Genomic DNA, 144,179 nt, shown 5'->3' on the forward strand with positions numbered 1-144,179 from the left:
AGCCCACATGTTGCTGCACGTCCCAGTGTGTAAAAAAACAGCTGTATCAGTTCAACGTTAAGTGGTGCTGAAAACAGAGCAGTGGTATCTGCACTTATCTTCCCCAGTTGTTGTTCAGAACTTTAACCCCGCTCCCACCCCCGCTCCCCCCCTTTGAAAGCACAAGGCCTCTCATTGCAGCCAACACTGAGGTGATCGCTGCGGTTCAGTGGTTCACATTGAAAGCTCTGTCCATTTTCACACCTCTGCACACCTGGCCCATCGCTAATGACGGTAGGTTACTGACAAAACATCGGGCCCGTTTGAACATTGGAAGAAGCTTTTCTCCATTTGCATGCAGTTTGAACTTTTTTTTTTACGTATATATATATATATCCATCCATCCATCCATTTTCCGTAACCTGCTTATCCAGTTCAGGGTCGCAGGGGTGCTGGAGCTGATCTCAGCTGTCAATGGGTGAAGGCAGGGTTCACCCTGGACAGGTCTCCAGTCTGTCGCAGGGCTGACATATAGAGACAGACAACCATTCACGCTCACATCCACACCTACGGGCAATTTAGAGTCTTCAATGCACCTAAGCTGCATGTCTTTGGACTGTGGGAGGAAGCCGGAGAACCCGGAGAGAACCCACGCTGACACGGGGAGAACATGCAAACTCCACACAGAAGGTTTGTGTGAGGCCAGTGCTAACCACTACACCACCGTGCAGCCCGTATATATATATATAGACCTTAATATTTTTTTTGATTTCAACTTCATGTTCATCATCAAAAATTCAATAGGAAAAGACCTGAATACGATAAATTGAATACGATCTTTATCTATCGAAGTGTAAAAAACTCATAGCACATTTTTGCATGAAAAACGTTAAGTATAAAAATAATATTAATTTGTAACTAAGCATACAAGCAATACATTTTTATGTAAACACCACAGATTGGTGAGTTTGGGCAGGTGTAACCAATGATTGATTTAACTATCCACTTTCATAACAGGACATATAAACACAGGCATAGTCAAGGGCAGTTCTTGTTGTCTCGGGTCCTACCACTTCCTGGTTTGTGGTGGAGTCTGGTATTAAGACATGTGACAGGTATGTTACCACTGGTCTTAACTTCAAACATATTTCCTATTTTTATACTGTAATAACAGCCTATAAATGAAGCTCACATAATGCATAGATGAGGCCAGCAGTTGTAGCTTTTGGTTCTCAATGAACAAGTGGTAATGTTGAGGTTTTATTCAAAAAGAGTCCAGACCATGTGGGCCGCTGCACAGAGGAGTGAGGGGTCCCACCGACAAATGAATTCGGGTAACCTAGCTTTGGTACTGAACTATATCGTTTGCATTTCATCCCTTGTCTTTTTGTTTTCTATTTTGTAATGCATATTGATGTTGATGTAATTCTTGAGGACTGAACAGCCTATTATTGAAAAAAAGCCTGTGCAATATAAGACAACCTAGTGTCTTTATTTATGATCTTAAAAAATACTTCAATATAGCACTCCAAAATAGCCCTCCTGCATTAATGTTGTATAAAGAAGCCTTAGCTCACAACAAAGCTAAATGACCATTCATGTTCTGGATTTATATTCATCGTTAAACTGACAGAAATTTCATTTTAAATGTGTCATCAACAGCTCTGAGACTGTACATTAAATGTGACATCTCGTATTATGTAAAGATAATTAACACTTAAGTTATGAGCCCACGTTGAATTGCAGTCCATTCGAAAAAGACTTTGATATTGATACATACTCCAAAAGCTCAGTAACATTTCAATTACAAGACTGACGAGTAGTTACAAAGTCAGTTTGACGTCTTTGCAGCACCTGTCATTTCTACTCTGAGGACCACTAAGCTGCTAACTGCTGCTGCTGCTGCTGCTGCTGCTGCACTAGCAGTGGAGTCAAACATCCAGAGAGGACATCCTTATCTACAACCACACACAGAGAAAGAGAGAGAGGGAGAGAGAGAGAAACCAGAGAAAGGGGGCAAGGGGGAAAACTAGTAAGAGAGAGCAATAAATGAGAAAGTCAGACAGAGGGGAGACAAAGCAGTGCCTGGTACAGGATTAAAGAGGCAGAGAGAAAACGTAGGACGAGAGCAGAAAAAGTGGAAAAGAGAGGGTAAAAAAAGATTGTTTGATGTGGGACGGAACAAAAGGGGAAAAGGGACGTAGAGAAGATATGCACAGATAAGAGACAAAACTGGACAATAAAGTTATTAGAAGGAGCAGACATTTTTCACCGACCCTGCTCAGCTCTGACAGCCCACTGCGATCCCTGGACACTTCTTGTTCGTATGTGTCTATGTATCAGTGTGTGTGTGTGTGTGTGTGTGTGTGTGTGTGTGTGTGTGTGCGTGCGTGTGTGTGTGTGTGTGTATATATTTGTCTCTCTCTAGCACCTCTGTGTCCTTGCTAATAGCTGAGTGGACTCCCTGCAGTCTCCACAGGCTGTACTGTGATTATCACCACTTAGTTGTGCACCCACACAGAAACGCACACATGCACATGGATACCCCACAATAGACACAAAAAAAACCGCACAAATATACACACAGCAGGGCAACGCACAGATTGTGAACATGTGTGTTGTCAGCGCCATGTGTGCACGCCTCTTTTTACACGTTGCTGTGCAACTGTGCATCTCTGCGTATGTGTAAATCTTCTCAGATGTGTGTGTCTCTATACTCTGCTATGTGTGTGTGAGTGTGTGAGTGTGTGTGTGTGTGTGTCTGAAGCATGTCTCAGCTCCGATCCTGCAGTAAATGAGTATGTCAGTGCAGCCCATGTTAACTGTTGACACAGTAATTTACTGTGGCTCGCTTCCCGTAAGACCTGCTCAGTAATATGGCTTATTGATGAGGCCACAGGGAGTGTGTGAGTGTTTGTTGTGTGTCCGTTTGCATTACTGATTATTTCCACCGGAGATGAAATATCTGCCGTGCCCACAGATAAATGTGGTCAGTCTACGGGGTGATGTATGCACACACATAAATATTGACTCGTGTGCGTGAATGTGTCTGTTTGTGAGATGCTTTGATAGCTGTGGGTGGCAGGTGAAGAGTGACACGTATAAATTATTATTTTGTACATGTATAAAGGGGCATAGAATATTGTTTTTTCCAATGATAAGAGAGTCTGAGTCTGCTTTTGCTCTACATTTATGACATTTGAAGAGAAGAGCAAACAGGATCGGGGAGCCGGGAGAGATCTTGAACAGGAAATTGGACATTGTTGAAAAACTGGCCAAAATGCAGACACTGCAGCATCCCAGGAGTGTGTAGGCGCCAACAGGTTGACACAACACACACACACACGCACACAGGTAAAACACACCAAAGAGAGCTTCCAGTTATGAGAGACATATTTTAACTGTCTGACACGGAGACACATACACAAACATTTATTCATAGTAGTGAGGAGAGGATGATGGATGCAGAGCTGCTGGTTCCTCTGAGATCCCCACGTTCTCCATGTGCCATTAACCTCAAAGATGGATGGATGGAGGGAGGGAAGCGGAGGGTGCAGTGGTAATCAGGAGGATTGGGAGAAATCTCAGTGGGCCGGTAACATTTTGGTGATTGCTTTGGATGTACTTACATTACTGAGCCTCATTGCAGCTCGAACTGATGAAGCTATAAGGGCACGTACGAAAACACGCGCACACACTTTGTTAACATCAAAACAAAAATGTACAGCAGGGGGGTTATTATGTTACATTTCAAATTCAGGTTGTCTGTCATTTTGATTTTATCCCGAGCTCTCTGCTGAGGCATTGTTCCATATGACTTGCGTTATAATTACAGGAATCCTGCTAAAAGCTAACGTTGTGGTGAACAAGGAAAGAGAGCAGTGACTTCCTGCAGAGACTCCTCATGTTCTAAATGGCACAGCGTCTATTCCTCAGGATTTGATTTGAGGTTACTTTCTTATATAAGTTCAGAGTGGACCTTAGATTTTTGAAGTCGCTGCAGTAGTTTTTAAGTGTTGTTTTGGAATTGGATCAAATAGAGGCTTTTATTGGTTTGTGGTTTGTTTCCAGTGGCAATGCGTTGACCTTATTTTCAGGGGCTTTTAGAGGAGATTTGCTTTTGGGGGCCCTTTTAGAAAAACACTGATATTGCTCTTTTTTTTTTTTTTTTTTTTATGGAGAAAGAAAAACAGCTTCATGCGGTGGGGGGTCTCAGGTCTCAAGGCAGTTGGTCTGCGGCGGTAAACTCCCGAATGTGAAACCCACTTGGCCCCCGGAGGGACAGAAAGGGAGGGGGGGGGGTGGGGTGGAGAATGGAAATGTGTGGAGAGAAGAGAGGACAGGAAAATTAAATTAGAAGAACAAATATATGGGTAAAAGGTAGAAAATAGAAAAATGTGGTAAGAAATGACGTTTGAGTGAACAAGGAAGGGAAACTTCGACTTGAACAGGTGGCAAAAGTGACAGAAACACAACAGGGATAGTGCTAAAAAAAAAAAATCTAGAAAGCGATGAAGTGGAATAAATTAGCGCATGAAATCATTCATCAAATCAACTGAACAGGAGAGAGAGAGAGAGAGAGAGAGAATGAGGATGCAGTTTGCTGGCAAGGTGTGGAAAGGGCCAGTAGCGCTTGACGACAGGCCAGCAGACAAGTTCTCCCCCTGACGCAGAGCAAGGATCACCTTACCCTCTGCTGGTTTCACAGCTATGTTGCAACACACGCGCTCCAAAATCTTTTCATATGAACGTATGCGTGTTTTACTTTTCTCCGTTCACTGACTGAACCCAGTAGTGTCAGGTGAGGCTCAATCACGGAACCCATCAGCTATTGGTCTGACCACGATTGAGCCTCTGGAGGGAAAGGCCAATATTTCAATTTTTTTACAACGTAGCCAGCGGATATTTGGGCCAAGACCTCCTCTCCTGTGCAAATTGTTTGCAGTCCGATTAGCAAATGTAGATGCAAGACTGGAGTTGGAGTTGTAGCCAGTTTACAATAAAAATCCATATTTAGATGACAGACGATGGATTCTGCAATTTACTTTCAGCCAATGCGTTCCACATCTTTTGCTCTACACATGGACTGTTTACCTGCCTGCTACCAAAGCCTGCTCAAACATTATTGGTCAATACTAAAATACTATACGATAATACAACTACTACGAACGGAAAGCAGAGCTCTGCTGATACCGAAAACTCGTTTAATGCCAAGTTAAAATATTTGACACCGTTACATGCTATGATGTAAAAACTTTGAAGGTAGTTTTCAGCAAAGTAGAAACACTATTGTGGGCACAAGCATCATTTCTGGCCTTTTCCCTAAAATAGATTCTCAGTGATGTCACTGGTGACTTCTGGGAAAACCAAGTCCATTCCTAGGTGAGCAGAAAAGGTGTCATGGAATAGCATATCTTAGTTTCACAACATACGGTGTTGCAATTTCTACAGAAAGATGTGGTGGGCTGGTGAGAATTCAGAATGATTCACAGAGATTGTTGCTGACTCTTCCTGTCCAAAGTCTGCCTGCCAATTTGTGGATAATTATTTTTTTCTTTTGCATACGAGACAAAACTTTGGACTACAATCTCAAAATATTTGTATTATTTTTTACTTCAAAAGAAGCACTGAAAATCTTTAAACACCATTGTACAAAAAGACTTTGCTGTTTTTTTTGCAGAAGTTTGCTCTTCAACATCTCAGGTAGATTCCTCACACAGTGGTGGTGCGTTTACCTGTTCTCTATTGATCAAAAATAAGACATTTCTTCCAGCTCAAGTGGAACGTTACATAGATGTTAGCACGGGATTGCTCTGTGCTCTCATCACTTGACACGTTCCAGTTGGCCGGGGTGGGTTTAGTTTCAGTGGAAAGACACTGGACGAGGGGAGCAAGAGGGGAGAGAGGGACAGGTTACAGAGGTCGAACGACTAGAGGGACCCGAGGAATGAGTGGGGTGACTCTCTTTCACACACACACACACACACACACACACACACACACACACACACACACACACACACACACACACACACACACACACACACACACACACGCGCGCACACACACTAATGCACACACTCAGACCTGTCATGGAAAAAAGAACTTAATACCTTCAGACCTCCAGAGATGTTAGGAAACATCTGAGTGACAGTTTGATGGTGTGTATCTGCAACTGCATGTGTGAGTCACATGTCACTGACCTGAGTGATTCACCTGCCTACTGGTAAATGTTGGCCTGCTACAGTAAAAGTAAAACTGATAAGGAAATGAGACTGTAGCAGATCGGTCAGGAGTTCAAGGGGCTATAAATAATTCTCACACGATGTGTAAAAAAAGAGAAGAAAAAAAAAAGGATCGTGTGATTTTCTTGTCATGAAAGAAAAAGAGGTCTGAGAGGGTTTTCCTCCTTCCCATGAGATAACTCGGTGCACAACGTGATTTTTACGGAGCGGCCACTGGTAACTTCAGCTGTGTCATTATGGCCTAACGTGTGTGTGTGTGCATCTGTGTGTGAAAGTTTGCAGGGTGTGTCCTGGGAAGGCAAAGCGAGAGCCGAGGTTTGGTTAGTTTCTTCAGACCGCAAGCTTTGGTGCCGCTACAGGCCCTAAACACTCACCTCCCACAGACGTCTTCCCTGGATAACTGCATGCTACTGAGAAAGAGAGTGAGAAATATACAGATTTAAACTAAGAGTGTAAAAGGTTACAGAAATTCAGTCAACTTAAATGCAATTTTTTCCCCCCATTAAATTATCCCCTGGTTATTTTCCATTCAAACCCATTTCTATGAGTGTGTGTCAGCGTCCTGTTGCTGTCTGTCTTTCTCCCCTTATTTAGATTCCATTCACCAGTGACCCATGTGACTGGTAAACAGCATTTGTTCTGTCCTGCAGACAAGGTAGGGTGCACTCAAAGGTGTGTGCGTTATTGCAAACAAGTGCTCAGCCATTATTACCCAACGGCTTCTCTGCATGACTAGTAAAGATTTATTTTCTGTTCTTAATCTTCATAGTAAATCAAAGATTGTCAGTAAAGTAATTCGGGTCATTGATAACCAAGTTACTCATCTGATTCCTCTAACATTTTGATTAATTTATCAGCTTGCACTTGCTCCGTGTTTCAGCTGTGATGCTGTAAAAACCAGCACCAGGTTCCATCTAAAGCTACTACAAAGCTCATAAAGCTGCGCTGTGGGGTCTCTCCTTTCCATGTTCTTCCTCTATTCTCTTTAATATCAGAGAGTCGGAGAGAAAAGGCACAGAAAGAAAAGAAAAAGGAATAAAAGAGGCATAGAGCATCTAGACTCTAGATACTCTATGCCTCTTTTATTCCTTTTTCTTTTCTTCTTTTCTTCCTCTAGATTCTAGAGGAAAAGGACAGTGGGGGGGAATGGGAGAAAAAGGGGGGAGATATGTGGTGTTATAATAATGAATCAGAGGGAGAGAGTGTGAGAGATATAGGAAGGTAAGAGAGGGTGAGGCAGAGAGAGAGAGAGAGAGAGATATAGGAAGGTAAGAGAGGGTGAGGCAGAGAGATATAGGAAGGTGAGAGAGGGTGAGGCAGAGAGGAGGTGAGAGAGTGAGAGAGAGAGAGAGAGAGATATAGGAAGGTAAGAGAGGGTGAGGCAGAGAGAGAGAGAGGTAAGAGAGGGTGAGATATAGGAAGGTAAGAGAGGGTGAGAGAGAGAGAGAGTGAGAGATATAGGAAGGTAAGAGAGGGTGAGGCAGAGAGAGAGAGTGAGAGATATAGGAAGGTAAGAGAGGGTGAGGCAGAGAGAGAGAGAGAGAGAGTGAGAGATATAGGAAGGTAAGAGTGAGAGAGAGAGAGAGAGAGTGAGAGATATAGGAAGGTAAGAGAGGGTGAGAGATATAGGAAGGTAAGAGAGGGTGAGGCAGAGAGAGAGAGAGAGAGATATAGGAAGGTAAGAGAGGGTGAGAGATATAGGAAGGTAAGAGAGGGAGGTAGAGAGAGAGTGAGAGATATAGGAAGGTAAGAGAGGGTGAGGCAGAGAGAGAGGAGAGAGATATAGGAAGGTAAGAGAGGGTGAGAGATATAGGAAGGTAAGAGAGGGTGAGGAGAGAGAGAGAGTGAGAGAGATATAGGAAGGTAAGAGAGGGTGAGGCAGAGAGAGAGAGAGAGAGAGGAAGGTAAGAGAGAGGCAGAGAGAGAGAGTGAGAGATATAGGAAGGTAAGAGAGGTGAGGCAGAGAGAGAGAGTGAGAGATATAGGAAGGTAAGAGAGGGTGAGGCAGAGAGAGAGAGAGAGGGTGAGAGATATAGGAAGGTAAGAGAGGGTGAGGCAGAGAGAGAGAGAGAGAGAGATATAAGGAAGAGAGAGAGAGAGAGAGAGAGAGTGGGAGGGAGATGAAGCTGCTCTTTAATCAGTGAGGGGCTGTGTGGAGGCGGGCCGAGGTGCCCACTGTAATCCGATACACGCTTGCGCGCATGGCGTGCACGTACACCGAGACAGGGGACTGAGAGAGCGGTCCTGCTCACTGCCACACAGCCGGCAGAGAGCGGAGGGGAAGGAGCCGGAGAGAGAGAGAGAGAGAGAGAGAGAACGTCAAGGAGAGAGAGAGAGAGAGAGAGAGAGAGAGAGAGAGAGAGAGACATATACTGAACGTCAAGGAGAGAGAGAGAGAGAGAGAGAGAGAGAGAGAGCATAGAGGAGAGTGTGTCCGCTCAGAGACGCACAGTCTGCAGGAGGAGACCGGAGAGGCTGCTCACAGATCTTGTGCTCTCTTTTGCGCAAGAACGGAGAACGGACTGTTATCTGAACAGTTTATCAGAGGGGGATATAATCTATGGGGGAATCTTTTTTTATTTTAATTCCCCAATTACATGTGCTTTTAACCATTTCAATTTTCAAGAAGATTTTTGGATGTTTTATCGAGAAGAAGAGGAAACACTTTTTTTTTGGGGGGTTAAACCTTAAAAGTCGTCACCAGATGCTTCTTTGATTGGTTATTGTTGGCTTCAACCAGTGATTTTTCTTATTTTTTTTTTTTTACTTACTTATTTTGAAATTGATATTTTTGTCTGTCAGTGAGGTTTTTTTTATTTTTATTCCCACGCCTGTGTTGTCTGTGCTGCAGACAGATGGATTTTGAGGCTTTTAATATGTGCTCAGAGTAGATATTGCGCTGGCATCAGCTCACATTTTGCGCAAAGAAGTTTTTAATTTTTGTTTTGTAAGAAGAAGCACAACAACAACAACACGTTGACAATATCTCACACATAGTAGATATTCTTGGAGAGCTCGTGTCTGGTGGATTTTGGGCACTACTGGTGTTGCGCTTCAAAGAAATAAGAGAAGTGTGGAAGAGGAGAGGAGGACTCAACTAAACACCACAGAGGAGGACAAGAGGTGTTTTTCTTTTTTTTCTCTCCATATCCGAGGAGAAAATATGGATTTATTCATATGGCTCTGTGGATGTTTACTGGCGGCTCTCTTGCCTTCAGCGGTCGCAGTGGAGGAAGGAGGTGAGTTTGAGTTTGACACTTTTGCTCCCCCTCTCAGATCACACTGTCACACTTCAGGTGTTAAATGGGAATGAAACCGCTTTTTTTTGTTGTTGTTGAGAAACCCACATCCACATCACAAGCATGGGGTCTGTGAAACACATTAGAGAGCTGCTGTTTCGTTTCGGACAAATGAGGTGTTTTTTTTTTCTCCAGTCAAACCAAAATGTGTAATGAATGTGAAAATGAAAAAAAAAAAATCATCATTATTATGCATTTTATGACTACTGGTGCTGGTTTAGACTTCACTCCCGTTCAAACAACCACAGTGAGAGACACCGATGAGTCCACAGCTACAGAGGGAGACATGTCCTGTCTTAAGAGGTTACACCAAAGTAGACAACATGTTATTAGTCATCTAAATCTGTTATTGTATATCCAATAAAAACCCTAATTACCTGATTATAATTATATTTGCGCAAAGCTTGAAGCTTGATGTCTCCACCGGTCATAAGCATAAGTTTATTGATAACTGAGGGGAGCTGGGACGTTTTTTGTGTCATCTTGAAAAAAAAAAAACCCATCTTAAACACATGTTGTTGATTTGTATCTTGAGTTGAATCAATAACTGCTCTCAGGAGAGCTGTTCAGAGATCACGAGTGTTCCTATAATCTATAACATCCATATCGTGCCAGTGATCTGGAGCTGCTCAGTGCAGTTAACAGGGTCTGTGCAGTTTTTTTTTTTTTTTAAATCTCACTGAGATGTAGTTGTATAACATCAACTTCATGCAACAGGGCAATTCTTTCACATCTAGTTGTCGGTGGTTGAATCTCACCGGAGGTCTGGCACTTGCCAAGTCCGAGACGAGCGATGGGGTTTGTGGCTCCTCTCAGTGCGTTTAACGGGGTCTGGATGCTGTTTGTGCGCAGAGGAACAGTCTTTACGCACAAGGGAGCACTAGAAAACTGATCTGCAGAAGAGAGAAGTCTTTTGGTTAAAAACAAACCTAACTTCTTGTCAGAGCAGCAATACTTACATTTGTAAGTATTTGTCAGTATGTTGACCCACCACAGGTGTGCAGGGAACCAGGACTGTATGATTTATAAACCAATTTATAAACCAAACGAGCTGTAAGAAAGGATTGGCTGAGTGTCTACTAGTTAAAAGTGTGACTCCCCTTCCTTTCATGGATTTATAAGCAAAGAAATCTCTTTATTCAACTGATGTTTTCTCATAGCTGTCTGTCTGTGCAACAAACAAACAAAAAAAGTGATAACTTGGCTGAATCATTTTTTTTATAATCTCTCCTCAAGGCCCATTTCCTGCTTTGAGATACATTTGTGTGTGCACATGATTAACAAAAGAGGGGATTGAGATAGGGCTGCTGTGGAGAAGCTGGTTGCAGTCTAGGTTTTATTGATTTAGGGCTCATTCAGGAGGCTAGCTGGGTTTTTTTGTTGCAGATCTCATGACTTGGGTTGAGTGGCTCGTCTGCCAAATGTTGTTTTTGAGGAAAACAGCGTACAGAGAGAACAGTGGAGGCATTCTTTACGTCACACTTCAGCTCTGATGTGAGAAGATATGCGCCGTGCCACTTTTGACGTGAGGTGATACGGACTCTAAATGTTTTGATCTTCACATGTAATTGATAACTGCTGACACTGTATGTAAAATGAGTTCATGTCCTATCAAAAGGAGGAAGTTTAAGCGAGGTTCTATTGAACAACAACCTGGTGTTCAGGGTAAAAGCAGAAAGAGTTTAACCCCAACACCAGAAACCGGGGTTTCTCTTCCACCTCCTACCACCAGTCATCATTGCTTTTTTTTTTTTTAAACCATGACCACAATATTTCCCTCTAACCAAGTAGTTCTGCTTTTAAAAATGACTCTGACCAGTTTCCTAAAGCTAACCATATAAGATTACCACTATAAAACACTCTGTGCCGTTTGGAAAGTCACTGGCAAGATTACTATTTTGATATGAGGGTTTTGATAGTCTGTTATTTTTCTGACAATATACCTCGTTTTTTTCTGGGCGCTTGATCAAACTCACTTTTGAGGTCTCTCCGCTGGCAGCCCCGAGAACCATTTGAACACACACACACACACACACACACACACACACACACACACACACACACACACACACACACACACACACACACACACACACACATGCTCAGCAGTAGTAGTGCAGGATGAAGCTTCCTCAGCAGTAAACTTTTACAGATGCCTCTGCTCCGCTGTCTCCGGAGAGATGAGCAAGGAAGGCAAAGTGAGACTAAGAAGTGTATATTTATACATATACAGAGAGAGAGAGAGAGAGAGAGAGGGGGAAGGAGGGGCAGGAGGGAGGGATGGAAGTAAAGGGGGAGGAAGTAGCAGAAGACAGAAACAGGCAGTTGGAATGAAACGGAAGAATGATTTTTTAGCCTCGCCGTTTGATCCTGTTTCTTCATTCCGTTTGATCACAGCTGTGCCTGCAAGGGAGATAAACGGACATAATTGGCCACTCAAGACCAGCTGTCTGCCTCTATAGTGTCTCTGCTGAGATATGCTGGGTGATGAAACAGGCTGGCTGCGATGCACAGTGTGAGCAGCTAGCAGTGGGGTGACTTGCCCACAGGTATGCATTAAGGACTGGTTTAGGAGACTGTTTTTGACAGTTAACAATGTGATTTTAGAGAGTCTGAAACAGAGGGGAAGACATTTGTTGTCCAGCTTCCATCTCTATATATAACTCCTCCATATGGAAATAATAACATCTGGCATAGTTTTAAGGTTCAATAATTCTACTCTTGCATCAGAACAGGCAGTGGCGTGATTTCTCTTGCTTTTAATTCTCAGGTCATTGCACTGCAGAATTTAAATAAAAAAAATATACTTTTGCTACTCAATAAGTTTCTGAACACCACCATGTATTTTGACTGAGACCAGGTTTCCTAATGCATGAGTTAGTTTCTAGCCTGGAGCCCTCGTCCCACATCCAACACAACCCCGGTGCTGTGTTGTCCCTTGAGGCCGGCTTGTCATAATTAAATGTTACATTGGTGGAGGTCATAATGCTTTGTAAGCCTCAATTGGCCATCGACAAAGCAAACCATCCATGTCATTTGGTCACACAATGAGGTGGTACCCTGTTTTAGCTCGCCACGCAACGGATCGACTCACTGCCTGCAACACAGTGGTTCTGTGTAATTACTTTGTCTTAGAAAAAATTAGTTATTAGCTTATTAGATTATTACAGATATTGTATTTTTATGAATATGACCTGAACTTGTTTCTTTCACTGTAATTATGTGTTTCTATGGGTAATTACTCAGTGCAGATTGAGATTTGCAAGCGTACTTCAGAAAGGCTAGAAATACATCACTTTATTATGGCAAGTAAATACGAGTGAGTGAATGAACAATATTAGGAGCAAAATATATTGCAGCCGACTATAAAAAGAAAGGGCAATTCTGAAATCGGCTCATCCATGCATGTTTGTCTCTGTATTTCCCATATTTTCTCATCATTTTCTATGATTATTTGTTCTAAATCAATGCTGTATTATCAGATTTGTTCGAGAATTCGCTAAGAAACGCTTTACCAATATGACTCGCGAACTTCCACCCCAGCAAAGCACATCGAAAACAATGGAGCAATGACGAGAGAGAGAGAGAGAGTGAACAGAGATGGAGAGTAGGAGAAAGATTGAGATAGAGAGCGAGGAATCATGAGCGTTTGGTAGTGCCAGAGAGAGAGAGAGAGAGAGGGAGAGAGAGCATGAGAGGGCATTAGTGAAATAAGAGGAAAGCAGCAGAGTGTGAAGAAGTAGTTGAGTGGAGCCACCTGCAGTAAAGCAACCCAGATTTATTCCTCCCCTCTGTCGAGCACAGGGGGGTTTCTGGCCAAGGTAAAGCATATTATTAATAAATGCTCTGATTATAGTATAGGAAAAAGGCAATTTTCTAAATGATTGACTTGATAATGCAATTACATCATAGTTGAAAAGAGGATTTGGCATATATATATATATATATATATATATATATATATATATATCAGATTCCTCTAACGTAATAGTTTGGAACAGAGGCCATTTATCCAAACCAAAGAACAAACCAGACAGTTTTGTTCACAAAGAGGTCAGGAAATATGTTAAAGAACACCTCAAATTAAAACATCAGTAAAATGCGATTGCTAGATTTAAATCTTTTGTATTCGACAGCTGAGTGTGCTAAGCTGTGGCAGGTGACGCGTTGCTGCAGACCTTCTTCAACACTGATTTCATTTGAATGATCCCACAGGTAGCAGCTGTTTTCCACCAGGTTTCAGGATTAAGGGGTTATTCTTATTCATCTCGTGATCCAGACTGCTGTGTTTTTCATTTCCTTTTTGGAGGAAACGTCCTCAAGAAAATACATCAAATAAATTAGCCTTTTAAGAAAAAGAAATTTGGGTCTCAAATGAGAGGACATTAGCCTTCCCATCATTAGAATAATAGCGGTTGAACAACAGAGAGGGCCGGTCCGCTGGCAACAACCTAGTTTGCAGTGAGCGAATAAACATTAAGCAAATTAACCTTCGGCACGGTCTCTCTCTCTCTCTCTCTCTCTCTCCGTCTCTCTCTCGCGTCTGTAAAAGGGAAAGGACAATTAGTGGGTCCAGTAGGATGTTCTAATTACAGTTATCATGTCATTAGTAAACTGTTAGTATTCTAGTGTCTTCATTGGCCGTTGGTAATGACTGGAGTAATTAGAGAGGAAGGGAGATCGGCGTGTGAGCGACTGGTGTTCTTGTTTTTGTACACTTATGAAGAACAAATGTCCTCGGAGGGAAAGACAGATCATGGGCATCCTTAAAATGAGGACATTTGCCCGTCCTCACTTCTTTTAAGAACCGTCGCCAACACGAATAAGCATGTTTGTGCGTGTAAGCTAAGCCTTGTGTGTCCTCTGTGGTCCCTCCGGAGCAGTGCCGTGCCGGGCCACAGGTTGTTTTCCTTCTTCCGTCTCTCCCTTCACGCTGAATCATCCCGTTGTTTTCCTCTTTTCATGGCACTTCACCTCTCCTTTAATAGGACGCTCTGTCTCTTTCTCCACACCTCCCTCTGTCAGTGTTTTCCCTCGCTCCCGATTAGGAAACCTCCATCACCTTCTATTCGCCCCACTTTGCACGCTGGTTAAATCTTTTTACGTTTTCGTCCGCGTTTTTTACCCGTCTATTCTTCCTGACTCTTTCAATCTGTGTTTTCTCATCCTTTTTTCTTCCTTCCAAATAAAGCTTGACAGTTTGAAATCCATTCACACGGTTTGTTACATTGACTTCATTCATACGCATCTTAAAAGGCTTATTTATAGCATTAAGTAGGCTTTTCCTTTTTTTCTTTTACAATTGTTTAAAGGAATAAACCAGATTTAGGCTCCACTGATTAACTCAAATTCTACATAATTTACTCTTTAGCATATTAGGATGATAATTCTATTGGTAAGTGTCTTTCACAGAGTAAACATTTTCAAACTAAAACTTGGAAGATGGAGCAAAAAGTTCCAAGTTTCTGCTCGTTACATGCCAGGTGACTATCAGAATAAACTTTCAGCGTAGTTTTACTTTGTCTTTAGGTTAACTTCAGCAACAAAACAACATGGTTAGGTTTAATAAAAGATTGTGGTTTGGGTTAAAATACGTATGTTTTTTTATGTAAAATAACAATGCTTTTACATAACTGGCATTAGTAATGAACAATGAAATAAGTTAACATTGACTTACAATTGACCAATTGTAAGTCTCCTGTGTAAAAGTTCTGTTTGTTGCTTGATTCCTACGACTTCCCATCCTAGCCGCCCGTCGCAGAGTTTCTTGCTGTTTATACTCACGTCAGTTTCTCTGTGCATCTAATAGTGATGCAGATCGGTTTACATTGGAGTTAGTCGAAAGCCCGGTGAGTCTCATACAGACACTAAAGGGTGCCTCTGTGGGCCGTTATCAGAGGCATAGGGGCACTGACTTAGCTATCTATGCTTTGAGAGTGAGAAAAAAAGGAAATGATAAAAAAAGAACAGTATGCAACATAGCTTTTAGTATTTTACAAGATAAGACTCTGGTGAAGACTTTTCTTTGGGTGCCAGGAACCCACTGCACCAGTAGCCGTGTCTATTCAACTTCGTAGACTAGATAGCATAGCACTTGACCTCATGTTCGATGGAATGATTAAAGGTAAACTTGAATAAGAAGATGATGTTAACTGAAGTTAAGAAGGAACAGATGAGATGGAGCCCTTCTGCTCTACAGGACGACAAAAACAGATAGTAATACAGGGGCCCTTTAAAGGCTCCTGTGATTATAGTTTAATATTAGAGACTGTCTTTCAAAGAATCATAACAGAAGCAGTTGTTTCAGCAAGTGTCCCAAGGTGACATATGTTTACATTCGAGTCATAAAGCCCACCAGCGTCGAGAGAAGCTTTGTTAAGGAGGAATAAAGTCTGCTTATGCAGAAGGTCAGGCCTTACACGTGTCACATTGTCACCTCATAAAGGAGATTTATTTTTCAACAGAGATTTGTTATGGATTTGTGAGGCACAGGCGGATGATGTCATACTGCCGATAGGGGGGGTCAGAAAACGCTTCTATGTGTCGTTCTAGAGGGCAGACAATGTTTTTTGACATTTAATTTGTAGGACTTGTTGGCTGGGGAATTGAAATAGTGCATAGTCTACACAATTCAAACTTATTCTAATTACAATAAATCATTTATCACAGTAAACTTGTGGACATTGAAGCCGTTTGTTAAAGTTAAGTTGTCCACTTTGGCTGATCGGTAATCATGACGGACATGACAGGACATGTTCCAAACCAGTTCATCTAAACCGCAACTCTTCCTGTCTAGTCATACTTTAACATTACATTTACCTTTTCCTACTACCCTTTTCTTTTTTTGTCCTCTTTCCAACACTCTTCTCCTTCAGTTAGCTTTACACTTAGTCATTGTTGCTCTCTGTTATTGATCTTCGTCTGTCTCTTCCTTTGTCCACTGTCATATTCTCCCTCTCTACTCACTAAAGCCCCATAGATCCGGTATTTCTTTGCTCCTGAGTTGAGAAGCTTTTTCTCATATCAGTTCTTTTTCTTTATCACACACTCATCCTTCTTTTTTTTTTATGAGTTCTTGTCTCTCTTCCGTCCATTTTCCAATCACTCCTTTTGTTTCTCGCACTCTTTGCAGTCTTCTGCCATCCCTCTCTCTGTTTTACACATCTCTTTTCTCTCTCTGTAGTTTTCCACTGTGGCTTAATGCAGGGCACCTGGAGTAAAGCACTACCCCACCTGTTTGTGCGACTGTGTGTATGTGTGTGAGTGTGAGTGTGAGTGTGTGTGTGTGTGTGTGTGTGTGTGCGAGAGAGTTGTATTTTCTGTCCAGTGAGCTGTTCTGAGCTGCTGACTTTCTCTTTTCAGATGATGAGAGACAGATGTTCTGGCATTGTGCACTCTTTCTTTCTTTCCTCCTGCTTGGCCTCCTTCTTCTTTTCTTTCTTTCTCTCTCTCTCTCTCTCTCTCTGTCCATTCCTGAGGTTTCCCAGTTTTCAATGACTAAAAGCTCCTTGGTTCTGATCCAAAGAAGACATTTCAGCCCGTTAGTTTTACTGTTTCTCATCTCCCCAAAGACACAGCTACAAATGTATCTATTTCTACCGTTTAAGGTAACAATGCCTGAAGCGTTTTGTGAGTGCCTAAAGATGCTGGAACTCAATCCATCCTACTGAAAATGCTTTGTGAACAGTAAGAAATGCTTAGAAATAATTGGCATTTCCCCCCCTCAAGCTTTGATGCAGATGGTCAGAGTATATTGATTGATAAATTTAAGGACCTGTTTGCAGCAAGGTCACAAAAATTTGAACGTAATGCTCACTGAGCTGTCTTGAGTATTGGGGCCAGTGTTGGTGGATAATAAGTTGATCTGCCAAATAACCGCCACGTTTCCAACTAGCTCTCTGGTTATTTGGGTGAGACACACTTTCTCACTTTCATACACAAACACTTACTAAACCACTAATGCTTTCATTATGAGCTCTGACCAATGGAAATGAATGCGGTATAGTCCAACAGCAGAGTTCTCACACACTACCAAATCGATTGCAACGCACTGAAAAGTGTCTCTTTGGAGCCAGATCAGACTCCCTAATAGGAGGGAAAATTAATCTGTGATAGAGAGCTACAAGAAACAAGGTCAGGCAATTTGTATTTGGGGACAACAAACAAAGATCTAGTTCAATTTTCTCAAAGCAGGTCCAAGTGGAAGCTTGTGCAATTGGAAAAGTGTGTGATAGTTTGTGTGCCTCTCTGTGTGCATGTTGCTGTGCATGCAAGTTCTTATTACATTTCCGTATGGATGCGTCTCTGTTGAGGTATGCGCATGCGGGGAAAAGTTGCTGAATAGGTGTTATCAGGATGCAATGCTAAACGTGGTGGAGAGACATAAATAATGCAGCAACCTGTCTCATATCCCTGCTCGACTGCTTAGCACCGTTTACTGCTCTATTCCTTGTGTGTGTGTGTGTGTGTTGTGTGTGGTCTGAATTCAGTGTCGTCCAAACCAGAAAGGGATTAGCAATGTTCAGCGGTTTGTGTTTGTGCATTTTGTTGTGAATATCTGGTTATAATACGACCTCCCTGAAGATCACACATGCTGACGTGGTGGAGAGGAAAGCTGTCTTATGTGAAGTCTGAGGTCAAGAGGAGGGAAGTGTTGGTGTTTTGTCTGTGAGGGACGGACAAACTGAGACAGAGGAAATGTTGAGAGTGGCTCTTCTGATCCGGCAATTTGTACGTACGGGTGACGTGGTAAAAAGAGCTACAAACTCTGCTTAAGGAGGCTGTGGTGGATGGGTGGATCCAAAACACCGGCCCTCCACCCAGGAGACAGTTATTTGTGTCCCATGTGAAACCGGTAGTCAACGATGATTTGATTGTCACGTAACTTTTGTAATCAAGTAACACCACTTCTGTTGTTATTTTAACCCAAACCACATCCTTTTATTAAACCTAACCAATAAGTTTTGTTGCATAACCTTAACCAAGACAGTATTTTATTTTGAAAAGATGAAAAAAATACTACTGCTGTTGCCCCAACCCCCCTATATTTGTGTGTGTGTGTGCATGAACCAAATAAACAAATATCAAATTCACTTAAAATGTGTTGAGTGACATCTCGTGAAGGAAGATGTGATGTCATCCATGCACTCATCACCTCGGTGTGTCACTTCCTGCCCTGTTTGGACGTGATGAACGTTGAATGACTAAGCGTGTCTGGAGATTGATAGACCCTCGAAGCAGAGCAGACACAATACACACTGTGTCTGCCGCTCTATCACACCAGCCTTATTCATCAGACACTTGGAGGTGCTGTTTTTGTAGGCTGCACGCCAGAGGTGAAGATAGGAGAGGAATGTGCAGTCTGAGTAAAAATACAAGTTTAAAAAACAGAGAAAGAAAAGCATTACACCCTCGTTCCAACACATTTCATCAAAAGAAAATCTGAGAATAATGTAGATAGAAGTGTAAATCTTTCTGACATGGTCTCATATAAAAATCAAGGTATGTTTCATTGTAGCGGATAGATTGTATAGGTGCTCCTGTTATTGTGTCTACCCACTCTTCTGTATACTGGTGTGTTAAGGAGGCGGAAAGAAGGTTGAAAGATGAAGCAAAGTAAAGAGAAAAAATAAATAAAGAACTATCCTCCACTGTCTCTTTCAGAATTGCATCCGTGGACTGAATCTAATGAAAACACATTTAAGATAAGATAAGATAAGATAATCCTTTATTAGTCCCGCAGCGGGGAAATTTGCAAAAATTTGCAAAAAATTTGCACTCTTCTTATTTTCTAACCTATCCCAACTAACTAACAAACACTAAGTATGCATTATGAGTCCCCAAGCAATCGGTTATTAATCAGTGACATTTCTTAAACAACCCAAAATGTTTACCCCTCGCGTCGCCGCAGCATAATGTGTGCTAAATGTGGTGTTTGGCTGATGCTTGCTGTGAGATTCCAGAGTGGTTAAACACTAATCCAGGTGGTGCTGAGATGAAATGCATCTGGCCGGGTTACACAGGCCGTGTAACTCTACTCCCGTATTACTGTATGTCACCAGGGTGATTGGAAACAGATAGGAGGAGATAGACATGACTAGTTGGCTCACGGCATGACGGAGAAGGGCGAGACAGACAGACAGAGGCGGAGCGATGCGGAGGGGTGATCATGAATTGCTTGCAGGCAGTGTGAGGTAGACACCAGATATAGATGCCAAAGTGTCAATCACTTTTAGTACTGTGTATTGACCTCCACTCTCATCCTCCCTCCCTGACTCTGGAGTGTGTATGTGTCAGTCAGCGTGCATTTATGCAGCCATGATACAACATTTTCTATTCTTTTTTTCAAATTTGTTTAGAATGTGGTGTCTGAAAAAAGTGTTTATGCAGTGTGTGTTAAAGTGTGCATGTGTGACTCCTCTCAGAGTAGGTTTACAGTAGCCGGTCTATTTATAGTGTTAAAATATGTAGTGTTCTGCTGAGTAGTTTGACTTGGCTATGTCACCCCACTCAGCACGGCGGCAATAAATAAAACGTGGTAGCACAGCGGGCTAGGAAGAGGCACAGACCAAGAAGTTACACAACGTTTCTTTCTCTCTGTGTTTTGTCGAGGAAGGTTTCCTGAGGGACATTTAGTCCTGATTGAAACAATAATATATACCGTCAGTAGCTGGTTTGTGTGTTTGTTTTTTCCTCTCATTCAACAGGAAATTATCTAAGGGGTTGCTCAACGGATAAATTCTTCCCAGCAAGCAGCCGACATGCATAGTGGCTGTTTTTATTTGTATATCCTGGTCCATTTTGGCCATCAATTTGCCCTAAATATTTGTTGAAAATGTATCTGCAACGTCTCCTAATTCTATCAGTAGCCACAACTTCCGGTCATGCGGTTAAATTATGCACGTGATTTGTCGATACCTGCACCGTCTTTGGTGAAAGTTTGCGCACTCATCTTAGCCTGAGCTACTCATTAAAACTAGATTGTATTATGAACTTTGAAGTCTAAAAACAGGAATATGGACTATTTGACCACTGATGTAATTTGCTGTTTGTTTCAATTCTGTTTATGCCGCCGTCTTGGTCATGAATCCCTAAAAAAAAGAGATTTTTAATCTCAATTCGAATATCCCAATAAAATCAACGTTGAATAAGAAAAGGATTACAAACGTACAGTTTAGTTTAAGGTCTTTCAAAGTAATGGGCTTCTTAACAAAGGATATACCACATAATACTTTTTTATTTTTCTCCCTTAACCAAAACTACACTTGAGATATGTCCAAAACAAGTAATGTTTCCGTAAGTACAGAAAGACATTACATCATTACTTATTTTACATACTTGCATTGTTATTTGAGGACACTGACAACCTTGGTTCTTGAAGGCCTTCTGGCAGATGGTGGCTGATGCTGTGCCATTATATTGGAAGTGCTTGGACTTAACAAAAATGGCACTCATGATGATTTAACTTGAGTTTTGCAGATGTTAAACAATGAAGAAGCTCAGCTCATGTTCAAAGTCTGCACAGTCAATCTAACAGGGCAGCCAGCATGGTGTACAATAGATGCCATACATGTAATACAGTAGAGTTGTGTGTGTGTTATGCCGATGGGTGTCACTGATATATATGAGGTACCCCGTCCATGTCAGGGTACATCTGCGGCACTGAATGAGTGGCATTGTTTGTGACACGACACAGACTTAGGACTGCTGACAAGTGGATCCGCTCTGTGACAGTAGCTGTGGCATCTGGAGGACTGGTTCACTGGTGTGTCTCTGGTTGTGTGTCAGTGTGTCGGTCTTCATGGGTCAGAATGGACTCTTTGTATGGCGTGATGCTGAGTTGACCTTTCAAAACTACATCCACATAGACACAGAGACACACACTTCTTTGTTTCTCATATCCTGTCTCTGCAAACACAACTCTTATCTGCATTTCCCCAAGTGTGAAATCCTGCTTAATGAGCAAATATGTAGTAAAAAAAATAATTTGAAACAGTTTGTAGAGAATTTTGCCATGCTCCTGGTCAGTCATGATAGGCAAAAAGATTGACCATGATGGTATTCTACACTTACATCTGCTGCTGTGAGGGATGTTATTATTGATTCATATTGTTATTTGAGGATTATCTGATCAGTCGTTCTATGTTGTCTCTTTTTTTGCAATAAAATATTCTCTGACTTTCAATAGTAATTTATTTCTTCACCCCCTAATAGTTCCCTCAAAAGTCTGCCCTTTATTCTCCCATCCGATTGTCTTAGATGATTTTATCACTTTTATCACAACAACAAATCAATGACCTTTGTCTGATGTGTAAACTTGTGCATTAACCAATGGAAACATATTAAACATACTCAATGATTTTATCAAAGCTTTCAGTTTTTTCAGTATTGTACAGGAAGATTTAGGATAAAGGGGTTCTAGACCTTTTTGTAACTTAAGGCCAACTTCTGATTGTTAAAAAATTCTTGAGGATCACCTTCTAAATGAATAGAAAATATATATATATAACATGACATAAAAAACGAGAGAAAAATGAACTGGACTATTATTATGTGTAAGGCGAATGTCACCTGTAATGACCAAAATAAATTATGAATCCAAATTTAACATTTCATATTTCTTCAACACATGGATTAGCTCATATTGAGTCCACAGAAAATAAACAAGTTTCTGCATCCATCTGACTTTCCCGAACTTGTGAGACTGTGATGATAAAGATTTTGCCTTCTCTCTCTCCCTCTCTCCCCATCCAGCACCTGAGCCATGCGGTGGCTTTTTAGATGCCAGCAATGCCGGCTACATCACCACCCCTGGCTACCCGCTGGAGTACCCACCTCACCAGAACTGTCGCTGGGTCGTCACAGCGCCGGAGCCCTCGCAACGCATCGTCCTCAACTTCAACCCGCACTTTGAGATAGAGAAACTGGACTGCAGGTAAAGACTGGATGGATGGATGAATGGATGGATTGGTGGATGGATGGATGGGTGGATGGATGGATGGGTTGATGGTTTGATGGATGAATGGAATCCAGAATATGGAGAAAAAAAAAATTAACAAAAGAGATGTTATATTACAACCAGGGGAATTTTTACTACAAACTTCTCTTGCTGTCTCTTTGGAGCTTCTGCCTCCACCAGCCTGTCTCTGTGTGAGAGTTGGTGTATTTGGTGTTGGTGTATTTGGTGTTGGTGTATTTGGTGAACTTCAGCCCACTCTCCTCCTGTTTCTCTGGCTTTAGCCATCCCATAATAATCACTCTGGGACCTCCCTCAGCCCCCTGTCTCTAATTATCAAAGTCTAATCACAACACATTTACTGTTCCAGGACGGTTTTCACACTTTGGAAGAATTAACACTGATTAGAGGATTTAGTGTCCATCATTGTTTTTGGGGCTGTTTGGCTTCGGTTGCTTGGTAAAGCTGAAAAAAAAAAGGCAGCCAGTTCTGCAGCATGAAATGATAACACAGCACGCATTGATCAAGAATAAACAGGCATGCTGGGAAATCATGGGAAATGCAGGCAGACTAGCTTAGAAGTGAATCACATTTAAGCTTACTGAAGGAGCGATCATAGTGAACATCATTTTTTATAGCTCATAAGGTACTTTAAAAGAGGAATATGAAAGAGTATTCAAACATTAAAAACTGTCTCACTGGGCTTTTTGATGCAACATGTGCAATAGTTTCTGATTCAGCACAAGCACTATTCAAAAAATGTAAGTTTACACATTATAAAAGTGTGAAAAAAATCAAAAATGAGATCAATTTTCCAGAGATGGCCACTGCTGCAGCTTCTAAATTGGCAATTATACCAAAAGTACAACAATATTACAAGTCCAACATTTATATCGTAAAAGCAACTCGATAAGTTAATCAGCAACTGGAGTGCAGATGGAAATGTTTGATTCTGAGACGGGGAAGCTACTAGTTATCTAAGCGAAAGACAAAGGTCTACACACAAAACACAAAAACATCTGTTTGTTTTTATGAAGTTTTCTGTCTTTTGCCATAAAATAAAACTGCTAACCTTTCCTCGTCTTCGTAGGAGCGTCATATGAATGCGTCCTCCACATAGTAGCCTAGAGAGGAGACCACTGTCTCTCAGGAATCTAATGGGTACTATGAACGTAAAGAGCCACATACAAACCCTCTGACGCAGGCAAGAGGGCAGAAACACACACACACACACACACACACACACACACACACACACACACACACACACACACACACACACACACACACACACACACACACACACACACACACTTAGACTTTTTCCCCCCTCTCCCGCTATTTCTCTGTTCCGGTGCTTTCCCGTCCCGTTAGCTGTATCAATTATAGATGGGTTAATTCCCCCCACTCAGATGTACCAAAATCATTCAGACATTTCTTTGTTGGAATTGAAGCATCAATATTTCACTGGCTGGCCTGTTTGTTGAAAAGCTGAAAGGTTGAAAAAGGCCCGCTGTGCTCTGCTCTGTTTTACTTTACTTTCGTACTGTGCTGTGGAAATGAAAAACATACTTCTCTGTCTACCCTGTCCTCGTCATTTTTTCAGTTTTACCCCGCAGTTCTTATCCACGGATCAGCTTGAGTAGATGCTCTCTCTCTCTCTCTCTCTCTCTTTCTTGCCTCTTTCTCTTTCAATTTCTTAGACCCATTTAAAGTCCACTAGTTTCCGAGGAGAAGGAAATCTGGTACGGCTGCTAGAAACAATAGTCTCTGATTTATTTATTAGGCTATACACATACAGTGTGTATCTGTTTGCAGTTGTTCTTTGTACAGTTTGCTTCCAGTCATGACAAGTTAGATTCTCTGAGAAGTAATTGTTAAACCATGCCACTAAGAGTGAGATATTTGCAGCGTTGGTGGTAACAACTCAACTCTTAATAGGCCGTTATTTACAAGTGTCCTACTGCACAGAGCTATTTAAGTCTACAGGGGCCCAACGCTGGAGTGTGTGTGTGTGTGTGTGTGTGTGTGTGTGTGTGTGTGTGTGTGTGTGTGTGTGTGTGTGTGTGTGTGTGTGTGTGTGTGTGTGTGTGTGTGTGTGTGTGTGTGTGGTAGGCTGAAATTGAGCTGTAAGGTTCAGAGGGCAAGGAGGCCAACGGGAAGGAGCAGAGGGTGCGTGTGTGTGTGTGTCTGCGGGTGGGGTTGACGTACGTGGTCACCCAGTGATTGTCAGCAACAACCCGAACAAACATACCAGTGTCACCGTCTCCATCTCAAGTTTTGACTCATTTACCCCTCTTTTTATTTCTAGGTTCATCTTTTTTTTTCTCAAATCATCAGATTAATTTAATATTGCCATAAGAACATTACCGATATGTTTCTTTACTCAAGTGTCTAAACTACAGCTTTGAGCGGTAGAAAACAGCTTTTAATCCTCAGTTTATGGAGAGGAGAACACACATACTCATCTTGGAGTCATCTGTGTTTGTAGACAAATAATAAAAACTTTATTTATATAGCACCTTTAAAAACAGAGTTTACAAAGTGCTTCGACAGACAAGGCAGTAAGACAATTAAACAAAAAAAAGCTTAGACAAACTAAGGTAAAACTGACACCCTGATGAAGATAAAACAGAACCATAGATGAAACCATAAAAACAATCACAAGGATAAAAGTAAACTAAGAAATAAAATGAAATAACAAGTGAGAATCAATAAAATAAATAAAAACAAATGAAATAGATAAAGATAGAATAGTATATTCAAATAAAACAAGATAGTAAAACCAATAATAAAATGAAACATTAAACCGACGACATCACATTAAAGCCATTCTGTAAAAATGTGTTTTTAAGAAGTGATTTAAAAGAGATTACTGTTAGTTTTCAGCCTCGAAAAGGCTACATTATAAAGAGGCAATATGGTTCCTCTGTGTATCACATAATAAAAACTCATGATACAGTTGCATCCGTCTTGTAGGAAAATATATATACATATATATATATATATCAACACACACATGCACACAAACAGTGCTGTTATGAATCTGCATTTCCCATTTTTCAGGCAGGGCTGTATTTTTATCATGTCACCACGACGAAGCAATCTAATCTGTTTATAGTCCTGATTGCAATTTAAAATGGTAATCTGTAATCTATAACGTATCATATTTTGTCAAGCACTCCTGCTGGCTCTGCAGGCAAAAATCGATGTAGAGGTGGTCGGACGGAGAGAGATGTTTTCATTAAGATTCATATACAGTGGCAATTTAAAGTGCAACGAGACTGCTGGAGGGAGCGAGGGGGATGAAAAGGAAGCCTGTGCCCCCGCTAAGATCAGTAAAGCCATGGCCAATCATGACTCACCATGACTTCCCCATTTCCCCTTCACATGACAGGCACCATGGTACCACATTAGTCCATCACTGGTGGCAGGTTGCAGTCGTCACCCAAGGACTGCAGCTGTGGTGTTTGTGTAGATCAAAACCACATGATGGACTGGTACACAGACAGAGGACACTCTGTGTGGGTATACAATTTACAACCATACTCTTACTTTTTTCTCTGCTGTAAACCTGCAAATCTGCTGTAAGCCTGCAAATTTCCCCGCTGCGGGACTAATAAAGGATTATCTTATCTTATCTTATCTTATCTTATCTTATCTACATACTTTCTTTTGGTTTTGAGTTGCAGTAACAGTTGATAAAAGTTCAAAAATGTGCAACTGATCAGAGAAATGTCTACCTTATTTAATCTGATAGAGCCTAATGTTTGCCGTGACTTTTATTAGTTAACGCACTTTAGCCTCCAACTTAAGTGTGCTCTGAGGAAACAGAAAGTATGTGTTTGCACTGTAAACGTCTCTAAAAACTCCCTTCTGTAGTTATTGTCAACAAATTCGCTTTTAGGTTTAGTCAGCAACTTGAAAGGAATAGTTTGATATTTGGGGAGATATGCTAATTACTTTCTTTCCAAGAGCTGGATGCGAAGCTGGATGCTAAGAACAGTATCGATCCTCTCCTCTAACTCTTGGCAAGAAAGCAGATGAACTGTATTTTTCCAATTGTCAAAATATTTCTTTTACCCTGCAAATGACACTTAGACATCATCATGTTAAGTCCCTGCACAGCAACAAGTCTTTCAAGAATGTGTTGGAGTGAAAATACATCTTATTCATAATTTAGAATAGAGTAAAGCACCTCTCTTAAATCATTTATGATTCAGATTCATTTGCCAAGATAGTTGAGGTCAAATAACTGCTACAAAATCCTTTTTTCTTACATGTACACTACGTAGCCTTTTTGCAGCAGCAGTTCGTTGTCTGCTTCACATTTTCCTCTTAGCTCACTGCACTGCTCTGTCTCAGAAAGCAAGATCTCTATTTGGAGTGTTTGAAAAGAACATGCGCACACACACACACACACACACACACACACACACACACACACACACACACACACACACACACACACACACACACACACACACACACACACACACACACACACACACAGCTGCTGAGGGAAAAGTGCAGCGTCAGGGTCCGTCGAGGGCAGGCTCAAATCATCCTGACAGCTACCTCCTCTCCCTTTCCTCCTGGCTCTCTCTCTCTCCCCCCCCCCCTCCATTCATCTCACCCTTCCTCACCTCTCCCGCCCCCTCACCACTGCCCAATGGACCCCATCTATCATCTTTCATCTGCTCCTGTGCCTTGCTCTCTCCCACCTCCTTTTCCCCCCTCCACCTCTCTGCACACTTGTTTCTTCATCACCTCTCCTCTCCTCCCGTCCTCCTCTTCTTCAATCGCTTCCATCTAATGTCTCCCCTTATTTCCTTTCACTTCCCTTCCCTTCTTGGCATCTCCTCACCTTCATCCTCTCGCAGTGTGCCAATCTTTTCATTATTCAGCATTGCATATGAGAAAAAACACAGTCAAGAGAGCCAAATGGCACACTCTCTCGTCTCCCATCCTCTCTTATTTCCTCATTTCCCTCTCCTCCCCATTGTCTCCCTCTTTAAAATGCACATATTCTTCCCTCTTTACCATTCATAGACGTTTCTTTCCTCAGCATATATCTGTCTTCATCCTCTTTTATCCTGCAGCCTCTGTCTATCCATCACTTAAATCCCCTTTCTATATGTCTCTCTCTTATTCTCATCCTCTCCTCATTCTCCACCTTCTCCCGTCTTCCTTTACCTCGTATCACACCTAGTAAGATGCTCTCTGTAATATTAACACAACCATGCAGACAAACACACACACACACACACACACACACACACACACACACACACACACACACACACACACACACACACACACACACACACACACACACACACACACACACACACGTACAGTCTAAGGCTCACATACGTATGCACTTGCATAAACAAGAGTACAAATGCACACACACACAAACCCACACTGAGGTACGATCACTTTGGGGCTCTCAAATAAAGTCGTGAAAGCACAACAAGCAGACAGGCACGTAGGCAGTTTCACGGTTATGTGACTTACACAATAAGTGTGGAGTAAAGCAGTGAGTTAAGAAGTGATTTATATGACAGAGAAGCTGCAGTCAATGATAATGGTTTCACTAATGATTTAGACCTTGTCTTTCTACTCTGGCTCCATCAATCATTTAACTTCATGCTAGATCTATTTTCTGTCCTCAACTCTCCTCCCTTCTCTTCTCTCTTTTCTTTTCTCCCTCTTCTCTTCTAGTTTCTTTTTACAATTATCATCTCTCCGTAACCCGCATTTGCGTAAGTATGTGCAACCTGTTAAACATACATGTAAAGGACATGCATTTTGATATAAATCTTGGAATATTTGATCATACGCACACATATAGACACACCCGACTGGCAGGTGGAAGTCCTTGGTACATGACCAAGAGGAGAGCAAACAGGTAGAGTGATGTGATGTGACAATGGCCTCAGGGCAGACGGGGAAACTAGAGAAAGTTGGGGGTAGAGATGAAGAGGCTATATGACAGAGAGAGGAGCAGCATTTGGTGTGACAGTGGCTGTTCGGTTACCAGCTGTGGGCATTTAGCAGCTGCCTGCATGTTTGAATTAACATCACAGCGACTCCACCAGCAGGAGAGCCATGCGTCCAGACAAGCATCCCCCAGCACAAAGCTGAGAGACAATGTTATTAGAAAGCTACAGAGAGAGGAGGAAGGAGAACACCTGAGGACCCAGATGTGCCGTACAACACGGTTTAGGTTCATGATAAATCAAAATTCCTTCTAGCTGCATGAACAGGGATGCAAACCTGCAATCCTTTTTTTTTTACAGATGTGATCACGAGCTCATGCCTCATTTGTTGCAGGGAGAGGCGTCTCGCTGATGTTATGAAACATAAATCAGAGAGTACATCACTTGTGTGCCAGCGAGCACCATGTGATCACTTTCAGCAACAATTTCCTTCAGGCAATCAATAACTCAAGCAAATAAAACCTGAAACTACAAATGTTAAAGCTCACTTCAAGCGTATGCTTATTCTGTGGTAATTACTTTCTGTGAGATTTAGTAGCTCTGACTGGTCAGCGGCAAGACTTATTAAGTTTTCCTTCATGTTTGTGGTAGATAGTTAAGTCCAGCAGGCTCTTCTTTGTGTTCTTCCAATGCAGCAGCTTTGATGTGGAGCTTTAGTCAACTCCAGGCACAATTTAATTCTTCAAAAAACGTGCTCAGAGAGCATGAACTTCAGACACTTAAGCGCTATTGGAAGTTAGAAAAAAGGAATAATCCGCCTCTTAAAACATGTCCAGCACAATCAAGACCTCTCCCTGTTTATTAAGAGACCTGGGCTGGCTCCAATATCACTCATTCACTCATTCACTTAACTAAACAGTGTGCAGTAAAATTGAGAGGTCTGACCCTAACTAACCATTATCATTTTACGTTGCACACCGGCAACTTTCTCATCAATGAAATGCAGCGCATAGCACTCTTGGATCGTTAACAGAATGTAGTGTACATGTCATGGAGACTACAATCCATTCAACTAGGGAGTGACTTTGGCACAAACCAGGGGTTAAAGAAAAAGGTTTGTTAAGCTCCAAGATGTATTTTAGGAAATCCACTCTGTCTCTCTCTCACACACACACACACACACACACACACACACACACACACACACACACACACACACACACACACACACACACACACACACACACACACACACACACACACACACACACACACTCAGGTAATGATGATAATATCAGTACTCTGATTTACAGACACTCCCTGAGGCCCTGAAGGTCTGCCTGATCAATGTCTGTTACTGTAATGATTTGTGTGTGTGTGTGTGTGTGTGTGTGTGTGTGTGTGTGTGTGTGTGTGTGTGTGTGTGTGTGTGTGTGTGTGTGTGTGTGTGTGTGTGTGTCTTTGAAGGACTGACCCTGATCAATGTGTGTTAAAGCCATAATGAGGAATCGATTGGTTGTCCTGGAGACTACTACCGGACACACACACACACACACACACACACACACACACACACACACACACACACACACACACACACACACACACACACACACACACACACACACACACACACACACACACACACACACACACACACACATTCGGTCCATGTGTCTGCAGTAATAGGCCTATTACTTGATAACAGTGAAGTCAGTCACTCTCTATTAACTGCTTCAGTGACAGACTGACTATGGCTTCTACACAGGTATATAAATATACTATAAATACAGAGGGCGAGCGTGTGGGTCATGTACTCATAAACTTGAACTAAGGCATAGCAAATTAAAACAAACAATTTTAGTGGAGCAGGATCCCCAAACAGGTCCACGCAAACAATACATTTTACAATGATTCACCTACTGTGGATTAAATTGGGTACTGATGAAAATAGTGGATTAGTACAAACCAATTTCCAGTCTGAGACAATAGTTATGATGGCTGTATGAACTCCTAATTCATAATGCAGTAGTAATATGCAAAAGGCTCCCTTAGCTTGGATTTGGTGTTTAAGCTCTGTCGACGAACATTTAGAATTCTCTTTCAGGCTCTGTGTTTCAAATACTGTATAATAGTTGCTTATGAATGTGTAATGTTTGAGATTCTATGTCTCCAGGGATGTATGTAGTATATAGGAGAATAATAGGAGCAAGTGAGACACATCAGTAGCAGCTGAACTAGTGCCTGTGTCATGCCCTACGGGGATTATCAGCGCTGCTGGAAGCATCTTTGAACAGTCAGAGACGACTCAGCTGAATCCAACACCTCCAGAGTTGTTTTTTGAGGATGTATGTGTATGAATTTACCCATAGTTTCAGTTCTTCTGAATATGTGTACATCTCTTTCAGCAAAATGTGCATGGGCAGATAGTTCAGATCTCCACCAGGTGTGTCTGCAACAACCTCTGCTGTATTGTGCGATTGAATGATAACAACCAGTGCTGTAAATCTTCATAAAACAGATTCAAAAACAAGCAGTGATGTATCCGGGCTCAAGGACGTTGTATATTTTATACAATTGTGCCAAAACCCAAAGGTAAACTTATCAAGCTGTCTGCTCACTTAGCAGCGGCTAAGTCACAGCGACGTACAGCCTTGTGTGCACGTAGCAACCTGAATTTAATTTAACGTCAAATTCCGGTGAATCTCCTGAACTTCAGTTCTTTTTTATAATCAATTTCCTAGTGTTTTTATAGTTATCTGATTGTCAAACAACTTCAGTTCAAAGTTTGCTTGGCCCTTCCTTGTATTTCCTGCACAAGCATTTAAGAAAATAAGACAACGAAACACATGCAAGACATTTTCATTTAGCCCAATTCACAATTTATGACGTAGCATTGTTTTTAAGGGACTTTCATTCTCTTTTTTTCCCCCCACAACGTGTAAAATCAGACACACAAAACTAAAAGTCTGGCCTGCTGTCGGCTCTTATTAGTGTTTGTGTCTGTGTGTGTCTGCAGTCGCTCTGTCTACAGTTAAGGGCACCCCTGATGTTTGAAAGAAATGTGCAGGTGTAAGAAGACAACTCCCGACCTAAAGAGAGAGAGAGACAGAGAGAGAGAGACAGAGAGAGAGAGAGAGACAGAGAACGTGTGAAAAGCAATTAAGACCAAGGCAGAAGGGAGGAGTAGGAGGGAGGAGGGGGTGGGAGTGAATCCGTAGCCAAACCTTTTCCTTGGTTCACGTCAGACAGGCTTTGCAGAGCTTTCTCGCTCATGAGACACCCCTACCCCCCCCAAAACACACACACACACACACACACACACACACACACACACACACACACACACACACACACACACACACACACACACACACACACACACACACACGCACACCTGAATCATGACGTAAATTGTTTTATTTGGCTTTAAGTCTTCTTCCTCAATCTGTGCTTACAATCCATCCCTATTTTTTACAGCTGTAACCGCCCATGTTTTACACTTTGGAACGAACATTTGTTTATTTCATAATTTCCTTCATGTAAGCAAGGAAAAAGCAGCTCGTACACTGCGTATCAACAAGAGAATTTGGTGAAAAGGGTGGGAGAGACTTATTCAGACTTCTTGTCATTCCCTATGGCAAGACTGAGAAAATCTGATTGGCTGCAGTGAAATATGTTGGGGGTGAGGAGAGGGAGAGGGAGATAAAGAGAGAGATAGAGAGAGATGATGGGATTAAACAGTTTGTTAGAAGCTGTGTACCTCCTACACAGAGACAGATTGTAGGGAACCTCAAACCCCTCCATAGGTCCATCTGAGTGCATGGCCACAGGCTCTGTGTGTGTGAACCAGTGTGTTTATGTGTGAGACAGAAAGTTTGTGTGTTTGTGCAGGTCTCTTGCGTACGTGTGTGTGTGTCTGTGTGTGTCTCTCAGGCTGTAGGGAGGGAGGGAGTAAGGAAGGGATGGAGGGGGACACCTGTCCCTGTCTGTCTGAGGGGAGGAGTTGGCACGGTGAATGCAGTGTCATGTTCTCTCTCCGGCTAAGTCCACACTGTGCAGGCTGAGTTTGAAATCTGTTTCTCTTAGGTTTGCCACACTCCAAAACAGAGCTTTCCTCAACTGCCAGTAAGGAATCTTTAAAAAAAGGCTTATAACTGAGAAAATTATTATATAAATCTGCTCAAGAAGTGTCAGAGTCTACTATCTATCTATCTATCTATCTATCTATCTATCTATCTATCTATCTATCTATCTATCTATCTATCTATCTATCTATCTATCTATCTATCTATCTATCTATCTATCTATCGATCCATCTATATATCCATCTATCATCTATCTATCCATCCATCCATCCTCCCTCTCAGCTTTGTTAATAAAGGGTGGTTATAAATTCAAATATTCACAAATTCTAACATCCTCTCTCTCCCCCATCTCTTCCTCCTCTCACCCACACATTGGCTCTTGGCCACTGGTTTTGCATCTGCCAGCACATACGAGAGAGCTCGAGAGGAAAAGGGGACAGAGAGAGAGAGAAAAAGGAAGAAGTCAAAGAATGATTGGGGAAAACGACAGCGTTGAAAAGTAAAACGCTGAAAATTAAGTAGGGGACGAGTGAGCCAGGAGGAGGAAGAAAAGGAGATCTTGTCAGGATACACGAGTAGCCGTTAAACAAAGTTGTCATTTCACAAAAGAGGAGGAGGAAGCTGTCGCCGGGATGAGGCGTTCTCTTGGGAAAATATGACAGGGACTGCGACACATACACACGTATGTGGGCACACGCACACACGATGCACACACACACACACACACACACACACACACACACACACACACACACACACACACACACACACACACACACACACACACACACAGTGCAGTGACAGCCTGCTTCATAACTGTGGTGTTGTAGTTCCACGCAGAGCAGACACAAAGCATGATGTGAGAGTGGGAGGTGTACGACCCTCATTATGTCAGGAGCTTTCTCACCTGTCAGGAAAACACAGAACAAACAGACACATGCACAGTGAGAACCAGAGCAAAAAACACACACAGTCCTTTGTGTGTCTATACACACAGTACACTGTGTCTATGCAGAGAATAGTTCTAATCTGTGGACTTTGCAGCCTTTTATAAAACTATCAGGGTTCTGTTACATCTGCTGCTATTGTCTGCAGTGTATCTGTATTACAGTAATCGCCATTGTGGGGACAAATGTATATTCAAACAGCCACATTAAGGTGATTTTACTTCCCATTGGGGTCCAGAGCTAGTCCCTAAAAGTTAAACCACTTTAGGTTTTTAGATTTGTTTTTTTTGTTAAGGTTATTGGCGCAATATACAGGATTTTAAAACTATTTGCTATGTAAAGATATAGTGGAGTAATGTGCCTCCTTGTGTATTGTAATACAAGCTTCTCCTCGCTTTGTTGACTTAGCTGGGTCGGCCGCGCGTGCATGTTAGTGCATGTTTGCACAAATTTTAAATGCTGTACATAGTAACGTTTTTTATTCCTTTTGTATATTTTTATCTTGTACGTTGTTATTATTATTATTACTGCCAAACAGAATTTCACTGTATCCCTACAATGACATTAACAACCTCTTTATCTTTATCTTTATCTTTATCGTTAGTGCATGTGAGCATTACCCGCTAGCTAGCTCACGGTCTCCGCTCCGCACTGCTCACATACGGCAAATAAAGCTTTTAACATCATGGAAGTGTAGCATTCACCCTTCAGTTCCTCCGCGGGTCAACACTGTTAGCGTCGTTAGCACTGTTAGCTGCTCAGCCTTAGCCATGAGAGCCATTAAGAGACAATAGAAATGCTCCCAATCCTGTTTATAGCACCTTTAAGAGTTGGGGTTTGAATTGTCCAGGGAATGAATACTAGTATGTGAAATATCCTTTAAAGTGAAGTCTGTATAAGATGTAATAGCGGGAAAAAAATAACACCCCTTTTATATTCATTCGTACAGTAGTAGTAGTAGTACTAACATTCTATGGTACATGGAGCGTCATCTGTTGAGTCAATGGCCTTCTGTCGTTGGTTTATGGTATTTTAAAAAAGTAAATTAATGTTGTACTTAGAGCATATTTTTTATGCTTAACTGTATGGAAAAGACAAGAAACTTTGGGTTCCTTAAGGTTGAGGCATGTTAATTAGATTACTTTAGAGAACTGTAGAACGCTCAATATGAGAGCAATTAGAGGCCCTGTGGTCAGAACTCATCGATATGATGGACGAGGATGTGCAAATAGAGTCCAATAAGAGAATCCCTAATTGCTATTTAAGTCACTCAACTCAGAGTCAAACTTCATGTCTTCTTTCATGTCAAGTTGCTCAAGGAATTTCTTTCCAGGAAGCTATTTCAGAGGCGGGCAGGTGTGTCTTTGGTATCCAGACACGGAGGCAACGCTCCTGCTGTTGGTCTGGAGACAGGTGGTCAGAAAACATGAAAGAAACGGGAATAAAAAAGATTCAGAACCTTCCCTTTATGGATATGAGTCACATGCAGTCTTTCTGAAATTTCTATTCGAATCATGGCCTTTGGTATGTATGAAAAGAACTATAAAAAAGTTGCAGCACAAATTGTTACTTTAATGCCAGTTAGAATCCCATAAACCTGTGTTTAGTCTTAGTGTTGTTATGAATCCATGTTAATCATAATCAATCTATTTCTTGATTTAGCACCGACATGATAAGTTATATTTCAGCACAGCCCTAATAAAAGTCTGCATAAAATGTGAGATATTTCTAAGGAAAAAAAACAGGAAGTGACCTTAATCCACGGTAAAAAGTGGAAAATTTGAATTTCTCTGAGAACTGAAAGCCCCGAGGCTGAGTTACAAACATTATTGAATTAGACCTGGGCAAGGATGTAAACTAGAGTCATTTGTTCCAGGTTAATCCTTTTCTAGCATCAAAGGCTGTAGCTAGGGTGCATCTGTAGGTCAAAAAGCGCTCACACACTCTCACACTTTGGCCCTAGTGTGACATAAAGCAAAACTCTGTGATGCACATTTGCTTGTTTTATATGTATTTTCATGCACATTGCAAAACGTATTCCTTCTTAAAGTATTGCATTACATTGCTTTAAGAACATGAAACTTCTGATTCACTTTTAGAAAATGAGAAACATTTGTTGTGTGAGATTGGAAATCTGTTTTCTTGTGAATTTCTAAAGTTCTACACACATGTGACACCACTGTTTCCTCATGCCCGTAGCAGTTGGGGGTATATAATCACATGATTTCTATTTTGCCTCGTGCAGGTGGTTCTTTTCTTCCTCCACCATCTGTGAACTGCCAATGTCTTCTGCTGCATTCATTTGAATTGCAAAGACGCCTGATGCTTCTGCTGATAGTAACTGTGCTTTCAGAAGTCCCTCTAGCAACTGAACCAAGCAAAAAAATATTGCTTATTCTTCCGTTTTGTTGCCAAAACCAATGTGAAGTGCCTGCCAGATGAAAAAACTAATAAAGAAAAAAAACTAATAACATCAGAGGCAAAGCAGCTTGAAAAGATTTAACAATTTCCTCCTCCTCAAATTAGAGTCTCGTCTCCCCTTCTCCACTAAACACCTCATCAGTACAATAATTAAATGTCTGTACATCAAGCATGCATAGTAGGAGATATTTAGCACTGTGGGTTATTAATGCCCCTGTGTTATTGCATTTCACAGAAAATGATATTTGCATCACTGTTTGGACGTGCTGCAAATGTCATGATTGTAATAAAAAGGTGTTCTATTTTTATATTAGGTTAATCACAATTAATGTTGGAGAGAAGGTATTCAATGATATTTGTTTTTCCTCTGCAGGTATGACTATGTAGAGATCCATGATGGGAACTCGGAGACTGCTGACCTACTGGGGAAGCACTGCAGCAACATCGCCCCTGCACCAATCATATCGTCCGGGCCGTCACTCCTCATCAAGTTTGTTTCGGACTACGCCCACCAGGGGGCGGGCTTCTCACTGCGCTACGAAATCTTCAAAACCGGTAAGTGGATGCTAGTGTATTTCTAATTTTTTTTATGTCCTTCACTTGTTTAAAAGTTTTACATAGCGATATGCTACCTAAAGTCTATATTCTTAGAATCCAAGACTCACAAGAGGAATATTATCCCTGTAAATTACCCCAACACATGGACAGACCTAAAGTGGCAATAGAAACAGTTTTTACTTTAACTTTTGCACAATGTAATGGCTATAGAATAATGACACCATGGACTTTCGGTTGGTTCACTATAAGCCTTAACCTGACACACCAGATAGTTTGTTAAACAGCACCATCTGAGAAGGCATCATCGGGAACTAGAAAAGTGAAAGCAATTTAAATAAAATGACTTGGCAGCTGATTGGATGAACCATCTGTCAATCAAACACTTGCCGAAGTCAGTGGGGAGATAAGCACGGCATCTCTTCAGATCGAGAAAAGCCTTCAGTGTCGTTCTTTGCTCCTCTTCCAATGAAGAAACACTCTCCAGTTCTGATACAACTGATGCTATTGTGGCATCTACGCCAACCTCATTAGGAGCTGTCATTGTTATTTTGAGAGAACTTAAACCACTCGTGATATCACGAGAATCTAGCTGCAAGGTAATGTAAGCCTCGTTTCATGATTAATTTCCGTCTGCCAGCGGGTACCATCTCTCTGGAAAACTAAGCCAATTGGTTGCATCAACCATTGTGCAACCAAAACAGGAAGAGGCTCACGTTTTTGTTTCCCCCATAGCTATCGGTAGCTATCCCCAGTTACCAAAGTGTATCAGTGTAAGCTCTTTGAAGTACCTATCCCCAGAAACGGAAATGAAAAGTGCTATTAATATATTTGCGAAAGCGGCGTCAACAATAGTACAACTAGAAAACTGTTGAGGGGGGGTTGAGAAATTGTCTGTTTGCACTTTAACAAAAGTGAACAGGACTTTATAAACACCTTGAGATTGCACCTTTAGTAACTGTATTACAAGCTACTCATTGAGGACTCAACATGCTTCATTAGGTGACCAAGCCTCGTTTATCTCACTGGTGTCACGGGAGACAGAGAGAGAGAGAGACGAGCAACACAGCAGAGGACCCTTGAGAGCCCTTTAGACTGTCCAGGCGAGACATCTCTCCCCTTCATGGCACTTTGTGTGTGTGAGTGTGTGTGTGTGTCTGTGTGTGTGTATATGTGTGTGTGCCTGACACGGCTCCCCTTCACGCTGCCATGGGTCAGCCAAAGTGAGACCAATTGAGATCAAGGGCGAGTGAGACAGAGGGGCGCATAGTGTCGGCCCCACAGCCATCTTGTCCCGTTCCCCCTGAAAGCATTCCACACATACCCTCTTAATTGAGTCCTGAGCCCTGTTCCCCTGAGACAGACACACACACACACACACACACACACACACACACACACACACACACACACACACGCATACACACACACGGAGGGCTGAGGTTACTAACACAACACGTGCGGTTGTCGGGTGTTTCTCACTCTGGCACCGGCCTGTTGGGATTTCTTGTGTGTGTGTGTTTGTGTTTCTTTGGTGCTTGACACAGTCCACCTGATGGACTTGAAAACAACAAGGGTGTCAGTGTTCACACCCTGGCACCAGAGAGAGAGAAAGACAGAGAGACAGAGAGAGAATTGTGAATCAATTAATTGATTTTAGACGTATGACTTTCTTCAATGTACCCTACATGGAAGATGAAACAATATTGAGACGGTTTCATGGGAAACAATTAGATGAAGTCTCTATCATCACGAACATTCGGTTAACATTTTTTGTAAATTAGTGTTGTTTATGAAAAGAGTATCTCAAGTGTAACATTTTTAGAAACAAATCTGTGGTTTTGAAAAGGTTTTGTAAATCCAAGGATGGTACAATTTTCTCAAAGAACAAAGTAAAAAAAATATGAATATAACATGAACGGCAGGATGACATCATTCATCACTGCTGAAAAGACAAATAAACACCCTGGTTAAAGTTAGATTATAGGTATAGGCACATAAATTAGTTGGTTAGGTTTAGGGAAACAAAACCAAATAATAACCAATTGATAAGGTTTCAGTATAATTGTGGTCATTGTTAAAAGAAAATACACTTTGGCTATCGGTCTGAATTTGAAAACGGACCACGGTCGCCTGTGTTAAAGCCTTACGTTTTGTTGAACCATCCACTTCTGCTGGAGGCCACTAGAGGTCTTTGTCACTTGAATGTGAACAAATGTTGTTTTTCAAACTCTATTCAGAGGGAATCCTACCTACTTACCATCAACTACATACAGAATAGATCTCTGGTTGTAAGGACAGCTGCTTCCATTGATAAATTAAACATTAGCATATACTGGACTTCCTCTAGTTTGTCTGTTTGTGTAACTTTGTGTGTGTGTGTTTGGATGTATGTGTGTATTTTTGTGCCCAGCCGTCCCTGGCAGTAATAATGGAGCCATTTGGAACATTCAAGCTGTTACCATACTGCTAACAAGATCTTGTTATCCTGGAAGGTGCAGCAGAACGTCTGGTTATGTGGGTGACTAGATGTTCTATGTGTGCCAAGGTGTATGTGTTTGTGTGTGTGTGTGTGTGTGTGTGTTTGTTATACATACTGTTTAGCCTCCTGGTGAACTGTCTAAATATGTATCTATCTGTGCCACCCATGCACATTCTGTTCTAGTTAACTTAAAAGGAACTCGAAAGTCTCTCTGCTCTTGTATTTCCACGGCCTTTTGCTGCTAAACACAAGGAATATGTACAGAGGCAGAGTACATTGTCAAATGTAATTTTTACAGCTCTTTGTTTTATGTTTCATCTCTGAGAAAATTGGGCATTATCAATTGGGTTTTTTAAACCTAAAATAAATTGCAAGAGAAAATACAGTTTTGGATGCAGACAGTCCGTAGTGTAATACCTTATCCATTTGTATGATCACATTGACATTTTTACCCCATTGTTCTCTTAAATCTCTGTTACTGGAAGCCTTTTCTGAGCTGTTGAAAGAAGGCCTTTTTTATTTGAGTGAGAGCATTTTTTGTGGGACGGGAAGCAAACTCTTGTATGTAAAAATATTAACAATTATTTTCAAAAAAATTCTTGTTGAAACCTTTAGATTTAAAACAAGGAGTCCATTTTGCGAGCGTTGATAACGGTTTTGCTCGCCACTTGATTCCTTCCTACCATTGGCTGGATAAATGGGGTGGGGGGTGGGGGGTCTCTGCCACAATCTGTGTTTTGGAGAAATGAGAGGGTTTTTGTGTGTGTGTGCAATGCTAGAGGAGATTGTCCCCCACGCTCTGGGTGTCCTCATTACTGGACCCCTCAAAGATTAACAGTCTGCACGGACGCACATACATGTACGTCATCTAATATGAAAAACATTAATCTAAATCTCAGAAACATACATGTGCGTTGTCTCGATCTTACAGTTACATTTACAGAAACATAAAGAACAAATAAACAGCTTGTAAATATAAGGACATATAATGCATTGGCACAAACACATGAACAAAGACTTGTGCACGCATTGTAACAGACATCATAATGAAGGACTTGGGCGAATTCAAAAAATACTTAAACTCAAAACTACATAGACATGCCACACTTGTTTTTGTTTACAGCTCTGTCACTATGGATACTGTAGTAAAATTACAGCCAATAGGAACACAACCACCCAGAATGTGGCGACCAATCAACATTCACTGTCTAGGCAATGTGCCCCCAGCTGTTATGGTGACCCAGAACTCTCCAGACACACACGCACGCACACACACACACACACACACGCACACGCACACACACACACACACACACACACACACACACACACACACACACACATGTGAATGCAGTGATGCAGGCTGGACGGTTACTCACAAATGCAGGGCAGCTTGCATGTCTGCACGCAAATGTGAACTCAATAACACACCCTCACACACCACCTAATTTTATCCCTTGGGAGGACATTTCATCAACTTGCATTCATTCCCTGGACACTTATCTTAACCTTAAAGATACATTTTACCCTAAAAACAACCATTTGTACATAGATTACTCACTCAATGTTACTAGAATTCTTAAAGAAATCATTTTTGCATGCCTTCATGGCACAGCAAGAATCCAAAAACAAAGAAAAACCTTGACAAATTCAAGGAAACAGGGTCTGCGTTTAACAACAGCAAAACTATATCAAAATAAGCTTTATGAATAAATTAGATTTGGATTATACTGCACGAGTCGTGTGAGAGTTTAAAAATATGAAATAGTTTTGCTGTTGTTAAACACTACCTCTGTTTACTTTTCTGATTACTTGTTTGTAACAATTCAAGGTAACAGGGGTTTAGTTATTGAAATAAATGGTCTTTATGTGGGTGAAATATTCCTTAAACCACAACCAGCGTGAAATCCAACCTTAACCAAAAAACAAATCTTAACCTTATATTTTAACATATATTTATATATTTACCTCACTAGCTTTTGACCAAAATAAGAAGTGAGTCCCCATAGTGTAACTGTGTGAACAGATTTCTGTGAGTAACACACACACACACACACACACACACACACACACACACACACACACACACACACACACACACACACACACACACACACACACACACTCCTCAGGCGGTGTAGTGTGGAAGCTCTCGTGACAATTCTTCGAATAACTGCTGTTGTTTGCATTCTACCAAATACCTTTAGGCACTTCCTCTCTAAGTCTGTCCGACTACCCATCAACTCAGTTTATTACACAGTCTAACCAATCAGATTGCTCGCTCCGCCTTCCTCTGGCTTTGATTGAGGTAAAGCGGATCCAGATCTGACCCAGTGAGGAGTGAAAGGTGCTCTGTGGTAGGGCTGATAACAAACAGCAGAGGGATGACTTCAAAATGCACAACAAACCTTAACCTGAAATGGAAATGTGATCATTTCTGCTGACTGCAGTGCAGCATATTGTGCCACTTTTTAAACATTTCCCCCCCCAAAAAAATGCAATAATGTGGCAGATGAATTTTGCAGATATATTTCTACTGGGAAATATTGGTTTGTTTCTAAATCTAAGAACAAAGCAGACAGTGTTTGGGTCATGGCAGACAGAATGTTCCAAAACGTCAACCTCAATAATAAATCTGAAAATATTTCACTGATTTACATCATCAAAGTAATGTTGTGTTGGAGCTTTTATAGCAAATTGCATTGAAAAAGCTGAAGGGGTGGTTTTCTTGTGACAGTTTGATTTCATATGTCAACGGTAATTTGGTTGAATAGGGAGTTTATTGTGGAGGGAAATCCCTGCTGTGATTCTGTGACAGAATGGCAGAAATGTAATGCCAGAATAGTTTCAGCACCACAAGCCTCAAGTCTGAATCTAACCACGCATACAGAAAAACCAAGCTGAGGTTTTGAAGGATCTGAGGAGCTGTGTGTGGGCCTGCAGTGTGTGTGTGTGTGTGTGTGTGTGTGTGTGTGTGTCTCTGTCTGTGTTTATGTAAACTTACCTCTACATATGCACCTATGTGTGTGTTTGTGTGTGTGTGCATTAACTCAAGGTGGAGGGAAGGGGGTATAATTGTGGGTTTGATCCGACTAATAACCCTTTGGCATGAAAGACAGCTTAGGCAGCTTACCACCCCACACACATGCACACACACTTTTATTTAGGAAATAGACAAAATTGCATGCTCGCCAACCAAACACACCCACACACACTCAAACTGACAGACCTTGTCCTGTCTCCCCGAAATCAGTGAACCATAGGCACCAGCGCCAGATCTACCCAGCAACACACACACACACACACACACACACACACACACACACACACACACACACACACACACACACACACACACACACACACACACACACGCACACACGCACACACTTCCTCTAACCTTACCCCATAGTGAAACACGTGTTTCTTTCACACTCATCCGATTCAAACAGATGGGAAGTGAGGAGAAAAGAATAGGAAATGAGACAGTGGGAGGGAAGGGTATGATGGAGCTGTGGAAGATGAAAAGATTTATAGGACGCGGGTAGAAAAAAGAACAGCAGGAGAGGAGAGTCTAAGAAAGAATCGAAAAGAAAAGGAGAGAAGCTGGGGGAAACGCAATTCTAAGAAAGGAAGGAGAAATGAATGAGGAGAGAAGTTGAGCGGAACAAATGTCATAGAAAACAGACAGATGTATATAGATTTACTACAGGAGGGAGTACAAGTAGTTCTGAATAGTATTAAACTAACTCAAGTACATTCCTTGAGGGGTTTTATTGTAATTTAAAAATAGCAAAAGAGATGGGACAAGGTGGAGACAGGCGAGAGAATGAGGTGCGACAGAAAGAGAAAGGAGGGCACAAGTGTTTTTGCAATGTTCATGAACATGAAGTAATGAGAAGGGAAAAATTGCTGTAGGCATCAGAACTGGTCAGGCGTTCACTTTAAACACACACACACACACACACACGAACATGCTCGTCATCTCTCAGACCGGCGCTATCCAGCTACTGACTCTGCAGGGGGTCCAGACACAAGGGGAACCCGGCGAGTGTGTGTTTGCTTGTATCTGAGATCATAGCATGAGGGAGGAGGTCACGATAACAAGCAAATCAGACTGGAAAGTAGGACAGACAAACAGACAAACATGGATTTATCAAGACAAACAGACAATCTCTGTCACACTAAAAATAGCATGCAGGTTGAAGCGGGAAATGTATGATCACATAGATGGAAGGCACTCATATAAATAAGATTAAAAAAAATTGGGGAAATGTATTTGGTGTATTTCAATTTCTTTAATTCAATACCATAAATACACCAAATTATACATTTTGGCATATTTCCTCACAATACTGCTGTGCGGGTAGAGTGTATTTAGAATTGAAGCTGCTACGAGGAACTTTCTTGTGTTGAATTTGGCGGCCCCTGTGGACAAACACGGTAACGGAAGTCACGTTAGCAGAACTCTCATTTTACTGCAGCAGGGTATGACAGTTTGCCCCGCTCAGTCCTGGTTCTGGTTCTCCTTTTGCCTCTCTCTCCTCCGGCGGACCCAGCAATACGTTTCTTGGCCTCCAGCAGCGTGATATCGGTGTTTCCTCCCAGCAGGGACTAGCGGAGCAGAGAGGTGAAGCTATGCTGCTGGCCAGAAGAGGAGCCTTTGCTGCCGGGAGAGGAGCTCTCTCCTGGTGTAACAAACCTAGTTTCCATGGAGATCTCCGGCAAAACTAGCCAGTTTGTCTACAAAGTTCATGAATGAAATCATGCAAAGCCCACTACATATACGTTAGAAGAAAATACATATAAAAAGACCCTTGTAATCGCAGTTTTGAGCACAAATTGAAAGCTGTATAGCAGGTAATGCAGACAGCTGTGTTAATTAAAATCAAACACTTGAGACAGAAGGAAAATGGCACTTAAACATGTTGGATGTAGACAGCGTGTTACAATCTCCCATAACTGTTCATGGAGACGCTCACACGTGCCTAAATGCACTTTGCATGCCAGAATACACACACGCTCTCTTAATGTGTTCATATTCACTTTCTCTGCATTTACTCATGCAAGCACGCAAGCACAATAGCAGACACTCAAACAGACTGGAGAGAAGTGGGTTACTATAAGAAGCTTAGACAGTGTGTGTGTGTGTGTGTGTGTGTGTGTGTGTGTGTGTGTGTGTGTGTGTGTGTGTGTGTGTGTGTGTGTGTGTGTGTGTGTGTTTGTGTGTCTGTCTGGGTGTTTGGTCATACATGGCTGGGTGGACTGGAATAATGGTAAAGTTAGTGCAACCACATCCACTCCATAATGTGTGTATGTGTCTGTGTCAGTATTAATAGAGAGGGTATTACAGTCATTCAGAAATGAAGAGCCCCAGATTACCCCGTGATCACTGTATGCACATTTGTGTGTGTGTGTGTGTCTGTGTGTGTGTGTGTGTGTGTGTGTGTGTGTGTGTCTGAGTGTGTGTCTGTGTGCACGTATGATGGTATCTATAGCTTCTCATAACAGTTGGACCACCCAACCATGATGCTGTCAACAGATTCCACGTCTGCCTTTCTTGCTCCTAATTTTCTGTTTATATCTTTTTCACTAACACATCTTCATTTTTCCCTTTGTTACTATCGCTTTCTCCAAGCTCAGTTTGATTTCCCACTTGTTGTCTTTTTCTCTTTCCTTGTTTTTTTCATGGGCATACATTTGTACAGAGAACGTAGAGAGAACAGGCTTTTGAATTTATCAATTTGCTTACTGAAAACACACCTGTTTTTCAAAGAACAAATTCATACTTTCTTATATATATATATATATATATATATATATTTTTTTTTTTTTAAAGATTTTATATTTCTTTCTTATTTTTGTCATGTACAATTATGCAATGAAGATTTCTGGGTCATATGTATGTTGATGTTGTCTAATGTCAAGTCTCTATTTGGTCATGTGACTAGACACTACGATGGTGTGTGCGTGTGTTTGCTTTATAACTAGTAACCATCATGCACTGGGGTCCTGTCGTAACTATTTGTTTCCTTCCCTCTCACTTGAATTACTAAATATCTTTTTTTAAACCCAAAGAGCAATGTCTCTTTTAAAGGTTTGTCCTGCATTTTCCCAGGTTGCTCCTGGGGATGCAGCATCTTGTACAAATGCACTTTATATACACGAGCAGATGCATTTTTCTGTTGTTGACATCCAGATTCAGGCTTTCTGGCTCTCAATCCTCTAAAGTGTTGCTCTCACGCTCTTACTCTGCTGTATCTTTGTCTTTGCAGATGACACAGTGTAAATACAATACAGTTTTACTGCTTCGAAAGCCTGTTACGTTTTTTTCTTTTTGAGCTGGTACACCTCAGTGATGGTTATATTACCTACATGTTCATTTTGAGGTTACATCCCTCTTGGTCTCTTTCTACCCATAAGATTCACGTCTACATAAAACTACCGTTACTTAAGCTCTAAAATGAAGACCTAATTGTGCCCTAAATACATCTTCTACATGTTTTCCAATATTCACATCAGCTGCATTTAAAGTATATAATGTTGAGTCCGAGTTAATCTCTCATATCCTTCTATCCGGTCAATAAAGCTGAAATAGCTATACTGGGAGTGATGAAATTGTTATGCAGGTATTCAGTTTGAAATCACCTTTCTCCAAAAACAGCACCTCTGAGTGTCTGCCCTGGATACTGTCATCAGTTTAAAGAATAATCACAGTCCATGGTGTCAAACTGCTATAAATAGATGTTTGTTTCATGTCTCTTAATATACATTTTGTGTCTGTGTCTTCATCCCAGGCTCCGACTGTTCCCGTAACTTCACCAGTCCCACGGGTCTTATTGAGTCCCCGGGCTTCCCAGACAAATACCCCCACAACCTGGAGTGCTCCTTCATCATCATTGTCCCCCCCAGCATGGATGTGACCCTCACCTTCCTCACCTTTGACCTGGAGAACGACCCCCTGCCGGGCGGAGAGGGGGACTGCAAGTACGACTGGCTGGAAGTTTGGGACGGACTCCCAGGAGGTGAGACCTTTACCAACTTGACGTGTTTATAGATCATGATGACAATGAAGGTGTTGGGGACAATTTTTGGTGATGATGATCTCGATCAAGGTGTTAAACAATAATTCAGCCAATACATGGAGTAAAAATTGTACTTATTCTGCCCTGCCTACACCATTATTGACTGAGGTGGAGTAGCAACTATTTTCGTAGCTATGCGTTGGATGAAAGCTAAGCTTACAGGCAGGATTTTGGCACCTACTGTGGAGAAACAACTCAACGTTTCAAGGGGAAAATAAAATAGGAGTTGCTGAGAGGAGGGAGAAAAGGGGGGAGGTGAGAGGTGGAACGGTAGAAGGCTACGATATTTCTGGTATGCTCCAAGAAGGACTGGAAGAGTTTATAAGAACACAATCTAAAGCACAGAGACCTTGGATCTAGTTTCAAAAGATGGAAGAGGTAGAGAGAAAAAGAGCAGCAGTGGAAGGGCAGGGAAAGGTCGTTCACTTACTGGGAAGACTGGAACAAACGAAGGAGAAGCTGAGATGAATAAATGAAGGCCAGAAGTGCATCGTGAAAAAAGAGAAATAGGAAGCTGGAATGGAAGGAAGGACGATTCATTTTGGAAAATAATTATTTTATCCAATATTTTATATTATTCTATTCTATTTTTGTTGTAGTTTTTTGTGTTAAACTTATTATTTTCATGCAATATTTAGTTTTACAAATTGAACAATTTGATGGTAGACATTTTTAATTGCTTAATTCCAAAATCTTGTAAGGTATTTAGAATCCAGCCATCAAAGACTGAACAGCAGTAGTAGCAAAGGAGAGTAAACAATGTTGCTTCTCTTTTTATTAATAGCGTTGCTGTAAATATAAATTTAGCCTAAGGGAGGAAAGAAAAGTCAGAAGAAAATAAGGCGGTTAAAGGAGAATAGGAAAACGCCATCACGACATCTTTGCTACTTTTCTCGGGATTAGATAATTGACAAGAGAGGTTAAGCAAAGTTGAAAGTCAAAAAAATTATAATAATGAAGAGGACCAGAAAGGCAAAAACAGAGGGATGGAAGAGAAAGAGAGGATGAAAGGCTTATGCTCTGAGAGAGACTACAAGAAGGATAGCAGGATGAAAGGAAAGGAAGCAAAGTGAAATGAAGTGGGAGGAGGTTGAAAGGGAAGGAAACATCCAGGATGAGATTCAGAGGTGAAGGACTTAGTTCCAACCTTTGCAGGAGTGTAACGTCCTAAGCAGGAAGAAAGGACAATAAGAAAGATAAAACGGAAAATGAGCACAACCATGTTTGTTTCCTTCAAGGTTGAAATACGTTTAAGTGTTATTGTTTGTGTGTGTCTGTGTAACCTTGTGTTTGTGTGAGTGTGTTTGTGTTGATTGCACTCATTCCCATCCATCCATAGCAAGTCATTGGTATAATTATGTGTCTGTATGTGTGTGTGTTACCACACATAGAACTGTTTCTACCGGGGTCAGGGAAAGGACGAATGTGCCTTCTGCTAATTTTACAAGCTGCTGAAATTAAATTCATGAACACAGAAGGAGAAAGATAAATAAGACCATTTTTTGCCTGGAAGCCAGAAATATTCAATTAAATAAAAAATATGTTCAATTTGTTGGCCCTGGATATTTATGCAAACCATGGGTCATTTATTTTTAGAAATCATCTCTGTGGATTTGAGATTCTCTTACTCTTTTTTCTCCTCACCACCAACAAGAAAAGAGTTATTACCGTTATTTGCTCAAGAGCCCTATTTCAAATATCCAACTATTCCAAAAGAGAAGGAAAAAAAATCAATAGCACTGATCGATTGTAGGCTATTTTCTTCCTCTTCCGCCTCCACAAGCCATTCATTTGTGTATGTACAGTATGTGTGTGTGTGTGTGTGTGTGTGTGTGTGTGTGTGTGTGTGTGTGTGTGTGTGTGTGTGTGTGTGTGTGTGTGTGTGTGTGTGTGTGTGTGTGTGTGAGAGAGTGTGTGTGAGAGAGAGGAGTCAGGGAATAGCAGGATGAATCAACTATGTGTGCTCCCACCCATCCACACACACACAAGCACGCACCCCAGGGCTCTAAATCACACTCTTCTGTTTGTGTTGACATATACAAGTTGTGGTATTAGAGAAGAGGAAAGTAGGATTAATACACGCACACACACACACACACACACACACACACACACACACACACACACACACACACACACACACACACACACACACATATAGTACACATTGTAAAGCCGCGTCCAGTCCGGAGATAGATGAAGGGAGGAGAGGTGATGACATGAGAGGGAGGAGTGATGAGCAGATGTCAGCGGAGGCAGGAGTGATGAGGATAATGGCAGAAAGAAAAAGGCAATGCAAGTTCCGAAGGATAGAGAGAAACAAATGTGAGGATTAAGGGATGAAGGGATTGATAAAGGAATGAAAAAATAATAAATCTTCTTGACACCTGGGTAAGTGAGATCATTGCAACGTCTTGTGTAACCGCACATCCCGAGCCACAAAAATATACCAGACGATGACATATATAAATTGCAGACAGAATTGTAACAGTCGGCTAATCCAATACTTCTTGTTTGATCGACAGTGGGCCCTCTGATTGGTCGATACTGCGGGATCAGGGTGCCCCCTGAGATCCAATCGTCTACCGGGATTCTATCATTGTCTTTCCACACCGACATGGCTGTGGCTAAAGATGGCTTCTCAGCTCGATACAACATGACGCACAAGGAAGTCAGTGAGAGTAAGTAACATAGCTTATTTATTTATTATTCAATTTAAAAAATGCAACAACATTGGTGTAAATCTATTCCCCTCCTCCTCACGTCCTCTTGCAGCTTTCCACTGCAGTAATGCATTCGGTCTGGAGTCAGGAAAGATAACGGACGACCAGATCACAGCCTCGTCCAGTTTCTACGATGACCGCTGGTTGCCACGACAGGCCCGACTCAATTACCATGACAACGGATGGACGCCCAATGAAGACAGCAACCGGGAGTACATACAGGTACGAGTTTAGCTACCTGGAGTCGTGGTGCAATGAATTCATAAATGTTCTTTTGGGTCCATTGATAAGGTTGCTGTGGACACATCAATTCTGAATCAAGCCCTGAATCAATGACACTTGCAATCAGTCACATGTGAATATGAACAGATATTAAAAAGTTTAATTGAAGTCATACCCACTACTCAACATTTTCCCTAGAAATTCTGTTTACATTCAACTGATTTGAAACAGAAAATACATGATAAGGAAACGGAATGCGGACTGGATCAAATTTTCATTAAGATAATAAGGAAAGTTTAATAGACGAGTTGATCAGAATTAGAATCAAATATCGAATTCACCTTAATTGGCCGAAAGTGTTCGTGCAAATCGAAGGAATATAACTGTACTTACACAGAAACAGAAATAACAGCTAGGAACAAAGACAACTAAGCTATATAACACAAGTACAGAAAAAATAGATGTGTATGAAAATATTGTATAAATATATATATATATATATATATATAAAATAAAAAAAAAATAAAAAAAAAAATGTCTAAACAAGTCATATTTCTAGACAATAAATAAATATTGATATACAAGAACTGGATGATTATGTACATTATGTACAGGTAAATATGTCTATATACTGTATGTACAGTATAAAGGATTTATATTGACAGTGACAAATAGTATGTACAAATTTAAAAAGAAAAGTGCATTAAAAAACTGTAAAAATAATCTTTCATGGCAGCAGTTGATATTTTGGTGTTAGAGGGTTATCGACAGTGTATGACTTATTTCAACTGTTATCATCAGAGTGAAGCCACAAATACTGAAAACAGGAATAATTTAGTGATATATAGAAATTATTTCAAGGATATATGATTATGTACATGTGGTGCAACATAAAAAGCTTATTTTTATGAAAGTTTTGAGGCGTTTCTCTTTTGGCACAAAATCCTGAAATACAGAATCTTAGTCTTGAAAAAGTTTTCTCTGCCTGCACTCAAAACGGATTGTGCTCCATTTTGGTTGAATCTTTTATTTTTTTTCTTGCGTTGACATGTCACACATAATAACTCCACCACGGCTATATTCGTGTCAGCGTATGTGAGTGTGTGTGTGTGGGGGGGGGGGGGCGAACGAGAGCGAGTGAGTGGGAGATGTAGTGATATCGAGGTTTAGCGGCGAGATGCCTGGGTAAGGCATTGTTTCCCGTATTTTATCACAGTGCCAACTTCCTGCCATCCCTGTGCCAAGTGTGAGTTATGAGGCTGTCTGGGTGAGAGGGGAAAGGGAGTGTGAGGTTTACTCACCCCTCAGACAGAAATGAATTCAAACCAGCCTGCGAGGCGCTCTTCCGTGAGATCTCTTCTATAAACATCAGATTATCTTGTTGGGTGTCACCTTCCTGTAGCCTTGCAAAGGCTGCCCACAGGTTTTGCTATAGTCTTTGTCGATGTGCTTTTATGAAATAGGCGTAGTCTCATGTATGATTTCCCTTCATTAAGTTATCAGTTTGAAGCGTTTCCTTTACCAAATGTGAGATGCAGTCTTGTCTGTTTCTTATGATTTTAAGAGCAAGTTGCGAGAGCCAGAAACTCATCATCGTTTTTTCATAGTTTGTGCCAACTGGTCAGGATGCCAGCTGCTTGGCTCTCAGTTTTCCTGAATTGAAATCCTGCAGCACAATCACACCGCAGAAAAAAAGCTCACAAAGACTTAGGCTTTCTTTTGCGCAGCTAACATATTCCATCCTCTCTAAAAGCCTGCGATTAGACGACCCAAGAAGTGCTGCTTCCGAAAACAAAAACAAAAAAACGATCACAAGATTGTCCAGTTAGCAGTAAAGAGATCCAGTGAGGGATCTGTGTTTTTGCTCAAGGAGACAAGAACCAGGCGAGCACCCCATCTGTTAATTTGCAGACACGGTGACACAATCACAGATAGCCACAGACAGATTTGGAATAGAAGCAGCAGTTTTTGATTGTCAGAGCTCTACTGAGGCCAAACTCTGGAGCGGCAAACACAGGAAGGGAATGCGGCCAAGAGGCAGCATGAGGCCAAGGTCCCATCAGTCTCTTCCTTCCTGTTTCACCTCAACTGCAGCTGACAGCTCGCTCTCTCCGGCCCCCCCCATCTCAAAATGTAGCTGACGTTGAAAGAATTTGCTTAACATGAATTGCTTGAAAGACTTTTTTCAGATGGCCCACATAAAATAGACCTCGTATTCTGGATTATTGTTTTTGTGACACGTGCCATCGTTGCATTAAATTTTCTGGAATTGAAGTTTCCACTTGTCGTCTCTCGCTCCCTTTCTGGTCACCGGTGTTGTGGTCGGGTCGCTGCGTTCCTCAGAGGCTCTCAGCTGTTCCACTGCGTTAACACTTTGCACAGAGCAAGACCCCTGAATATGTGTGTGTGTGTGTGTGTGTGTGTGTGTGTGTGTGTGTGTGTGTACGTAGGTATGTGTTTGTGCATATGTGCGTGTGCAGCCTCCTGTCTTGACAAGCAGCTGTCATGAATGCCAACATGCCTCTCCTTCTTGCATCCAGCAACCCCCTGGTCTCTTATAACTGAGTGTGTGCTCGTGTGTGTGCATGCGTGTCTGTGTGTGTGTGTGTGTGTGTGTGTGTGTGTGTGTGTGTGTGTGTGTGTGTGTGTGTGTGTGTGTGTGTTTGAGTGTGTGTTTGTTGAAATGTGTGCCCACGCAGCTTAGGCATGTGTGTGTTGCTATGTTGGCTCAAGAGCCACGTGTGCCGTTTAAATCTCTCTCCAGGGCACTTTCTATGATGTGGCATGCTGTGATTCTATTCTATTCTATTCTATTCTATTCTATTCTATTCTACTCTATTCTATTCTATTCTATTCTATTCTACTCTACTCTACTCTACTCTACTCTATTCTATTCTATTCTATCATACACTTTTATTTTCATCTAGTCTAGTTTAGTCTAGTCTAGTCTAGTCCAGTCTAGTCTTGTCTAGTCTTGTTCTGTTCCATTCTGTTCAATGCCATTCTGTTCTATTCTGTTCTGTTCTGCTCTGCTCTGTTCTATGCTATTCTGTTCTATTCTATTCTATTCTATTCTATTCTGTTCTGTTCTATGCTATTCTGTTCTATGCTGTTCTGTTCTATTCTATTCTATTCTGTTCTGTTCTGTTCTGTTCTGTTCTTTGCTATTCTGTTCTATTCTGTTCTGTTCTGTTCTGTTCTGTTCTGTTCTTTGCTATTCTGTTCTATTCTATTCTGTTCTGTTCTGCTCTGTTCTGCTCTATTATTTTCTGTTCTATTCTATTCTATTCTATTCTATTCTATTCTGTTCTGTTCTGTTCTGTTCTATGCTATTCTGTTCTATGCTGTTCTGTTCTATTCTGTTCTTTGCTATTCTGTTCTATTCTATTCTGTTCTGTTCTGTTCTACTGTGTTCTTTTCTATGCTATTCTATTCTGTTATATTCTATTTATTTATGTTTTATTCTATTCTATTCTATTCTGTTCTGTTCCGTTCTTTGCTATTCTGTTCTATTCTATTCTGTTATATTCTATTTATTTATGTTTTATTCTATTCTATTCTATTCTGTTCTGGGCTGGTCCAGTGAGGTGTGGTGCAGATTGATGATGTGAGTTCTGGTGGCTCCGTTATTCTAACAACTCTGTGATTGATGAGAATCCTTCCCTGGAAAGGCTCACTTAGCATATCTCTCTCCATCCCTCTCTCTCTCTCTCTCTCTTTTTCATTCTCATTCTTTCTCTCTCTCTCTCTCCTTTACAGGCTCATTCATTCATTCTTCACCTCCTTCTGTTCTCTCGCTCTCTCTCCTATTTCCCTTACTCCTCACCCCTCTTCTCCTCCCCTCTCCTCGGTTCCGTACCATCGATTAGTTGTCTTGGTGGATCTCTGCCTGGCTCTAAGCATGCAGGCGTAGGGTGTGTGTGTGTGTGTGTGTGTGTGTGTGTGTGTGTGTGTGTGTGTGTGTGTGTGTGTGTGTGTGTGTGTGTGTGTGTGTGGAAGTAATCTAAAACACCTGTCTCTCTGACAGATAACAAACGCAGCATTTTACCTCCCCCGGTGTTTTGTACTACTGTATACCCCAGTGGGATGCACAACACACACACACACACACACACACACACACACACACACACACACACACACACAAACACACAGCAAGTTCTGATTAATCTACAGGTTTCAAGAGCTCCATTGGAGGGGAAAAATGTTATAACCTACAGTAGAATCTTTCTCATCTTCTGCTCTTTATTTGTCTGCAGCCTCTCTTTGTCTCAAACCTTCCTTCGTTCTGTACAGTAGAGGCTTGGATCTTAACGTAGCAGGGAACATAATTCATGAAAACTGAGGGTTTGAAAAGTGACAGGTGTGCTATGTTGCTGATAACTGACAATTTGCATGATTCATGAAGAAAGATAATTCCTCTTTATTCGTGCGAATGTTTCCGCAACACCTGTCAATCCAGACCTTTTTAAATAAACTACCGTCTTTACAGGAAACAACTTGGTGAAGTTTAGGCAAATAAAACTACTTGCTGTGGTTTAGAAAAAGATTGTGGTTTGGGTTAAAATAGCAATGGAAGTGGCATCACTTCAATAAATCTGCGTTGACCATTGGTTTCACACTGTACAACAATAGCGGTCGCCTGTAAAGTTGAACAGTGTATGAGATCAGAGAACAGCCTGAACTATTATAACCCTCAATAAAATCATGTTGGCAAAATATGAATATAAAAATCCTCATTAGTCGTGTTCAAATATATGCATCCAACAATATAATAACTTGATTCTTTCTTTTTACAATATGAGAGAGTCTCAAATGAAAACATGCCTTTTGTTACTTTAATTGTGCTTTATAGAGCGTCTTTGTTCTCCTTGATCTGCTCATTTTGGGCACTGCTGAGCAAAACAAATGCACTACTTGAGGGACCTTGAAATGAAGGAGTTTGAAGCCTGCATTCAGCACACAATGGTGTCTATGCATAATGGCAACACTACTAGCAGCATGCCAGACACGTAGCGTAGCATCCACAATTAGGATGGGGAGGTGATTATGGCTATTGTATGGGAGGAAATTAAAATGAGCCCCGGGTCATTGCTATCGATCTGCCATGAGAGAGTCACAGAGAGAGAGGGAGAAAAAAGGAGAGCAACGTAGAGCAGTGAAGGTGAGAGGTAGATGCTGATGAGTTCAGATTTACGTTTGTGTGTTTGTGTCTATCTTTAACCAATTTAATGTTCTAAGAGCTTCAGCATGAGGGGCGTTTTGTATGACTTAGAGTCTGGATCAGAATTTGAATTTGGATCAGAGAAGGTTGGAAAATGTGGTTGGGATTTCAGTTCATTATTAGTTCTCAGCTTGTTTGTTTCCTTTAATATTTTGCTCATGTAGTTTGTTTTTTTTAATCATTTGCTAAAACCTCCTCTGCCCTCCCTGCCAACAGGTGGACCTCCATACTTTGAAGGTGCTCACAGGCATCGCCACCCAGGGCGCCATTTCAAAGGAAACTCAAAAGGCGTACCATGTCACCACCTTCAAGCTGGAGGTCAGCACCAACGGAGAGGACTGGATGGTCTACAGACATGGCAAGAATCATAAGGTAGGCACAAGTATACACACTCAGCACATGCACAAACACACATATTCCTGAACCGCAAAGCTGTCAGGGCGAGGGGTTAGAGAGTCTGGATGATCTCAGGTGACACACATGCCCGGACATGCACACTCATGGAAGAGGCAGAGGAACACGTGAGACGGAATATATATGCAGCAACACTTGACCACAAGCCCAAAATTCAACCGGTGTCTGCAATTACAGCCGTTCAACCGCCGCTCAGTTGGCTTCATTTAAGGGTTTACGACCAAGCCAGAATCAGCAGACGTCTCCAAGCTCCAAGTGATACCTTACATCATTGGATGCAGCTACATTTACAGCAGCCTGCACAGTCTGCTATTCACATCCCATCTGGTTTGTGTTACTCACTGGTCAGAGTTCTGCAGAACTTCGACCTGGTTGGACCTGGTTTCTAAGCTGTTTCTCTCAGTGGTGTTAAAGCATGATGAATCATCAGTGAGTGAGCTGCAGTCTGTGGGGGCCGTGTAGAAATGAAGCAGACGGTACAGAGGGTCTTTAAAAATGGGTTGCAACTGCAATTAAAGTGGAGGAGCGTTCCAGCGGTTGTGGCTGTGGCTGTTTTTTCCATCAGGGCCGTTCTCCCACTGCTATAGCGGTCACATATGTTTGTCCTGCGGGCTAACGCCGCGTCTAGTTTTGTGCTATAAACTCACTAATACGTTGCACACACACTCACAGATGCATACATGCAGTACGGTGCAAGCGCTTCTTCTGCTTTGAGCTGGAAACTGGAGACTCAGTCTAACCATCTGGGGTTCCTCTGTGGGCTGCAGATTCCATAAGGCTTATAGATGTAGCTGACTCAAAGAGAAATGATTGATGGAAAAAACACAGGGAGATGCCGAGAAGGGCAGTTTGGAAGAAAATAAATACATTTGTTAAGGGATGATAAAAAAAAATGAGAACAAGGGGGCGAGTGTTAAGTTTTTTAAAATCAGGTTTAGAGCTGTGAAGCTTAGTCGACAATTGAGTTGAATAGAAAATAAATCATTTTGGTAGTTTTCATTTGTGCAGTATGAACATCTTTTTGACAATCTGGAAATTCCTCAACCAATCAATCAATCAATCAATTCAGTTTCACCAGTGAGTCTATTTAACAATAACAATCCAATACTATTATCACCATTGGATAGTATTAAAGACGATGTTTTGAGGTCAGATGTTGGTGTCACCACCCATAATCCTTCTTGATTCCCCCATAACCCTGGAAAGCAGCGTTCAGGGCAGAATGCCAATGGGAGTCACAGTGTGTGTGTGTGTGTGTGTGTGTGTGTGTGTGTGTGTGTGTGTGTGTGCATGCATATGAATGTGTGTGCGTCTTTGAAGAGGAGGAGGGGTTGAGAATAAATCAGCTGCAGTTTCTGGTAGAATACCCCTCCCTTGTCACACACACACACACAGAATACCCACTCACACACACACACACACACACACACACACACACACACACACACACACACACACACACACACACACACACACATATGCACATCCTCAAACCAACTGGTAACGGTCTTTTGAGCCCCCCTGGTGAGACAGTCTGTGCTGTAATCTGATGGTTCAGCTCAGGGTCCTTTAGACGTTTCATTTGATCCTCTACTGTATGTCATAATCTCATCTGTTCGATATGGATATTAACCAGATATATGAGTGTTTTGTCATACTGACACTGTCATTTTACACGTCTTTACGTCCAACGAGAGTGATCCCTCTGTTGTAGCTCTTCCTGACGTTTTTCCCCTGTCCATATAGAGGGTCTAAAGACAGAGGGTGTCATATACAGGCACATTTTTGATTGGTGGTATTGGGCTATAAAAAAATGAAAAAAATTTGGTTTGCACGTTATGGTGCGTCCTCTGTCCTGAGAGGGGGAGATGAAAGAGGCAGCAGAGTAAAGGAGATTAGAGCAGAGAGAGCTGGAAAAAGACAAAGAGAGTGATGGTCATTTATGTGATGATGAAACAATGGCGTCAGCATCTTGGGGCCAAATGTCAGCTGACATACATCAGGCGGCAGATCGGCAGCTTCCTTGCCTTCTCGACTGTCTGCCTTTTATGTTAAAAAAGACTTATAAATAACTCAACAGTGGCCAAGAAGAATGTTTTATGGTTTGGATGGTAAAACGCTATGTCAGCATTAACAGGATAATTCAAGGAAACTGTTTTCTTATAATTGAGATCAGAATCCTGCATCAATTCATGCAGGGATCAGCTCTAAGACATAGAATGATTTATTTATTACCATATTTCAAGATTAGGTATCTTCTCTACCAGTGGAAGGGATATATAGATGTGTCCTAACTCCTCTCTCCTTAACTTGTTGAACCTGCTCTGAACTGTTCATGTATACATTCATCTCTCACCTGACATTTTCATTCACTCACCTCTTCACTGGTTCTCTGAAAAATCTGTCATCCATCAAATCCTCCCTGCTTGTCTACACACTTGCTCTCTTCACATCTTCATTCACCTTAAACCCTCCACTCTTGCACTCTTTTCCATCCCCTTCGTCTTTCCTCTCCCTCGGCACTCCATCACTTGTTTCTCCCTCCCCCCATATGTTTCTGAGAAAGTCATCACAAGGCAGACAGGCAAGTTTATGCTGCTCGAAACACATGAATTTTTCCGCTTGACTTCAGCTTTGGTTTGGTATGTGTGTGTGTGTGTGTGTGTGTGGTTAATCTGGAAGAATTATTAAATTTGTATTTTATGTGTAACAGTCCTGAAAGGAGGACAGAAACTAATGGCAGCCACATGGATATTAAGAAAAGTGCTCATGCAAACACACACTCGTGCACAACACAACTGCAAGAACACACACATGCCTGCTAGTTATATGTTAGCATTTGTCTCAGATGAGTAAATCTTAAATAAAACAGCCACTGTGCACACAGAGACACGCACACTGGTTTTAAACATCTGGAAGCCAGCCCATGTCACACAACATCGCAATGATTTGTGTGATCTGTAATGCATTTGATAACGTTATTAAGGGCCCGTTGTGAACCAGATGGGACATGTGGAATATATGTTAAAGTGCAGGGACTTTTTGGAGAGGAGGAGAAGTAATATTCACACCGCATTTGTTCCCATTGTACTGAAATTGTACTCACAAATGACAGGTGCTGACTCAAGATATGCACGGGAGAAAGAGGGGAAGTAGAGAGTATTAGACACAAGGGGAATGCCAGGCAAATGTGATTATAATAGAAATCATCATTGCAAAACCAGTATGCCGTGCCGTTTCTCTGGGATTAGTCGCGATCCTTAGCCAATTTGTATATTATGTTTTCTTTGTTTTCTCTGTTTTTCATCCATAAATGTTTCTGTATTCCTCTCTCCCTGTTTTTAATTCGAAGCTGACGATTTTTATATCCCCTCTAGACGATCAGGTTATGTCAGATCATTTTTTACTGCTCATGGGAAATATCACGAGAGCACCAACATGGGAGCATTATACAGAAACAGGAAGATTATCGGTATAACTTTAACTGTGATTCAGTGCACAAAATTGACCGTGGGGCTGCTTAGGGGAGGTTAGGAGAAGCAGCAATTTTCTGTGACCTGAAGTCTCAAGTTGAGACATGATGTTGTCTTAGTTAGACTCTTCGTCTCGAGAAGTCAGAGACCTGCTGTCGGTAGAGGTACATTTAAGCACTGCGTGGTACAAATGTCATTACGTAGCCCTCCTGAATTGCTCCGGGCAGAGCTGTCTGAGGCCATTACAACACTGGACCTCTGCCAAGACCAAAACCTCGTATTCCCACCTTAATCTGTGGGAGAGAGGATGGATGGAGAGAGAGGGATAAAGGTGGGAAACGTGGGTGGAATCCGAGGGAGGCAGAGGGATCGTGTTGGGAGAGGAAAGTGTAGGAAATTTGAAAAAAAATTAAGAAAAGAAAACACAAGCAAAAGGTCAACCAGTCAAGCATTGAACTGATGGAGGGAAGAGAAAGTGAGCTGTGCAGAGGGAGGATGAGAGGTGGAAACCGAAGGGAGAAAAGGCGAGGTTCATAGGGGAACAAGTGAGAGAGGCAGAGAGGGGAGGGAGAGAAGAAGTGTTCACCGGGGAATCACGGAGCGAGAGAAAAGGAGAGATGGATGGATGGATGAACGGAGGCATGGCGGAGAGAGAGGAGGAATAATGAGAATAACAGAGAAGGGTGTTGACCACAAATCCCTCTGGATAGATCAGAGGTCCAAGCAACACAGCCTGTAAGGATGTCAGGAGAGGGGAAATTAAATAAAACGACAGAGTAGTGGGAGGAGGGAGGGAGGGCGAGGTGAGGGAAAGGCAGCAGGGAGGGCGAGGTCAAAGGGGAGAGCGAGGAAAGAGTTTGTGACAAATGAAGGAGGAAAAGCTGAGAGGAAAAAGAGAGGAGCGGTACAAGGGGGGGGATATTATAACGGTACCATGTGTCGTTTGGTTTGTGACTGAACTGTCACACACACACACACACACACACACACACACACACACACACACACACACACACACACACACACACACACACACATACACACACACATACCAGGGTTTAGCTGTCAAACACAGGTTACCTCCCTGAAGTCTGTGTGTGTGTGTGTGTGTGTGTGTGTGTGTGTGTGTGTGTGTGTGTGTGTGTGTGTGTGTGTGTGTGTGTTTGTCCTTGTGTGATGAAATGAGAGGAGATGGGAGGTGTTTTACTATTTTATAACTCTACCCCCCCCCCCCACACACACACACACACACACACACACACACACACACACACACACAACGGACATTTGAATAATTCAGCGTGTCTGCGCTGGTCCTCGCTGGCTGACTGACTGTGGCCCTGTGGACTCACGAAACACACACACACACACACACAACACACACACACACACACACACACACACACACACACACACACACACACACACACACACACACACCTGTCCTTTTCTTTCCCATGAGGTGAACATATTCACTCCTCATGCTCTTTTTCTATCCAGTGGTTACATGTTTGGTTAGTCGCCTTTTGACTACCAAACCAGAAGCAGCTACATAATATGTGTCCTTCTGCCCTGCACACTATTGTTATTCAGGAGAGTAGGTGTGTGTGTAAATGAAGGGAAAACAGTATTCACTTCATGTCCATCACCTTTGACCTTCACTGAGAGATGAAAGTACCATTTGAATAGGGAAGATTTATCTTGCTTTGAATAGTTTTTTTTACTGGTGGTTTGAAGCATTTCTGCTTGTTTATTGACCTGCGCACATGTGCGTGTGTTTAAGTGTGTAAAGTTAAGCATCGGTTCCCCTCCAGTGCTCCTGGTGTCAGCTTCCCTTTTCTCACACAGGTGGAAATATCGGTCCATTAACAAACCTGCACAAAACACACACACACACACACACACACACACACACACACACACCACACACACACACACACACACACACACACACACACACACACAGAATAACCTGAGCTCGGTTGCAGGTGTAGTCCATTAACTGATTGTTGCAGAGGCCTTTTAGAAAGAGACAAGGTGCTAAATTACAAATTAGGAGCATATCTTTGGTAAAGGGATTGTCTCTACACAGCTCTCAACGTGACAACGGCTGGGCTGGCACTAACAGTCATAACAGCGCAAACAACGGCAACCGTGCTGACAGAGCAAACAGTGTTAACCTGGGGGGGGGAACCGGAGGGTGGGAGCTATACGCTTATGCAAAACAGCTTTATCAGTTGTACCCGCCATATGAGCGCAGTGAAAAAAGTCAATGATTAGCCAGTGGGGAACGCTCACAGGACTCACATGCACTAAAATGCAGTCAGTTCACTGAAGAGATTGTAAAGCAGCAGTTGTAACTGTGAAATATTTGTATAAAGTAAATATAAAGTACACGAGATGCGTCCATAAACAGCATTTATACAGAAGTGCCTGCCACACACACACACACACATACCATCACTGATTTGAACAGCTGGTAAAGGACAGTAGCAATGTTACCACACAGACACATAGGAGATTAAACAAAATATAAGACACACACAGTGTGCACACTCCTATGTACACAAACATAAAAGCATATACAGCAGTGTGTGTGTGTGTTTGTGTGTGTGTGTCTGTGTGTGTGTGTGTGTGTGTGTGTGTGTGTGTGTGTGTGTGTGTGTGTGTGTGTGTGTGTGTGAGGAAAAGTTTCAGTGTGCACCAAGGGAAATCAGAAAGCACCCACCGGCCCCCAACTCCTCAGAGTGAGACTTCATAATTACACTTTTACACACACACACACACACACACACACACACACACACACACACACACACACACACACACACACACACACACACACACACACACACACACAGCTGTAATTACATACCACTGCCACAATCCCATTAAGTCTTTTGGGGCCTTTAGGCATTTTTCCATCATTTAACTGGTCACAGCCATTGTAAGGGCATGAGTTCACTGCAACTGACTTTGTATCATACACCCAGCGGGTCATGGGTTCAATTCCCAGCTGGCCTAGCAGCCCGCTCCTGTTCCTTCAAGTCACAAACCCCTTTCATCCATATTTTGTCACCCCTGACAGGCCCTGCTGTTTAATGGATCGGGAACAGGAAGAAAATAGGGAATTTACACACACACGCAGTGAAACACACACTCCAAAAATGAAGCGAACATCTATAAATGAGTACCCAAGCAAGTAATTGCAACGCCCTTTGGCTCTGTTGAACGAGGTTTGCTGCTCTTTGTAATAAACACACTATGTTGTGTTTTCAGCACTGATGTAACATAATAGAAAGAGTGTTAGAGCCACAGAGGGAAAACAGCCTCTGAGGTTCAGCATCATGGCAGAGAGGGGAAGAGATGTTGAATAGAAAGTCAGAAATGAGGACAGACAGTGAAATGATGGAGAGAAGAGCTGAAGCCTAGCTGCGTCTTCCTGTGGTGAGACATGGAGAGAGAGAGAGAGAGAGAGAGAGAGAGAGAGAGAGAGAGAGTCACGAATGACAGACAGAGATATAAAGTCTTGGTGGCGAGAGACAAAAAGAGTGCTTCTGGCCATGTGCGCTTGCATTCGGTTTCTCTTTTTATCTGTATTTTTGTGTGTTTTCAGAGGAAATTACTTTGTGTGTGTGGTGAGGAATGTGAAAGCTCAGAGGACACAGTGTGTGTTCTGTAGTGTCTGTGTGTGTGTGTGTGTGTGTGTGTGTGAGAGAGACAGTATCATGTTGTGTGTGCGTTGAGGGGCGACAGTGTTTTTCTTTGCCCTCTGTGCGTGAAGGGGTAAAGATGATGTTTTCCTGTGTGTGTGTGTGTGTGTGTGTGTGTGTGTGTGTGTGTGTGTGTGTGTGTGTGTGTGTGTGTGTGTGTGTGTGTGTGTGTGTGTGTGGTAAAGTCAAGGGGATGTGAGAAGAGGATGCTCTCCCACATACTTGCACCCTTGATTTATTACACACTGCGTGCCCTCAGACTGTGTGTCTGTGTGTGAGCGTGTAAGAAAACATTTGCGATAATTTCTTCCTTTGTGGACAGAAGCAATATATTCAGCGTGTGTGTGTGTGTGTGTGTGTGTGTGTGTGTGTGTGTGTGTGTGTGTGTGTGTGTGTGTGTGTGTGTGTGTGTGTACCGTATGTGTGTGCGCATGGCAGAGAAACATTAGTCTGCTGTAGTCAGACTATACAAACTTTAGACCATTAAGATATTTTTGAGTTTTCCCTGCTACTGCCATTGCGACATTTCTGTTTAGCATGGGTTAAACAAACAGGATACCCTGCCTGAATGAGAGTTTTATGCTAAGCTAAGCTAACCTCCTTCTGACTACAGCTCTACACTGAACGCCACAGACATGGGATTCATATCTTATTATTTCATATAACTATTCATTTAAAGGGTTGTATTGTCCCACTTAGCCTTAATAGCTGAAATGTGCTAATTAGCACTAAACAACAAATATGGCCGAGGCTATACTTTGACCTGAACATGGATGTATATTAAGTCATTTCCAAAGTTATTACAATTCATTCAGAGGTAGGCGTGACTGTCTGTCCCATCTTTTACGGTAATAAAACCCAAATTTGTGGTGACATTTCACTCAAAAACCTAAAATGTGACCTTCTTTGGAGCACTAGCAGGATGGTGGGATCACAAAATTCACTTGGAGACATCGTCTGGGAACCATAAATGTCTACAAAATGTCCAATCCATCATTTAGTTGTCACTCACTCTGCCCTCTGCCCTTCCTGTGCAGGGTAACAAGGGAAACAACCCTACAGACAATAATGTAATCTTATTCCTTTCCATCTGTTCCTCTCTCTGTGTAGGTTTTCCATGCCAACGTTGACCCCACGGAGGTGGTTCTAAACCGGATCCCGCAGCCCGTCCTGGCCCGCTTCGTCAGAATCAAACCTCAGACGTGGAAGAACGGCATCGCGCTGCGGTTCGAGCTGTACGGCTGTCAGATCACGGGTAAGGAAGATTTAGAGTCTTCTTCTGTAGATTTTCTCAGACTTTTTTTCTCCTCATGGGACTGGCTCCTGTGAAAACACAGTGGCGGTCTTGCCAAACTTTTAAACCCGTGATATACTGGCTTTTTACACGGGGCCAGAAGGTCGGTCAGGGCAAAAATAACTCCCCCAGAAAACATTTCCTGGAAAAGAACAAGCAAGTAAGCAAATGTGAAATGGTCTTTTTTTTCTTTCTCATTTATATAACCTAATGATAAACAATTCAGTAATTTGTCCCTCCATCAATCCATCCGATGCGTCTATTCATACTTGCCTCTCCTTATTTCACATGCACACAACACACCCACTCTCGTGTGCACTCACACTCTTGCCCTCGCTCTCTCATATACATATCCTCCCTCTCAGTTTCCCACTCACACACAGAAAAAGAAACACACTCAGTCCTAATAGAATAATACTAGAGTGTGATGTGTGGGTGATAACATCAGAGACAGGCTCTCAGCTTTCATCTGCAGCCCTGGCAAACAAACACGATTTCAACCAGCATAATCAGCTCAATCCTATAAATAGATAAAACTTAATTAGACTGTCCCTGTTTGTGTGCGTGTGTGTGTGTGTGTGTGTGTGCGTGTGCTTGTGTGTCACAGAAATGGTAAAAGAGAGAGTTTCAATCCATTTGAGTGTGTGTTTGTGTGTGTGTGTGTGTGTGTGTGTGTGTGTGTGTGTGTGTGTGTGTGTGTGTGTGTGTGTGTGTGTGTGTGTGTGTGTGTGTGTGTGTGTGTGTGTTGTGTGTGTTTGTGTGTGTTTCAGTTCCACTGTATCATTATTGGGTTAGTGCCTCTCTCTGCTGCCATCGTAGTGGCCATTGAGAGGGACAGATATGCTCTTATCTAGGGGGGCTATTTCAGCACCCACACAAATCACAATCACACCAAAAGAATATGATACTGCTCGTGTGTGTGTGTGTGTGTGTGTGTGTGTGTGTGTGTGTGTGTGTGTGTGTGTGTGTGTGTGTGCGCGTGTGTTTGTTTGATAGAGAGAGAGAGAGAGAGTGCTGGCAAAATAGACAGGGATGTGGCATACATCAGGTATCTTTGCCTCTGTATTTTATCTACCAACAGCCTATTTTTTACCCTATTTTAACACCTGATATTGCAACATATATCACCCTAAATTTCTCACTATACTCTGAGCAGCGAGAACCCATTCAACACATCCTTTGGCCATTCTTGTTTCCCTGTGTGTGGCCCATCCCTGCTGCCTTGTAATGCCTCTAATCAATCACTGAGAACGCTGAGTTTATATGCAGAATCTTGACACTGCTTCGTTTCAGAGAGATGACACCGTACACGTAAGCAGAGTGACAGCACACTGTTCCGCCACGCTTTCAGTAAGATATGTCTATAACCTGCGGAGAAACTTTACAACCAAACATACCCGCTAATAGCTGTGCAGTATCATCTCTTCTTCTTTCCCTGCACATATTGACGAGCACACACCCGAATATGCTGCCAGGGGGATGTGATAATGCCCTACACAGGCCTATAAAGGCCCACATAAAACAGTCAGTCAGTGACATGTCATTAACTTAAATCACACTTTTATGTCTCTCTCTCTACTTTTTTTTCTCGCGTTCTACCGATCGCGTTTTTTTCTTCCCTCTCATTCTACTTTCTCCTCCGTCCTTCCATTGCCTTTTGCTGACAGCTTCCATTCCCACTTTTTTCTCTCCCTGTCTCTCATTTTTCTCCACCCTTTTCCTTCCCTTAAATCTTTCCCCCTGTCCCTAACTCATTCAACTCTTTGTTCCTCCATCCCTCCCATCTCTCCTTCCTTAATCTTGCTTTATTTTAGCCCTGCAGCATCTATCAATCATTTATTTTTAGCACCTTTATTATTTTTCTCACCAGGCTTATGTAGCATACGTGTTCGTAAAGCTATATATGTGTGTGTGTGTGTGTGTGTTTGTGTGTAGCAGTGTGCATGCTTATCGGCGAGGTAGATCACTCAATGGTGTACTTTACTTTTGTAAGACCCTGTTATCAGGAAAAAGCACAGTGGGAGTGTGTGTGTGTGTGTGTGTGTGTGTGTGTGTGTGTGTGTGTGTGTGTGTGTGTGTGTGTGTGTGTGTGTGTGTGTGTGTGTGTGTGTGTGTGTGTGTGTGTGTGGGCTAAACATCAGAGCATGTGCCAGTGTGAGAGACCTTGTCTATTCAACTTCTATGCGCTGGTGCATGCATTGCTTTGTGTGTGTGTGTGTGTGTGTGTGTGTGTGTGTGTGTGTGTGTGTGTGTGTGTGTGTGTGTGTGTGTGTGTGTGTGTGTGTGTGTGTGTGTGTGTGTGTGTGTGTGTGTGTGTGTGTGTGTGTGTGGGCTAAACATCAGAGCATGTGTGTGTGTGTGTGTGTGTATGCGCTGGTGCATGTTGTTGTGTGTGTGTGTGTGTGTGTGTGTGTGTGTGTGTGTGTGTGTGTGTGTATGTATATATATGTGTGTGTGAGAGAGCTTTAAGAGCTCTCATGCTGCTGTGTGATATCTAGCTATTTCTGCTCTTGTGATCTCCAGAGATGATACTCTCATCGACTCCCACTGCACTCCTGTATTTAAAAAAAAAAACCTGCTGGGGTGCAGCTGCTAAAAAAAAATATAGATTCAAAAATAAAAATAAAAATTACAATAAATACAATAATAGCATCTCCTTCTGGCTCATCGGTTTGTGTGTCTTTCATAGAGCTGGAGGGAGCTCGTCTTGCATGGCTTAGCTGTTGTTGCTTATTGTTGATTCATTATTTACCATAGCGAGGTGAGTCTGCAGACGTCACGCCATTAAACATTCATCTCCTCGTGGACTTGAAGAATGTCACCATCAATCACCGTCACCCTTCACTGTCAGTCTGCTCTCTCTCTCTTTATCCCTCTATTCACTTGCTCTCTCTACTTTCCATCTTCCTATTTGACCTTATGTCTATCTTTTTATCTCCTCCTTGTCCTCTTCCTTCCTTCATTCCAATCTTTTTGATTTTACCCGCTACTTTTTCAAATAGAAATGGTCACTTTGTTGTCTTCCCTTTTGTTGTTTTTTGTCAATATTCATGGTAATTACATATTCTTGATGCTTGTTAGACTAAAACACATTTGTCAGTAGAATAAACAGCATCCCTTTGATCTGCAGCATGCTCTCATTTAGTTCTTCCGTTTGAGACTTCTCCGGCTCAATTCCCCGTGAAGAATCCCCTTTGGAAGCTTGGTTAAAGTTATGCATCAACTTTGCAGCAGCCGGAAGGAAAGATAATGAAATGGGTTGATGGAAAGCAGCGGAGTGCAGTGTTTTAACAATTCACGTCACCATCACACAAGAGTTTTGCTCCGAGATGAGATCAAACGGTGATATAAAACCATTTCTGACCTTGAAGTCACATTCATTCAGTTTTTTGAGTTCTTAGTTACTTAGTAATGCACCAGCCTGGTGTAGCTATAGAGAACAGAAAATCCAATAGACTTCATAGGATGATAATATTACCTTGTATGCCCGTTAACTTCCATCGCTCCTGAACGTTTCCAAAGCAGTTTCCAAAGCGATTTGTACTTTCCTGGCAGTCTCTAATTTCATTTCACCTTTTCATTTCACAGACATGAGATATAAAATCCATTACAGTAAACATTTGGTTAACTTATTTGTCAATTTTATTTTATTACTGTTTGGTAATGCATTTGCATGCAGAGGCCATTTTGAAATAAACTATATGTTCATTCAACAAAGCTCAAACATCAACCCTTTAACACAAGAAACAGCGTCCTTTTTTCACTCTTGAATACAACCTCTTTTTGGCAGCTCGCTTTCAAGTCTTATATGCTTGACTGATCTTTGAAACACAGAAAGAGAGCGGGGAAAAGTTTTGTAACTCTGCTTTGTTCTGCATTAATATGCAATGACAACGTTCAATAATGTTTTATGTCATGCTTCAGAAAGAGTATTCTAACAAAATATTCTTTGTCTCTTTCAGATGCGCCCTGCTCAGAGCTGCAAGGCATGTTGTCCGGGCTGCTACCAGACTCCCAGATCTCTGCGTCCTCCATGAGAGACATCCACGGCTCCATGGGGGCAGCCAGGCTGGTGGCCAGTCGGTCAGGCTGGTTTCCAAACCCGACCCAACCCATAGCTGGGGAAGAGTGGCTACAGGTACGTCACCGTGTCCTTATGAGGGGTCTTGTTTTTCACCACCACTATATCTGTTCTACAGAACTTTATGCTTGTTTTCATAATAAAAGACACTGTAGTTTGAGATAAGGGGCCACAGCTGGGGTTCATTTGACTGGATCAGACAGTAAATGTTGCTAATTTGCCAACTTTGCATCTTAGACAGTATCTTTTTTACCCTTTTTTACTACAGGAACAAGTTCTGCTTTTATTTCTTATATTCTCCACATTCTTGGGGAGAAGTTCCTTTCCTGTCAGAAAGGAGAAAGACAAAGACTAAAACAAACCCAAACCAATAACCTTCATTTGCATGTCATCTCTAAAGGCAATTACTCTCATAATCACTTTCCACAAACAATGAAATGGAAGGCCATTTCGGAGGGTGCTAGAATCACTTCTAGGAAACAAAAGTTGAACAAGAGGATATTGCAACATGTGACAAAAATCAAGGAACACAATGCATATCGGCCGACTGCAGAAAAACAAAGTGATCCACAAAGTGGCAAACAGTTTCATCCAGAGACTAGCTTGTATTGTTTTAACTGATCCAGTTCATGAATTACAACAGTAACACAAAAAAGAATGCCTTGCAACTTGTTAAAAGTTCTGTTTCGGAGAACCAGCACTGACGGACTGTGTATGCTGTAAGGAAAGTCAGAGCTGTTGTAATAGACAGGGGATCTGGAAATTGGTGGGCTTCTTTGGTGCAGAGAGAGAGAGAGAGAGAGAGAGCTAACAATAATGATCATGTTCGTCTGTGTTGCAGACCGACCTCGGTGTGCCCAAGATGGTGCGGGGCATTATTACCCAGGGTGCAAGAGGGCTGGAGGGCAGCACCAGCGCTGAGAACAGAGCGTTTGTCAGGAAGTACAAACTGGCACACAGCTTGACCGGCAAAGACTGGACCTACATCACTGACAGCAAGACGGGGTTTGCTAAGGTAAAGGATGGAGGAAGGTGTCTGTCTGACAAATGCATATGTACCCTCCTCTGTCTGATTGTCACTGTCATTTCTCCCTCATTTGTAGTTCATTTATAGCTGTCTTTCAACTCAATCCGTCTTTGCTCTCCCTCTCTGTCTCTCCCTCTCTCTCTGCTTTGTCATTTCCAAGAAAAAAAGCCATTTAATACAGCCTCAGCTCTGATAATAATTCAATTTAATCACCTCAGTCCTCACTCTCCCTGCTTCTGTCTTTGCCACTCTCTAAGTCCTCTATGCTCTCGCTCTCTCTCTCTGCTTTTCTCTGTGTCTCATCCTACTGTTCACTCATCCCCTATTTGACTCTCATGGGTGTTAATTAAAAATGTCTTTCCTGCATCAACACTGCCGGCGGTCTAACGCACCGTGAGACAGGGGCACTTTAAACTCTCTTCTCCTTTCTGAGGCTCAGCCTTAAAACGTTAATAGTACTTCTTAGTGCCATGCTTCTCTCCTGATGCTAAAATTCTGTTCTCTTTCATCTGCCTGTCTTTTTAAATGAGCATCCTGGGAAATTCATCATACATTTTTTTTTATTTTTTATTCTAGAAATGGGGAAGACAGATGCAATTCAATTAATGAAACCAATATTACAACTTTCACAGCCCACATTTTGACAAGGATTTGTGCAGTCTAGTCAGTTTTCAGTTTGTAATAAATCTTGTTTTTTCGCCACAGGCTGCTTACTGGAAAAATCAAAGAAAACACAATCTCTGTTGTTATTTTTATGACACATGTCATACTGTGCTTGGAAACAGTGCTGATTAGGAGTGTTATATGACTTTGGAGAGACAGGCAGTGAGACATGCACGGTGGAGTTGTGAAATGACAATTTTTAACTACCTCTGCAGTGATTACGTCTTGCTCCATTGTTTCAGGATTCTCATGCTGTCTCAATGATGTCTTCAGCACACAACAATGTTTCAGTGCACCCACTCTGACAGATGCCACATATATCAAACAAACATGAAGTCAAGCTTATCAATAATAATAATAATAATGGATTTTATTTATATAGCACACTTTAAAATACAAAGAAATCTCAAGGTGCTGCACAGGGTAGAACAATCACAATAATCAAATATAATAATAAAACGCTAAAAACAAACACTCATCATGTTGAATCTTAGGCACGTCTCAGACAGCTTTGGCTTTAAAACAAACTACTAGGACAAGCAGTGATACTTGTGACACATATTCTTTTAAATCACAGCAGGATCTTACTGTGCTGAGCTACAGTAAAAAAAAAAAAAAAAAAAAAAAAAAAAAGCAGCTGTCATCGGTGGAGCAGGCTAAAGAACGTTGCAATATTTGAACATTGAATGAATTGAACTTGAATGTCAGAATTGACAGGAAAACATCCTTTAAACAGGAGGGGACATGTTTCATCCTTACTCATTCCTTGTTGTAAAAAGGGAAACAGGAAAGCACTCTCTAATGACTCTAAACAACATGACATCCGTCCTAACGTGCCTTTTGCCTCCCTGTTAGATTTTCGAGGGTAACGGCCACTACGATACTCCTGAGGTGCGGAGGTTCGATGAGATAGTGGCCCAGTTCATCAGAGTCTTTCCGGAGAGGTGGTCCCCTGCTGGGATCGGCATGAGGATGGAGGTCCTCGGCTGCGACCTGCCAGGTAAGAATACGCAAGATAACAGAAAGCTACACACACTTACAGAGAGAAACATACACACGCAACACACACACACACACAAACACACTGTCATGCATACACACAGCTGAAGTCACAACTATGAGCTTGCAGGATTGTACACACATGTAAACACATGCAGATGAATACATAATCACACTGATTCACAGTGTCAGTACCTTCCTTTGTTTATGACCCACACATAAAATACCACTCAGCTTTAAAAAAGTTCAACCCATTTGTGCCCGCAACTGAAATTTTAATTTGAATAGAAAAGTGAGTTTTTCTTATCATACTATATTTAGTCTTTGTCCACATGGACTACTTTTTTTGCAATAAATATTATGATAAAAAAGGTCCAATGTGCCAAAAGACTAAATATAGTATGAAAAGAGAATGGCTGTATCTCAGAATTAAAAATAATATTAAAGATATGCCCAGATTTGCAGCGTAAAAAAAATAAATCATATGTGGGACATTAAAAAAACATAATGTTAGAGTTTTCCTCATTTTTCAAAAATCCTGACTTGTGACTATTGATAAAAAGCTTGTTTGCTCAAGTTATCTAAAAATGTAAAATTTGACCTGTTAGTTACTCAAAGTATGTCCGTAACAGATTTCAAGACTTAAGACCAATCAGAACAATAGTGGCCAAATTTTTCCTTATCATACTAAATATGATATAGTGGATTACGATCAAAAGCAATCTTTTCCAAACCATACTTATATCATCTTATTATCATGATTCTTCTGCATATAAGTATACATGATTATAAACAAAATCAAAAACAAAAAAATCACACCATTCATCAATTTGACATCTGTAATAAGTGTGCATTATGTGTACGGTTGGATGTGTGCTTATGACGATTAAGAATGTGTTCAGGCTTTCTTTTGTATTTTAATCTGCCATTGTGTGTGTCTTTGTGTATCGCTGGTATGTATGTAAAGCATACTATTTTCCGTACTTGTGTGCGTGTGTCTGCGTATACTTACTTACGTGCATATTGCACAGTGGTTGACTTTAATCATCTTGCTCTATAGGAGGTAATGCAGCATGTCTGGACAGGGATTAACATGTCTAGGTCATGGGATTTACTGTGGCCAGCTGTGTTGAACTATTGTGTTCTCAGCCTTTTATTTTAATAACGCATAGCTTTGTAGTGAAGGATTAGGTGAAGTGAACATTCTGCTGACTTTTGGTATTTATTATCAATCTATGATCTACTCAAGAATTTGTGTAATAAGTTGTTCATAAAGTATGATGATTTAGTGTAAAGAGTGACGAATGCAGACCATTAGTATGTTTCTTTACTGAGCTATATAAGTATTATCTATTACAATATGTTACTGTTGTGTGGAGCTTGTTAGCGGGGGAAAGCAAATTATTCTCAGACGCACAATAATTTAAATGATAAAGCAAGCCATTGTACAAATGTAGTTTGAAAACATTTACTACCTTACTTGAGCAATAATGATGTGCTGCATACATTTGGCAGCAATATATATTTTATTAATTACCTATGTTATAAAGGCTAAAAACAGTTACTGTACTCTATTTGAATGTTTTCTTAAACAGACCTCTATTCTTAGTTGCAAATGGCGCGTTGAAATGCGACTTTTATGGCCAACCTCCTCTCCTTCTCCTCTCCTTCTCCTCTCCTCTTCTTTTCTCCTTCTCTTTCATGTGCCATCAAATCTTACTGCTTTGTTCAAGTTGTGACATGTGAGAGGTGAAGACAAGAACAGGAAATGACACGTACCTGTTCCCAGTGGACCTAAAGTGGGCTGTTGGCTGCAACTGATGGCCTGCTGCTAGAATTCTGTATTTTCTTTGTGTGTGTGTGTGTGTGTGTGTGTAGTGTCCGTGTGTGTGTGTGTGTGTGTGTGTGTGTATATGTGTGAAAAGCAGGGCGAGAGAGAGCCAAAAGGGAACAATATATCCTAGATGTGTCAGGACTAGCCACTAGGTTTGCAATGATGGGAAGAGAAGGTGCATCCTCTAATGTTAACACAGGTTTTTAACAGGTTACCATGACTACATTAGAAATAAACTTCAGGCAAAACACAAATATAACACAAATACATATAATATATAATAGAAATATAATAGAAATCACTTTTGTGATAACAAGAAGGGTTATTTATTAAATAAGTGTAATAAAAAAGCACTCACGTTTCATCCATTCATCCTTCAGGGTGAGATTATGTCTTTACTTGACTGAAAGGATAGTAGGCCTACTATATTATAAGCATTTATAGCCCATTTACTTCTGTCTACATCTATTTTACAGTTTGACCAATTACACTTTGTGGTTTCAAACCTAGCTATTATTTCAGTCCTGCCTCAGTTTAAAGTGTCGGTAATGAGAGGACATAAGAGGTGAACGTTTTAAGGTTTTTTATTTTCCTGGTAGAAACTTCCCCTTTTTCATTTTGAGTGCAGGGGGACTGTAAAGTGTAAAATATGAATGTGCTGCTCGGGCACAACAAAGTATCAGTGAAACCTTTACATAAAAAGAGAGCTTTGTGCTCGGCTGATTGTATAGCGTTATATAACATTACTTTTGATGGAGATAAAAGTGTCTTAAACATCCAATCATGCTGACTGCACCGGCCATGTTTTATCCTGCCCATACACATTGCTTTTTATAGCGCCTAATGACATCATGCACATCATATCTGCAGCCATCATCTCCATGATCACAGTGCGGATCAACCTCTTGGCTATTGCAGGTTCAGTGATTGTCTGCTGGTCTGTCTGTCTAATGTGTCTGCATGCCAGATGTTTGCCTTCTGGATGTAATCCGTGCACGATAACGGTTCATTCCTACTTTACACCACAAAAACTGCTCCCGCTGCCATCCCCATATACCACCCACAATCACACACTAAGATAATTCTACATCTTCTAGGCTTAGGGCAAGTAGGTTTTGTGGGATTTCACTTTGTCTGATTTTTAATTGTCTCCACGTTAAGTGATATTAGGATAATAACACTGAACTTCACATGATCTCACCAGTCCTGTAGTCACAGTCATTCTGCTCGTGCTATAAATAAAAAACGATAAAATAGAAAAACACATCTGACCGATGACAAAATAGACTTTTCTCTTCCTCGCTCGTTGTGTTTGTGTGTGCTTGCAAGTGTTTAAATATTCAACAGAGTGCATCAGCTTCAGTCCACTGAACACAGCTGTTTACACATAAGTCACAAGCGGACACACATTCAACTCCAGTGGTCCTCTCCCATAAATTCAGACACACTCGTAAACACACACAGGGCTACAGATAGGAGGTAAAGATATAGAGTCATACAGGGAAAGGCCTAACAGGACTTTTCCATCTCTGTTTTATGAGGAGATATCCTAAAAGGTTGTCTTCCTTCCTCTATCTATGGCTCCAAGTCTCTAAAAAGGCAGCATTCAAGCCCCAAGCATGATATCCATAAGATTACCCCACCTTAAAAAGGGCACCCTTCCTCCCTTTTAAAAATCTGAATTGTAGGAGTTTCCTCACACAGGCTCCGCCCTCAAATCACCGCCCACTGAAGAGTCCTGTAGAGGGCTCCACCAGTGCTCATAGAACTAGGGTTACAATATCGCAGCCTTTATTTCCATTAAGAGCTACAGTATACGCCTCGAGCCACAACCCCACCTGTGTCAGCGCTTCTCAGGAAGTAAAGTAGTGAATTAGTGAATTGATGAATAAATAACGGGGACATCAGCAGTGTAAAGCTATCAGCTAACAGATTGGCCTTCCCATCGTTTAGCCCTCTGTTCCCTGACATAAATAACAAACCTGGACCTGCTACAAATGTTTGACATTATTTAATTTACACCCATATTTAGTATTCCAAATGGCCAATCTACTGTCATACTTCATTAACTGGAAATACGAACACAAGCATCCTTATCCTCTCATTCACAGTTTCCAAAAGTATTGTGTACAGTATGTGTGTGTGTGTGTGTGTGTGTGTGTGTGTGTGTGTGTGTGTGTGTGTGTGTGTGTGTGTGTGTGTGTGTGTGTGTGTGTGTGTGTAGGCAGCATGTTGTTTTGCTTAACAGAACGGTTCATTCATTGTTCAAAAGTAGAGACAAAGCCAATCTGATACAATGCCAATCATAAACCTCATATCCTCGAAACATCAGCTTTAACAAACTCACACAGAAATTGCTTTTCCATTACTTTCCCTGGATTGTTTTCATATTTAAAATGCAGCGCGGTGACCTGGCTTCAGGACTGTAGAACAATTTCCTCACATTGGAGAGACAATCTCGGCACCCAATTACAATGAAGAAATCCAAAATTACAGATACATGGGTTCTTAGGTGGCACACAATGATGTAGCTCAGCATCTCATTATTGCAGCAACCCCTCGGTGCAGAAACAGAGACAAAAGCCAGAATATTATTGCAGGACTCATTCTGATTATACACGCTAGCTTTGGAGGCAACATGTAATTTAGGTCTTGTAACCCCCGACTATTGGATGTGGACTGAGAGCCGCCAAGCTGCCAGTTTTGTTCATGTTTTAAATGACTGAGCTATCAGAACATCTGCTTATGCTTTCATCTCTTTCACTCCACACCTAGTTATTGGCAGACAGGAAGAACACACACACACACACACATACACACACACACACACACACACACACACACCACCTGTTTGGCATTAAGAAAAAGGTTTGTTCATAGTTGTGTAAATACATGCTGGTTCCTCATCTCTATTGAAAACTGCCGTGTTATGGGTGGAGTACAAGAGGAAAATACGAGAGAGACGCTAAAATACACAAACCGAGAGAGAAAGCGGCTTTGTGTCCGGTGTCTCAGAGAGGCTTCACTCATCTGCTGGTGTTATTGGTCTTTGGATCGTTGATCCTCACTTGTCACGAAACCTTATAACAGCAGCCAGTCCTAGAAAGGAGATGGCTGCAAACATGTACTGTATAAAATAAGTGGACATAGTCACAGTGACGTAATACATTAGTTTGTGGACTTTGGCTCTGAAGCCTGGCGTTCTGCATGTTGTCCATCACCATCATTTTTTTTTTTTTTTTTGGAACCAGAAGTGACACAAGAGGGTGGAACTATGTACAACTGATCGCTGATTAAGACTTTTACGACGAACCCAAATGTTTCAATTAACTTTATTGACCTGAAAAAACACTGTGAAAGGGTTAAAGTACTAAGACAAAAACTCACAAAAACTCACAGAACATCATGCTGTAATGAAGAAGACTTAAAACTAGCGATTTAGAACATAAACTCATTTTTAAACAATATTTACTGAGGTAATAAATCAAGTGAGAAAAAAGGGGTTATTTTCTCATAGACTTCTATACAATCAGTGTGTATCTATACAAATTTACAATCAGTGGAGTCGCCCCCTGATGGCCATTATAAAGAATGAAAGTTTAAGGCACTTCCGCATTAACTTCACTTCTTAGAACAATAGGTTTCCACCTGGTTGATCGTGAGAACGCAAATGTAGTTATTTATCAATGTGGTTGGAAAAGGACTGCGGTCAAACTTCCGTGTAGGAATTCTAAATGAAGGTTAAAACAGTAGTGAGATTATAACTGCCACGAACCTTAATCGTGACTGCCTTTCACATGTTGATGATGTTGGACCCGAAACACACACACACACACACACACACACACACACACACACACACACACACACACACACACACACACACACACACACACACACACACACACACACACACACACACACACACACACACACACACACACACACACACACACACACATCCATAATTACAGTGGCAACCAGGAGGGAATGTTGTTTAGAGTTTCTTCTCTAGAACATTCTGGAGTGGTTCCGCTGTTCCGGGTCTCCAGCCAATCCTTCAGGTTTAGCCAACTGTGTGTGTGTGTGTGTGTGTGTGTGTGTGTGTGTGTGTGTGTGTGTGTGTGTGTGTGTGTGTGTGTGTGTGTGTGTGTGTGTGTGTGTGTGTGTGTGTGTGTGTGTGTGTGTGTGTGTGTGTGTGTGTCCTTGTCCAACATTGCTGATCACTTACACATGTGAGCCGTGGCTCCAGTCCAGATACTTTCATGTGATCGGTGGGATGTGTCCTTAGTTACACCCACTCATATCTCTGCTCTACTCCTATTTCTTCTGTCTTGTCTAGAAGATTACAGTTATATATTTTTTAAAAATGCTGTAAATGCTGTAAATGGGAGGTATTTAAGTTAAACATTATATATCAAAGCAAATAGTTTTATACTGATAATAGCTTTTATTCTATTCAAAGGGCAAGCTATGGGAAGACATATACATAAATAAATCTTTTTATTGTTAATGTCATTTTTATTGTTTAAGTTTACAATTATAAAGACACCATAACAAATAACTGGGCAGCAACAGTACGGCTAAAAATAAAAAAGCCTGGAGCTGATTCCATTATTTCAATTTATAAAGTTATAGACCTGACCCTGCTCTTTTACACCAACGCAAATTATAAACACATTGGAAGAAATGGAAAAAATAATGTTAGAGAGGGAGGTTTATTGTAAAAATGTTTGTGGCTTCTGCAGTACCCACTCTGTCTCCACCCATTTGACTCCCTCCACATCAGAAGAATTTAATCACTCCCGTCTCCTGCCAAGGCTCCTGTAACAACTCCACCCCCACCCCACCCCCGACACATACACGGACGCACACACTCCACCTCTCCCAAGTCTTCACCTTCCCTTCTCCCCTGACCTCATTACCCTCGTATATTTGTTTCCCTCTCTTCTCTTTGCTCTCGCTCTTCTCACACTGTTTCTACAAACCCATCTTTCTTTTATATTTTCCCTCACCTGTCGCAGCCTTTCCAATTCCAGGCTGAACAAACCAGTGCTATCTTTACTTTATAGTTTCTGAAAGCAGAAATTCTCCCACCAACAGAAAAAGGATCATGAGTCCAGAGCCAAGCCAAATCACGAATCAAGTATTGTACAATTTCATAAACACATGGCTGTAAAAATGAAAACTGACTGATTGATTTTAGAATCTTAGATCCTGAAGGGATACATGTTTGGAGGACACCAACAGTATGTTAGCATGTGGTTGTCAGGTCAATACACAGTGATGCTTGAGTGACAAAGAAATCAATTCCCCAACACACACAATACGCTACAGACAAAGATGTTCCAGTGTCGAGTGCCTGGTGTTCTGAAGTTATTTTAAACCATAAACGATTATGCTCTGTTCACTTAGAGAGGGCAGTTTAGTTCATCACTTCCCTCTCTTCCATCTTGAGACATCACACATGGAAACACTCAGGATTGAGTACTGGTTCATTGTGGGTGCATGTGTGTTTATATGTGTCTGTGTGCAAAAATGCTTGTATTTTTTCCAACATAAATATTTAGCTTTGGCTCGCCACCTCTTTGCAGTTGTTCCCAGATGTGCCTGCCTCTTTTTCTCTATTTCCTTATCTTTTTTTCCCATCCACCCATCCATCCATCCATCCATCCATCCATCCATCCATCCATCCATCCATCCATCCATTCATCCATCCAAACACCCATCCATTCATCCATCCATCCATCCATCCATCCATCCATCCATCCATTCATCCATCCAAACACCAATCCATTCATCCATCCATCCAAACACCCATCCATCCATTCATTTATTCATCCATCCATTCTTCCATTTGTCCATCCAACCGGCCATTTATCCATAACACAGAATAAGAACCTGCAACCATTCTCTAGCTGAGTCCTTTATCATAACACATAAAATACTTAAAATCAGCAAATGTTTCCAGTGATGGTTAAGAAAGTCTGGGATCCAATTTAAAACAAGATGATATATCGCAAGTTCATCCTAATACAATATATTTGATTTTATGTGTAGAGAAGAAGTGTTTCATCCATGACCCAAAATCTACTGTACATACAGTCTATCAATATACCTTTAATTTAATATGGCCAAAAAGTACTGATTGGGCCTTGGACGTTTAAACCATATCCTTGTTAACATATTACTGCTGGGTGATCGAGAATGCTGTCTTTCTTTTGTCCAGCACAGTTAATGGCATACTTAGCTTAATGGCTTTTGCCACACTTAAACTAATTTCCGTTGTAGCTGAATACTGTTCACTGATGTCATTAGCCATTCATTGCCAGCAGCTTCTTTCTTATCATCTCAGTTGTTGTCGTACTTAGCTTCACACTTAAGGCTACAGTTGCAGTCACATACCTCATGGTGCTCTGTGGCACAATGGACTAATGAGCAATTCTCTGTCAGTAGTCTCCTGACAGAGAATTGCTTCTCTGCTTTTTTTGCTTCTTTGCCTCTTTTAAGCCAAGCTCTATTATTGGTGCTTGGTCTTATACCACCGATACATTTTACTGGTTTACCGACGTTCTCCTTTCACCGTCTACCAGCCTTTAAAACTCGTGGTCCAGTGCAGCACTTACCGTAAAAGCAGATATTATTGGTAGTGTGCTGTACAATGGGCTAATTAGGCATTTAGTCTCCAAAGAGTTTCCTGCTGTAAAGAACTCATTTTCCCACCCACTCATCTGCAGAAGAGGGAGCCATAATTAGCCAAGCACTTTAAGCTACATACAAATCAAACCTGCACTTTTGGTATTTAAGTACAGTTTTCTGATTTGCCATTCAGATCACTGGCAATGGTTTTCATCTAAAAACGCTCATGTTTTCCACCATCACGTCTCATTTTACGTCATACTTTCACATTTAACAGTCTTATTCCTGGTAGTGCCATATCTCAGATTCTGCTTAGAACAAGTGTTCTACTCCTTCCAAATGTATACAGTTGGTTTTTTTTCCATGTATATAAACATTTAGTATTTATTGTTTCCCAACTTTGGATGGATATCTTTTTTAGTTTTTTATGTTTCTAGCAAGTATATCCTGTTATAGATAGTGCTGCTGGATACAGTTTTAAGTCATATAAGTCTAGACTAGAAATCCCACTAACAGTGAATAGATACCTACAGCAGACAGGTTAGCCAGCGGTAAACTAGTTTTCACGCTACATAAACACACACACACACACACACACACACACACACACACACACACACACACACACACACACACACACACACACACACACACACACACCGAACACACACAGTGAGTCTGCCATTCAGTCAGTCAACCACATACTAATTAAGTAAAGGAAACTCCTACCCACACACACACGTGCAACGTGTCACCAATAATTTGAGTAAGGACGACATTCTCTCTTACTCAGACACACTCACACACACACACACACACACACACACACACACACACACACACACACACACACACACACACACACACACACACACACACACACACACACACTCACACACACTGTGTCAGTAGTCATTATTTAGGCTGACAGAGGTAGATTTATACCCAGAGCTCTTTCCATAATTGAACAGTTTTTCGTCTCTCTGTTTCCGCCTCGCCCTGCTCAGTCAGCAGCTTTACAATGAGCCCTTAGGCGACTATGACAGTGTGTGTGAGCGTGTGTGTGTGCGTGTTAGTGTGTGTCTGTGTATGTGAGTTTGTGCGGTTAACCGAACCGAACACCTTCTGTTTCTAAGTTTGAGATGTGTGAATGAGAGAGAGCTAGAAAAAGAGAGTGATGGCAGGTCGCTGTAACTCAGCGGTGCTCGTGATGACCCATCTGCAGAACACAGATGAAAAGATTGTCGTTTCTTTTATATCCCAGTTTGAATCCTTATGTTTAAAACATTTCCGACTTTGTTATCATCTTTATTTTTCCCATAGAAGTGTCTGAACACAGACACAAGAAAAAGCAAAAGCAAGTTGAAGAGTTTATTACATAATAACTAATGTAACACGCCTAAAATGAGCATAAAGTAATTTATTCGTATTAGTTTACTGACCTTTGCAGTAGCTACAGAGAGGGCCGTGAAATATGAGTGAGTAAAGGAAGATGATGAAGAGGACGGGGAGAGGGAGAAATAACAGGAGAGGGGACGACAGACAGGGAACAAAATTGGATTAGACGGGTTGAGAGGAGATGGAGTTAGAAATGGGAGGCTGACAGGAGCTGTGTGTGGTCACTAATTAGGAAAATGGTGGTGAGAGGTTGAAAAGGTTGAGTTCCCTTCTCCATGTCTCTCTCTCTCTCTCTCTCCCTCTCTAATGTGTGTGTGTGTCTGTTCCTCCCCTCTCTCATCTCCATTCCTCCCTCTCTTCCCTCCATATGGGGGGCTAATTACAGTGGTAAAGGGCACCAAATTAAAACAGCTTAATGTCAGCAGCTGGGAGCTACTTATCCAGTGTTGATATCTAATTTTGTATATGAACGTGTGTGTGTGTGTGTGTGTGTGTGTGTGCGTGTGTGTGTTGGGACGGCAACATGAGGCCTCTCTGTTTGGGCTTACATAATAATCTTGCATACTTTCTCTGTGAGCAGACTGTGTTAACAACTCAATAAAGTTATGCACATACACAATACACATTAGAGCTGCAGAGGTTAGGAGTTCACACTAAACAAGATACACGCACGAACACACACACACACACACATGCGGATCACCAAGAGAGTCAGTCATGGAAACATCTAGAACAACCAAACAAGCAGTAAATCAACAGTGGTCTCAGACTTACTGAGCTGGTGGTTAGAAACGACATAAAATAACTCCACAAGACAGAGTTACAGCACAGGGAGAAGCTCTAAAAAAGGTTGAGAGGAGAGTAGAAAAAGAGCAGAAGAAAGAGACGCACTCTTAACAAAGAGAGAGAAAGATCTGCTTGCATACAAAAGGAAACGACACGTTGAAATCAAAATATGCTTCAGGGAGAGATGACAGAAAGAGAGCGAGAGAAAGAGTTATGGAGAAGAAAATTGCGGTTGTGGTAAAAGAGAAACAAGACTAGGTAGGGTTTCGCTTCTACGCCCGAGAGGTAGAGAAAAGGAGAGATCAAGTTTGTATATGTATGTTGGTGTGTGTGTGTGTGTGTGTTTCTGTGTGTGTGTGTGTGTGTGTGTGTGTGTGTGTGTGTGTGTGTGTGTGTGTGTGTGTGTGTGTGTGTGTGTGTGTGTGTGTGTGTGTGTGTGTGTGTGTGGACGGACAGATCTTTTTGTGGTGTTGACTGTGGTTTTGCACAACAGAACTAAAAGTGGTCAGATTTATTGTGACAAATGACAGAGAGAGGAGAGAAAGAGGGAGGAGATACGCACTGCCCGATGACAGATGTAGGGAGGAGAAGAAAAATGAAAGACAGAACGCGAGATGGATGGCAGAAAATGAGAGAGAATGCAGTGATTTCTAAGAATAATTTTGCCAGAGGTTTGTGGTGTCAGCCTTGTGCCAGACAATCTTCTGTTCCCTTACGTCAACATATAGGCCTTCGCTATAGCGGGAGGGAGCTGGTAAAGCATTCAGGGCCGTTTAAGGAACCTTAACTAACTGTAGAAAACTGCTTATTAAGACCAGAAGGTCTTGAGGTTACGATGACATACCGCACTGCTGACGTGTGTGTTTGTGTGTGTGTGTGTGTGTGTGTGTGTGTGTGTGTGTGTGTGTGTGTGTGTGTGTGTGTGTGTGTGTGTGTGTGTGGGTGTGTGTGGTGCCTCTGCTTGATCCATCATACACTGGTCGCTTGCTGCTGTGCACCAAGGTCAGTGTGAGTGCAGCATCTATCATCATAGCGCTGCGTGTGTTTGTGTACGTGTGTGTGTGTGTGTGTGTGTGTGTGTGTGTGTGTGTGTGTGTGTGTGTGTGTGTGTGTGTGTGTGTGTGTGTGTGTGTGTGTGTGTGTGTGTGTGTGTGCCAACCTGCAGTGGGTAAAATGAGCAGTGTGGCACATTCTTCAACTGAGTGCCAGCTCACTGCCTCAGCTAACTGTGTCACCGCCTGGATGACAAACTTCAGTCTTAATTCACAGTCCTGGAAAACAACAGCAACGTGTGTTCAAACATCATTAGTTACTGTGTAATATTCTTAATCTTGCTTTGCTCAAACATCGGCGCTGCTTTGTTGATGTGAAGTAGCTGTAGAGCTAATTGTGCATATTTAAAAGCTTGGCTTTGGTTATTATATGTCCATTATTGTCTCTACTTATTAGACAGTTTGAGTGTGTTGGAAGTGAATTGAATTAAATTAAAGCAGCTTAACTCAATGCTTGCATTAAATACAGTGTAACATGTCATTTATAATATATACATGTTACACTGAGTGTAACATGTCATATATATATATATATATATATATATGCGTTACTGCTGAGGATGATTGCATGCAGCGGGTGACAGCATCATGCTAGTTAGCGTGACATGTTGTTCATGAATGCTGTTAGCTGATGATGATCTTTTGGACAAGCGTGAATACAACTTTTTAATGGTGGATGAATAGAAGGCCGAACGTTGGTTTCCATATGAAAGTTCACCCAACATTTGGCATATTTAACTGTGTGTTGATATCTACTGCCATGTCGTTCAATTCAATTCTATTCTAACCTATTCTTTACTTCTTTTTCTTTCATGATGACAGAAACCACCACTGTACCTGACACTGTGACCCCCACACTGCCCAGAGTGGAACAGACCACCGCTGCAATGAGACCCGGTACACACACACACACACACACACACACACACACACACACACACACACACACACACACACACTTAATTCAATCGCTCTCCCGCACAGCATCTCCACATGGACTCATGCAGATTTCTTTTCAAGCACACATGCATTAATGTCGCCTCTGTCTCTCGTCCACACACTCGCTCACACTCTTAAGGTCAAACGCATGACGTCATCATACGCCCCCGGGGCTTCTGGGCTTTGAAGTCTGTTAGATGCAAGGGGTCCCACAGGAAGCTCTGTTTGAGTGAAAATATAAGCTCTCACAGCCAGGATCTCACCTTCTCACACAAACACTAGTAGGACTATGATTTCACAGGTATATGTCAGTGACTGTCAGGCAGGTAGCCTTACGGGGAAAAAGGTATCGGGATATAGTTTAAAACTTCCTTCTTGCTTCATAACTGAAGGCAGTGACTTAAACTGAATACAGCATCAGGACCAGCGAGTGCATCTCAAACTTTCTCTTTTCTTAATTTAATTCTTAAATGCTCTTACTCCTCTCACGTCTCTCGTTTGATTTGTATCTACACCCACTTAACTGTACTACTATTTATACACCAATGTTCTGTCTGTGTTTACTTTCTTTTGTCCTCTCCAAAGATCCTTCTGTCTAGCTCATTCTCTTTCTGCATTGTCTCTCTTTTACTATAATATTTGTATTCAACATGATAAATAGTGAAATGGCATATTGCATGAACACTGTTGCTAAAACATCTAAACACAATGGGAATATATCCAAAGGCATTATGGCAAGGATTACAAGATGCTGAGAAGAAAAGTTCAAATTTGTTAAAAGAAAGAAAGGTTTCTTGATAGTTAGTTATATTTAATGTTGGTCAAATGTTTTTATTCACAATCTTATGTGTCTCTTTCTCGACCAACAGCCACCACTCCGTCCCTGTCGGCTGTATGTGACTTTGAGCAGAGCTTGTGCGGCTGGTCGGCTGACCCCCAGTCAGGTGTGAGCTGGTCTCTGCACACAGCCAGCAGCGGTTCATCTGGACACGGCTCTCATGGAACGAGGCAGGACCTGGCTCTGGGATCAGACAGTGAGTACCGGTTTATTGCCAATCACATACAAATACGTTTCAACAACGAGGCATTTTCTTAGTTATATAAAATATCTTGAGAAACCCTTGTTGCTCGCTGTTTTTATTACACTGTATGACTAGAGTTTCAGGTCAGTCACTCCCCAAACTTTATGTGGTCATTACCACAAATGGATCATGGGAGAGTTTAGAATCCATGCTGGTAACGTGTGTTTCTGGATTAAATCAATATTGCATTTAAATCACTTTTCCAGCAATCACATCCAAATAACGTTACCAAAAATACACGTACGTTGTTGTGGAAGCCAGGTTAACGACAAGCATTTAAAGGGACACTCCACCTATTTTCCACCTTAAGCCTGAGACTTTCAAACACCAGAACAGAAATACATAACACTGAATATGTAACAGTGCATAACAGTTTGCTCATAAAACAGCAATATGTAATGGCAACACTCAGTTATGCTGCAGGAAATTGGGAAGGCTGACTTGTAGGTTATTACTTACAATGTTAAATATTATTCCTCTAAAAATACAAGGAAACTAGTACTTTTCACACTGTATTTATTCTTAAGTAGGAATACTTATCCTGGTCTTTACTCAGATAAATTTATCATATTAATCATCATCAAACTTCGCACACAGAAACAATCGCTGAGAACTCAATAGAAAACTTCAAACATTCAAACTTTGTGAAAACTTTCACATTAAAGTTCTCATCTTGCTGGGTATTCTTCATTTCAAGATGTTTCTCATTCTATAAACACGGATAAAAGAAAGCACCGTCATGTTGTGATGTTTGAAGACTTCTGTGGCTAATTAAGAGCAAAGTGGTTGTAAGTTGCATATCCCAGTGCTGGGAGGAACCTCTGACAGCAACTATGATGCAAGGATTTCACTCTGATCTGCTGAAAAGGGTGCACGGCCGTGACTTAATTGGAGTTTCCTAAAAAATGCAATCTCACTTTCACTAACCTAGTTTGTTACTTTATTCTCTAATTTCTCTGTTATTTACTACTTTATCTATTTTTCACCTTTTGTATATCCTTGGAGTTTTACTCCTTTCCCACATTTTCTTCTTTTTCACTTTATTTTATTCACTCACTAGCATACTTTTGCTTGCTCCTTTCATATATATATATACAATTACCTTACTTCAGCCTACTTCTTTGCTCTTTTCTCTGTTCACTCTGTTCTATTCCTTTATTTCAGCCTACATTTTTTTCGCCTTTAAAGTCAATACATCCGAAGTATTTTCGCTCACATTTCTGCTTGTTACCCTCACCATGTTTCTATCATTGCATCCTTCCTTTATAAGTCATCCAGTCATCTTTTTCAGCTCTAACTCATACTACAGTGTATTAAGTTCCTTCCCACTTCCACCCCTTTCACTCCATCACTGTGATCACCTCTTCCTCTCCTCACTGACCTCTCTCCTATTTCCCTCAGTGGTACTTGCCTTTTTCCACATCTGTCCATCTTTAATAAGACAGCAAGAGGATAACCAAGACTGTTTTATCCATCACACACACACACACACACACACACACACACACACACACACACACACACACACACACACACACACACACACACACACACACACACACACACCTTACTGTACTTGCACGCCCATAAGGCACACACACATCGCCCAGAGCGGTCTGATAAGTCAGATGATGGCTTTGACAGAAGTGCTGCCTTAGCTCTTCAGCTCCCCCTGAGGAGCCACACACACACACACACACACACACACACACACACACACACACACACACACACACACACACACACGCAAACCTCTCAAGGTGGGCCTGCCCGCGTATTGAACACTCAAGGTGTGTGGGTTTGTTTCCCACACACACTCTCACACGACCTTGCCATTCACCAAGGTTTGCTCTGTGTGTGCTGAAGCCCTCCAGTTTATGGTTGAATGAGCAGCTCCTTTATAAACAGACAGGGCCGTGACATAAGGCAAGACTCTACATCACACCAGGCTGCTGTGTGTGATGAGCCTGTGTGTGTGTGTGTGTGTGTGTGTGTGTGTGTGTGTGTGTGTGTGTGTGTGTGTGTGTGTGTGTGTGTGTGTGTGTGTGTGTGTGTGTGTGTGTGTGTGTGTGTGTGTGTGTAATTGATATAGCAGCGTCACTGTGTCCGTGTTGGACAGCAACATGACGTTAAGTCTTGTTCTACAGCAACATTAGCAAGGCGCCCTGTCTGGAAGCTGTCTCCGTATGCAAATCAAATCCCCATCCCCTGTCGCTGAAAGCCCTTTTAGGGTTTTTTTTTCTTTCTGTAAAAGAGAAAATCCGACCTGAACAGAGCTCCTAAGTTATTCTTTTGATCTCCGATAGGAAAAGACTGCAATTCTATACCCTGTGTAGATTTTTCATCGAAAGAAACCCTTCACATTACTTGCTGTCTGAAGGTTAAGTTATTGATGAGGAGAGGAAACGAGAAAAAGAAAATCAACATCATAATATATTATTTGATGATGACACTTTGAGTTGTTTTGATGTGATCCCAAAAAGTGTCACAAAGATACAAAATGTAAACTATCAGCTTCTTTTTCTGTGATCTTATCTTGACAAGCTGTACCCAAGGTTTACAAAGATTAGCTGAAATAGCAGTATAATACAACATAAGGATCCAAATGTGAGTCCTTTGTTATTCAAACAAAAAACATAATTACAAAATTAAAGACAAACGACAAATTAACAAATAAAAGAACATCTGACACAGAGAATAACTATTAACCAAAACACACTAGCAAGCATAACAAGTAGTTAAATGAAAGAAAGAAAAAAAAACTGATAAAGTGGACTTTATCCAAGAAATTAAAAATAGTTCAATAGCAATTACCAACATGAAATGGAAATTACATTTATAAACTGCTTACTGAGAAAACAAGCAATGAGGAAACCTTTGAATGAATCCACAAAATTAATCTGCAAAACATTTATTTTCCGCTCATAGAAACTTAAGCATGAGTTGTGTGTTTTAGTAGCCTTAACTTAACCACATGAAGGACTTTTGGGATGTAAACCCAAATGTCCGATGTCAAAGTCTCATGCAGTGAACATAATCATCCAGGCAGCAATTATTTTAAGGACACTGGGTTGATCCTTAGCTTTGAGGCAGGAAGCACTTTTCAAATGTAACTGAAATCAATGCAGCATGACCACGAAGTCAGCTCAGTTTAATTAGACCATTGGAACCACTAGATGCTTTTTTTCTTTGTTTGTGGTGATCAGGAATGTTGGGAATCTGTGTAACACAAGAAATGTCCCAGTCATGCTTTGTTGAGTGCAGTTATTACTACGCACTTCTTCTGCACTACTTCTTTGCCCATGCGCACCTTTGTTGTTGAAGTGACAGTACGTACACATATTATAACTCTACATTTAAACTACACACACTCATAGATACTGCAAACATCTACATAAATCGAAAATGATAAACTCACAAGGTTCTTACAAGCGCACACACACACACACATGCTGACTGACAAACGAACTCTCACACACGCGCATACGCAGATTCAAACACAAACAAAGATACCCACAAATGAACTGCAACAGACACCAACGCACACGCATACACACATTTCCCTCCCTCCCTCCCTCCGAGCCAGTTCTACATCCCTGCCTATCCCTCCCATGGAGAGTTGTTAATTAATTCCCTCCCTTTGTACGTTCACCAAGATCAAACGAGGAGAAACAGAAAAACACTGCAACTTTCCCTAACTGTACTTAATGAGCAACGGTAATTGAGGTCCCTCTTTTTCATTGCCTCGGAGTGAAGAAAACAGAGTTACCTCAACCCAAATCCATTATTCATTAAGTGTGATGTGCTGGGAAATATCTGTCGAGCGTTTTTTTTTGTGTGTTAGCTGAGGGAGGGAGAACAGAGGTGAAGATGGATAGATGGATGGATGGATAGATAGAAGGATGGATTGATAAATGGATAGATGGATACATAGATGGATGGATGGATGGATGGATGGATGCAAGGGTGGATGGATGGATGGATGGATAGATAGAAGGATGGATTGATAAATGGATAGATGGATGGATGGATGGATGGATGGATGGATGGATGGATGGATGGATGGATGCAAGGGTGGATGGATGGATGGATGGATAGATAGAAGGATGATTGATAAATGGATAGATGGATACATAAATGGATAGCTAGATGGATAGATGGATGGATGGATGGATGCAAGGGTGGATGGATGATGGATGGATGGATACATAGATGGATAGATGGAAGGATGGATGGATGGATAGATGGATAGATAGATAGATAGATAGATAGATAGATAGATAGATAGATAGATAGATAGATAGATAGATAGATAGATAGATAGATAGATAGATAGATAGATAGATAGATAGCTTCTCTACTTCTCTCTCTCTCTCTCTCTCTCTCTCTCTCTTAAGAGTTGTCACACACAGCGTCTGTCCGTTGATAAAAATACTATTTGCAGCTCCAGCAAAGCTTTTTACTCTGCGGCCATAATATACAAACTAGACACAAAGCCAAAACACAGCAGCCAGCTAATGATTATGGTCCTGTTTGGGATGCTGAAAACACTGTGGCACTGACTTTCTCTCCCTCTCTCCCTCTCTTCCCTTTACCATCTTTGCTCTCTGTCCATCAATTCTTTGAGCTGAGAGGAGAGAAAGGAAGTGAATTAGATTTGAAAAAAAAACAACTGATAGAGTGAGTGAGTGTGTGTAGATGTAGCACACACACAGAGATACACTATACGTTCACAAGCATAGTAACTGTATTGGTATGATGGCTGTGCTGACTAAGTAGCAAAAACGGGGAGAGCCACAGAACGAGGTGTCAGCATTCAGAGTGATTAGGGCTTTTTAGCACGGGTGTGTGTGTGCGTGAGGACGTGGGTGTATGCATGTGTGTTCATTTGTATCCATAGCCATTAGCGGCCATGATGAAATGGCAGTCTCATTTGCGGTTTAAGCCTCGTACCACAGGATGATTGAGGTAATGGCTGAAGCGCTAAGCAACCACATTCCGCTGCATTATTACATCATACTGTACGTTGGGCCCGTTTCCCCAGCGAGGAGTGAATCGGCTTTGTGCTGCAGCACTGTCACAAATCATAAAACTCTTTTTAATGGAATCAATTAAAAGAATAAAATGCAAATAGCAGAGGCAAAACCATAAAGTTATATCTCTACACTAAATGGAGGGGTGATAAATCAGTTTAAAGGTCACAAATGTAATTTCTTACAAGTAATTAATCTGAAATAAATCACTGGTCCTGCAAAAAATACAATAATGAATTTTATTAGTAATTTCTACTATATTATTTTAACTTATTTAACTAATTGCCCAGCTATTCTCTGGTGCTGAATGTACTGATGTACTATTGTTGTTTTATTACTGCTGTTTTGATGATTTTATAGGATGTAAGGTGACCTTGAGTGCCATGAAAGGCGCCAACAAATAAAATGTATGATTATTATTATTATTATTATTATTATTATTATTATTAATGAAGCATCCACCACTTCCCTGTCTCTTCCTTTCATTCCAGATTTCTCAGGGAACTACCTCCACCTGGATGCGGGCGCCCACACCCAGCGCAAGCGAGCCCGGCTGCTGAGCCCCGAGGTGGGTCCGGAGCAGGGCCCGCTCTGCCTCCTCTTCTACTACCAGCTCCAGGGGGAGGCCCAGGGGAGTCTGAGGGTCCTGCTGAGGGACAGCGACCAGGAGGAGACGCTGCTGTGGGCTCTGAAGGGAGACCAGGGGCCCCACTGGAGGGAGGGCCGCACCATCCTGCCCCAGAGCCCCAAAGAGTATCAGGTTAGGGTTGTTTTTGAACTCTTTGCAGGGAAACAGACATTTATTTGGGCTATCATTGATTTTTGCAGCACATAACTGGGGAAAGAAGCACATAGCGTGTCGTTAATGTGATGCAAAGTGTATAATTAAGGATCACTTCTAATGCCAGAGTGAAAGATGAACGCTCCTATTAAAATATTTACATATATTTATATATATATATATATATATATATATATATATATATATATATATATATATATATATTAGAGTTTTACATATATTACTTTTATGCAACAGCTCATCATTACCTACTGTGGGATTTACCCACTTTTTTTACAGACCACTACATCGTAATCGTTCATAAACCACTGTGTTTAATAAAGAAAAGCTTATTTTAATATATCTCTCTGCTTCCATAATCTAGGTGGCATTCGAGGGCTTTTTTGATCACCCGACCAGAGGCCACATCAGAATAGATAACATCCACATGAGCAACAGCGTGGAGCTGGAGCAGTGTACACGTAAGTCCCACAACCTGTCTGTCTACCTGTTTATCAAGACCTGAATGAAACCTCAATAATCTATCCGTCTGATTCCCTCACTCCTTTTCACCGTGTTCTCACCAGAGACCAGTTGAGCGAGAGAGAGAGAGAGAGAGAGAAGGGATAAAAACTCATAATGTTTCTCGTTTACACACATAGAAACACTCACACACACATATAAAAGAAAGTAGGCCACAAACGGCCTTTGGGCATGGATACTAATCTATCTTTCATATCTCCCTCTCTCTATCTCCTTCAGTGTTTTCCTATAAGACCCCACCCCTCCGTTTTAAGATTCTTCTGGTGCTTTTTCTCCGTCTCTCTCTCATCTTCTCTCTCTGTCCTTTAGACTTGTCTTTCAGTCAATCAGTCTGGCAGAATGAGACTTATGCTAATACTGACTGGCTTCAGTTAAGGTAGCGTTGTTGTTGGTGTAACGGAAAAGTGCAGACTAACCTGAAACATGCATACTAGACACAGGATTAGGTTTTAAATCCTTCACATCATTTCCACACGCAGATTGTTCTCTCTGCCATGGGAAGTAATGAGAATATTTTTTATCATTTAATGTCATGAAGCAGCCGGTCACTCAGCACAGCAGGAGAGTGATAGTCAACCTGATGTGACCACACATATTGGCACACAAACAGACAGAAACACACACACACACACACACACTAATGTATTATGATGTCAAACTACCTCTCTTGTTTTACATTAATAACCATGACACATGAAGACACACACACACACACACACACACACACACTCTTGTAAACCGGCTTCCCACATTTCAAGCTGCTTCTCTTTCAACCCGGTTTAATTGAGCCTGGTGTTAATCTGTCTTATCTCCGTCCAGCTTCTTTTTTCATTTAAATTCGTATCCGCCACATTAATATCACGGTGAGGTCCTCAGTTGTTCGATTGGGCTGATGCAATGTTTAACTGGAACCTAGTGGAATTTTTTTGCAGATTTTATGAATAGGAATTCTACAGATTTTACACATAAAGCCATAAGGAGGTACTCTTAGCCTGTGTTACCAGTTGTATGACGTCTTCTGTGGCTTTGGAAGAGCTTCATCAATAACACTGATGATTTCACCAGGGTAATCTCACTTAGGGCTTTTACCAGGAAGGATGGATATAGTAAAATAAACTATTGAGTTGCATCATGGGAATTGAAGGATCCAGCGTTTTTTAGATGACTCAGTCTAGGAACTAAAAGTCTTGATATCTTGGCCTCTGTTGCTTCAATTTTGACCATTCTTATTTAATTGTGTCTCTCAAAAGTGCCCCGACTTTATTAAAGTGCAATACTACATTTCTGGAGTACCTCTTTAACAATCTTTAATTGTTGTTTTTCCATCTTAATTCTGTGTCAGTGGCTATAAATTATAAATTTGATAGTGAATTTTATCATCATTTATGTGTGGTGTTCAACAAATTTTGTGCGCTCTGGCATTTAGAGTGTTTCAATGTCAAATTTTGTGAATGATGATTCTCGCTATTGCATACTGCGGTTCTATCTGGGACAACATATTTACTCTGACCATTCTCTTTTCATATTTTTTTCTCATTATTACATCACCCACTCCCTTATAACATATATTTTTTTCTTTTGTCAATCTTTTGTCCACACACTACTGCAACTTCTGTACTTGTGCTACCATTCTCTCCTGTTTTCCCTCTGTGTTTCTCTCCTTTTTTTATCAACCGTCCCTCTCACTTTCATAATAGATGTCGTATCCTCCGGCAAATAATAAACAGCAGTAAATTTCAGTCCCTGTTCCCATGACCCTTTAACTTACCTCCACCCTCCCCTCCCAGTCCTCTATTTCCCGTCTCTTCACCCATCCTTCACTCTTTTCACCCCTATCTTCCATCCACCCACTTCTTTCTTCTTCTGCCACTGACACCTTTTGTGTCACCTCAAGAAAAAAGAGTTAGAGAGCAATCACAGGGAGGAGCGACATAAATGACATAGCAAAAAGAAGAAAGTGAGAGCCAAGTCAGAATTGATAGACACACAAAGAGAGAGAGACATTCAGGGATGACACGCTTCCTGTCTTTCAACCCATGCAACCCACTCTTTTGTCTTCCTCTCTTTATTTCCTCTCCATTTCGTAAAAGTGACTGTCATCCAGGAAGATTTATGGGCTTTTAGACTCCTATATCATCTCGGAACTCTACAAATCTTTATTGATTTTCTCAAAAAGGAGTAGCACGTGCCTTCGCAAAAAGAGCAGCGCCCTGCAGTTTTGCAATTCAGCTGCATTGAAACGCTTTTCTGTTAACAATCATCAGAAATATAGTTGTTCCATGTCAATTTAATCAGGGGAAATACGCAACCGTACACCGAGACTAAGCAAATCCTGAATATGATATATTTAGTGCTGTATTTCATATTGTAAAGGGCTACTTTGGAATGAAATAAATCTACTCAATCAAAATGATGTCATGCTCATACTGTATGGTTAAGCTTATTTTTGACATGACACCAAGGCTTTTTCTCTCACATACTGTATTTTGCTGTAAGCACCAACCACTTAAAACTTCAAAAAGTTGAAAGTGATGGACAAATCAGAGTTATATTACTTCATAATATTATGTAATCACAAAGTATAAAACATTCTTCCTTGAAGCCGACAGTAGAAAACTTAAACTACAATTGATGATGAAATCCAAAGTCCTGTCAGTGAGTGAACTTTAATCACCAAATGAGATTTATACCTCAGCCTTTCAGAACATCTCTCATCCCTTCGATGCTTTATAACACATATCAATTATTAACCATCATCAATAACATTTCTTTTTCTCTCTTTTTTCCAGAGCCTTTCCCTGCCTTAACTCCTGGCATAACCAGTAAGTCCTACTTCCTGTTCCATTTGTACTTCCTGTGCCAAATGTCTGTGCTTTCTGCTTGTTGCTAAGCTGCACTGGCCCCGAGTGACCTTCATAGTGCATTAATATATGTTGCATACATCTCAATAGACATAGACCACACTGATACTGACTGAAAATGTTGCCCTCAAGCTATTACATCATCTCCAAACAAAGCTATGGTTTTTGACATGTATAGTACAATGTGTACTATTTACATATAACTACAAACAAATAAGATTCCCAACTTCTTAAAAAAGATATACTTTATTGATGGATTTTGATATTTAGACTTTATTCACATTTTATAAAATAATGGTGACAAGGTTGTAACTTGATGGAATGGATCCACTGCATTGTTTCAGCATGACTCCCTGCATGCTGGGCTGATACTCTTGGTTATGTAGTTTGGTATGTTCCTCAGTGAGAAAATGACTATTTGCTGCTAACATAAACACATAGCTACACAGGATTATTTACTACAACAACAATAACAATGGCCGGCCGCAATATGGCAACATATGCAGTTGCAACAGAGTAACATCAGGGTGTATTTGCATTTCCCACATACTTTTTCAGGTCGATAGTGGTGTGCATCACGTTTTGTGTGCTCTGTTATGGGTTTACATGTATGCAACACAGTGAGTGTGCCTATAGTGTGCACTGCAAATTACTGAAATACTTTCTTTTTTTATTTTTCTTATGGTAAATTAATTAAAAGGTGAAATAGGAGCAGAGGTCAAAATCACGAGGTCATGGATGAACAGTACCCAGCTGGTCGTTTTCTTTGGTTATCAATGAAACTTAAAGAACTAAGCAGAGCTTGCTTCTCTGTTCTTAACTCAGTCCAACCCTAACTACTTCCTAATTCTAGAGAACTGCACACATTCGCTCATCATTCATTCCTCCATCCTGATTTTGCTTTCACCATGTAAGCTCTCCCTCTCTGTTTTCATTCAACACCATGCAAGTAGCCTCTCTTCTTCCTTCTCTCAGTCTCTACTTCTTCTTATTACACTTTCAATATTTTGCTCCCCTTTAATTCGGCTTCTCTACTTTCATCTTAACCAGTCTTTTTCATTCCATTCCTTGCCTTTCTTTTCATTTTTTTATCTTTTCTCCTCTTCTCTTTTCCTCTCCTCCCCTATTCACCATGTATTCCCCTTTTTCCTTTTCCCTCCTACATCCTCAAATAGGCCAGTCTGAAAGCAGATAAAACAGGCTTAGGCTAGATTATGCTACTAGATCGCTTGTTTTCAAAGTCTGGGTTGCGACCCAAAATGCTAGGCTGCTTTTGTTTAGAGACCAAAAACATATTTAAATGGGAATTTTTAAGGAGCAAGGGCTTTAATGACACTGAATTTCTTCAAAGTTGGACCTGAATAACAAAATATGTACTTTATCTCACCACTCTGAGTAGTATATAAAGTCTTTTATGATTTGTGGATATTTTTCTGTGTATTTTTGGAATTATTCATTAGTTTCCACATTGACCATGGATGGTTGAGACCACATCTATTTCTTTGATTTATTTCAATTGCTGCAGAGGCAAGGAAAGTGTTTTTGAAGCACGGGGTTTAAGCACAAAGATAATTGCAGAACTGTAGTTTGCTTGTATCCATATTACTGATGCTGGATGCTTACAGTTATGGAGTCAGTTCAGTGTGTGTGTGTGTGTGTGATGTGTGTGTGTGTGTGTGTGTGTGTGTGTGTGTGTGTGTGTGTGTGTGTGTGTGTGTGTGTGTGTGTGTGTGTGTGTGTGTGTGTGTGTGTGTGTGTGTGTGTGTGTGGATGTGTGTGTGTCTGTGGATGTGTGTGTGTCCATCTGTTCGTAGTGTGTAAATAGATCAGAAACATTTTTTGAATACTGTCAGGTGCTTGACCACCACTTGGTTTTGTTCAACCAAAACAAGAATATCATTCCCAAAAATAGTAAAAGCCTCAGAAAACTTTTCTCCCGGACTCGTATGCTAAATATTTGACCTAAAGCTTTTTAGAATATTGGATCCTGAGCAGGTATCGTATGTCTCGCAGCATGACAACAGTGTCAGTTCTCACACACATATGTTTTCATGAGACTGAATCCCAGAGAGAGGGATTGAATATCTCCTTTGAGACGCCTGTTGAAAAGTGAGCTAAGAGTTTAAGTGTTTCTCTTTGGATGAGCGGATATAGTTAAACTCCATTCAAAACTTACTGCATAGGTTGTAAATATACTATATACTGTATATACTTATAAATGCTTCAGTTGTTACTTATTTTTGTGTGTCTTTATGTGTATAATTGAACTGTGTGGGTATGACAGCGGGTTTCTTTCAGTTATTTGCAAAATCCTGCAGGTGAGAATGAGGCTGAAACTAGATTTTGAGTGATGAAGGAATAGATGGGAGATTATTAGAGTATAATTTAAATTCAATTAATTTAAATAAAAAAAGTCAGATTGACTCCATCCCAAGTGTTACAGTGTGAGGAAGAATACAGTGCCCTTAGTAATTAATTTGGGATCACGGCTACCAATGTATTTTAATTGTATCCTATTATAATCTTCATCATCTATGAAATGGCAAGTGCAAAAATATATTAAATACAATAAATTAATTAACCCAAAATGTCAGGAGAACTGTAGTGAAGTGTAATGTATGATTATAGCCTTATGTGATATCAGTACAATGCCACAGCTTCATTGTGGTTTTGACGTGAACCAGTGTGCCACTGTGTTGGGTTTTTGTATCCATGGCAACCAAGGAGGTATTTGGCTTCTGAAAAAGGGAAGGCTGGCGGCACACTGACCGATAATGATTCACACACACACATGCATACATTTACACACACACACACACACACACACACACACACACACACACACACACACACACACACACACACACACACACACACACACACACACACTCACACACACACTCACAGAAAAGCAGCTGATTCTGTCTTCAGTTTGACTATGGAGAGCTCGCACACTTTCAGCTCCACTTTATCTCATTCAGATAAGACGAGGCTGTTGATGTGTGAAGTGTTAGACCTTGAATGAGAAAAAGATCAGTGATTCAGAAACTCTAGTAAACCAAGGTTCCTTGAAAGCCACACTTTTTAGCTCAAGTTAGGAGTGGTGCTCTTGAGAAACTTTCCCCTTTGTTCCCCTTTTTAGATAAAAAAAAAGTCAGTCAATTTTTGCAGCCCTAGAAATCATCCATGTCTTAATCCACTGATGCAAAGGCTCTCTGCTCAGGCTGCTTAGAGCACGGCTTTACAATCAAAGCCAATTTTAAACCTTTAAAGAGTTCGTCTGAACCTAGACTAAATTAAGCTCACTGGTTTCCTTGAGGTTCTGGGTCTTTCTTGCACCTCTCTACTCCACCACTTTTCATTATTTCTCTTTTTTTTCTCATCTCTATCTATTTCTTGCTTTCCCCGACTCCATTTCCTCTATCTTTTGACCTTACTTTTCTTTCTTCCGTTCTTTCTTTCTTTCCTACGTTCTCTCCCAATCCTTTTCTGTCTTTCTTTCTTCCACAACCTCTCCCTCAGCGGGTTTCTTTCACAGTGAGTTGACAGAGTATTGAAGTTTCAGACAGACCCTCTAATGCAGGATTAAAGATATCATGGCAGGATTAGCTCTCTCCCTTTACTTCCCCTCCCTCCCACCCTTTCGCCTCACTTTCTTCAACCCCTCTCTATTTCACTCCATTCTTTCTTCCTATAAAGCCTCCTTTCTCTACCCCTGTAATTTCTCTCTTTTCTCCCTCCACTCGACTCCCTTCAATGTGATCTTGCCCAGATAAAAGAGGCTGCGTCCTGCCGAATACATCCACTTAACACTCCCCACCCTTTGTCCAACTGAGCCAATCACTGCATAATCAAGGCTTTGCATTCTCCGATCGAATCTGAACGCATCGCATGAGCCTCTTCCTGTCAATGTGCAGCTGATTGTTGTGACGTTTGCATCAGCAAAAAACCTTAGCATAATCGAAACATACCTGCATTTGCATTTTTTATAAAGAATGAAGACTGAAGATGACTTGGAGTATGCAGTTGGGTGTTTTGATATTGGAAAAGTGAGCTTCATCTGGAAGTTTTTTGCCTGCAGTAGATCTTATATATTGTGTTTAGTTGAATAACAGTAAGGGACAATAATTGCAGCTCACTGCTGCAGTAATTGACCATTCACTGAATCCCACCCCCCTTGGTTACTGTTAGGCCTGTCAAGCTTTCCATTCTCGCCCAACATGTATGCAATTTACATTGATAACAATAGCAGATTTAACATATGAAATCAATAGTATTTTCTGAAACAATTCTTGATTTTAGACAGAGGTAGACTCTCATTTCGAGCTGCCTCTCATCAGATCTTCCGACTGAGGCTGCAGATTTTATCAGCTATTGCTCGTTAGCTAATCAAAGCTGCATTTGTGTAGAAGACAATCGTGTTTTACAAAAAGCAAAATATAAAGTCAGACATTCTAACATAACACTGCACAATATGTTTAAAAACCCTGCAAACTAAGCTAGTATTTTAGTTTTTAGGTAGCTATAGGTAATGATCTTGAAAGCAATGCTTGTTGCTACTGTAAATGGTAAGCTAGTTAGCGAGACAAGCTAATGATTGCATCTCATGATAGCGCAGATAAACCCTTTACTTTCCTTTACTTGTGGGCTACAAAATAACATACTTTATTCACCATGTGGAGAAATTTAAAGCTTGACTGATGCCTAGTTACGGTTGCTAAGCTATGATTTGACAATCACTGCCTGGGGGAGGGGTTTAGTGAAAAGTCAATTAGACCGCTTTTGACCCTCCAATGGGGTCTGCATGTCTGCCTCCCTCGTCCATAGTGCCAACCAGTAATGTGTCCTCCTGCCCTCCAGGGGGTGCCATGTCTGGGATGGAGCCCACAGTAGACACAGTGGCGGTGCAGCCTGTTCCTGCCTACTGGTACTATGTGTTGGCGGGAGGCGCTGCCCTCCTGCTGCTGGTCACTGTGACCGTGGTGGTGACACTGTGCTGCCATCGGTACCACTGGGCGCCCAAGAAGACCAGCGCTGGTCATCATCATTCAGTGATGTACCACAACAGCCAGCATCCAAATCAGCCAAGTCAACAAAACTGCTACCAGAACCAAAACCTCAGCTATAATCTGGTCCAGAGCCCGAACCAAAACCACCTGTACCCAGGTACCGGGCGGAATCTCGACCCCATGCTCACCATCAAACTGGAGAAAGACGCCAGCTATGATTCCCAGTTTTGAAAACAACTGGACTATATGTGAATAATATGATTTACTAGATCGTTTTGTTCAAATAAAGCGATTTAAGGGTGTGAAAACGCCCTGAAATAAATGATCAACAGCAGTGTTCAGCATGATGAGAATCTACATAGAAGAGACACTGCAGCTCCTGTTGCTGATGACTGATCTAATTAACTGATCAGAGTGCACCTTGGCTAAACTTCCTTGTGGGCTGCCACTGGCAGAATTAAAACTTTACCATCACTTGGGAGATTAGATGAAAGAACTTTAATTGCCAATCCTGATGGCTGACGAAGGCCTGATAACGACATAAGATTGCCAATTTTTTTTGATGTACTTAAGAGCATAATGGCTTCTACAGCTGCACCCCGACTTGGTAGCCTGGACATGAAGACTGCCTTACACACTGTGGACAAAACATATGTACATGCGGTGTACATGTCATTGTTGGAACAGCATATTTTCTTCTTCTACAAATGTCAGAGCAGGAAATGTCTGTCTTCCCTGCTCTGATCTGCAGCTTGGACACTGCCTGCCTCCAATTACTCTGTCCGACAGAGAGGGGATTTACACACAGGTACAGGGGGATAGAAGTCGCAATGTGTGCTGCATAAAGAAAGAAGTCTGTTTCTCTGGGTCTGAAAGAAGCTGCTGTTTATTTGTCCACTAGCCTTTTGAGAGACCGAGAGTGACAGAGACAGATTAAGAACAGAGGAGGAAGAGGTATGGGGAGAATTAGTGCTGCCCGTCCAGCCGTGACAGATAGACGGCTGCACATCCACTGTGGTTGCCTCCTTTGGTCTGTGAACGAGTATTCGGTGTTGTGCTGTTCTTTTCTGTCTGGTTTACACAGGAGAGGGGTGGGGGGGGGATAGGATGAGACAGCTTACATCGCATCGTGCAGACCTAGAAACAAACACTGTCTCCGCATTAAAACACACAAAGGCTCAAAGGTCTCACACACGTATGCACGGACACTTCAGAACTTTTTTCAGCGGATAATAATTGAGTCTCGCTTGTTACCCTGAGTGCATTTTTTTTCATAACATCCTGATATGCCTTTCTTAAAATATGTGCTTTAAAACTCTTACCTCTTCACCTCCAGAACGAGGTGGTGCCTCAGTGTCAAATCGGAGTATGAATGGACTCTATACAGTTTTGCCTTGATCTTATAAATAATCCAATGCCTGTCTGTTAATGTTTGAATTAAACATAGTTGTATGTCCCGCACACACCGAATGAAAGAAACGAAAATCATATGTGTTGAGTATTTAAAGATGCAGTTTTACTTTTCTTTCAAGTCAGTGCAAGTTCAAATATTTTCTGTTAAATCTTTATGTGTGTCATCCTATGACAAATCAATAATGTTTTGCATTTTAGCCTGTTGAAAGAGCTTTTTACTTATGAAGGCTGTTAGGAAAAACCACTGATCCAGGATCATTTGTCATTTATTTTTATCATTTCATTTACTATGAAATGTCAAATAAGACTGATTCCAGAGCAGCACTACCGTCACACCCCTCACACAGATTTCTTGATGTTTTCTTAATCATCTGTCTAACCTTATATGTGTTTTCATTTTGACATAGATTGGTTTAGGATGCGATTACGATGTTTTGTTGAGAGTAACATTAGCACTTTTCTGCTTCTTGATGATGCTTTATGAAGGCTTTGATGATTTGTGACAATTTCTTACATTTACTGTGAATCTTAATAGAAACAATACGTTGAGTAATGTACTGGTTGTGAATTAAATAGAACTTCTTTCTTTGCAATCATGTTACAGTATGCCTACATGTACTTCTGATGTATAATAGTTATGCAATGTTGATTTTTCTACCCGCTAACTATTGTTTTAAAGCAACAGTTATGTTGATTGTGTTCACTGAGATGATCTTAACAACTTTACTTGGGTTGAAGCCATTTTGCAACAGCAAATGTTTGTTTTCAAGCATCCAGCTTGAAGCTTAAATCATAAAGGGGCTCAAAATGGGAGCAGATCATTATGGTATTTGAAAATGATTCAGATTATGTTAAAAAAGAAAAGATTGAGTCATTTAATTTGCTTGTGTTTGGTTTGAAAAGCCCAGTATCCACTTCTAGTAAGATAGACGTCTGTAAAACATTGCTGCAGTGCTTATTCTCTGGAATTCTCAGCAGCTCACCATCTTACGTTGTGTGCTTCCCCGCTGCACCATTTTGTTCATGCTCAAATCCCACAGCCTTTTTTATCAAAACCCGCTTGTTCCTATTCTACTCCTTCCCTTCATTGCAAATCCTCCCAGTAAAAAAAAACACAGGAGAGAAAATGAGAGGCAGAAAAGGAGGAGAGCAAAATCTCTCCGAGGAGCAGGGCCCATTAAGCGAGCCCCCTTTCCCTCCAAAGAATGCTCCCAGAGATGGAGGAAGATGAAAGAAGTTTTTTTTTGGTTTTTTTAACTGCTCTCTATACTTTCTAAAGATAGAATTTTTTCTTTTGCTTCGGGAGGAAGGCTGACAGGGAGGCAGGTTGGAGTTTGGATTGAAGGAGGGAAAGACTTGAAGGAGGAGGGCAGGTTGTTTCAAACACAAAAGCAGATGAAAGAAGTCTTTTGGCAGAATTGACAGTGTGATGGAGACACACATTACACTCACTGCACACACACACACAAACCTGCAGCTCTCCATATTCACTTGTTTCATCAAATTGTGCCTCGTAAAATGTGTTTTTTCGCTTTAGTCAACAAGTATTTCCGTTATATAATGCTTGCATATCCATCCCCTCTGCCTTCCATTTCAATCGACTTGCGTATGATTTACACGTTATATGAGTCACTGTAGCGGCCCTGTGCTGTAAACCCAATCAATGTGGGTCCGAAATTCAAACAGAGAAATGATATATGACTGTATTTATGTTGTGCTACCCGTGCACTTTTTTCTCTCTCTCTCTATCAAACTTTTTGCAAGATTTGGAAAATGTGCTGGCGTCTCTTCACGCATTGCTTTTAAATCAACCTTCCCTCACCTCCCTCTCCCTTCTCCATCACAGACTACTTTGAAGCCCTTTAATATTTCTAATTAGTTAATGGAGCTTATTGCGTTCATAAAACCCTGTGGTAAGCATTTCTAGCCCTCGGGCCATTTCTTTTTTCTCTCCTTTCTGCCTCCTCCCTCTCTGCTCCCGGAGAAATATTACGAGTGAAAGCACTCTAACAGGTCCTCGGGCCCCCACTGGAGCAGCGTTTGGTGCCAAAGAGCCATCCATGTCTTTTTCCTGAATTAAAAAAGCCCTCTTTTTATTTTTCTCTTTGCTAATTGGAGAGTGGAGATAAAATGGGGCTACAGGGAGTTTTAATCTCCTTTCAGATCCGCGTGATGATTCTTCTCAGAGATCCTAGCCTTCAGGCTTTAAGCCAGGATCATTAGAAAGTGTTCAACAGTCGTCCAAAGAAGTGTCCGAGCATCTGTCTTTTCTTTATCCTGCTTCTTTTGCTTTTCTCCCCGTTGATTTAATGTTGCGTCAAGGCCTGTGGTGTTTTCAGTTGACTGTGAGAAAGGAGATGTTAGAGCCCTGAGGGTCTGTTGTGAGACTGTACCAGAGGACAGACGAGAACACTGATTAGATGCTTCCATGTGCATGTACTACACTAAGTGTGGTCTTACATGTCGAGTGCATTTCAGTAAGAGCTCTAGAAGGTAGTGTAATTTACAGTGTGACTCCTGGGATTAGCCATATATTACGCTTAGCAGGCTAACTGCCCATTCTGCACAGTAACAGCAACTGTTTTGTTTACACAGAATTACATGACAGCATTATTTTATTTAGTTTGGTGGTTCAGACAAATATTTGAAGACATGTTCATGATCTGCGAGCCACTGGAGTTTTCCAGGCTTGCATGCTTTGAGACGTACGTTTGTTTGTTCAGAAATCTTTTGATCGCCATTATTATACAGTGGAGTGCGATTTCTTTTGGGGGGGGAAACCTACCATGATGATGTCATTTTTAATCAAGTGAATCGATGATGTTATTGTTCTTTGATTTCTTGTTCTCATAATGGAGTTTTTTTACTGATCAAAAAGATATTTCTTTATATAAATCTGTTGGCTGCAGCACAGACTGGCCTTTCTGGAACATGGCTTAAGCAAGGGATGAACTTGAGATAGTTTTAATTCAAACTGTGTCTAGTTTAGACTCAAGCTTAGCAAAACCTGAGGTGGTAAACTTCTTAAACGTTCATCCCTGGCTTCAGCCAACTCATTTATATATTTACTCCTGTGCTCTTTCTCAGCCTCTATGAAAGAAATAGCTTAACTTTATGATTGTCTGTTTGACTTGCTCTGGTTTTCAGTGTCGTGCACTTAAAGCAAATTAAATATTGAACTCCAGAGAAACATACAAAACCCAGAGGCACACATACTCTATCCCATAATTAAATAATGAAATAATCAAATTCCCAACAACCATCGACATCGGAGAATGAATACACTCCATTCAGCATAGGGTTTATTGGTTGCTGTAATTTCTTTTGTTCATTCTCTAATTGGGTTTGGAAGTCAACTTTGGGTCAATTGTAATCAATTAAAAATGTGATTGATTCACTTTTTTTAATTTCAAGGAAATTACCTCATATTTAATACATGAGCAAATATCTTCACTTCACAGATAGCAGGTCTCATTTAAAAGTATTCATCTTTTATTATCATTTACAGATTGAAGAGTATTAAAGCTGTTTATAGAAGGTTTAGTCTGGATGCCACATGTTAAAATTGCCTCATAGGGAAAAGAAATGAGCTTATCTAACTGAGGAAATAAGGCTCTGTATCTTTTTTCATATCACCTAAATTAGTTTTTCACCTCTTGTCAGCTGCTCAGATATTGCTCTTTTTTTCTGATTGTAATATCAATTTCCTTGAATAAAAACTGAATTGAAGCAGAGTTGAGCTTCCAGACCCTTTAAAGCCTTGCACTTCGGCCTGCCTCAGAAATAGAATGTGGTATTTTAGCTTGTTGAATTTCATGGTCTTGGAATAAAAAGAAAATATGTTGTGGGGAATGTGAAGGTAATAAAAGTGATATTTTTATATGAAACAGTTGTCGGTATCTTTTTATTTTCACCGCTCACTCTCTCTCTCTCTCTCTCTCTCTAAATAAAACGGTTTAAACTGCAGTCGATCTCTTGCCTGATATCTTCAGACAGTCTAAACAAGATCACTCACTCTTTGAACTCTTTCAGCTGTTTGTGTAGTTTGATTTCCATCTACAAATGTAGCTTTGTGTGCTGACAACATAAGAGATGGAGTGATGGTATCACAACGTGTTGGGGACTCTTGAGTTGCTCTGGCTGGACTGGATGTTTGAGATTAATACTGTTGTGTTCTGATCTTTTTAACAGATCCCAGGCCTATGGATTTTGGAAAAGATCCTGTTTACAACCACAAGCCCCCCATCAATGGAGGTGAGTTTTGAAGCCCCCCTTCTCTCCCTCTCTCGTCTCACCCCGAGGCTGTACTGGCTTGTTTTACAAGTCTCACCCAGATTATTGTGAAAATAGCTCTTAAAGCAGAGGCATGCCTATGGCTCTTCGTTTTACTTGTGATTCCACGAGAAAAAAGCCTGTGGCAACAGTGACAGACAACCTCTGGTGTGTGTGTGTGACAGTGTGCAGAGACAGTAAGAGTATGAGGGAGAATCCGAAAGTGTGTTTGTGTGTGTGCATGTGGGCATGTTGGCGTGTGTTTCCTCTCCTCCTCTTTTATGTTCCGTGGTAGACAAAGTGAGACAGACAGCTTCCTCCTGGGCACCTAGAAAACATCTGTCTGTAACAATCACGGTTTACTTCCCGTGTGTGTGTGTGTGTGTGTGTGTGTGTGTGTGTGTGTGTGTGTGTGTGTGTGTGTGTGTGTGTGTGTGTGTGTGTGTGTGTGTCTGTGTGTGTGTGTGTGTGTGTGTGTGTGTGTGTGTGTGTCTGCCCACATGCATGTGTTGTTATCCCTTGTTTCTCCCAGCCCCTTGGCAGATACAAGAAGAGTACTCAGCCTTTACCTCACTAAACAAGTCTGTTTACTGTCTGTTTATTGCTATCCTCTGTGTTGTGTGTGTGTGTGTGTGTGTGTGTGTGTGTGTGTGTGTGTGTGTGTGTGTGTGTGTGTGTGTGTGTGTGTGTGTGTGTGTGTGTATCAGCGTGTTCTGCCATAAAGTACTCTAAATGCAGTACCTAATTGCCGATTGGCTTGTTCATGTGTATGCATTCATTAAGTGGATTAGCCTGATCGCTTATGCCAGCTAGATGTGCACACTTCAACACACACAAGACACACCTGAGAGCACCTTTAAAGTAATTAATTTCATTATGTTTGCAAAGTTATGAAGTAAACAATAACAAACTGGGGTAACAGAATTAAGCGTTCTTGAATTAATCGGCCATGACGCTGGATATTTGGCTCCGATACAGTTGAATTCTTAAAGCGAGACTATGCGACTGCTGAAAGAAGGAGTAACGTAATCCTTCTTGCGCAATCCTTCTTTCACACATTAAAAATGTAATCTTGTTTAGTTCATTACACTCAAGGGATTTGCTGCTAGAGTCTGACAGAGTGTGTAATTAGCAGTAGCTCATTGTGGCTAATGTTAGCTAACTATAGATAGATACTGCTGTTTAAGTGACATTACTGAGCTCTCAGCTTTTTACATTACCATTACATTACATTTTAAAAGTTACATCGTTACAATTTAAAAGAATATTCAAACATTTAAGCTCTTTAGTTTTAAATAATTTATTATGTTTTTTCCTGACCTGCCACTTTGACGCTATTATACACACAGTCAGTGGTACCAGACGGTAGATTAATGTCAAATATATCATGTAACCCTAACCCACGACAAGTTTAAAAAAAATAAGATTTCTTGATATAAGGAAACCTTTCTAGCATGGTTTCAGGTGACCTTAAATCTTTACCTGCCACTGCCAGAATTTACACTGATAATTTCAGTCCCTGTGTCCATCGAGTTGAACATCAAGCCTTTTCTATGTGATATTGTGGTTGTAAATTGTAATCATGTGAACTGTAGCTTCGAACAATAATAATGTAACTGACAAAAATGTATTCAGACTTGATGTTCAGTGTATTGGAAACCACTGGTTGCAGTGAATGATGGAAAAAATGCATCCAAAATATAAAATTAGATCAGCGTGTTTTGGTGGGATGTGAAATATATGTGATCTGTAGTAAATCACATTGTATTATTCTTAAATTTCATTATTTTTGGAGTTTTTTTCTAAAGTTTCCTGTTTTGTCTCCAGACTATGTCTTCCCAGGATGGCCGTCCTCCTTCTCGACCCCCTCCTCCTCTGATGCGGACCCCTCCTCCGTCACCCTGGTGTCGGAGAAAGACAAGGACAACGCCTGGCTGTACACGCTGGACCCCATCCTCCTCACCATCATCGTGATGAGCTCTCTCGGCGTGCTGCTGGGCGCCGTTTGTGCGGGACTGCTCCTCTACTGCACGTGCTCCTACAGCGGGCTTTCCTCGCGCTCCTCCACAACACTGGAGAACTACAACTTCGAGTTGTACGACGGGATTAAGCATAAAGTGAAGATAAACCAGCAGAGGTGCTGCTCAGAGGCATGAAGAGGAGGAGGAGGAGGAGGAGGAGAATTCTAGAGAATATTATGGGGGGAAAGACACTTCACGTGATCTCCTGCAGAAGTAATTTTGTTCTGTTCTCAGTTTGGACAAAGAAAACACGAAAAGGAAGCACTAGCTGTTATATCAATCCCCAGTGTCCCCTACTTAATATCCTGCTCTGATGTCTAAAAGGGGTAACATTCATCCCAGAGTTTCCCCCTATTTGTGTGCCAGTGGGAACTTGTGACATCGATCTCCCCCACATGCTATGAGGCCTAAACTGGGAGAACACCGGACCCCAGTCCCCCCCTTCCCACAGCACCATATCTCCTCCGCCTGTAGGAGAGAGCCTGCTCGATTCTAAAAGCCTGTGAATGAATGAAGGAATGAATAAATGAATATGAATGATAGATCTACCATAGAATATAATCCACCAGCCACTGGAATGAAGCTAGGAGGAAAGACTACAGCACCCATGACAATCTGGACATTTGGACCACAAATGACAGCACAGTCTGGGTTGTTTGGGTAAAAAGTTGGTAATGGAATTCTTAATGAAGAAGAGATTTTCATTAACTGCGTTGCAGAAGGGCAATGTCAATTTGTCCTCATCGGCTTGAATTTGAATGTGGCCAGTAGAGACAGCATGCTGAAATAAAAAAGCTCCAGCTTCTGACTGTTGGTGAAGACTTCAGCACCAGTGGACCATTTAATGTGGGTACTTTTGACTGAAATCAACACACATATCAAGCGAATACCTATCCCCCCTAAAGAAGTTTAAAAGATATCAAACCACAATGCTCCAATGAATCTAGATTTCTAAAGGTGAAGAAGAAAAAGAGGATGGAAAAAGAACATTTTCTTTTTTGTTTGTTTTTCTGAAAGTTTTAGATATGAGTTCTGGGACTTTCAAATGTCCATTAGCCTGCCATATGGCGCTCGCTCGCTACTTTGTCTGCCCTTGGTCTGCGCTTTGTGAAACCAGTGGCATAGAAGAGTAATGGTGACTGTTTTAGTTATATTTTAGACTTGTGTCTGGGAAAAAAAGGTAAAGAAATGCCAGCTTCAGTTCGTAGCCGCCCTGTAGAGCTCTTACGCCATTTTTTAGACTTTCTTTAGCATTGTGTTGGACTCCATGGTCTTAATTGTTACTTCTTTTCTATTTTCACACATTTTCCACTATAGATGATCAGTCTTTTCAAAGAGTAGAAGGAAGGTAAAGGAAGATGGAAGACAGAAAACCAGAGATTTATACAAATCTAACAAGCTGTTATGGAGTCGTGCTTTAGATTCAGTATTATAGGGTTTGTCTTTGGTATATATCTATATTTTTTTGCTTTTCAGACTGTATGATGCTCAAATGATGGACAGACACTGTGTGAACAAAATGTCAGTGATTGTTTTATTGCAACCTATGGATTGCCAAAGAGCTGTGTATGTGCACCGAGGGTCTGAACAAGTGTTAAAAGAGGCAGGGTGGAGAACGGACTGAGAGATGAATCATCCTGCCTTTTATCCACCGCTCTTAGCGTCATCCCCCCCTGAATGAAGCACGCTCAAAAAAAACGGAAGGAGGAGGAGTGACTAAAGGAGGAGAGTGGAAATACCGTTGACTTTCTTGGACACACAATCGAGCCTTAAGCTAACTACAGTATACGCTGTAACGGAGGACAGCCATCGAGGAGTGCCAGTGCTGCTGGAGACACTGATGAACAGGAGAAGACACACATACAGAGAGAGAGAGAGACAGAAAGAAAGAGAGAGCAAGTAAAAATAGATATGGTGTTTATGGTGTTTATGTTAACATGCAGTAGAATTCACATCAATCATCCCAAAAAAATCTAACATTTTGGCGTAATGCAGCTTTCTCCCATCAGTTACATTCATGTGCCACTATTTGGCTTCAGCTTAAATACATTTTGGTGGAAACTTAAAGGTGCACCATGGAGTTTCTGACCACTAGTAGCGCTACTGAGCAATATTTCCATTTTGTTTGTATTTCATGCATGCGCAGCGGCATGCATTAACAGGGTTTCACACTATTCCAGTGACTGACATATTATCAGTGGAGGAAAAAGGCTCTGCAATTGTTTTTCCTGAGGAAGGAAATTCATTTAACAGATTTCCTCAAAGTTACTTACAGTGTATATATAACCTTGTACGTTTGCTAGAAAACTCCACAGGTTACCTTCAATGGCTCCAAAATTGTACAAAAAGTAAAATATCAACAACATGGTTACCTTTAACATATCTGGAGCTACAAATGTTTTATCTACAACATACACTTTTGACTTCTAAAACATATTTTGAGATTCTATGGTCGTGATAAGACAACTCAAAGCAATTTGGAAAGGTTTCGGTCAAAGTTAAAAAATGAAATACAAACTTGAATCCACTTTTTAAAAAAGGCACTTTGTGCATCTGGCCGTCCATTCTGACCTCCACACTGTAACTGTTCCCTTTGCTTTATGAAAGCTATACCACTTCCCATATTAGAAGTAGATGTTGGTAATAAACATTAATGATTATTGTAAATTAGCTGCAAATGAATGTAAATCATGGGAGACTGTTGTATTGTGGCTGCATTTTTGATGGCATCATAACACATGGCAGCAGACATTGAATTTAAACTAATCTATCTGCAAATCGAGGATGTCACTTTTTGGCTTGCAGACTGTTTAGGCTGTGGTCGTGACCATTTAATTGACTTGTCAACGTAGTCAATTGAAGTCTACAAAAGATGCATTTGAAAACGTTCATCTAAACAATTGGAGAAGGGCTGGTAGGCAGGTGATTCTCTGCATGTAAACATGTCCGGTGAGGTACTCAGCAGACAGATGGAGAGGACAGACAGCAGGTAAAATAAACAAACATCAAATGAGACTGTCAGCAGGACAGGTGGAGGGTGTAAGAGAGATGGACACACAACCACAACACAGAAAAGAAGACAACAAAGACACAACGATACAAAAGACAGATAGTGAGGGAGAGTCACTGACCTAGACAGAAAATCTTAGAAAATGTAATTGGAGGTCCAGACGTTGTCCTCTCCCTGTCTTCTGTGTATTTTTCTTTGTCACCCTGCTCGGCCTCAGCAAATGAAGGTCAATCACAGAAAGTAATGTTTGTGTTTGCTGAATCTAAGTTGCTGTCCTCTGTGGGATAAATTGAAAGAGCAAAAGAGAGGAGGTAAAGGGATGGAAAAAAAGAGTCAAACATGTCACATTTGTTGTTGCTCCATCTCTCTTTTTGCCTTTCTCTCTCATCTCTCCTTGTTTGAGGGCATGCATGGATACAGCCAGGAGAACCATTGAGATGAAATAAACAAATATTATAGGGGGGGGTTATAAAAATGTGTTGAAAGATGATCATAGAAGGAAAGGTAAGGGAAGAAACAATGGAGAGAGAGATAGAGGTTTTTTGGGTCCATCTAACTGTGTTTTCATTGGACCATTTTCCAAGTGCCTTGGAGCTCTCTTATTATGTCTCTCATTCTCTCTCTCTTTCTCTCTCTCTCTTTCTCTGTCTCTATCTCTCTCTCTCACCTTATCTTTCTCGAAGTCAAGATAGCATACCTCTTCTGTCTCGATGGATACACACACATATGCACACACAGGCAAAGGCACACTACATTAAGACATACACACACCTACGGCACTGGCCAGATAACTCAAACTGTTGTTTGTAGACTTTGTACAGAAGAATTTCTTTTTTAATGTTATTATTATTTAATAAAGGCTAAATAACAAGTGATTTGGTTCTGGGTGTTTTTTTGTCATTAAAATGTCATGTTATAGTATGTTATAAAAAAAAAGGTCAATGCATAGTATGTCATTTGAAAGCTATTTAAATATTTATAATGCAGTATCTGACCAAAACATCATGGGATATTATATCAACAAAAGTCATTTAAAAGTAATGTTATAGTATTTCATAAAATGCCTTAAGAGTCATTGTAAAGTCTGTCATAAAAAGTAATAAAAAGGTCATAAGAAAAAAAAGAGGTTACAGTATAGTGTTTCCCTTAAATGTAGGAAAAAAAAGTTGATGTATAGTATGTCACAAAAACATGATAAAATAAGTCATAGTAAAAAAAAAGTGAAGTCATATTGTAGAAAGTCAAAGAAAAGTCACAAAATAGTATGTCATTAGAAGGTCATGAAGAAGTCATAATATAGCATGTCGTTCAAAAAGTCATAGTATAGATGTCATGAACAATTCCTAGTATAGTATGTCATAAAAAAAGTCATAGTTTAGTATGTCATGAAAAGTCATAGTATAGATGTAATAAAAAAGTCATAGTATAGTATGTCGTTAAAAAAATCATAGTATGTAAAAAAAAAAGTCATAGTTTAGTATGTCATGAAAAAGTCATAGTATAGTATGTCGTAAAAAATGTCTTAGTATAGTATGTCATAAAAAATCTTAGTATAGTATGTCGTAAAAAAGTCATGGTATTGTATGTCATAAAAAATGTCTTAGTATAGTATGTCGTAAAAAAGTCATAGTTTAGTATGTTGTAAAAAAGTCATTTTTGGTGTATTACATGAAAGGCACAAAAAAGTCATAGTATAGTATGTCGTAAAAAATGTCTTAGTAAAGTATGTCATGAAAAGTCATAGTTTATTATGTCATGAAAAGTCAAAGTATTTCGATCAGGAGAAAATTCAACAATAATTTATTACACATAAGAAATTAATATTGCAAAGTCTTTGGGGATTGGACTCCATGGCGAAACCGTCTAACAGAGGGGCAGTGATGCTGAGGTCAGACAGGTACAACCCCCCCTGGAGTCCAGACACTGGTGGTGGTGGTGATGTAGTGAGTCGTTGCATCCGATGATGAATGAGGAGCATGACTGTGATGCCGACTGGAGGTGAGTGGGATCGTGCTGAAATGACAACTGACAGCAGCAGAGAGGAGAACATTTTTAAAGTTTGACAGCAACGATGTGATTGGCTTAAGGAAACCGTGGCCGACTCTGGTTGGTTAACTTTAAGTGAAACCCACAATCAGCTGATAGAGTCGTCACGTGGAGAGAGTGACTGGGATTATGAATGACAAGGAGCGTAAAGATAGTCTTCCTGACTGAATTTATGCTAAGTTTCATAGAATGTCATAAATTAGTAATTGTGTTTTATGTCATGAAAGGCCTAAAAAAGTCATAGTATAGTATGTCAAAAAAGGTCATAGTATAGTATGTTGTGAAAAGTCATAGTATAGTACGTCATAAAAAAGTAATATTAAAGTACGTTATGAAAGGCATAAAAAAGTGATAGTATAGCATGTCATAAAAAAGTAATATTATAGATGTTATAAAAAAGTAATATTATAGTATGTCTTTAAAAAAGTAATATTATAGATGTTATAAAAAAGTAATATTATAGATGTCATAAAAAGTCATAGTTTAGTATGTCTTTAAAAAAGTCATAGTATAGTATGTCAAAAAAAGTCATAGTTTAGTATGTTGTGAAAAGTCATAGTATAGTACATCATAAAAAAGTCATAGTATAGCATGACATAAATAAAGTCATTGTATTGTATGTCATAAAAAAGATCATTTTCAAAACTGTTTGCTTTGCGAATTACATGTCATCAGATTCTTTTGTAATAATGTTTATTTTCTTCATTCAAAACTAAACCATGAACACATGGGCCCTGCTTATTTACCCAAATAAGCAGGGCCCTTTTTTTAATTTTGTTTTAGCCTTTTCATTTTTTCCACCATCTCTTCCACTCTCTACCTTTTCCTTCATTTACACTTTTTCCCCTCAACTCTCCCTCTCTTTCTCTCACTCTCTTTCTCTCTCTCTCTCTCTCTCTCTCTCTCTCTCTCAGGGGTGTTCTGGCATATGTACCCATGAGAGGCCAAAGCATGAAGGATCAAAGACTCTCTTCATTTATTCGAGGCCGTGAAAGCTTGCTCCTAATTAACACATACCCACGAAAAAAACACACACACACAAACCAAAGCACCCAGCCTGGTGGAGATTAGCTGAAAGATCACAATAGGAAATTTGTCGCCCACTCAACCCATTTATCTCAAAAGTACAAAGCGAGAAAAGTGATGGAGCCAAAAACGATGACATGTTGGGATAATTTACGGTCGGGCATGTTAATTTGTGTTTGAAATAGTGTGTGTGTGTGTGTGTGTGTGTGTGTGTGTGTGTGTGTGTGTGTGTGTGTGTGTGTGTGTGTGTGTGTGTGTGTGTGTGTGTGTGTGTGTGTGTGTGTGTTTGTGAGTGTGCACATTATGAATCAACACATTTAAGCAGTAGGGTTGAAGGCAGAAGCTTATGTGAAACCAGAGTGAGAAGAATTCAAACCAAAAGTTGTTTTGTTTTTTCTTTCTAAGGCCCAAATAACTTCACTTTACACTGGCCCACTTTACACTGCACCCTAATTGGCTATAACCGTATTCAGTACAATGCTAGTTTGGTTTTAGCCCTCTAATTAGCCCTTGTCAGTGATTTCTCTGCATCAGCATTTCTTCACCTCTTTCCTCTTGTATTTCTCATCACTACTGCCCTCATTTATTCACCGCTTCTTCATCTCACTGTTACCCTTCTCCCCAGGAGATCGACCCTGTTCTCACGCTTCCTCTGACATGAAAACAGACAATTGTACACACAGATGTGGATGCGTACACGAACAGATGCATCAAAATGTCTGCACACAAACTGAGTGAACGAGTCTCCGCACATCAACCAACTTAAGGCTCAAACCGGTGTCTGAACAGACAAATAGATTCAGGCATAGATAGCCATAGATGGCGTGCTCCAGATCTTGTATTCCCAGATCCTGGATGTTGTTTAACGCAGGCTCACACCAACTCAAGCATGCCAGTGTGAACATCGCCTGTAGTAGATGCAAACGCACACTTCAGACAGGTCTCTTGTGGTTGACTTTTGCTGAGAGTGTAACCTACTGACACAGATTTGAATACTCTCTGCATAGCAGCACAAATCACTCCTCGCACAAAAACAAATGAAAAGTTTTAGACATTAATATCTTGGGAATTTGCTTTGGTAAAAACAAAACATAGAATAGAAATTAAATGGTAATAATCTGTTTATACAATCACTTAAAACCAATAAATCTTACACTGATTAGCACTTTCATTTAGAAGTCATGAGGGGGAATGCCCTGCACTGCTTTATCACTTCTTCTCTTGCGGCCTGCTCGCCACTTTTTCCATTCCTGCGTCTTGGACTTTTAATAACGCATACAACCAGATGCACACAGCGCCCACATTAACCACCAGGCAGCCCCCTCGTAAATGTGGTAAGTCTGGAACTTATTGGAAGGCAGTTATACTCAGCAGCAGCGTCCACATCTAGGTGAAAAAAATGCTGTGCTGCACAAAGCTGCTACTGCTGTGACAGAGACTTGAGGTTGTTTGTGTGTATGTGTGTGCTTTATTATGAATCCATACCTGCCAAGGGTCAATAACACAACGGGAGAGAGACAACTCCAACAGAAAGGCCCCAAGAGGACTGTGGTCACGCTGCCTTCTCGCTGTTAGGCAGTAGCATTAACCGTTGAGTTACTCTATTATGAACCATTACTCCCAATATAATGTCAAATATAAATATTACATTTGCATAATGGGTGTCACCACACTAACAACTACCCCAATAAAATAAATCTAATAAGTAAAAACTTTGCATTTGCATTAAATATTATATCATCTGGCCTCACTAAGAGGAATTAATTTATGATTGTGTGTGTTTTTTCGCATTCATTTGTGTGAGCAAAGTCACACTGTTAGTTTTCAGAAGAACATTTGATTTGATTATCTGCAATATTTTTTCTACCTTGTTGGCAATGCAGATAAAATATGCGGCCTGCAGCTGAGACATAAACTACTAACTGGAATCGAATTGATGCTCACAGAAGAATCGCCCCTTTTCCTCTTTCTTCCCCCCTTATTTCCTTCCTTCCCTACATTGCTAGTTTGAAAAAAATGTCTTCCCCTCCAAAATAATGTATCATTCACTGAAATTATTATTTGTGTAGCAAACAACTTAGTCAAGAATTACTTTCACTGTTCTTCCTTTCACGCCATATTTGCACAAATTCCACATTTGCTTTCTCTGCTCCCCGCTTATTCCCTCACAATGATAAACTTTAAATCATTTGAATATCACTTCCAGTGAACAGAGCAGCACTGATATCGGCATAAAGGGGACAGGACTGGAAGGCATTTTTAAAATAATGAGCTGCAAATTCAATTTGCATGCTGTGCAGCCTCTTACGGAATCTTATTTTTCAATTTGGAAAAAAACATGAAGTAAGCTTAGTGCAAAATGTCTCCTTTACAGACTGTATAAAATCCATTAATGTTTTTTTTTGTTTGTTTTTTTATCTTCCTCCACCTGGGCGGGCATCTGGGTGAGAGAGCTGTTTGTGGTCTTGGCAGCTTCCAGCACCCTGCTCTCGTAATGTCCCGAACTCTATGGCTGCATGCTGCTAAATCAAATTACATTTCATCAGACAAAAGCTTTCTATTTTTTTTTTTTATCACTACACCAGTACAAATAAGATTGTTGCAAATCTAATCACAGTATAAAGGTTTATTGCTTTCTCATTTCTGCGTTTTCATTTGTTTGGCTGTTTGCCAGGGTGCTGGCAACTGTCCCTGAATTTTTGCCAAATTAAAAAGTTACTCTAAAGGTGTAAGGCTCACCTGAAAAAGTTTGTTTTGTATAATTAACTATTTATTTGCATGTTTTATTACCCTCTCTCTGCTTTTTATCCATTCTTACTGTACCTTTTTGCCATATTTTGTCTTCCCTCCCATTTTTATTCTCTCTTTTCTTTCTTTCCTCTGTTAATCCCTCACTTTATTCAATATTTATTCTGCTCCATGTTTCTCTCTTACCGTGAATAATCTAAGAAATCTCATCTTCCTTTTCTCGATCCTTCGTTGCTCTCGTCTCTTATGAAACATTTTATCATCAGTGTCTTCCTTGCCTGACTCTTTCCTCTTTTCATCGCTCTTATTTATTTGTAAAACATTTCATCAGTCACCGTTACAGCCGGCACATTCTGTTATGATGATATCAGTCTTTCCGTTCGGTAGCCTTTGGCTTATCTAAAGCGGCTGCTCAGCCTCAAACACTTGTGCTTTTAGAGGTGGTTGTTGACATTGAGGCTCTTAAACTATCCAAGGCTGCGGTTTCCCCTCCTCAGTGGATGTAAGTGAGCATGTGAGGATGTATGTGTGAGACAGAGTGCATGTGTGTTGACTTATACAGATCCAGCTACAGTGTTGAAGTAGGCACAACACTCATACATACATTCACTTCAAATATGGAACATAAGTAAACATAAACACCTGAAAATATGTGTGCATGTGTTTGTGTGGGTGTGTTTTACCCATCTTGTGGGGACAAAAACCTGATTACACAGAAGACTCGCCTTTTTGGGGGGCAAAATGGGGACAATTGCACCTCTACGTACAGTAAATAATGCATTTTAGAGTGGAGACTTGGTTTAGGGATAGAGTATAAGTTATAATTAGGTTAAGGGTAGGACTTGGTTTAGGCTGGTAGCAGTTACATTTAGGGTAAGGGTAAGGATCCAGGAAAGAACACGACTGTATGTGTGTGAAACAAAAGGCCACACAAACACAAAAGCATGCACAACAGGCTGTACAGTACACACCGGCATGCGTCCTGCTGACTCCGTATCCTTTAAATAGCAACAATAACCCTCATCAGGGCCTCTTAGGGCGCCACAGAGTGGACTGCCACAGTGCCAACTCTTTCATCTGGGTAGGTGGCACAAGTGTGTGTGTGTGTGTGTGTGTGTGTGTGTGTGTGTGTGTGTGTGTGTGTGTGTGTGTGTGTGTGTGTGTGTGTGTGTGTGTGTGTGTGTGTGTGTGTGTGTGTTTGAGTGTGTGCATGTGTGTGTGTGTTGCAGCAGATCACCCGTGTTTTGTACTCCCTGTCCTCCCCCACACAGCCAACTTTACCTCACTGCAGGCTCCCCCACACACACACCTGTCAATATGTGTTGGATCAAACCCGATCGGCCCACAGAGCAAACTCTCACTCAGTGTGCTGTTCAGTGTTACGTGAAGTTATACTTTAATTTTAGATACTTTAAAAAACGACTAACAGTATCAACAGGGTAAGTTTACAAAAGCCCCAGAGCCAGGCATCATTTGTGCAGATTTTGAACTCTGGATCATTTGTGCTCTCTGTGTCTCTTTGATCCAACTAGCTAATAAACTAACTATGTTTCTGAAGTGGATTCATAAACCCAGAAAACAAGTTTTGCTAAAGTTTGAACATTTGGAATTTCCGTAGACTTTGAATACAATCTGTTGCCTTAAAATTCACATCAGGTTCTGTCTGAACAAGTTAGTCCCAGTGGTCTCAACAGAAAAAAACAATTTCACTGCTTTCGTTTGAAAATAATGTGGGTATTTCATATAGTGTTTTAATCGACTGAATTTAAAATTCAATCTGAGATCAGTTTATCCATTTAAGGCCTGTAATCAGCTTTTCCTGAGTGAGAAGGCTTCTAGTAGTCGAATACACATTCACAAGTAGTGGCTAACCTAAAACTGAGCAGCAAAAGGCATCAAATGTTGATACTGTAAGAGGTGAAGCCTTACTTTTGCATAAGACTCACTTGATCAAAATAGTGAAGATCCTGGTACAAAACTATTAAGTTGATAAGCAAAAAATATTGATAATGTGAATGAGAGTGAGAGGTGGCAGATTCTTACCTGATGTGACCAGCGAGATCACTTCAGCAGACTTATCAGTCTTTTTCTCCTACAGATGATCTGCAGGGAGAGACAGCACACTGACATTAGCCAAGTTACCTTAGGTATTAATGTTGAGTAGCTTCAGTTATATATATATATAATCCAACACCCATGACATTTTTGTCATTTCAACTAGTAAAATTGTGACGTTTTTTTCCAAAAGTTGAAAAAATGAAACACGCTATCTCCATTAATGTGTTTTCTTATTTTATTTGTCTTTGTCAATAAAAAAAATGAGCATGGACAGAAAAAAGGTTTTGATAACCAGATACATTCTACCATCTGAACTCTACCATATTATATAATACGATTTAAATTTCTCTAAATAAAGCACAGTAACTCCAGTTCTGGTGATTTCAACATCACATTGATGAACTTTAACTTAATTAGAATAAACCATGAAGCGGCATAAGAATACAGCAGGTGAAAAACAATTTAGTACAAATTCCACAAAAGATGAATACATAAACCCAGGAGATCCAGTGTGCAGTCAACCATCAGAGAAATACCTAAGCATTAACATTCATAATAAAAACAAAACATATGTAGGCCTATTTGAAGTCCACACATTCACATATTTACCAGACACGATGCATCCTCATTACATACTCTGTGCATTCGAAGGTGGCTTTCAAGGTTTATTGCACAGCCTCTGTATCCAAGCACACCTCTTGGTGTTAAGTAATGTATGTATGTCTTTGCATGTTAAAGCAATGGAGCCTGAATAGTCTGCCAGAAGGATTTGTAGCAGAGGGTATGAATCAGGTTGGACACATTTTTTCCATTCTGTATGATCACTGACTTGTAACAGGAAAACTCTTTAAAACAATCCTGATGAGCCCTAATATGCATCTGCAGATAAAGGCTGAGTTTCTTGATGAGGTGACTGTTATCTCTTCTTTAGTGTTAAAAAAATGCTTCTGGTGGTGATTTGTTTTTAAAGAAATGTCACATAAAAACCAAAGAAAAAATAAGCAATGATGCAAGCCAAGTCTGTCATCATGAGGTTTCAAATAATGCCTCTCTTTTCCTTTTCCTGTGTGTGTGTGTGTGTGTGTGTGTGTGTGTGTGTGTGTGTGTGTGTGTGTGTGTGTGTGTGTGTGTGTGTGTGTGTGTGTGTGTGTGTGTGTGTGTGTGTGTGTGTGTGTGTGGTTGTGTGTTGCACTCTTTACCTCTCTAAGGGATAAAAGTCCTCTATCATTAATTTTCTAATAATGCGCCCATGGCTTCACATGTGAACGGAGCTCCAAACACATCAATCACAGTTTACAGTGTGTGTGCGTGTCTGTTTGTGTGTTCGAGGGTGTTATTTGTGGTTATTTGTGTGGCTTCCCGTCAGTGCCTGGGAGTGTGTTTCTGTGATTCACCATGTTGTGCATTTACCAGCGGCTCGGGGCCAGTGTGTGCTTATTGGACCGGTGACAGACTGGTGTATTATTCATCACCTGATAGGGAGTGACAGATGACCGTGCATGTGTATCGACATGTTCATTTGAACACGTGATAAAGAGAAGGTGGTGCAGATGTGTTTCTTTTGGTGGATGTTCTTACATCTGTGTGTGTACTTTATGTGAGAACAAGAAAACAGGTAAGAAGAAACGCAGAACAAGAGTGTGTGTGTTCCGCCATGGAATATTTCCATAAATCTAAACAGAGTAAAAAAAAAGCCAAGAAGAGTAAAGGAGTGAGAATGTTTCTTTACTGTTTGGGACTAAAGATATTTACTCAATCACTGAACTTGTTACTAGACATTTGTGGACGCTGCTTTATACTTCTACTCCACTATGTTTCAGAAACAAATAATGTCCTTTTTAACTCCCCTGTGTTTATGTGACAGCAGCAGTAGTTTTTTTTAGACTAAGACTTTACATATAAAATATTTTGTTCCACCTCATCAGCTTCTACAACATTTAAAAAACAATTTCTACATTTACTTAGAAACCGCATCGCACCAGTGTCTGTTTACGCAATGAGGAAACATTGTAAATTGACATATCTGATACGTTCCAAAATGTTGATATTGAATGGATTAAATGTTCACTGACAAAATATTTGATCAGTTTTCCCTCTAACATCCGCTCATAGAAACTAAAGCATGTTTAAGAGTCTTTTGGTTATTTAGGCATTGTCGTCTGAGTTAAATACCCATGGCATGACTTCTTTAAATTAGTTTAACCAAGTTTAACCAAAACCATGATATTTCCCAAACATTAACCTTTTATTGCCTTAACCTGATAACTTGACTGCAGGATATTTTGTGGATAAAACTAATCAATATTCAGGAATAAAAAGACACAAAGAAGCTTCAAAATACATCAAAATACATCTAAATCTCCATTGGAAATACATGCAACCCCAACGCTAGAAAGCCCTGGTTTATCTGTCTATATCAATTCGAAATCCTCAAAGTTCCTGCTACATTTATAACACTGATCCCTGTTCAGCCAGAGAGAGAGAGAGAGAGAGAGAGAGAGAGAGAGAGAGAAAGAGAGAGAGAGAGGTTAATTTCCTGCTGAGTTAAGAGAAGTTACTGGACCCCAAGCGCCTCCGGCACAGCATGGTGTTAATGGTGTGTGTGTGTGTGTGTGTGTGTGTGTGTGTGTGTGTGTGTGTGTGTGTGTGTGTGTGTGTGTGTGTGTGTGTGTGTGTGTGTGTGTGTGGTGTGTGTGTAAGGTGGACATGTAGTGCATGTGTGTGCCTTCACGTGTGTTTTTGTGTGTATGTGTGTGTGTGTTTGGTTTGTCCTTCTCTCAGCATGTTGTAGTGAGTGACAGCTGGTGATTTTGAGCAACAACTGTTCCGACCTGAGGAACCCCGCTGTGCCTCTGTAAATAAAAGCTCATTCTGATTTAAACAGAGGCTGTTCGGCCCCCATACATTAAGTCCTTCCTACCAAACCAAACTGCAGACAGACGACGTTAGGGACTAGCTGTCGGACATAGTGGAGATCTTAGCAACTAATTCCTAGCTCATACTGCACGACTTAAGCCCTTTTTTACAGCTTGTTGAGCTTTTCAGAGCTCATGAAATAAATGCCTCAGATCAGAGGCAAATCAGCGCTCGAGCCCTATGTATGAGGGAGGCAGAAATCAAACCCTACATTACATTACATTACATTACATTACATTACAGTCATTTAGCAGACGCTTTTATCCAAAGCGACTTACAGGAAGTGTATTCAACATAGGTATTCAAGAGAACTACTAGTCACCAGAGGTCATAAGTGCATCTCCTTTCTTAAACAAGCATCTTAAAGCATAAACCAGAGCAAAAGTATAGTGCAGAGGCAAATTACTACGAAAACAATAATTGCAACAGACTAATACGAATATAATAAGTGCTACAAACTACTACGAATAGGATAAGTGCAGTAAACGAATACGAATTCAATAAGTGCAACAACTAATACGAAACCCTAAAAGCAATGACCGCATTCTGCTGCTACATGTGCTTCCCACTGAAAAGCTCTGGAAAGCGGCTATGAGCTGCACTTTATCGGGGGTGGTGAATTTAATATTTGTGTGGACAATGAAGCTACACAATAGGATATTGAGATTTGAACCTGATCACAAGTGTTTTTGGTTTGTTCAGTTTCCAACTCGGAGGAAGAGTAGCTCACAGCCGCTTCCCTAAACTTTGTCTCATCTAGAGAGCATCCATCAGGATTCTGTGTGTGTCAGACTGTCTAAAAGGGATACAGAGCATTATGGAGACTATGGAGCAGGTAGGGTTTTTTGTTATTATGACTTCATTCTTATTAAGTTGCAACTTTATTATCGTTATATTGCAACTTCTTTCTCAAAATATTACAACTTTATTCTAGACTTCTCTGAGAAAGCAGATATGTGGGATATCGTTTGTGCATGAGCAGAAATAGCTGTGTAACTCTCATGAGCTGTTAAAATCCAGCAGTTTGTTGAATAATTTGGCACAAAAAGTCGTTGTAAAGTGTGCAGTTAAAAAGTCATGGTCATAAACCGGTATAGTATAGTATGACATAAAAATGGTAATAGTATAATATGGCATAAAATATCATAAAACACAAAGCAGGATGGAGGAGTAAATCATGTGTTTGACTACCTTACATTAAATGAGAAAGGTGATCCACAGGAAAAATATTTGAAAGAACTACAGAATGTCTGGGACCCTTTCTGCATGATTTCAAATTATATTTTTGCATTAGGAGTTTTCACCTGCTGCCTGAATCATTTCTACTTTACATAGACATGTAAACCATAAATTGGTCTGTGAATATTGTGAATAACAGTCATCAGGTGGACAGAAACAAGACTCCAAATCATTGCTAATGCTGCTCCATGTTTGCAGGATGTGTTAGAAAAATAATAATGATTGACTGTGACAATGTTTTTTTTTTGTAAGTCAATCAATTCAGTTCTGTAAATCTTACCTTGTTTTTAAATATTGGTGTTGATAGTTTACAGAAACACTCATGCAGTGTAATTACAACAGGGAAGCCATTCCAAAACTACAGCGATATACCTGGAGAGTTGTTGGCTCATTATGTTGCACCTGACTGTAATTAGACTAGATACATTCAACAGACCCACCACCTGAGGCTGACACACTGACACTGACACACACACACACACACACACACACACACACACACACACACACACACACACACACACACACACACACACACACACACACACACACACACACACACACACACACACATAGCTGCATGTACACGTAGCCACCAACAGGTAAAAAATGCAAACACAAGCAATCTACCCAGAACATTCACACTGTGCTGTAAAAAATAAAAGGAACAGTGTGAATAAACAAAAAAGCTTAGCCTGCAAAAAAAATTATATTGGTAAAAAAAAACCTTTTTACTTACCTTTATTTTGTGTTGTAGCGTGTTGCAACCTTAGCTCCTCTCAGTAACAACTGCTTCATGATAGGGCTCCATCTGTGTTCACGAAAACCTGAAATGATAGACATAATTATCAATTTCTGCCCTTTTTTCAGTGGTTTTGGTTTAGCACTCTTCAGCAGGAAGCAGGAAAACATGTGTGGTCGTGCATGAAAACTCAAATAATACACCCGCAATTGCACTCTACAGTTTCTGTAGTTTGGAGATTTGCTCTACTACTATAAGTCTGTTGTTACAGTAATCTAAGAAATTTACGAAATCTCCCTGTTTCTCTCTTTTGCTGTCAAAGTTATAATTTCTGTGTTAAACAGTAAATGCAAACTTTACAGTTCCTACCGCTCCTGCTTCACATTAAAAGAACCACAGGAAGGCTTTGAATTTCACAAAGGTAAGCAAACTCTGTCTCAAAAAAATCTATGTTAAATTAGATCAAAAAGATTGAGAATTGGAGAGGAGGATGCATATCCACTGCCAAAATGCAAAACACTGACACTGTGTACACCCAAACATCCACTACGAACACCTTCCTGAGAGGTTTTGCTGCACAGTTACAAGCTCACAACTAAAAGAGATCACTTCTCTGTAAAACATAAACATGAGTCACGTTAAATGTTTGAAATTTGCAGTCTTTTTTTTATGGTGAAGACAGTCTTGTGTTTACACGTGTGTGTGTGTGTGCGTGTACATTCTTGCTTTTCCAAATGCTTTCGGATTACTGTGAATGCCTTTGTGTATGGGTGTGTATGTGATGTCATTATCCCTAATAGAGAGCCACAGGTGGCTCTATTAAACGGTCTAAACACTGCAGCAAACAGTGTGACACGGACTGGCAGCACTGAACTTCTATTCTTGTCCTCATAGATCAAACAGAGGATATTGTTCTGTCTAATTCCAGTCAAGTGATGTATTCTCCTTCAGATCAGACCTTTGATGCTTTACTTTACAGGCTGTGTTTAGATTGCCTCTTAATTTATGTCTTTACTCCTTAGGGCCTTGTAGAAGTGTCTTAAAGTAACTTCAAGGAACTTTAAACTGGTTTTGAATCAGTCTCAATCTAATGCAGATGCCTCTATATGACCTACAGAAGCTAACCAGAGCCAAGAAGATCGGCTATTTTTATATAGTTATTCTTAATGTCTTGCATCTGGTCTGATTAAAGCAAAATCGTACGAAATCATGCAGCAGTCTAAAGAAAATATTTGTTTTTATGAAGTTATCAACATAGTTTTTGCCATTTATATTTGGTTTCATAACATTTTGCTCACCAGCTCATACTGACATATGGCAGCAAGTCTACAGAGTGTCTCAAACACACTGTAACTTGTCTATTTCTTTCACTGTGTTACCATGTGCTCTTCATCCAACCCTAAAGATCCATAGTGTCATGGCTGGCTCTAGATCAAGACAAACAGAGGAGCTCCATGCAGTAGCAATCATAGATAAAGGACAGCTTTAATTCCACCAAATGACTGGGTGTGTTAGCACGTAGTTTGTTGCATTAATCAAGTAGAATAAAACAAAACAATAGCTTTTCTGTTGAAGATGTAACATTTCTTTGCCAAGACAACTAAATTACAACTGATTGGCTTATTTTTTTTCCGGTCACCCCTGCTTTACCCCTTTCTCATCCTCTGTATAAATTCTCAGTTTCTTCTCGTCTTTGCCGTCTCTTTTTCTTCCTCTCACATACTTCTGTCCTCTCTCTCTCTCTCTCCTCTCTGTCTCTCTCTCTCCCTACAGGCTACGGCGGCCCTTTTCTTATGAGAACCCTAGATCTCAGTCGCAGCTTTTACAATGGCTCAATATTGTATCATCTATCACTCTGCATAGAGCTGCGGGCCGCATCAGCCTCAACGGACAGGAAACAAGATTTATTACGGAGAACGACGCCCTGCATGTGTGGTGGGAGGAGAGAGACGGGGGAGATGCAGTTGGACAGAAAGGACGACTGAAATGTTGGAGAGAGAGAGACAGACGGACAGAGAGGGAGGAAAGATGGAGATAGGTCAACAGAAAGAGTGAAAAAAGGTAGAAAAAGGTGCGTTTTTGGCAGGAGACAATGCAAGGAATAGATGGAAGAAAAGAGAAATGAATGTAAATGGAAGAGAAATAAGTAGACAGAAAGATAGATGAAGCAAAAGAGAAGGCTAATGAGCTTGAGTGATTGAGAGTGTAACGTATGTGTGTATGTGTGTGTGTGTGTGTGTGTGTGTGTGTGTGTGTGTGTGTGTGTGTGTGTGTGTGTGTGTGTGTGTGTGTGTGTGTGTGTGTGTGTGTGTGTGTGTGTGTGTGTGTGTGTGTGTGTGTGTGTGTGTGTGTGTGTGTGTGTGTGTGTGTGTGTGTGTGTACATGATAGACATAGTGCTTAAAGGCCAATGCCTGGCTGCGCGTCCATTAGGTGTTTAGTAATGACTGAGGTTATGTGTGTGTGTGGGTGTGTGTGTGTGGGGGGTGTGTGTGGGGGGGGGGTATATGTGTGTGTGTGTGGGGGGGTATGTGTGTGTGTGCCTTCAGTAATCATCTGTGTCAATGTGATTGATCACTGACCGCAGTCGCTGTTTAAACATTTAAAGTCTTTCAGGACAGAGGGAGCAGGAAGCAGAGGAGGAGAGTGATGGAAAGAAGAAGAGAAAAGAAGATGGCGGCAAGTTGGGATGCTCCAAATAGAAAATAATGCAGTCAAACAGATTTTTTCGATGACACTCGCTCGCGTCGCATCCAGTTAGGTCAACGATCAAACTTAATCCTACATAAGCAGAAATCCACATCAGCACCATGACTGTCAAAGCTCTCTTTACAAACTCTGCTCAGATGTAAGTCCAACATGAAACAATACATCCTGAGTTTGCCTTTAAAGTGATATATTTGGCTATTAACTCACCATTATGCAAAGTATGTTCGTATGAGATAGTTTAACTTTCTTTAGAGTGAAAGGAAGTTGAAATATCATGATGCCACAGATTGCTGAGACATCCAGTTGAAGAAAAAATGAATGTAGGAAGTTGAGGAGAAGTACAAGATTGTTCTTCAAGGGGAGACACTACAGATGTATAGGGTAAAATGATTTAACCAATTTATATTGTTTTGGGTTTTTTGTTTTATTGTATTGATTACTTACAAGACAATTATATTCTCGTGTTACAAGTTTACTGATATGTTATGTTTGAATATGTGCTAACTTTTGGTGAATTTAGGAGAAATCTATGGATGAAAAAAGACAAAGTAGAATTTGTGTTAGTGCTTTCCACTAGTCTGAAAGATGACATGTTATGGTTGCAAAATAGCCCACAATCTCAAAATGTACAAGTGCATGAAAAGAATGTTTTTTGCTTTAGGTGTCTCCCATTAAGAAAACATCAGGATTTCTGTCCTGTTGTTCTACAGGTAGAGTGAATCAATGTATTCAGGATATATCTGGGTACATTAAGCATGGAATATAGTCTATTAAAGAAGTCCTGCCTAGAAGGGTAGATGGTTTTCTGATGAGGCAATGAAACTGCTTTAAAAACAATGCACATATTTCTATTCTTTCCCAAGAGTGATATTGATGTCATGTACGTGCGTTAAGCTAAGTCAAGTGTATATATCCCAACAGTATTCTATAATGAGAATGACTTAGAACCTACAGCCGTCCCGCCCTCATTGTTGGGTTACGATGTCATGCATTAATCCACTCCAGGATAGTTTACACTGTTGCACGTCAACCTGTAACGTGTAAATCATCCCAGGCAGAAATATCACATGAACAAAATGATTGGATCTACTTTCAGTCAAGTCAAGTATATTTATACTACCCCATCACAGAATCTGTATATCATGATCCCCTCCACCCTACTTTGGATTAAAAAAACACAGAAAAATCCCTTCAAGGGGAAAATAAAAGACGCCTGAGTAGACGAGTGATCCAGATATAATATAAGTAAAATCACAATATGGAGGAACAGAATGAAAGTGTTAGGTAAGATATGAAAATGGACCAGGGAAGAAGTTGAGCAACCTCCAGGGGCAGCCGAAACAGGTAGGACCTGAGCCACGACCTCGTCTTCACCGTGAAGTCCTGGACAGAGGACAAACTATAAATATTCACTTGAGCCGCTTGCAAATAAAAAGTTTAAAGAATCAGCTCGCCCATAAAAAAATAACTCCTTATAGAATAGCCAAGCTGATAGTTTTGGTTTCCTTTGTCCAGATATTGTGATTTAAATGGAATCTGAAAGTCTCAAAGTGACATTTCTTTCCATAAACAACATCCCAGTTACTCTGGATAAACATAAGACTTCACTTTCTATAGTTTTTATTGGGACTTTATTGGGAGTAGGAAGAAAATATATATTTATATAGAGTTTTGTTTTATGATTTGTTTGAACTGCACCTTGAAAAACAGACTTCTGGCAGCTCTGCTAGATGTTTGTAACAGTAAATATAATTTATTTTAGATGGTGGAAGTTTTGGATTGCTTGGCTGACACAAAACTCTACAACCTGTTTCTTTTTTTTATGCACTGCAAGGGAGGTGAAACGGTTTTTGGCAGGGGAAATGTGATCATTCAGTGTTTAGCCGATAATGGTGCAAGATGTTGGACGATATACAGAGAGCTAACAGGTGTGGGACACGGAGGTGGAAACAGTGGGAGGACTGGGAGGGAGAGACGAGAAGTCACAAATAAAGAAAGAATAAAGGGAGGAAAAGTTGCCGTGGATGACAGATGGGTTCGGAAAAAAAAAGAAGTGTTTTAGAAAGAAAAGGCACGAAGGACAGAGGCGTGGAGAGGGGGGAAAGAGGAAAAGGAGACAGAAAAGGAGATTGTGTGTGTGTGTGTGTGTGTGTGTGTGTGTGTGTGTGTGTGTGTGTGTGTGTGTGTGTGTGTGTGTGTGTGTGTGTGTGTGTGTGTGTGTGTGTGTGTGTGTGTGTGTGTGCCAGCCTCAGACAGACAGACAGTCACTCCACTCCAACAGTCTGGATGCTCGAATGTTCTCAGGCTTTCCAATATAATTCAGCCGTTCCACCATGTCAAGTTCCCCAACTCGACCCTGTAGGCCCCTGCCACGCCTCCCTTTCTCCTCGCTTCCATATATGGGCATCCTGTCCCCCGCGGCGCTCAAAGGGATTATTATGTTTATGTTCGCGCCGCTCCAGTGACCCTGTGACAGAAGAAGAGAGATTGTTCATTCTATTTCTACCCCGCTCTCTGTGACGGCAACAACGTCTCCGGGGCCTTCAGTGTCGGGACAGATGTGTGTGTGTGTGTGTGTGTGTGTGTGTGTGTGTGTGTGTGTGTGTGTGTGTGTGTGTGTGTGTGTGTGTGTGTGTGTGTGTGTCAGAGTTTAGACATAGAGATACTAGAAAGATTAAAACATCAAATATAAGCACAGATATTTTCAACAAGTTGAATTCGCTTATTCACTGTATTGCTGAGAGTTTATTTGATATCTCAGGAAGTAAATGCGCCCGACCAGGAAATAGTCTGTCACATAAATCCCCATAAAAAGGGCAAAAGCTCCTTTTTTTTTTTTACGAATTAAACCTGCAATTTATAACGTGTTTATCGGTGAGCTTAAGAGGTGCTTGTGGGTGGATTTTGTTACCTTTAAACTGACCAGGGGTGTTTTCCCTTTGTTTTTGAGCTGAGCTAACTGGCTGCATCCTTATTTTGACTGTTACAAGAATGGTGTTAATCTTCTCGTCTATCTCTCTCCAGGAAAGTTAATAAGAATATTCCCAAAATGTCATTGTTTTACATGACTTTGGCTTTTAAGCAGCTTGTTTTATGTGAAATGTGAAAAGGGATCATATAACTATGCTTTTAGAACAAGTACGTTATTATCAGCTAATACTGATATTGGTAACCATGTACAATTCTATGATTTCAAACCATATTATTTGCTGTGTTGATGTGGTTCAATCGGTGTTTAAAAGTAACATTTTGGCAAACAGTTTAGTGTTTCTTCGTGATGTACAGTCATGCCAGTGTAGTGCATTGACTCTGCAAGAGAAAGAGCAAGAAATTGAGACAAAGAGCGACAAAAAAGGGGGAAGCTTGAAAAGAGAAAGAGGAGAAGACTTGGGAAAGAGCATAAAAAAAAACCAGGGTCTTTAAATGTGTAGAAAAGCGGCCTGGCATTGGAGCAGACACGCCCCATCACACAACAGTCGAGACATTAACTTCTCCACTCTCTCTGTTCTCCCCCCTGCCATCACTCTTTCTCTCCCTCCCTCTTGCCTTCCCTCCATCTGCTCTGCCACTGCACCTGGCCTCTTCACTTTTCTCTCACTCCATTTCCTCTCTTTTACTCCTTTCTTCCCCTTCTCTCATCATTTCTCTTTCTGCTCTGTTCGCGCCGCCTTACCCTCCTCCTCTTCCTCTCTACCCCTCTTTTGCGGCTGAATAGTTCTTTCTCTTCTGTGTGTCTTCCTCAATCTGTCTCTTCTCTGCATCTGACGGAGTGTCTCCATCTCCGCTATTGGTGCTTTCTACATCCTCGTTTTCTTCTTCTCTTTCCGTCTGACTCTTTTTTGCGTCATAAAGAATCCCTAAATCTTTCTTGTTCTACTCATTTTCCTCTTTTCTAAATATTTAAATTTCCTCAATTCATTTTTATTTGTATAGCCCAATATAACAAATCACAAATTTGCCTCAGAGGGCTTTACAATCTGTGCAACAAACTGCATCTTCCGTCCTTGGACTCTCCTATCAGAAAATGAAAAACTCACCAAAAAAGAAAAAACTTTAACGGGGAATAATAAAGGAAGAAACCTCAGGGAGAGAAACTGAGGAAGGATCTTTCTCCCAGAATGGACAGAAGTGCAATAGATGTCATGTGTACAGATTAACAAAATAATAAAATTACAACAAAGTCATTCCAAATGACAGAAATGATACATATAATGAGAGTAGCAATGGCAGTGGTAGCACTAATTATAGCAGAAATAACAATAGAAAAATAATCATTACAAAAAGAAACAGCAGCAGAGGATATGATAGAATAATGATGATAATAAAACCAGTAATAGTAGCAGTAATATGCGACTAATGTGACTTTCCTTCATAGACCTATCTTTTCTATTCCCTCCCTCCTCCTCTCCCATTCAGGAAGCTCACTGTCTCTCCGTCTTGGCCCAGCATGAGTGAGCCCCGTCTGGGCACAGAGAGGAAGGACCACAGGGTGACTCTCCAAAAAACCCTGGAGGGCTCTGACACAGTGGCCATATGGCAGAGCATTGAGCGAACAGCTCCACACACTCAGACGGGGGAGACACAACACAGTCTCCGACAGACGCCCTGTGTGAAGGAATGAATTGTGTCTCCCCGTGGCCGGTGGGCATGTCCACCGCTCATTAGTTTCCCATGGAGAATTGATATTATTCACAAAGCTGCTTGGCTCGCCTCGAATCACAACCCTGACGTATGAATAGGTGGATGACATGTGTGTGGCATGGGCGTGAACAAGTTAAGAAGAATTAAGAAGGGGATTTAGTGAGGTGATCTCATTTTCGCATGTCATTTAACGCTGTTCTCCTTATCAAGTCGTCACATAGTGATCCTCTGTCGCAGTTTTAAACATGGGTGACGTTATGAAATCAAATAAAACTACTTGGTTATATTTAGGCAGCAAAACTTCTTGGTTAGGTTCAGGAAAATATCTTGGTTTGGGCTGAAATAAGGATATTTGTTTAATAAATTAAGTTATGTTTTCAAGTCAACGTAAAGAAGTCCACGGTTGACTTTTGGTTTCACATGGTACACGAACAGCGGTTTCCTGGGTGATTCCTTAAGGAAATGGAATTTTATGTCCATTTTATATAAACACATTTGTTTACACCCAGATATTGCTAACACCACAAACAATGGACATGCAAACTGTATAATTCCACCTTGAACAAAGCTAGAATGAATAAAGCAAGCTAGACAGTGGACTGGAGTTTATTTTGTACAATTGCAAAACATATTAAAAAGACTATAGCCTAAGAAAACAAGTTAGAGAGTTAGAGTCTACAGTTACGCTGGCTGTACTTAGACGCAGAAGTGCTTTGAGCCAAGTAATGATCATCTTAACATGCTGATGTTTAGCAGGTTAAATGTTTACAATGATCACCGTCTTAGGTTTGCAAGTTAGCATGCTAACATATGCTAATTAGCAATAAACATAAGTTTTACTGGTATAAATCAAAGTATTGGACAAATTGAAATTTTGGACAGATGATTTTGCAAGAGGATAAAAATATCCAACAAAAATATCTGAACAATAGTTCCATCTAAAAGCTGTCGAGATATTTCAGACATTTCTATCGTGCAATGTTGTGCCTTGCAGGGAGGGGTAAGAAACCCCAAAATAAGCTTTTCTTGGCCTCAATCTAAATAGTAAAAACAATATTCTGATGGAGTCAATATTCCACTTAAATATCAACCAAGTTGTAACAGTCATTCTCAATTTACTCTTGATTGATATGCCTCTGTAAGTCAGAGCTTATCAGTCTTTGTCAAACCAGAACAGTCGACCCTTATTGTCTTAGGAGATTCTGTTGTAAGTTTGCAGATATAGACTCTCTGCAACAAAACTGTACTAAATCAAACTGCACTATATAATAGAGTGTCAGTGTGTTATTAGAAAATGGAAAAAGTGTCTTCGCACAGCAGAAATGAAACAGCAATACGGCCAAGGTTAATAGAGGCAATCGTTCCTTTACAACCAATTTTATTATTACTTAATGATGATGCCGGTGTATAGATCGAAGTAAAACAACATTAATGCTTGACGTTAATGGTTCATTTGAAATGTTGTGTTTGATTTATATGTTCTCTTAAGCTGAAAATAAAGGCTGTGGTTCACAAAGAAAAAAGTTTAAGATGTTACTTTTTTACTTGTATCTTTTTTTTTTCTGATTCCTTGCCCTAACTTCTCTATTCTTATAGTGTTTGTGTTTCATGCAGTCTGATTACAGGCTTGGACATCGCTGGCATTTGTTTTCATAAAGAAAAATGATGCTATATATGCGCATGCATATGTACTTGTATGCAATAGATTTGAATGTCACTGAAATATGATGCCTTGTGTCGCAGTATGGGGTAGTGGGAATGTAGAGATTGCCCTTACATTGGCTTTTTTTCTAATAAGACAATCATTTTTATTCATGCCACTGATTCTGCCCTATTCCGTGTGTTCCTCACCATTACACACACACACTGACTAAATTAAAAAGATTATTCAATTTTGACATTTTCAGTTCCCTTCTTTATGAGTGGACCATCACAGTCAGAGTTCATGTAAAAAGATAATGTCTGCCCACAACAGAGAGCTCGCTTATCTGGGGGTTTTATAATAAACAGCTGGCTCGGTCTCTTGATAAAATACATCACATAAAACATACATCAGAGATGTTTTTGAGAGTCAACTGACCTTAAAACATTCATACTCTTTACACCTATCATATCATATTGTGTATTTTCAAACCAAATGAAATGAAAATTGCGTTTCAATGAATGCATCAGAGTTCTGGTTGGTTGGTAAGTCAACAGGAGAAAGTAATGCAACAGTGACTTTCTGCTGTAAATGCATGCAGCAAACTTCTCCTCATGTATTGCCCTTGGTGATTAAACTAACTCTGAAATCCCTGACTAACGTTGTTTATGCAACCACATTTGCATATGTAAAATCGGTGTGTATGAGTGTTGTTTTGAGACTTGTGTGAGCTGGTTTTAGTTTGAGGAACAAAGCGTCGAGTTTTAACTGGGGCATCTAAACACAAAAAGAAAAACACGACAAGGACAACAACAATGACTAAACACACACACACAAACACACACACACACACACACACACACACACACACACACACACACACACACACACACACTGAACACATTGAAATGACAATAAGCAAAAGTTCAGACTGACTCATCCTCCATCGGCCTGTATTCCTCTTCATGGGTCTAATGATTAATATCCTCTGTCCTCTTTTCTAGGAAAGCCTCTGAAGATTTTCATTGAAATGTTTGACGACAATGCAAACGTGTGTTTTAAAAAATGTGTGTGTATAAGGATGAAATGGACAATTACCCTTTGGAAGACCTTCCATTTCCTGTTCTGTTCCATTTTTCAGTCTCTCTCAAAAGTACATTTTCATGGGCTCAAAGTGTTGAAGCTGCTGTGAACATGCTACCACAGAGTCAGTATTTCCACTCACAGCAGTGGTTTTTAAATATAGCCCGTTTGTGTGGAGCGCTTAGGGAAACTAAAGTGTTGGTAAGGTACTGACATACAGCACACCAGCCAACCAATTTGGTCAAAGCAAGACTAAAAGTCTACAGCTATGCTAGCAGCTTTGTGAGACTATAGACAGAATTTTCCATTTACAAACAATCAAGGATGTGCGAACAGCATGGAGGTCAGAAAAACTCATTACCACGATGTCATGATAGCTTAAATTTCAATTTAAAAGCCAAATTCAATGTTTAGAAATAATGCAACTTGGTGGAGACCAGTCACACAACTGTGAAAATACTCGACACTCATCCTTACATTTCAAAAAAACTTGTTATAAACTGTCAGCTCTGGCTAGATAAAATAGCACGTAATCCAGGGAGCAGCACCAGCTAGTGAAACGTCAGCTAGCAGTGAAAAAACAAAAAGAGACCACACATAGTTAGTTTTTTGTTAGTTGATTAAAACGCTCTAACTGTAAAATACCATAATCTTCTTTTGAAGCTTACACACCTGCAAGAGTCACAACCTGTTTTTCATCTCATGGTCATTCACATTCATCTGAACTTCAATTTTTTACTTCACTAACACTTGAATGTCTATTAATGAGCCGTCGCTGCACGATGAACCCTTGTGCTCTGCTTCCGTATCATTGTTATTTTTTTTATAGATAAAACGGAGTCAAAAACATATAAATATAAATTGCTGTTGTCTCGGCAGATGGCGTCTCTATGGCACATTCACAGAGAGAGACCCTTCTGTATTTAGGTCTGCAGACTGACAGATTAACACTTCGCTAATTAACTTGAATAAGGCAGCTTGACACTCTACCCAGAGAGTGATGCACTGCTATCAGTCAGTGTGTGTGTGAGAGAGAGAGAGAGTGATGGAAGCGACATGGTAATGAGTGACTAATCATTGCTTTCGGTTTGAATCGGTGGAATAATAACATCTTCAGTTAAGCAAATGTGACCCATTCTGTCACTGGAGTGTGTGTTTGCGTGGACAGTATGTGTGTGTCCATAGGCGCGTGCATCTTTTTCCCCTTTTTTTTTGAGTTAATTGACACTCTGCACAGACCGCAGTTGCCCGTCTCAATAATGGTTGTTATGGAAACGTCTTTGGTGTGACAGATGCGTTTGTGGCAGAGCAGGATGCGGCAAACCACGAGGGAGACACATGGATTTGGATGAAGCGCCTGCAAATAGATAGCCGAAACAATAGAAAGAATAAGAAGACAATACAGAATCATCTCAATGGACACCGTGGATGAACACATTCATGAAATAAAATAAAAAAGGATTACTAAATGCCAACAAACTGGTATGAATATTTAAATATGCATTATTATTCCACCTGATTAAAGACTGAATCTTAAATATGGATAAATATTATCATTCCAATGTGCAATTAAGAAAATGTTTCTGCTGTGTTATGCTTATTACTTTGGGACGATTAGTGACAACCTCAACTCTTAAAGACTATGTATTTATAAAACTAAACTGCATTGTCATTTGCGTTTCCAGGAAAAAATCTTTTAGCCCGGAATATGGTTGCAGTTTTAAACATGGGGTTAAAGCTGTGAATGAAAGCAAAACAAAACAAAAAGGTAACAAAACTACTTAAAATAAGTTAAATTGGTCAGAACAATGCCTAAACAATGCCAAACATTTGGCCAAAGCTCATTTGTGGAAAATTGGCCGCAGCTGCATTTTTTGGTGGGTTGTTGTCTATTTCTGTGCTTCCTAGTTACCTTTGATTCTCGGCCCACATTTGATTAGGCCAGACAGGTTCGGTCCAGGTTTGCAAGGCCTGATTTCCTCTAATTGCTTTGGGCTTGATCTTGTCGGGTTTTATTTTGTTCTGCAGTTTTGATTGTTTCTTTTTTTTTTTTTCTTTTGTTAACAGTATGAATGTGACCCCCCATGCCAGCTCATTCAGTAGCATTCTCCGAGCTTGTTAGTCCGCTCTGGGTTTACACAGTTGACACAAAATCAAAGTGTTTTGGCTTAATAATAACCTGCAGTGACTCAGGCTTCAATCAGGTTTAAACTGAATCCAGGTCCATATGAAGCCAGATTTGTGGGGCCCTGAGAAACTACTGCTACCCATGTTATTCCATTCATTCAAAAATATTCAGTTTGGCAATTATCAACTGGATAAGAAAGTTATCATTATTCAAACATCTTTAACAATGTTTCTGGGAGGTCTTCGCTGTTGTTTTCAGATGTTTTTCATTAAACGATCCATTCATTCATAAAAGCATACAATAATGAATTAAACAAACTGCAGATTTATTAATAATTATTATAGTTAAAGCCCTTATATTAGGATAGTTATTGCAAAAGTGGATTACATACAGTGATTATTTGTTATGCTGGCCCTCTGCAGAGTTCCCTGTGGAAACTATACAAATTTCAGATCTTCTGTTATGTCTGCCACCCTGATAGTGCACCCTTATGACTTGAAAATATCGATATGGTTCTGAAATTATTCCGTTTTTTTTACATGACTTCAAGGAGCCGCTCTAATGAGGGGAAACATGGTATAATCTGTCCCTCATCATCTGATACAGCGTGACATCAGTCCGATACTTTCACCAGGTGTGCAGCAACTAATGAGAGCTGAGAGGACGAGGAGAACGGAAGCTTATTGGTCGGTGCCTGAGATAGATAGCTGGTGAGTAATAGAGACTGTGTGTGTGTGTGTGTGTGTGTGTGTGTGTGTGTGTGTGTGTGTGTGTGTGTGTGTGTGTGTGTGTGTGTGTGTGTGTGTGTGTGTGTGTGTTTGTGAGAGAGAGAAATGACAGGAACAAAGAGTGATGGGAACGAGCATGCAACATCACCTACCATATGTGTGTGTGTGTGTTTATTCCAGTGTGTGCCCTGCTGTAGACTAGGTGCCAGGTGTTTATGCATGCATGTTTGTGTGTGTGTGTGTGTGTGTGTGTGTGACTGGTCTGGCTTGGTGGGTAGATGTGCGGTCCCATCGGCATGAGGGGTGATTGGCAGCGCCCGTTTGGGAGTCGCTGATAACACTCCGGAGGGCGACCGCCACAGATGAGCTCTGTCAAGCTGTCTGCCCGTCAGACAGACAGACAGACAGCCACACACACACACACACACACACACACACACACACACACACACACACACACACACACACACACACACACACACACACACACACACACACACACACACACACACACACACCTTTTCTCTCTGTTCACACAAGTCTAGTTAAGTATTTATGGAGCACATTTTAAAACAACAAACGTTGACCAGAGTGCTTTACAAAGAGATTTAATAAAACCCAGAAACTAGAGTCCAGTGTAGATCTCCGTAAGTAAAGAGGACTTCTGTAAGCTTTGAAAAAATTTAATTAACAGAGCGCTCAATTGGCAAAAACCCTGCGTCTAAATCACAAGTGTATCAGACTGTTTTTCACTGATACGTCTCACACAACAGATTCGCTCTCATCGTTATCTATGCAGATGGCTGTGCAGGAACGTGTCCCCCCTCTGTCTCTAGTTATTAAGTCTATTTTACTAGGCTTGTAAATTTGGGGTGGATATCCAATTAAAAAGCACAGAATAACTGTGTCAAGAGGGTGCAAACTGTTTTTCTCCACTGTGTCTCAGAATGCAGAGCAGCGAAGTTATCTGTGTTATCACAAGCAGCCGGTAGGGGGCGGTAACGAGACAGAGAGTAGTGAGTGAGGAGTTTAGAAGGCAGTCAATGTCAGAATAAAACAGACAATAAAATACTTTTCAAGAAAGTATGAGTTACCACAACCACTAGAGGTCCTTGAACATGCAGCAATAACCGTTCCACCAAAATATTAAGCAGTTTACTGAAGCAGAATGCAAGATTAGCTGTGGACAGACACAAAGGTGCACACTCACAGATGCACACACAAATATGCAATCATGTGGAGAGGCGTGATCGATCACCAGATCCGAGAGGTGGGGAGGTGGAATAGGGGATAAGCCGATTAGAGAGGAAACCAGGTTCGAGTCCATGCAGTGCTTTAAAAAAAAAAAAAAGAAAAAAAGGCATGAGCTTAAGTCTCTAAATCTTTATTGGGCAGGAATGAATTTTAAATTTGATTTGCTTATCAAACAAAAATATATTTTGGAGTTTACATTTGATGATAAACATTGATTGTAGCTGCTGGACCAAAGATCAGGACCTCAGTTTTGTTCTGGTTTAGCTTTTCTTTTGCATCAAGAATTGTAAACACTCAAATCCTTTTTAAAAGGCAGTTAACACTGCATGGATGACCAGGTTGCAGCGGGAGGTGCAGCTGGGTGTCGTCGGCATAACAATGGTAGGATTTATTATACTTTCTGAAAATAGACCCCAGGGGATGCATTCATAAGGAAAATAAAATAGGGGCCTAATAAACACACCAACCTACACAGACACTCTCTGCTTTCAGAAACAGACTTCTCACCTAGAATCCCCACTGTGTACACACACACACACACACACACACACACACACACACACACACACACACACACACACACACACACACACACACACACACACACACACACACACACACACACACACACACACACACACACACACACACACACACAACCTGGTATACTGATAACAGCTCTCTCCTCTGCAGGGAGAGACCGTCTCATTCATATGTATCTTCTGATGTGTCAGGAAATCTCTGTCACTTGTTTGTGGACGGCTTGAAAAGACCGGAGCTGACATTTGGAGCAGCATATTTCAATACGGAAATTGAGAATGGAAAAAGGGGAAGAGCTGTTTTCAATACTTGTGTTCACATTGTGTCCGTTGTATGCAGCTGAGTTTTATTATAAAGTGAAATACTTGATTTCAGTGCCACTGTCTGCCATGTTGGTGACATCTTTGGTCATCAAACTTGAAGAAAAGAGGTTTTTGAAGCAATTATTTTGCGGAGTAGCATTTTTTATAGCACTGCTAAACTTCTTAGGCGAGCAGTTGGGACAATGTTTGGTGTATAAACCTCTGACTTTACCATTTGCACATCTCCTCCAAAAACGATGCATTTAACCACGACCATAATCTTTCACGTTATCAGTTTAGGTTTCTCTAACTTAGCCTAACATTAAATTCTCTAGACAATTGTGGGCAGTGGAACAGGTTTCAAACTTATTTACATATGATCACATATAAAGCTAATATTTTCTTATATTATCATTATTTGTATTATTATTAGGATATTGCTGTTCAGGCATATATTTATTACAACTGCAACAATTCCACTATGTGTTTTGTCTCTATTACAGACGTCTAAACATGCAAACACACACATATATCCACACACAACCTACGTAATCCAATCTACATGTAATCTATACTCCTGAACTCCCATCATATCAATACATACATCATTATAACCGCTTTATATTATTATCTGCAGACATGAAGCAACATCTGCATTCATGTGGAGTTGTGTTTTTCGGCCACCAGACCCATGTCAGTCCGACATTCTCCACCAACTCCTGAATGTCATTATAGAAGCTAAATGCTCCAGCTAGTCGCTAACTTCGTCTTCTGTTAAGTGATTGGAACGCAGCATACAGAGAGTTTATCAGAGCTTTCTTTCTGAAACAACTTACAGCTGCAGCCAGAGGATATGAGGTGAGATATCAAAAATAAACAACATTCATTTGTGACAGTCATGTGATATGAAGTTGTGGAAACAATGACAAATGACGTCTTCAAAAGTGCAGAATCACTTTGAGCAATGCAAAGTGAAATAACGTAACAAATGCAGTAAAGTAGTTAAAATCATGATAAATAAATATTATGAACAAACTTGTCATATATTGTGTATTGGATGATGTTTGCCATCCATCTTTTAAGATATGGTGGAAAGGGATATCACCTTGTTTTATGCAGAGGATAATAATTTGTGTTTGTGTGTGTGTGTGTGTGTGTGTGTGTGTGTGTGTGTGTGTGTGTGTGTGTGTGTGTGTGTGTGTGTGTGTGCAACCTCACCTGGCATACACACACACACACACACACACACACATTCAAATGCATAGAGCCCACATTTACTGACACAATGCAGCCCTTTAGGGATCAATTACCGCTCACTCACGTCTTTATCATCTCAAAGCTTTGACTATGAATACCTCCCCACACCGACCAGACACATGCTCATCTCTCTCTCTCTCTCTCTCTCACACACACACACACACACACACACACGCGCCAAGGCTATGAAGCCATTCTGATAGTTGAGATGTATAAGCTTCTTTTCAAAATGCCCTGTCAAGAGAATGCTATCTCCTGCAACAGCTCGCCAAACAGCACAATAGCCTTTATTGTAATGAGTGACAGAGAGAATCTCATCTGTCTGTGTGTGTGTGTGTGTGTGTGTGTGTGTGTGTGTGTGTGTGTGTGTGTGTGTGTGTGTGTGTGTGTGTGTGTGTGTGTGTGGAGAGAGAGAGAGAGAGAGAGAGAGAGAGAGAGAGAGAGAGAAAGAAATGTCTTTTTTTTTCTACAGGTTTACCTGTTGATTTTTCAGGACCGAAATATGAAAAATTAAATTACAACAAAAAGCAACACTGTTACAGCAAATACGGTTATGAGAGGAATGCTGTCAGATAATTTCTAATATTGTAACTTTGTTTAATAGAATATATATTTATTTTATCAGTCCTGCACTCTCGATACATCTCAATTTTTCAATGTTTCATTTATCAATTTATGTGGTTTGTCTTGTTTTTTGTCTGTTGTTGGTCTGTATGATGCCGTACATTGTACAATGTATTTCTATTTTGTTATTTAATCTTTCACTCCTCCGTTGTGATGTATTGATTGATTGACACACGTGGAGACTCGCTAGAAAATGAGATGGATGAAATACGTCTCAAGGGGTTTAATCCCAATAAACTGCACATTTTACAGCTCTTACAATTTAAAACTTGATGCAGCATATTTTAATATTATACTAAAGATTTCTAATTTAGGTCTTTGCCATAATGAAGGATACCTGGAGAGGAATTGTATTGATTGTATATTATCTGTGTAAATACTAATAGACTTATCAATTTTCTAGTTGTTGTTCAGTTAGCTGCAGTACCAGCGTTAAAAAATGACTTCAGCAGATCAGGACAAAGCAAGAAAAACATAATCTAAAGTGGAAACGTTATGGTTTTTAAGGTTTTATAACGTTTTTCATATGCAAGTAAACATCATAGTGATTAATAATATAGTGAACTATTAATGTTTGCTACCTGTGATTTTACAGATGAAGGGCAGTGAGCAAATAGTTAGGGGAGGCTACAAACTTATTCAGCTGTTCAGTGAGAGACTCATATTTAACGTTTTCCCCTCGAGTGAGAATCTGTATCGCTCATCGCCAAGAAAAGCCAACGGATCCATTCGGTCTCTAAAAGCTCTCCCTCGAGTATTTTTAGCTCTCACTTTCTCCCCACCGTCCAGATGCTCCAACATTTGTTCATCTTTTTGCTGGATGAAACTTTTTCAACAAGGCCAGTTTATCCTGCAGCAACAAGAAACTTCATGAGGATCTGACAGTCAGAAACAGAGAAAGCAAGCAGGACAGATGTGAAGGCAGGTGTGGAGTGAGTTTAATCAGCATCTGGTTTCAACCCAGAACAAGAAAATGTATTTTAATTAGCAAGACAAAAATACAGCTTTATACAGGTTTCTGGTTCCATTTAGAGCAGAGACTTAATCCTCCATGTCTGCAACACTGAGGGAAAAGTTCCCATCTAAAGGTGTTCAGACAGAAAGCAAGCACATCTGACCGCTGCACCATCTGTTTCACCCACAACAATCAATGTACCTTCTGTACCGAGGTCAGCTGTAAACTAGCTGGTTACAAGCAGACTGTGTATTGATTGAGAACACAGGCTCCGCCCCCATTTAGCAGGCTAATGTTTCGTGTCAGAGTCAGGACTTAACGAGACAGATAAACATCAACAAAACCACATGATGTGAATAAATTAAATGCACAGCAACAAAAAAAAGGCTTTTTTCCCCCTCTTTCTTTTTCAGGGGTTTTGGAATTTTCCAGTTAAACAATGAACTTAACGGCAGCTGTTCATTTTAAGCATGCAATCACATTCAATGATACCTAGCCAAACATCGTTGGATATAGAATTATTACAATCATAGTGACCTCCATGTAGTGGTCGGTATTGGTCGTTTCTTTCAGTTGCTGACGGGGTCAATCTTCATTTACCAGGTTAGTGTTCCTGCTGCTGTAATATGCACATCATTTTTTTCACATGGGGAATTTAATACACAATATTCTCAGTGTTCAAGTTGTGGAAACAAAAGTAAGTGGTGCATGGTAAACCATTTTGAAAATATTTACAAATGAGAAACACAACCAGACCTAAATATGTTTATGTACATGGGTAGAGAGTATTACGGGAAGGGGCATTTTAAACAAAATGTCACATGTCAATCACCTAATTGGGAGAACATTTTGACTTTCCTAATGGCAGAGAAACGAGACCAGTTGACGGCACCGAGTACCTTCAAAAAAAACAACTAACCTACAACAAAGTGTTATTACTGAGATAACAGATTCACTTAAATTGGTGCTACGCTAACATTTGAACTTTTCTTTTGATTTTTGCTTTTTAAGCCTGTTGGGTTAAAACCTTGACATCCATTATTGTGATGTTTTTTTTTCTGTTATAGCTTTTGCTGGTCTTTAAACCTTTATTTAATGAATCCCTGTCTAACAGCTGGTCATCAAACTATAAACAAGCCTGTTAATTTAAAAACACAGCACCAATATCCATCCTGAAAGAATAGCACAATTTAAAAAAAGGACTTAATCTTTGCTTTAGTGGGATCTGAACTGGTGACATCAGGGCACGGGCCCAGCGCCAAATCTCCATGAATCCACCCAGAGCTCCAAGCATGCTTAAGCAATCATGACCTGGCATAAGGTCCATGTACGTAATCAATTATTCATTTGGAAGGTGGGGGGGGGGGGGGGGGGTCGGCCCATCTGCTGAGGGGAGCAGTCCTGGCTGAGTTATTGAGCTGTGTGCTGTCTGCTGTTTAATAATGGTCCAACTATGTATTGCTCTGTAGCGTGGACCGGCCGCAGTTAATCAATTGCAAATCACTGCAGTTTGAAATGTAAACCAATATGGCAACTGACTAATATCAGCAAAGTCTTTGCTTTTATTCTGGTACTGATGGAGGGTTTTCTAAACTGATGCAATCCTGAAGGAACAGTTTTTATGTCTTTTATTTTTAAAAAGGCAGCAGCCACTGAACTGTGGTCCATAATGAGCCTTTAAAAGTTTACTTATTTTGCCTCAAAGGCAGATGTGTTTTGTTCTTTTAATGAGGCAGCTAAAGAGATGGACAGTTAATTTGTAAAAAAGTGGCTTAAACTACTCAGAACACGAGAAGCGAGAGTAAGATATACTCGTTATTTGTTCACAAAAAAAAACCATTGCTCATATTGAATCTGATTAACAGACTTCCCTGTGCAGACAAGACACTCATTTTGAACCAGGAGATATTAAACTGTGATTTATATATAAGGGAAATATCAAGTGAAAACCTGATTAACTACAGTATGTGGTTGGATTTATGTAGATTTTTTCTAATCTATCAGATAAGAAAAAGAAAAAAAGATCCACTTCTCCTTAGCCAGCATTTTGTCTTTTTCAATGAGCTTAAACAGATCGGACTTTTAAGCACAATAATCTGTGTTTAAATAAATGAGCAAACACAACATTTAACAGCTGAAAATGAAACACTTAGAGCGTGTGCTCAGAATGTCTCTGTTGACAATGTGCTGCAGTGTGATGATGTATTGGGAAATGTTGCACATTGATTATTAATGTAAAATACAGTCAACCGTGCCATATTTAAAGGGCATTTATTCACCTTGATGACATTCAAGGGCATAAAGCTTCTTTGAATGGTCTACTTTCATAGTCCTAACTTTCATTTTGCAGTTGCTTAGATATTAGTTTTGCATGAACAGTTTTGCACATGTATTTGCAGTCATAAGGTGGAGATCTGAATTGGAGTGTTAGTGATGAGGAGAGAAATAGTGCAAAAAAAATAAAATGGTACTGTGCTGCCATCCAGTGGTGAATTGGCTAACATACATACAAGACTGTTAAAACGTGAATCACTGGGACTTGAATTTCTTAACAGTTTAAAGACAAACAGCTACAGTGCTGACATGCTAATGAAACAGTTTGTTCCCTCACCAGGCTGAATCTCCTTTAGATTAACTCTTTTTTTAGTTAAAGGGGAATTACGGCTGTTGTATAAATTCATACATGGACTAAGACAGTCCAGAAATATGAGTAAATGTGAACAACTGTCTCGCAAAAACGAAATCTAAAATAAACTCTAATTTGTGATGTCATCAAGTATAAAGTTTGGAACTGCTCCACAGACAATAAATTGGTAAAGATGATGTAGATGACACACAGAGCATCCACATTTCCTGATTCAGAACAGGTGTCACGACATGCATAGATAGATGCAACAGCTTAAGATCCCAGTCGGAAACAGCCGTCTCCCGGGAATGTAAACTGACGAAGATATTCTAAATATAGAGTACACTTAAATTCATTTTGGTGGACTTTTCTTTTAGGGGTCTAGAATACATTTTGCTGCTGTCACCATCCACAGCAGACCATTACTTTGCTTCCGTGCTTAGACTCCGCTCTTCTTGTTTTGGATGATGCTCTTAAAAAGTTTGAATACATCAAAAACTTGGGGATGCGATGAAAAATACACAAAACATGTCACTAAAGTAAAGCATTTCATTAGATAACACTAAACACCCTCAGATCCAGATCACTTTAAATACTCAACTGAGTCAGTTGTTATTGGTGCATTTCTGATAAAATACAAGATCGATAGAACTAAATCAGATTGTTGCAAAAATCAAACTGTGAGCAATAACCAACAGTAGCCAAACAAGTAAGAAATGAATGACAAACAATTGAGTCCTACTGTAGCAAAGCTTTACTGAATCATTATCAGGTATTCCAGAAAAAAAAGTTTATATAAAATTGCATTTGAAAGGTCACAATCTGTGTTTTTTTCCAGTGAGTTCAATCAGAAATACGACTCCCTACTTCTTCTTTTGTAATCAGAGAACACCTCAATGCAGAAATCTTCTCAGTGTGTAGTAACAATACTGCCAACATAATTTTCAAAAAAATATATATAAATCTACTTCATATCTACAGCCAGCTGATGCCATTATACTGACAATACATTAAAACTGTACGCTACAACACTTTTAGACAACATGTAATATTTGAACAGCGAGTAGTAGCATAAATAGCTGTCAGGGCTGAGGAGACTTTGTAAAACAGTCAGCTTCCCTTGTTCAAGACAGATAATGAAATCAGCTTCAGAATGAAAAACCTACACAGACATAACTTAAGTGAGGGTCTAGACTTAGTGATTATGATGAGTGGGGTGTTGAGAGTTTTAAAAAAAAGCCTGTTTTAAGAGTCAATGTGATACATTTCATTAATAACTCAAAAAAAAAAAAAATGTAGGATTAGGCCTCAATTTAACACGTATAAAAATCAGCTTTTAAGATATTTCACAAGTTTTCCTCCAGGTATAAACTATGTCAGCCATTGAGAATTTAACAAGTGGTAAAAGTTTTCATACTGTGGCATCTCCAGCATTCTCAGGTGAGACTACGTGAATACATTCATTTCCATAAGGCAGGGTAGTAGCTACAGCATATTCATAATTCCAGGTGCCATGTTCTATAATGGGGTCAGATTACTGTTTTAAATGAATTTAGAAAGACAAAAACGTTGGTTTCAAAAGAAATCGAGCAGCCTCTTGCATTCACATTGCCAATATAAAATTGTTGTTGTTGAGAAATGATCACAGAGGCAGTGAAGTATAGAAAACAAAACACTTATACTTCATCTTCAACTGTCAAAATCATGACACGGGTTTACAGAGGAACAGAACATAATGGGTCCAAAAAGAGACACAGAACTATCTTTCATTAGTGAGGTTCAATCCTTCATCATGCTGGTACCAAAAGTGTGTGAATTTAAAAAGTACTGCTATGAGCAAATTAAAAAGTCAAAAAGGAAAGAGGAGGATCATAAAAACATCAGAGTGGTCAGCTACGTTGTCATCAATGCAAAAAAAAAAAAAAAAAAAAAAAAAAAAGATTTCACATCCAGTGTTGTAGAAATAATCCAGTGAAGTTTTCATATCCAGTGGTTTCACGTGTAGTGTTGACTGTATTTAAAAAAAAAAAAAAAAAAAAAAAAAAAAAAAAAAAAAAAAAAAAAAGGTTTGTAGTGTGCTACGAGGACAGTGCAGAATCATATCAATACTTCATGTTAAGAGTCCAGGCGTTTTTTTTATCTCTTGGAATCAACATTTAAAGTCACTGTCTTTCTTTTTTAGAGATTTTTTTTTTTCAGTCCTTCATCCAGTGTACTTCAGCACAGCAGCGCTACATCCTGTGTGATCTGTGCGAGTACGTAAAAAGCTCACAGTAGCAGGGATCCAGTGGTGTGAATAAGTGAGAAATAAAACAATATGATAAAAAAAAAAAAAAAAAAAAAAAAAAGAGGAAAGCAGCGCTAAAAGAGACAAACCTTCCCTTCGAGTCAGAAGCTTCGTACCTTACAG

General features: G+C 40.6%; 2 protein-coding genes across 3 annotated transcripts in view; one reads left to right on the forward strand and one right to left on the reverse strand.

Annotated features, from left to right (window-relative positions):
• The first annotated feature begins 21,552 nt into the window (after positions 1–21,552).
• LOC129104971 (neuropilin-2-like) lies at positions 21,553–109,371 on the forward strand. Its single transcript, XM_054615833.1, has 17 exons — positions 21,553–21,580; positions 22,277–22,457; positions 36,253–36,434; positions 45,714–45,941; positions 48,527–48,682; positions 48,777–48,946; positions 54,387–54,542; positions 62,881–63,025; positions 67,027–67,202; positions 67,987–68,160; positions 69,691–69,835; positions 82,366–82,440; positions 83,352–83,516; positions 89,089–89,357; positions 89,764–89,860; positions 103,396–103,458; positions 105,304–109,371. Exons 1-17 carry the CDS (start codon positions 21,553–21,555, stop codon positions 105,630–105,632), a joined length of 2,739 nt encoding a protein of 912 aa, XP_054471808.1. The 3' UTR covers positions 105,633–109,371.
• A 34,465-nt stretch (positions 109,372–143,836) lies between these two features.
• Positions 143,837–144,179, reverse strand: part of epb41l5 (erythrocyte membrane protein band 4.1 like 5) — a 31,724-nt gene continuing 31,381 nt past the window's right edge. For both annotated transcript variants that reach the window (XM_054615181.1, XM_054615180.1), the window contains exon 26: positions 143,837–144,179. This exon is cut by the window's right edge and continues 558 nt beyond it. The gene's annotated coding sequence lies outside the window, so the exon portion shown is untranslated.

The sequence above is a fragment of the Anoplopoma fimbria genome, chromosome 16, assembly GCF_027596085.1.
Source record: "Anoplopoma fimbria isolate UVic2021 breed Golden Eagle Sablefish chromosome 16, Afim_UVic_2022, whole genome shotgun sequence".
NCBI classification, from domain to species: domain Eukaryota; kingdom Metazoa; phylum Chordata; class Actinopteri; order Perciformes; family Anoplopomatidae; genus Anoplopoma; species Anoplopoma fimbria.

What these genes read in the sequence shown, in the direction of transcription:
- LOC129104971 (XM_054615833.1), top strand. Translation starts at nt 21,553, where the DNA reads ATGATAGGCAAAAAGATTGACCATGATG. An exon ending in ATAGAGAAACTGGACTGCAG is followed by an intron (nt 22,458 to 36,252) that starts GTAAAGACTGGA and finishes TTTCCTCTGCAG; the next exon opens with GTATGACTATGTAGAGATCC. An exon ending in GACATGGCAAGAATCATAAG is followed by an intron (nt 54,543 to 62,880) that starts GTAGGCACAAGT and finishes CTCTCTGTGTAG; the next exon opens with GTTTTCCATGCCAACGTTGA.